This window comes from Pholcus phalangioides, unplaced genomic scaffold, assembly GCF_987345545.1.
Source record: "Pholcus phalangioides strain wild (caught in Gottingen) unplaced genomic scaffold, Ppha-v1.0 ptg000001l_1, whole genome shotgun sequence".
NCBI lineage: Eukaryota > Metazoa > Arthropoda > Arachnida > Araneae > Pholcidae > Pholcus > Pholcus phalangioides.
The window spans coordinates 24,714,420-24,858,598 of record NW_028301594.1 but is presented as its reverse complement, the minus strand read 5'-3'; positions in this window follow the sequence as shown (position 1 = coordinate 24,858,598).

Sequence of the window (144,179 nt, the reverse complement as noted above, 5' to 3'; positions counted from 1 at the left end):
GCCCTCTTCTACATTTTTTACGAGACTTTCTATTTAATTGTCCACATTGTATAGCGCAGTATCGCCAGCGAAGGATATCAATTTGCCATCTAGCTTCAATTTACAAAAATCATTGATGCAAATTAGAAACAATAATGGTCTTAACTAAAATTCATTTTATGACACATTTTTGACTCACGTAAAGTTTATGGTTTTTATTTTGAGTATTAAGGTCAAATGTTATTTTGAGTAACTTTATCGAATATAAGAAAAAAAAAGATTTAATTAATTATTTTAATTATTTTAGCAATGAAAATTTTTGTGGCGTTCTAAATTTACTTTTTTGCACCGCACTCAGCCATGGATAAGCATCAAATTACTTAAATTACATGCTTTTCTCCGTGAAACTTAATTTCATTGCTTTACGAGTGCTCCCGCAATAACTTTGAACATTCTGTGTGACCAGTGGTTCTTATTCCAGATCGACCATTTTGAAACCGGGATTTTAATTATAATCAACTTGTACTTTCGATACGGGTAAAGAGCTACAATAAATAAACATTGAACCATCGGATATTGTGGGAGAGAGAGCGTTGCACAAACAAGTTGTCATGAGATAGAGTCGAGAACCGATCCCTTCCTACTCAGAAACTCGGATATCTACGTCCTAGAGGATTTCAATTCTCACAACGTGTGGGATTAGAGATTAATTCACTATTATGAAAATAAACACATGATGTTGCAAGCGTTTCACGGCTTGTTTCTGTGTTCGTCGATAACAAAATGCAGTGAATGTAAACTAAATTGTGGATGTAGAAAGTATTTGAAGAGTAGCAATCTATAGTATACAGGGTGTCATGTAAGTGCTAATGCGGCCTTGCCTTTATCGCATCAACCGTCCGTTGTAGAGGTATAATTTTAATTTAAAAAATGCTCAAAGGGCGTTCAAAAATTACCCTGTACCAGTTTAGAGAGAGAAAATATAGTGTGTAACAAAATAAAAAATCAGAATTTTTACATTGTCCCCCCCCCCCCCCTACCGTCTTCCAATTAGAGAAACTTCATCAATTTCAGAAAAATCAGGTTTCTTTATTTTTTGAAGGATTTCCATCTCAAACTAAGGCTGGAAAGAAAAGTCGATTATTTTACTGGAGAGCACAATATTGTGATCAGAAGAATGATTTTTTTAATTATTTGGTCTTAAAAAAAATAGAAATTTACATTAAATTATTTAAATTTAATTTCTATATTTGCAAATTATATTTTCCTATTTTTAATTAAAATTCAATTTTTATATTTTAAAATTATGTTTTCCTACTCTAAATTAAAATTCAATTTTCATTTTGGAAATTTTTAATTTTTAAATTTTTTAGTTTTTTAGTTTTTAAAATTTTTATTTTTTGAAATTTTTAATTCATTACTTTTAATTAAAATTCAGTTTTTACGTTTGAAATTTTTTTTTATACTCTAATTAAATTTTAATTTTTAAATTTAAAAAATTCTATGTTTTTCTACTTTTATTATATATTTCTAACAATTTTTTACTTTTATTATATATTTCTAGCAATTTTTTACTTTTATAATTTATTTGTGTTATTTTTATACTTTTAAATGAAATTCAATTTTTAGGTTTGAAAAAAAATCTATTTCGATTAAAATTAAATTCCAACAAAAAAATTTAAATGAGAAAAAATCCATAATTTCGTTTTTTTCCCCTAAACTTGGATACTTTATTTCATGCTTGATTTCTAAAAAATCTATTATTTGGGCGGAGAAAAAAGCCGTTTATCTTTTGCTACCGTTCCACCTGGGTCAATTTGCTGACGTTAAGAGAGCCAGCTAATGCCTCCACAGTGCGTAAAATAAGGAGAGCGGGGTCGTGCTTCCAGTGGTGTAGATAGTAACATGCTTGCCCGATTTTCAAGAGGGCTGGGTCTTTGTTCGAGTCCCGCTGGAGACCAGATGACGTTGCTTTCCGAGTTCACTTCTGCATATCATTTACAAAATATGTGTTTCGTTCCCAACACAATAACTCATTTTTCAGGATTTTCTCACTATCCAATTCACCATTTTTATCAGAATTTTAAGCATCTAGTTATAAATGAGAAAATTTAACTTATAAAAAAATATATTAGGATACGGAAAAGAAAATTTACATATATCATACATCGAAAGTGAAATCGAAAGATAACTTCCAGCCGATGAATTCAGTAGATGACTACTCCCATGAAGAGCAGCAAATGAAAAACGGAAATACCCATTCCAGGCTGTACATACAGTATCACCTCATCATTTTCCCATCCACATTCTTGAGGATTCTATTTTACTAGGAATCGAACACGAGATTGATTTCGGTCGACAAGTTGAATAAACGATTTTTTCCCTTCTTTAAATTCGCGCGAATAAATAGCAGCGCTAGAGGTTATTACACTGCCGTGTACGTGTGAGACTTACTTTATAACCACAAGATTTATTTACTCAATAAACCGATGCCATTTTTTTTTGGCAACCACAGGGAAACCATTACTACTTTTGCCATCAGAAAAGCATCACGTGATATCAACTCTCCTGTCTCCTCTCGTGCCATGACGTATTGAAGCTAGAGTTTATTAATTCAGACTCACTTTTCTTTCTTTAGCTTCTTAGTCCTTTATAATATAGCCTTACGCGTGATACCGAATATTGCCTGGTCGAGTTGAGGGGATGGGTGCGGGGCTCCAACAAGTAATTTTTCTCTTGGCGTCAGCTGTGAGAGCGTTCCTTTTTCCGTCTTTTTTTCTAACCCACCTTGTATGGTATGTTGCCATTTCTCTTCTGACTCTACCAACTACATGTTCTTGCGGTTACCATAAAATATATAAAAAAACCCCCGAATGCACTTATCGAAAATATTCGGTTACAGGAGTAAGGTTTTTCGAGAAATCGGATATGTTGAGGTTATTGGAGCCACGGCTCAATATATCAGGTGAATTTGAGTTTTTTCCCCCCTACTCCAGTATCGGCAAAAAAAAAAAAAAGACCCAAAGCTATTGGCGAATGAAAAATTGTGGTAATAATGGATAATCTTGCAGTTACAGGTGAATATAAATCGAACTACTCTTGTTTATAGGGCGCTATTATTCAATTATCATCTGTAGGTTTCTGTAGAACGTATGTGAACACCGGAAAATGTTCCATAACCCCCCCCCCCCCACACACACACATTTTCAGAAAAGTACGTACGCCAACGGCAGACATTGCTATGAAATCAATACAGTATCCACGGCGAATAAGAATCACGTTTGGTTCAGCCATTTTGATTCTTATAACCAGCTAATTCTTACATCTGGAATTTTTTTATTGCTCCTGTATAATTATCACTGTCGCACGTGGGGGGGGGGCGGATCCAAGCCATGCGGTTATGATGTTTTTAAAAAAACTAAAAAAAAAAATTGTTTTTCTTGTTAATTTCTTTTATTTCAAAAAATTTCATATAAGTTTAAATATCCATAGTATATAATTTTTCATTCATACCATTGCCACTTATTCTCGACAAGAGAAAATATCTATCAAAAGTCGCCTGCGTTGAGAACTTTTGAAAAGATTCGATACATGCTTTTATATGTCATAGAATAAATTGCCCAAAAATATTTGTAGTTGCGCCTCCCCACTCGAGTTCGCCTAATACTACGTAAAAATGACATCCAGGGTTTCTCTCGATTGTTTTGCTGTTGGGAAAATCTTGTTCTTTCTTAAAACCATGATTTTCTGAATCATTTTTATTTTTCTGTACACTGCGAACATACTTGATGTCGTTCAATATATTTTCGTCAGTCTTTTAACTTCAGTGGTTAGGTTTTCATTAAGGGGTTGGTGCACGATCTTGACATTCCAAGCTTTCCCATGGGAAATATCTCCTTCCTTTAAGGAACATTTGAAATTTTTCTATTAACTTTATATAGGCACTCGATTTTTTTTTCTCAAATACTATAGATATTGCACAACTTAACACGAGCATTTAGGATTTTAATTGTTGGTTATTTTTTTCCTGAATTTCAACTTCAACAACATGAAAGTTTTTCAAAAATCCCCAAACAATTCATTCATATTTTGTGCCATATTTTTAAAAAAAATAACTTTAATAAAATAATCCTCGTGTTAACGCATGTAACACAATAGTATTGAGACACGCACAACATTTTGAGGCATTTGAATGAGCGGTGTTTGAAAAAATGTTCCTCATCTAACAAAAAACTTAGTTTTGAGAAAAGAGCGTTCAAGTGGAAAACATGAGCATACACAAGGTGGTAACTATCGACCGCCCAATAATTACACACGTGATTCCTTGTGAAAAAAATAATACAGAATCGTTTTTGGATCGGACGAATATTAAGTGAGCTATAAGCTTCTGAAATTTTGTAGTGTCCTTTATAGCGGCTACATAATTGAAAAGCAAAATTAATATTTTCTTATTGCCCCAAAAAATTTAATAAAATCATAAAAAAAATTTAATAAATATCGAAAAGTTCATCCTTTTAGCGGTTCATAGTGTAATTTAGGCAATGGTAAACGACAAAAATAACGTAATTGGAATGGAAAATTACTATCGCAATAGATAATGCAAAGAGTGATGTATATTTTATCGATGCATCTCCATTTTCCGAAATGATTACGAATATTATTCGTTATGGAAAAATAAAATATTTATCTTCATTTCACGGATTGCGCTAAACATTCCATCACAAGAAAAATGCATATTTTTGAAAATAGATGGAGATGTAGTCAAACATTAGCATTCTCCATTTTTTTTCTCTACACGAAAGGCACATTAATTTTCGGAATGGATTTCCCAAAGTTTTTGATTCATGGCACTCCAGAGTGATTTTGATAATAGCATATTTCTCTTTTAATGAAAAATTGTACTACTCGGCATCCTGAGAAATATCAAGTGCGATGAGAGTTAGAAAGAATAAGAAGAACGACAAAGATTCTAATAGAAGGAAAAAGGCTTCCCAATATCCTTTTTAATTGTACAGCCGTTTATTTAAATTGCTTCGCATTCCTTCGTGAAGATAAATCATTCCCGATATATAGAGTTGTTTTATTCAAGAATCGAGTCCAATATTTATATTCCTGTCTATTTTTGTTCTTGTTTATTCTTAAATTTTATTCAAAAAAAAAAAGAAAGAGAGAAAGAAAACCATGATCAAGAGCCCGTTATAAATTTTGAAACTCAAAGGAATGTATTCAATAGGTTTCAAAAACATTTCCGTGAATAAATCAGAATTAATCCAGTTTAAAATGTTTTGAAATGTTCCGAAAAGAAATTCCTTTAATTGCATATTTTTGTTGTTGTTGTTGTTATTCTGCCTTGGAATGCATGAGGTATTTGAAAAATTCAATATGAATATTTCTTAGATGGAAATTTTGTCGTTAATTCGATGAAACATTCATCCTTTTTTTCATTCATTTAATTTTTTTTTTATGGCGGGACGTTTTTCCGTTTGTAATGTAGGTACTTGATTTAATTCCTTAGAATTATATATTATTAGAATGTTACATTTTAGAATTCCTTACTTATGATGAATTAATACTTTTGGATGAATAATAAAACCTGATACATTTCAATAAATGGCTTTATCCGCAGTCGAACTCGCTTTGCAGGAGCGTACTCAGGATCGACCTCCGAAGTTTCATAAAAATTTATTTCCCTAGAAGTTTTTAGTTGACCCTTCAAAAAAGCATTTAAATTAACAGAAATTGGTTAATGTAGCATTTAAAGGTATTTTCTTTCGATATTTCAATTCTTCCGCCGAAATGTTAAATATTTTTTCCTAATTTTTCATTGGCTTGGAGGGGGGCACGGGCCCTCTGAGTACCCCCTTCTGCGTACGCCTCTGCTCGGCTGTAACGCAGAGTCGTAATTAGTGGTTGGGGATGATAGCAGAGGTGAATAACCTCCATTCCGGCCCGAATGCGGCCCGCCAATGGGCGCCAACCGAGCACAACTCAAGTCTGTCACCCTTTTTGGGGGATTCACTATCTAGTGAATTGTGCCGGAAGTGTAACTGTGTGCGTACCTAACAGTCTGAGTGCATATGAGTGTTGAGTTTGATTTTTCAGTGCTGCCATCTATATTTCAGAAGTGAAGTGAGTGATGTGTTATGATTGAATTACATTTGTTGTGTTTGTAGGTCTGTTGCTCTCTGTGGTGAGACTTTTTTAAAGGGGAGATCGGCTCGCGCGCATTCGCGCCTTGAAGGTTGGGAACCCCAGAAAACCAACTTCAGCCGACCACCACTGTGGCGACGGTCGGGTTCGAACCCGGGACCTCGCGACGCGAGTCCGTCGCTATGACCACTCGACCACCACAGTGGCAATGAATTTAAGCCATGGTGATGCGATCGGTGGTGTTGACTTATTGTCGTTTATCGGATGCGCTCCCCATTTTCGTCTGACATGCGGGGACGGCCAGGGTATTTCTCTTTACACAGACGAAATCCGTATCTCGGAATTGTTTACACTATCGCCTAACGCACTGTGCGGTACAAAGTTCAACACCAGGGTATTGTCGACAAAAAGCCCGATGAACAGTTGTTACGGACTCATGCTTCGCGAAGCTTAGAACACAAAATGATTTCTGTAGTACAGTCGCCATCTTGACTAACTCTGAAGTGGCGCGCAAAGGAAGAGCGTTAGCGCTACCTGTCGGCAACTGCGTGAAACTCGAGATTTCCCTCTTTCTACCTATTCATTATTCCATCAAAACGGATTAAAAGCTCACTAGTTATCATTTTTCTTTCAAATCGGATGATTCCTTTTGAAACACCCTATAACCCAAAGAATACCCCTGTCTTATTACAGATACACCATTCCAAAAGCACAATTTCAGGAATCAAGCTTTGCACAAGTCTCTAATCCAATAAATTTTACAGATTTGACCCCAACGTGACTTTTCCTGCCCCTCCTCTCAATATTGAAAGTTTCTCTTGGTGGGAAAAAATTGTTCATCAAATGAAGAGATCATTGCAAAGCTGTTCAATGACTTTTTTGAAGAGCTGAATAAAATGCAATTTTCTGACGGTATAAGGAAATTTGAACGTCATCGAAAAATGTGTGTGGAGCTTGAAGGAGATTATGTTAAAAATAAAATAAAATAAAATAAAATAAAATAAAATAAAATATTGTTTTGTGGGCTCACAAGCTTGCTTAGCCCCTAAATGTTTTGTAACTATGTTTAAAAATCTTAAATAAAGGAAATTTGAAAAAATTTGAAATAAAATAGAATTTTTCCATAAAAAAACAAAAAAAAACTGTGAACAGTACTTTTTACCTTATATACTTATGAAATTACGTATTGTAATTTATTTTCTTTAGGATCAGATCACCATTTATCGGAAAAATATGTTACTGATTTAGAAATTCAGTAAAGTTCGAAATTTAGGCTCCCCAATCCAAAAAGCAGCAAGTAGACAACGGCTAACGGTCGTTTTCGTTATTTACAACCAAGGCTGTGCAGTCGTTTTCCGGACACTGTTTTTTACTGTTTTTTTTATATACACTAGTCTCAAAGCTACACGTTAAAAAAAAATCGTTGAACAAGAAGAATAATAAAGGAAGAAAAGGAGAGATATCAGAGGATAAATGATATGTGTACGGTGCCAAGGTTCGGGAAGGGATCCCTTTCAAGGATTACCGCGATTCCGACTGTAACACATTGAAGATGATGATGAATGGATCCGGATAACTTTATCCCTTCACATCTGTTTTTTTCCCCTTTGTTTACTTCCTTCCTAGAATCTTTTCCCCTATTTTCGTGGAAATATTTCCAGTCTTCCGGGAACGAAAATTCAAATCACCTTACAAAAAGGTTCACTTCTCATCATTCACGATATTAGATCCACGAAATTCTAGTGACAAATTGGCGCATAAATATCTGGAGCATCTAGAGTCCTATATGTTGATAACTTTAAGAAAAAAATTCAACGATTCGAAAGAATTTTTTTCATGATATATAATTCAAAATATATTTAAAAAAATTATTTATTCTTATCTCAATATATAAAAACACTCAATTTTTTCATCTTTCATTATAATGCATTAGCTATCCAGAAAAGCATGGTGATATTCAAGTTTGATTAAGTAAGTTCTGGATGTACAGGGTGGGCAAAAGTTCAGGGCATATTTTAAAAATTAATAAAAAGCTTCGGTTTGTACTAAAATATTCACGATGGCCTAGAATTTTTTTTAAATTAAAAAAAAAAGTTAAAAATTTTTATTCACAGATTGCGCTGTATCGCAAAAAGAAAAAAAACCTGACACCTAAAAAACAAAACATTTTATTTCACATATCTCCATTAAAAACTTTCATAAAGTTTCTGATGAATAATTATAGCAACAAACACTGAATAGATGAACTTTGATATGCACACCCTGAGCATTCTCTATCGGTTAAGTTCAACTAGATCGGGCCGTCAACCATTTTCCAAGCCGTGCCGCAATGAAGGCTATTTTCGATGTGCGTGCCATTATATGAATTTTAACGCTCAAACCATACGTTCCGTTTTACGGAATACAAGTATTCTCTCCGTTCCTGCAAAATATTGTTCGGCTGTCCACTTATTTTCAAAAAAATTTTCGGCTTGTCGCTTTTGAGTTATTAATTTTTTTATTTTAATTTCAGAATCATAAATTTGATTATCTCAATCAATCCACATTGTGTATGTACGTTTTTCGGTTGAATTTCATCTTACCTACACCATGTTGAGCGTACACACCAGAATCTGAGATCTCTCGCGGTACTTGCCCTCCCCCCAATGAACTTTTTAAGAGGGCTATTCCCTCCCCACAAGAATTGTATATTATACCTTGTATAATAACTCTCTGTTGCATTGTATAATACACAATGCAACAGGGAGTGCATGTCCCGCATCTGGACGACTCTTAATATTGTACACAGCAACAATGCTCAAAGATGAAAACCGGATAGAAAAGCATTCAATATGAACTCATCACATAGTTATTATTTTAAGAGTGTCTACCATACTAAATATAGATTTGGCAACCTTATATATGACCATTATTCATAAGAAAAGAATTGTTTGAAAGTTGGGGGAGAATTTGTTCGATTGGAAAATGGAGTAGAGTTTGTTGAATTTTTAAAAAAAGCGTTCACTTGCCGTCTCTGATATCACGGCGTGCCACTTTTGGCACGCGTTCCGCGGGTCTCCCACCCCTGAACTAGATTGACGCGAGAGCCATTATATACGATGACGTGCTGCTCTCCAGCAATTCGAATAAGTTCCAACTTTTTATCTTTTCTTCTGTCGCCAGTACCAACAGCATCAGGATCAGGTTTTCAATTCCAGTCTCCACACTATCAGGTATCCAACACGATACTGACTCCAAGCGTGAAATCTTTTTTTTCCTCACGCCAATGGTATGTGACGTCTAATTCTCAGAAGAATCGCAATCTTTATTGATGTGCGTGGGGAGAGAGAGAGAGAGAAGCAAAAGAAAAAGTCTCGAGGATATATACACTCGCTAGACATTTGACGCTAGAGATCCACGGCATTCGCACCTACAGGGGGATAATGTTTTATTTTACTCTTTATTATTTCACACATATATATATATATATATATATACTTTTTTTCTCTATACACCTTATTCATTTATTATTATTTTTTTGACAGCTGTTGCCAAGAAGAAAAGGTTTCCCCCCATGATAACTTTCACCCAAAGCCATGCGTCAACAAACGTTATTTACCTCAAAGGAAAAAAAAAAGGCAGATAAAGTCAACGGGACACAAAATAAAAAAGCAATAGATAAAAACGATAAAAAAAATTATTTTTTTCTGTATAGATATATATAAAAAAAAAAAATTGGAAAAATACCCTCGAACTCCCAAACTGTCTCCTACCGTTTTGTCGAATCTTCGATAAAAATCGTTTTGTGTCCACGAAAGGCTGAATCTATCTATCTATCTCTCCCTCTATATATATATATACAGATGGTGGTGGGATGAAGTGAAACTCTTTGGCAGTGACAGCCCCTGGTGTGAAGATGAGGAACTGGTGAAAGGAGGATGCCACTGAAAAGAAAATGGCCTCAGAGATAAACCTCAGTTTTTCCTCTCTATATATATATACCAACTACTTTTTTTTGGCTTTATTTATTTATTTTCTTGAATCCTCTCCACGGGATGAGAATATTGAACCTCCCTTGGAAAACTTGCTACTTCTTCAGTTGTGAAGCAAAACTTCTCGGGGAAATAGAGTAAAATTTCTTCTTTGGACCGAAAATCCTGGATCAAAAATTTCAGTATAAGAGCTCGAGAATATATAATTTTATAGAATCTTTTCGTAAAATTTATAATATTGCATTGTAAGCATTTTTTTTTTATTTGTGAGGAAAATGTTTCATCTCCAGAATGTTTTCTACTTACCTGAAATCTGGAAACCCCGATTGGTGATACGGAGGTTCCAACGAGTAGCAATAACTTGTCAAGACCCCTCTCTATCATCGCTCTGCTAATTTTAACGAGCAGTAGTAAAAGAAATCACTGTGAAAATAATTAACTTTTCGTGTGAGTGATGAAAGATGTTTTTCACTTCGGGGAGGGGAGACTCTGGGAAAAAGAACAAACGACAAACAACAACTTACAACGGAATGAAAATGAGAAAATGTAAACACTGGAGGGTTTAGAAGACATTTTTTAGTTTAGTTCCACAGATGTTGAATAGATGGCGCAACGAGAGCCACATAAAATTGAGTCGGAAAAATTTGCATGAGTGGTGTATTATTAAATTAACCAAGTTAATTTTACTATTACGTTTGAAACATACTTGCATAAAGGCGAAGGGGATCACTACAGGAATACTATTTTCGAACTAAAAAAAATGCTTTATTTATATTACTAGTAATTAATGAATAATAATTTTTTCAGAGATTTCAGTTAGCATATTTTAAGGGATAACGCCGTAAAAATTGCGCTTCTACAAATAATTTTCCAAAGTGAACGGTGCAAATGGTAAATTTTAATATTAATGAGATTTTAAGGAGACGAGATATCTCGTAATTGCCGAAATAAATGTACAAAGCATCAATTTAGGAGAGATATCTTGTAAATGCCGCTGAGAAAGGTTGAAGTAAAAAAATGTAGATCAATCTTGGTTTTTTTTTTTTGCAAGTACGATTCACGCATTACATAAAAAACACCGAGAGAGGAACAAAAACATCAACTTAATGATGTTTTGTAACACTAAATTTACAAATAATGAAAAATTTAGAATGATAAAGAGCCACGAACATAACTCGAATATAACCTTCCTGCATTAAATTCTTAATTCAAAGCTCTTAAGTTCATAGTCCCATGCTAATAGCGCATTAAAATAATTATAAGCCACCCGAAAGAACTCTGCACACAATTCACAACGGAAAAGCAATCTTAATATATTTAGGCTTTTCATATATAAAAAAAAAACAGACTCTATTCTCGAAACGGTGACAAATAAAGACCAAAAATATTTGAAAAGAAATTGAAACATTTTTTTAAACTTGATTATTTGGTAAGTTGAGGCGACTTTAATTTTCCGGAAAATTTTTATTCAAAAAATAGGGAGGGTAAAGGGAGATTATTATGCTCATTAAACGAGAGTACGTATGTAGTAGAAATCTAAATTTGGCGTGGGATATGTGTGTACACGTATGTATTTCTCTGGAAATTTCCTTTGCCGGTAGTTTGAGCGAGTGTCCATTCTGTGGATGTGTTCTACTGTTATATAGATGTCAGGTCATATTTACGGTAGACTGAACTGCTGACGTAATGACGACATATTCCGGAGGAACCGAGCTAATGGCCGCTTCCTTCCTAACAGTTTTCTCTGCTTTACTTGTCCTTTTATGGACCTTTTCCTTTTTGCTGTCCACGGTTTACTTGCTGGATGTTCCGTTTTTTTCCCCCTAACCCTTAATGTGTTTCCTTCCTTCTTTTTATGTTCGTTTTCTACTTTTTGAACATAAACCGCCATTGTCTTAACTTAGACTTCACTTGTAACGATAGTTTTATTCGAGGAGGAGGAGTTTTTTTTTTATAATATATATACAAAAGATATTATAAACATAATATCTTTTGTAATGGGACCAAAAAGACAGTATTTGTGCCGAAATCCAGAATCGCTGTTCGATCCGATTTCGTTTTTGAAATCTCGGTCGAGTTTGAAATAATCCTTGATCTACTTCGATAGAAATATACGACCGTGGTATTAGTACAATTGGCTAGGGACTATCCGGCGTAATGTGACGGAAGGGCGGGCCGGATAACAGAAAAGCCGGATATGCCAGAGTTCTATAAATACAGTCCTCCCTACCCTTTTGGTTTAAAAATATATTTTTTATAAAAATATATTTTGTATAAAAATATATTTTTTATACCAAAACCCGCACTTACACACATTTTCTGATTGCGATGTACAGGTGAGTATCAGATAATTTTTTTTATGTACTTCTGAAGTGTTCTGTTTCAAAAATTTGCTACAGAAAAAGGAATTCCAAAAATAAAAAAAAAAATACTGCACACATTTCAAGATAAACTTTAAAATGTTTCACTTAATTGCAGGAAACACATGTATAAAATCCTATGTACTGCAGAGCAGTGTTTTTCAACGGATCCCCGTGGGGTAATTTTCATTTATTATAATTGCATGACACATTTAGTGTTGTGAAATTGTAATTTACTACTTTAATTTTTCATGATATGCAAATTATAAAAAACAAGATATTTTGGATTTTATTAGGAATCATCTTGGAAATTGATCTTCGCTATACGTAGTCTGTGGTGCCTCGACCACCACTGAAGGGGTTCCACTACATCAAAAAGGTTGGAAAAACACTGCTGTACAGTACAAACACATATGTATTATCACTTTTTATCACTTTCAAAAGGAACAAAACATAAACGTAAAACGTGGACGAGGTCCTTGAAAAAATTATTAAAACTTTTTTTATTGTTCATTGATAAATGATTACACAAATGTGAAAAAGTAATGCATTTCATTAATGTATTATTGTTTTTAAACTAGGCAGGATAGTCGCGAGCCGGATAGTCGAGAGTCTACTGTATTAGCTTCATTGGAAGCCGAAGTCCTTCTATTACATCAGAACAATAAAAATTACAAAAATAGGTTACAATATGCATAAAGAAGTGGAAAAACCAAAAAAAAAAAATAAAATAAATAGAATTTGTTGTGCAATAACATTTTAGGACTGGGTGCATAACCTCCGACCGGCGGTCCAAATGCGGCCTCCACCAAGAAGTTCCATCCGGCCCGCGAAAAGTGGCCCTGCCAAAAGTATCAACATACACAACACGGTAAAAGACTAGGCTAACCATATTTCATTCATAAAAGACGGGAAATCGGAATCCATACAAATGGAATTTCGTCAGTTATCGGAAAAAAAATGCAAAATACAAGTAACGTTGCCAATTACACCCAAAAATGATTGTCAAATGCAAGTAAATTCGCCAATTACAGCGAAACAAATTCTCCAAGCCTTTAATATATTAAATGCCACCTTATTTATTTTATAAGTTCTGAAAATGATTTTAGCCCTTGATTTCAAAAACTCGATTAAGCCTCGTGAAAAATAAGGGATAAAACGGGGTATTTTTTTGAAAAAGGACGAAAACTTGTGTGAAAAAAGGAAACACATTTACCGGATAATATGCCGAGGCGAACTCGGAATGGAAAGTCATCTGGTCTTCGCCAGGCCTCCAACCCAGGCCCTTGCAAACCATCAAGCATGCTACTATTTACACCACTGGGGGACACTGATTCCTTATTTCATGTACTGTGGCGCGAGGCATTAGAGTCCTTCCTAACTTTAGCAAATATCCCTCAGGTAAAACGGTAGAGAGACCTACGACTTTTTTTCACAGTCCACGATATCAAGGAAACAGTTTTCTGGATATGATGCCAAGGTGAACCAACACCCCCTATAGAAGAAGGTCTCCGCCCGAAGCTCGTGACAGCACTGAAAAGGCCATTTCACCTATAGCCATTGGGTATAGCAGGCCGACGCATGCGCTATATTTACCACTTTTTTTAGTGTATCCAATGGCTATAGGTGACATGGACTTCTTTAGTGACGTCACAAGCTTCGTGCGGAGGCCTTCTTCTATAGGTGGTGTTGGGTGAACTCGGAAAGAAAACCCATCTGGTCTTCCCTAGGACTAGAACCCACGCCTTGCGACACAGTAAGTGAAATAAAGAAGGCAGGGTCGTGTCCCTAGCGATGTAGATGGTAGCATGCTTGCTCGGTTTGCAAGAGGATCTAAGTTCGAATCCCGGTGGATACCAGATGACTTTTCTATACGAGTTCGTCTCGTATAATGTCCAGAAAATGTCGGTTTACTTGATATTATGGCCTGAAAAAAGAAAAAAAGCCGTCTATTTCTCTATACGCCGTTGTCTTAACTTTGACGTCACTTGTAACGATTGTTTTATTCGGAAAGGAGGATTTTTTATTTTTATTTTGCAACATATAAAATATCTTTTGTAATAGAGGACCAAAAAGACACAGCATTTTTGTGAAATCTATAATCACTTTCGGATCCGATTTTGTTTTTGGAATCTAGGTCGGGATCGAAATAATCCTCGAACGAGTCCGGTAGAAATATACGTAGTAAAGGTACATTAGTGTTATGCAAGGATGACGTCACTCTCCGCTACCATAAGAAGGTTTTTTAACAACTGGCTGTTGCGAAGATAAATTTTGGAAAGAGAGAAATAATTCAACTGCCCCTGCGGGGAACCGAACCCACGTACTTTCACTTTCCGGGTGAACGCCCTAGACCACTAGACACACTTCTCTCTTTCCGAAATATATCTTCGCAACAGCCAGTTGTTCCAAAACCTTCGTATGGTAGCGGAGAGTGACGTCATCCTTGCATAAGTCGCTATCTGGTGGCTTCTGTGGTCTAGTGGTCTAGGGCGTTCACCCGGAAAGTGAAAGGACGTGGGTTCGATTCCCCACAGGGGCAGTTGAATTTTCTTTCTTTCCAAAATATACCTTCGCAACACAGCCAGTTGTTAAAAAACCTTCATATTAATGTTAGCTTTATTAGAGGCTGAAGCCTTTCTATTACATGGGAACAAAAAAAAAAAAAACCTACTGAAATAGGTTAAATTATGCATAAATAAGTGAAAAACGAAAACAGAAAAAATAAATAAAAACAAATTAAAATTTTTTGTACAATAACATTTCGGGTCAAGGGAACTATCACAAAAAAAGTAAAAAAAATAAATAAAATTCACACATCAAGTTGCCAATTACATCCAAAAATGATTGTTAAAGGCTAGTAAATTCGCCAGTTACCGTAAAAAAATGTTAAAGGCAGGTAAATTTGTAAACTACAGCCAAAAGAAGTTAAAAGGCAAGAAAATTCTGTAATCACATCCGAAACAAATTACCAAAGTCAAGTAAATTTGCCGAATACAGACAAAAAATGTCAGATGCAAGGAAAGTTGAAAAAATTGCCAAAGCTATTTATTTATGTCATGAAAATAATCTCATTTCCTGATTTTAAGAACTCACGTATGTCTTCCCGAAAATAAGGGATAAAATGGGACATTTCATGAAACGTTAGGCCGAATAAAATTACGAGAATATCCCGTAAATTACGGGCCATATGGTCACCTTATAGGTATGGTATATGATCACACTTATAATATGTATACAAGTTTCTTACCCGAGAGCGGCAGAAATTCCGCATATCTGGCCTACGGACTGAAAAGTTTGCGCATGTACACCCATTCACCAAATAATTCTCGAAACCAAGGAGAATTCTGGCACTGCTATCGAAACAGAAATGAGTCAGAGATTGGAGAATAATTCGCGGTGATTGTTTCTAAATGAAATCAGAAAAATTACTTCCCCAGCCAATTTTAGAGTCGATAAAGAACCTAACACAAGTTGCTGTCTACGATTTACTTTGCTAGCTGTTCCCCCTTTTTTTTTTTTCTAACCCTTAATGTGTTTCCTGCTTTCTTTCTTATGTTCGTTTTCTACTTTTCGAACATAAACCGCCATTGTCTTAACTTAGACCTCACTTGTAACGATAGTTTTATTCGGAGAGGCGGAGTCTTTTCTTTTATTTCGGAACATAATATCTTTTTCCTAATGGGGGACCAAGAAGACACAGCATTTGTGCTGAAATCTAGAATCGCTTTTCGATTCGATTTCGTTTTTGGAATCTCGGTCGAGTTCGAAATAATCCCCGAACGACTTCGATAGAGATATACGGCCGCTGTAGTTGCATTCAGTTTTAAAGATAGACTTATTTCACTGTTGGAGGTTATCGAGGCTTCTCGGTTCTCTCTCTCTCTCTCTCGTCCTTATCTTATAGAGATATTTATTAACTCCCGTTATTGTATTTGAAGTTCCTGACTTGAGCGGATTGTGCCGAAGGATTAGCTGACTCTACAATTTTCTCACTTATCGGGACTTGGAATGTTGCTTGATCTTCAACACGCGCCGTTGATAAATCAGCCGGTATAAGGACACATCCAGTTAGTAGCATCAAAATTTAATACAGCAGGAGATCGGGAGAACTTAATAAGACCTAATAAGCTCTAATATAACAACTTTAGACGAAAATACGTAATTTCGAAATTAATAATATTATGGTATGTAATAAACATTGTCCGACATAGCTGAATCAAGTCATTTGGGGTATGGGGGAAAATATAATGATAAAAATATTTTTATTTTTTTTTATAAGTTTGACAAAAACATGAAAAATTAGTACAAAAAGACAAAAACAGTAACACAGAGTGTTTTATCCACCAAGGTATCAACACCAACACAGTGAAAAATCTTATGCAAGCACCAATAATAGAAAAATTTAGAAATGAGCTGTTAATCACACTTCCTGCATTTTTTGGGACTCTGATTTGCATATTTCTAGTGATTTGCTTCAAATAAACGGATTAACTTCTTATTTGGTCACCCTATCCTTAAAAACTCAATTAGAACGTTTTTGTCCTGACTCATCTGAGCTTTCCCCCCACCCCCGTTCGAAAAATCCATGTTTTTGTTGAAATGAAAAGCACTTTTTGTTCCATAAAAGTCGTTGGGAATAAGGGAAAGAAGTTACCTCAGTCTACTCTTCATATACTGAAGAGTAGACTGAGCTTGTCCGTTATGTTCCAGATTATGTTATGTTTGTATGGGGGGAAAAAAGTTTTCCGTTAGTTCATATGCTGTTCTTTCTAAACTCTTCTCCGATTTTGGAATTGCGATGTCTCAGCAAATATTGCACTTAGTGTTGAATATTTGTAATCTTAGGTGGCAACACTGAAATATTTTGTACGTCTATATATATACAGGGTATGTTGTAAGTGCTAGCACGGCCTTTATCTCATTAACCTTCCGTCGTAGAGGTATGATTTCAATTTAAAAAACGCTCACAGGCGTTCAAAAATTACCATGTTCTAGTTTTGAGAGAAAAAATACAGTGTGTCACAAAATAAAAAAATCTAAATTCTTATGGCAGTCTCCTTGTCCTACAAATTAGAAAGTTGTTGCCCCGTATCTCCTCAGGCCAACAGAAAAAAATTCATGTTTCTAAGCGCAATATTCACTAAGACATTTGAATTCGAAAAGCGGAGGAAATTCGGGGAAGATGAGAGTTAAATGTGGGGAAAACCGTTTAACCCGCATTTAACGCTGTTCTTTCCCGAATTTCCTCCGTTTTTCGGATTCGAGAGAAAAAAAATATCTCTTTGAATATTGCACTTAGAAATATGGATTTTTTTTTTGTTGACATCAGGAGATACAGGGAAACAACTTTCTAATTGGAAGTTAGAGCACAGAATGACAGTATAAAAATTTAGATATCTCATTTTGTAACACACTTTCAAAATTGGTACAGCGTAATTTTCGAATGCCTGTTGAAATTTTTTTCAAATTAAAATCATGGAATTCATCTCTACGATGGACGGTTGATGAGATAAAGGCCGTGCACTTACAGGGCACCCTATATATATACTCTTTGCACCTGTGATACGGGTCCTTTTTAGTGACGCTCATTGTGATATTTGTGTTGTCGTGTCAGTATGTTTTACTGTGCGGAGTTGTTTGTTATATAATATTTTAATTAATTTACGATTACACCGTATTGGATTAAATCTTTGTTAGAGTTCTGCATACGGTGGTATCGATTGCTTCTTCACGACCGTTTTACTACTCGGTAATTTGATTCACTGGCGACGAGGATAGGATATGATGTACCAAAATTATTCAAGTGAGAACGGAGCTTCGTTTTCCAGTCGCATGTGTCAAGAATTTTTGCATAAAAACTGTGATGTTCACCTTCGAAAAGCACCATATCGTCGCCAAAGCAACGGAATTGCAGAAAGGACCGTTAGAACAGTTGAGTCTGAACTGTGTAAATTCCTTAGATTTGGAACTGGGATATCTCAGAAAATATTTCAGTTATGAACATGGATTTTTTTTGTTGGTTTCAGGAAACACAAGGCAAGAACTTTTCAACTGAATTTTTTTGGACAAGGGGAATAAATAAAATGCATTTTTTTACATTAATAACTATACAACCCCTTGCAATATGAAAGACGCATATCTGAAGTCTACTCGTTATTTATACAACTTTTCCAATTCGAATCTCGAATTTGTTTATCTCTAGCATCAACGGTTCACCAGTAAGTAGCGAATGAATGAACGCCAGGGGCTCCGCCACTGGACTTATCCCGTTGCCGAGATTTCTTCCAGCCCAGCTTTCGTGGCAGAGTCGGGAACAAAGTGAGTGCACCTAACAGTCTGAGTGTGTAGCTAGTGTTGTATCTGATATTTCAGTGCTGCCATCTATACTTCAAATTGTGAGTGAGGGGTAATGATTGAATATTTGTAATGTTGTAGGCCTATTGCTCTATGTGGCGAGACTTTTTAACGGGGAGATCGGCTCGCATTCGTGCCTTGAAGTATCACCAGTAAGTAGCGGCAAGCGAGAGTTAGTTATGCACCCTGCATAGCGATGTAAAAACAATGAGTCGATAATTTCTTCATCAAAGCCCACAAACCCCTGAAATTTCCCCAAACACATCCTGGGGGGGGGGGGGGGTTCATGAACCCATGATTAAATACCCATGTTGTAGAGAGATTTATCGTTGTATCGAGTATTGTTGTCGTAGTAGGATTTCGCTGTAATTGTAGAATGGTGATCGAAGAAGTACGTAATAACAAGAATAATGACAATATACGCACATAATATCGTGAATGATGTTCATATAAACACACAATATCGAGGACAATGTTCACATAAACAAATAATACAGAGAATAATGTTCATATAAACAACATAATATCCAGAATAATGTTCACATAAACAACATAATATCCAGAATAATGTTCACATAAACAACATAATATCCAGAATAATGTTCACATAAACACATACTATCGGTAAAAACGTTCATATAAACACATAATATAGAGACTAATGAGACTTGCTAAAATTATTTATCAACGAGAATCATCAGTTTCAATTCAAATGCACACAGAGTTAATTCACATTATAATATAATCACGGAATAGATTCCCAAGTAGTGAAAAAATAAATAAATTACACCAAGAAGCTAACGAACCCTCCAAATTACTTTTCGCACCTCGAAGTGTTTTCGGACAGTATTTTATTAATGGAATGATCTCTTTGTACATTGCGGGAAAAAAAAAAACCGGAAAACAATCAACAAAAAAAAAAATAGCTGGAAAGATATTAGTAATCCTTTTCGAAACGGGAAAAGAAAACACAACAGAAAAAAAAAAAAAAAAACGCACTCACACACAATCACATATACCAAAGCGGAAGAGAACAACAGATAGAGCCAATGCTTTTATCTACATTGAATGGGAGGTAGAAAAACAGTAAAATGTCTTGTTTGAAACAAGTGATCCAAACTACATAGTTGTAGTAGTTTTTTCTTACTTCTTCCAACAAAAACAAGGGGAAAAAGAAAATAAAAGAATTACTCTATAAACAGAATACAGAAGAATGAAAAAAGCATCACAAAGAGAAGCCTTTTTTACCGAAATTTCTAACATTTATTCTTTATTTCCTATTGTTTTTGATATACGTACCTCTAGGGGGGAAAATTCGTGTCCATGAGAAATTATAATTTGATATAAGATTTCATTTAATTTAATGGTGTATATATATGTATATATATATATATATACAATAATTTAATAATTTCATTAATTTTTTTGTGAATCGAAGAACATGTGTGAAAGAAATTATTTCAAATATTTCAAAATCCAATTTCAATATATTTATATATGTTCTTGGTAATTGAATTTTTTTACCTGTTTGTCAAATCCCTAAAATTCAATTCCTTTTTTTTGTTTTGTTTTTACTTTCCCTCAAACAACACGAGATTTAAGGGGAAAAACTTTTCCTGGAGAACGGAAAACTTTTCAGTTTTATTTTTTCGTGTGTATGTGCTTATCGTTAATCTTCTCAGAAATAGCAAAACAAAATGCATTCTTTTAAGCAACGTCTTTGAAAATAAAAAGCGGGAAATTCTTAGACAGGAGAACCGGAAAAAAAAAATGATTTTTTTTTTCTTATAAATCTTTTGAAAAACAAGAAAATCGCGTCTATTTGGAAAAATCCTCCTTTCCAATAATCCTTTTAACATGGAAAGTTCCTCCGTTTACCGATGGAAATTGACAGATTATTCGTTCGTTGCGAGTAAAAATGTTTGGAAGTTGATGTCTTATAAAATAAATATTTATATTTGATAATAATAATTATGACTATTATTATTTGAATAACATAATTTATCTTATGCGTGGTGTTAATAGATATAAATATTTTAGATTGTTTGAAGCCTGTATTTTCCAGATTTTTCTAGTGTTTTCTTTATATAAGCGTGAAAAACCCATTATTTATACGTGATTATATTTACATAATTCATAATTATGGATAATTCAGAAAGATTTTTAATTAAATATAGATATTTAATTTATGATTGCCGTGTGCTCTTTCTTTCATGGCATCCTTTTTGTTTTGGTGCAGTAGTTTGGAATCTATGAGGTTCAGCACAAAGTACGCATAAATCAGTAAATAGTTTAAAAATACATTAAAATTGAAGGAATTGCTATATTTGAGTGGGGTTTGAGAAAAACATTATTCTGACGAAGATTGATTTTTTTTGGTATAGAAAAAGTTTGGTTTAAATTTTTATAGATAGATAACGCTGCATACACGCATAAAAGTAAATTAAAAGAAGTATACAAATCAGAGTCGTATAAAACCACTTCACCATTAGTGCTCTGTCCACCAAGGTCAACAACACAGTGAAAATCTTATGCAAGCACCAGTAACAGGAAGATTCGCAAATGAGGTGTTAATTGTACACCACGCATTTTATCGGACTCTGATTTGTAAATTTCCGATAATTCACTTTTATGCAGCGCTTTCTATCGACGTTCCATTCAATGGAATGGAATTCTAATTAAAGCTCCATTAAAATTCGCTCCATTCTAATTAAAATAAATAAATAATTCTTTTTATTTGATAAAAAACTCTCAAAATTTCCCACAAACGCTAAAAAAATTCCTCCATTTACCAATTTTAACCGATTTTTCCCACGAGCACGGACACCAATTCAGATGATTAATCTATTTACAGCCACACACCAGTGTCTTTGAAGGGATAGTATTTTCATGCTCCAAAAATTCAATTTCTTTGCTAATTGGTTGAAAAACCTGAACTTCAGGATTTTTTACCAATCAGCAACGACGTTCCATTTTTGGTGCATAAAAATCCTAGCCCTAGGAGCTCTCGTCAGAGGCAGGAACCGCAAAAACCACTCTGAAGTGGAATTGGAATATTGAGGGGAAAATTCACTTTTTATATCGAAAATTATGAAATATGCGAAATATGCATTAAAATTGTGAAAATATGTTCTATCACGCAAAAATAGCGAAATATGCGAAAAAATATAAAAAATATGCATACATAGAAATCAGAGCCCTACTTATTGAAATTTATATATTTTCCAACTGATATCAAACTGTCTGGAAGTTTTAGCTTCCATTTACTCCGTCCGAAATCTTCTCTAATAATTACAGTTATAAGGAATTAGATACGGCATTTTCCTTTCCATTATAGATGCCAAAGTTGAGCTTAAAAGGAAAAATGGGATACTGTAAAAACGCTAGGGTTGCTAGGTGGAGTTGTTTATTTTTGTGATTATTCTCCCCGAACTGCAGTAGTTTTTACGCGGAGGTTAACTCGGTTATATATGTGCATACATATATTTCCAGCTTCATATCATTTTGTTGCACTCGGCAAAGACCATTTTCTGGCAACGATCCAGGAAATAGTCCTAGATAAAAAAATATAAATACTTTTTTGTGAAAATTTCAGTGACTATGAAAGTTCGAATAGGTATATGAAAAAATATCTGGCCTGTATATAAAGTAAAGAACTTAATATCTTAAAAGTTTCAGCCTGAATTTTTTTTCAATTTGACTGAAAAATTTATTGGGAAATTAACAATATTTGAAAGTAAGGGAAAAAGAGTAGATTATAGATGGTTCATTGGAGTTTAAAATTACCGTTTCTCCTTATTTTAATAGCACGACGGATCATCGTCGCTTCTAATATTATTTATGACCAAAGACGTCACTCTACCTTGTTAATACGACAGATACAGGAAACTTCATCTCTGCCCTCACGGGAGCTCGAACCCCGGTCTCTCGTTTGCCGGACGAGTACTCTATCAACTAAGCTATGAAGACAGATAGAATTTCCTCTCCTTGGAGCGTGTATATGCTGAATGGCTCCCTACAATGGACGGTGGCAACATTCTACTAATAGCTCGCAAATGACATCAGGGCCATCAGATGGCGGTATATGACGAAAGACGACACTCTCCCTTGTTAATACGACAGATACAGGCAAACGAGAGACCGGAGTTCGAGTCCCCGTGAGGGCAGAGATAAATTTTCCTTTCCAGAAACATCGATATCTCCTCACTTAGCCAGTTTCCTGTATCTGTCGTAACGTTATTTATTGAAACCGTATTTTAAACGTATCTCAGGAGATTAAAACGGCCTAATATTCACGGCACGGTCTTTAACTTCCCCCACGTCCTTCACGGACAGACAGTACGTATATTTATTATACAGCGTAGTAAGGAAAGTCTTGGCGTACCGTTGATCCTGGAGAGACATACTTCCAATTAGAAGAAGTATCCAAATCACGTGCAGATCTGAGATACGTCATTCATACCGAAAGGGGTTGTTTCGTTATTAAATAAAATAGTTAACTTTTTATACGGACACCCTGTCCTCAAAAACCCAAATAGAAGGTTGTTGCTTTGTTTCTCTGAGAGACGAAAACAAGGAAAAAAAACCACTTTTTTTTTAAGTGCAATATTCGCAGAGATATTTGAATTCAAAAATCGAAAAAAACTCAAGGAGGAAAAAATAGCGTAAACTAACAGAAAACGCTTCTCTCCCTCATTTTTATGCCGTGTTTTCCTCAACTTTCTGCCATTTTTGAATTCGAATATCTTAGTAACTCTCGAAAAGTGACACCGACATGGAATCAAATCTTTGTAGATAAAAAAAAATTGTACTTATATAGCGGCATTTTTTGAAATAAAATGAAACTGAAACATGTTATTTCTAAAATACCAAATAAATTAAGAAAAGAAATCGGTATAATGGGATTTTGTTTTGACCATGTATTTGTCATATATATTAAAATATGCACGGGGCCATAGAGGGTAAATCGTTTCGGCCTGGATTTTTTAAAATTAAATAAAAAATTTATTGAGAAATTAACGATCTTTTAAAGAAGACTCAAAAGAATATATATGGGTTCATTGGAGTTTAACTGTCGTTTCCTAATTTTAAACCACGACCAATTATCGTCGCTTCTAACATTATTTATTCAAACCGTATTTTAAACGTATCTCAGAAGGAGATGACAACGGCCTAATACTTACGGCACGGCACGGATGGCCGAAAAGCCCTGTCTTTAACTTCCCCCACGCCCTTCACGGACAGACAGTACGTGTATTTATATATATATAGTACCTAAAACAGATGGCATTCGGATTAATGGGCAGTAAAGTAAGCAAGCATCTCTTGCACGAGCCTCCACTTTCGAGAACCCTTAATGGTCATTAGGTTGCGACTATTAATCAAACTCAGTGGCAGGAATTCGCCAGGCGTGCGCATTCCTCGGCGCAGGCAATAATTCTTCCTTTTAGGCGTCTCCACGACGGACATTTTGCACATCTTGTCTTTTAGTGCATGTCTCTTGTTTAATTTCTTTTGCTGATTTCTTTCGAGTTTCTTGCACTTGGGAATATTAAACATCATTAAGCGAGACGAAAACAACAACAAAAAACAACGTTTCGCAAAAATAATAATAATAATATAAAAATTTTCTTTGCTAATTTTTATGCGTTTAACTTGAAACGAGAGCTCACAAAAATTATAATAAAAAACAGGCGAGGGATTTTCAAAATTATGTTCTTTTATTTTCTTTACTTTGTGTCATCTTCCTGCAAACTTGTTTTGTTTTGAAATTATATTCTTAAGGAGCGCCATTTTTCTCAGAGAAATTCCATTTCAAAATTTCTATTCTGATCTAAATGAATTCGTTTGTTTTTTTAATTCTTTTATTTAAATTTATATTCGATGTAAATAGATTAATTTTAAGGAAACGCTCTATGGAAATCTACATGAATAAAATTGTCCTCTATTAAAATAAATTTCATTCTATTAAAATTAAATGAAAATCTACTATCATTAATCAATTTTCAAGAAATTCTGCATATATGATAAGTTAAATGTGATAAATACGTTGCTTATGCATCATCTTGCAGTTGTTATACATAATCAAAAACCATTTTGGTAAGTTTGATAAATTTTGTACACTCATTGCGAATTTATAACATTTACCAGTGTACCACATTTTCGTATAATCCTTAGGTCATATTGGTAACTATGGTAAATTGTCAACGGTATCACTCAATCACAAAAATTTATCTGAATTTGGCTTAAACCTCAGTCAAAGGTGATGAATTTAATTGGTGATATCGGTTTCGTTTGCACATGATGATAAATGTGCAAACGAAACAATATTTAAACAAAACAAAAAAAGTTATGTTTCTGTCTTCTTAACACTTATTTTAATTCAATTTGATTTTTATGGCATATACGTGTAGTGCACGCATTACGAATGGGCAAAATCGATAAGAGGTTGAATCAAAGTGACATGCATATTTCCGAAAAGCCTATTTATCAAACTAACCAGATTCATTTGAGAATCATGCGTAATCGCTGGTAAAAGTGCTAAATGTTGTGAAATTTATAAAGCTTACCGAGGCTGTTAGGGATTATGCATGCTAACAGGTGATTATGCATAATTCACTGATTTATCACATTTACTGTAACATATGTTACATACAAAAAAAGGCATAACTTGAACGATTAGCTATTTTAAAATCTAGTTTTGAGTTCAAAAATGTTAAAATTTATCAAAAAAAAAAAAAAAAAAAGAGAGGCAAACTATTTTGATGTCACCGTCAGCATTATTTTACTGAAGTTAACGGTTAGACCATAAAGACTTTGAGATACGCGAATGAACACTTTAAGTGATGTACAGGTATTTTGCATAGTAACAACTTTCTCAGAAAAAACGTTAGGTATTTTGTATTTTTGCTTGTTGTGTTTTTTATTTGTCCGTTAGGCTGGTATTACACTCTGAAAGTACGACAAAAGTTCTTTAATAAAAATGCAATCGGTAAGAAGCAATCCATTACAGTCGAGCGAATGTAACCAATAGGCTTATTGGTTGTTTTTTCCAAGTTTTGTACAAGATCTTTTATCAAACTTTATAGTGTAGTTTTGTAATCCCCCTTTTCGCAGCCTTGGTAACAGATAAGTTTTCCGCTGCCGTCATCAATTGTTGGCATAATTAGAAAATACCTAACTCGCATTACTGAAACAATACATCTGTCACATTGAACCGTTGATACAGGGCGGGCGACATTCGACATTTTAATGAGACCCACAGGCTACTATACTAAGCTCTACATGTTACTGGAGAGTTCGGCGCGCATGCGTTGAAGATTCCTGCAGTAAATTGATACAATAAATGCATCTTAGACACATCCTGATGGTGCCAACCGCACCGGATAAAAGTTGAAAGAGAACTAACGCTTTCCAAAAACTGACCCTTGTCTGAAAAAGCTCTTTCAATTGGATTTTGTTTCGTTATGGATATTAAGAGCCTGGACAAGTTTATAATGTGAGACAGAGAACTTACGAAATACTGTGTATGTAAAGCTGTTTGAATATGTTTTTATCGGAGTTTCCAAACTCTTTTGTTCCATCGCCCCCTTCTTCAGAAATTATTTTTTTCTCTCATCACCCTCCCCTTTCAAGCCAATCCATAGGATCCTGTTATACCCGTAGCTTCTATCAACCCCTCCCCCAGTCCATTCCATTGATCCCCAGGGGTGATATTGCCCTCTTTGGGAAACATTGTTTTAGACTTTGCCACTCAGTGACATGCCGTACTCTTTTATTCAACTCTATCAATAATTCTAGTCTACTGTTTTATTCTTCTGGAAGCTCAAATATTCAAAAAGTTGGTTATACTGTTAGAAGACTGTTATGAATATCTTGTTTAGGCGAATCCTTGTGGAAAACGTCAGATCCCTTTTCTCATCTATTCACATGATAAATCGAATAATGAAGCTGATTGATTAGCCTTCGGAGGATTTGCAGGGCTTACATGACTTTCCTGCAGCAAATAAGATTTTTTTTAACAAGTTTCTCCTTTAGTGTGGAAAGGGTTTTATAATGCTCTCCTTACACGAGAATACTAATGTTGCCTAAATATCAGCAGATCCGGCATATTGGCAACTCAGCAAATATATTTCTATGGTGCCATTCAGATGGGGATATTGGAATATTTATTGGTAACTATAAAACCTGCACTACCGATTGACTGGTGACTTGGCTTGCTAGTCTCCTCGCTACTCCGTCATCGCATGTGCGGTTCCGAGATGGCGCGCAGCCTCCCCCCCCCCCCTTCCCCGTCTTTATTATACACTAATTTATGGTTCAGATCAGGGCCACCCCTTAAAAGCTGCGGGGCTTCTTAGCTCCGATTTTTTTCTTCTGTTGGAAAGGGGGTATCAGAAATTCAAAAAGTGAAAATCATGGAAATTCAAGGGAAATGGAAGAAACACAGCCGATTCCTGTTTTAACGAATACCGTTGTAACGAAAAAATTTTTAATCCCTCAGATAACTTTATATAGGTTCAATGTAAGATTCTGGAATTCCTTTATAACGAAATGTCGTTATTACGAAGTATATGCTCCAGTCTCTTGGAGTTCGTTATAACGGGATTCAACTGTAGTTCCGGAATTGAGAAAAGTTCAATACATATGAAAGAAATAATTCCAGCGTCCATAAAATTGTAAGCCTGGGTGTCTCGCGGTTTCTCCAGTTCTCCAGTAATAGAAATAGTTCTAACCAAATTACTTAGCACTATTCCTCTGCTCTCTATCCTGTGAATATGCTCGTTAAAAATATCTGGTATTTTGATTGTTTCGGATACGGATGATTTGGTAAATCAAAGATTCAGATAAACGAGGTCTTAACGTAATATAAAAGCATTAATGTGTGTGTTGACATTTACATGAAAAATTCGTGTTAAAATAATCCTAATATATTTACGACTATATAATTCTTTCTACCCATTACCGTTGAATCTTGTAAGGCGATTAATCGGTTTGTTCAAGACATACGGACGTAGGAGATCTTTTCAGGTAACATTTTGGCTTGTATTTTATTCAAGAAATTATGTATGTGCTCCCTATATTTATGAGCTGCATTATATATCATATTTATAAATGTGCGAACATTTATTCGCGAGAAAATGCAGAGATTCACGCGGAATCGCGCTCCATGATTTATTTGTAAAGCATCTGTCTTTGCTCTTTCTTTACTTTTTACCCCCGTCTAATCTTTGGATGTGAGAATTCCAAACACGAGAGAGAAGTGATGTGTGTATATATATACACGGTACATGGTTACATGTTCCTGAGAGTCATTTAACGTGAGGCTGAATTTCACGGACGTCGGGAAGCAAGAAAGACGTCCCGGAATTTGGTACACTTGCAAAAGTCTCTTTGACTCGAGTATAACTTATTATTGGAAGACAGCGGAAAAGCTCGTCGACATTCTGAGAGAGATAAAAAGAATTGCTTTCGATTCTTATGTGCAAACGACAGCCACCGACACATGAATTGCTGAACTTATTTACACTCCTTTATAGAGAAGAGAGAGAGAGAGAGAGAGATGCTTCTTTTCTCTAGCCTTTTCTCTCAAAAGAGAGAAGCTGCGATCGCTGTCGTTGACAGCCAAGACGTATAATGAACCCTCTCTTCTCCTTTATCAGTAATTGCTTTTGGCTTTTGTTGTTTCGCATTTATTTCCAGCTAGCAGTTTCGTGATACAGTGATACCTCGAATAACGAACGATTCGACTTACGAATATTTCGGCTGACGAAGATTTTTTTTCCCCCCCTCGTGATTTTTCTGCCTCGGCTAAGGAGCGTTTTCATTGGTATGGATGCAGGTGCTAATATAAAACAGTACAATCGTGAACTAAATTTTAGCGGCAATCATTATCAGTAAGGGCTGGGATTATTATGACCTAAAAACCGACAGAATATGCTCCACCAAAAAAAACATTTATGCCCTAAAAAAACTAAAACATACGCAGCGAAAACAGAAAAATATGCCTTTATAAATAGACTGACCATATTTCCTCGTGAAAAATATTACGGAAAATCGCCAAATCATTGTCAAAAATTATGTTAAAGGTACACAAATAATATGTCGACCAATTGTCGCTAATATCGCCAGAATCACCATTCATTGCCGAAAACCGATTCAAATTTCAAGTAAAATTGCCTATCATTGCTAATAGCGCCGAAAAATCGAAAGGGAAAAGGAACAGCTTGGAGAAAAAAAAATCCCTTTCCTTGTACTGCTGAAATATGCAAGATAATGCTCTAAAATATGAAAGTGCTCCTTAAATTACTGAAAATCATGAAAAAAAAAACTATTGCGTAAAAATAGTGAAATATGAAAAATAAAAAAGTATGGAAAGTCGTATAAATCCAAGCCCTAATCATCAGAATTACTACTATAGTAGTACTTAACCGTACATGCACCTCGTACACATTCCTCTACAGAATTTTTAACGAATTGATAGATACCGGAATGTGTGTTCTGAATGCACGTGTAGCTCAACGTATTTACGTTCTCAGAATTGTGTTTGGTTCGTTTTCTTGCTGATGCTGCCATCTGATTTCAATACTTTGAATTAAAGACTGCAAATGCTTGAATTTTTATTTTATCTCAGTATCATGTTGTAGATATGCTTGCTCTCTGCGGAGAGGCTTTTTCAAATGAGTGGACCAGCTCACATTCACTCCTCGTATTTGGAAAACTCGCAGCAAACCAACTTCAGCCAACCGCCACTGTACATCAATGGGGTTCGAACCTGAATGTTCACGATGAAGTCCAGCACGATGCCCAAACGGCCGCACAGATGCCATCAGAATTACTGCGACTCGAGGCCGATTAACTCATTCCACCACTGAATCTTTTTCCCCATGTGTACTTTAACTTCTCTTTATGAAATTTTTGAACCGTTTCATGTAAAATGAAAGATTCAGCTAATGTAAAATGCATTGAAAATAAAAAGCCTATGTTTCCAGAACATGCGTCTTTCAGTGCAAGACTCTTAGCATCAAACTGAACAGTCTGTGCATTCTAGGAGCTTATCTTTTCCACCTGCATGCATTTTAGACACAGAAATGAGCTGACCCAATTACAAATGAATAGGAACACAACAAACTCGTCTGGGCTGTGTCAACACCAGGTTTAGTTCACTGAAGCTGGTTAAGGGGCCTTCTACATTTAACATGGTGAAAAACTTTCTTCTATAGAAATATTATTAAAAATATTATTTATCGGTTGATTTATTTCAAATTTTTATTTTACCATAAATATTCCATTGTTATCCTAAGCCAATATTTTTGACTTTTTACAGATTAAAAAAAATTAATTAAAAACAGCTTGCACGAATGATAAAATTGCATGAAAACAATATAACTGAACAAAAAATGATTCAAAATAAAGAAAACTGTTCAATGTGTTCATAAAATGAAAAAAAAGAATGAGATTTCATCGAATTAATCTTAATCAAAATTGAATTTTGAATTTCAAAAATTAAATCTTTTTTTTATAACTCAAGTATTATATTTTATCAAGTATATTATACTTTCAATAATTTTATCAACTGGACAGTTTCCTTTATTTTGAATCAGTTTTTAATCAATTTCATTCATGTCATCTTAGTTCTTTTTACCATGCCTTTACCTTTACCTTTACCATGCTCGCAAGCTGTTCCAATGCATTTTTAAGAAAATTTGTAAAAACGATTAAGTATTAAAGATATGCAAAATTTTGTACTAGTGTAAGATAGCTTATACAATTAAATTTATGCGGTAAAAAATTAAAATAAATCAACCCGTGAATAATGTTTTCAATAATATTTCTATAAGAAAGTTTTTTTACCATTTTAAAAGGTAGGAGACAGAGACTCCCTTCAGTACAGAGAGCAAAATAAAAATATCTTTAGTATCTGATCTTACTGTAAATCTTCATTTATCCAACTTTAAAGGTGTTTATCTCAGCCTTCGGTCGGTTTCTGTCCTTTTTTATTTATTAATAACTTATTTTAAATTTTTTGGCAGTACCTGCAACGAATTGAACTATTTTCCACAGAAACCTTTGGGAAATCACGTTTCGGCTAACGAACGCGAATCTGGAACGAATCATATTTGTTAGCCGAGGTAACACTGCGCTGGTGACAATAACGTGTGATTTTCTACTGGGAAATGGTTAATATCGCGATGGCTGCTCTCTATTTTCCCAATTACAATACCGTTGTTTTTTGTTTTTTTTAATCTTGTTTTCTCAGCTACATCTCACCTCTTATTTGACTAACACAACATGTTCAGTTTGCTTCCAAATATTACCTTAAGGTATTTATATACAGAAAAAAAGGTTGCAGAAGTGTTCACTGAATAAATAAATTTCATTATGATCTAGTATCATCCCGAACGAAGTTTGTGTTTTTCGTATTGATCGAGTATACATAATGATGAGTATTGTATTAGCTGATATGGAATTTTTCATGTTCCATTGTTCTGTATTAATTGGATTTTCTCCTTGTTTTATTCCCTTGACGATTTCTATACCTGAGTACAAGCCGAGACGATTTCCCCCGTACTGTTTATTAAACGATGCTCTGTTTTACGAATCACTGAGTTATATTTTTATTTATCGATGACAGTTAATTCCCGCAATGGAAAATAATTAACGGGATCTGGGAAGATTTTGTAGGGAAAAAAAAAGACGAAAAATGTTATTTATTATTATAATGTTATTGAAGGCAAATATAGATTTTGTCATTTTAATTTATATTTATAAATTAAAGCTCTAAAGGCATATTTAGTTATTCTCAAATTTATGACGTTAGGCCAATGTTTTCAATCGTTTTTGGTAATTGGAATAATATGTGGCGTTAACTTGAGAAATAGAAATCTTTTATTAAACCACGAAGATATCACTAGAAGGGGTCGGCACAAAATAAACACTGTAATATTCAATGAGAGAAAAACATTGCTGATATATGAGAATTACTTATACGGGATGTTTCCTTGGAGTGGCGACAAACTCAAAGGGTTGATATCAGGTATCAAGAAGGAACAAAAATTGCTGTAGGATATGGTATCGCAAACCACGTTTAGTCGATGCAAATGGCAAAAGTAGATGTCGAGGGTAAGAGGCCGGCGGTTGATCGCTGATTTCCCGACAATCGTTACTCCGTCGCTGTCGGATATGCAATAACCCTCGTGTGTGGCCGCAACTTCGAACAACTCCTTTAATCATTTCCCTTCGTCTACTTCAGGCATCTTCAATCCGTTGCTCGCGAACACCATGGTGCTTCCCTGAAGCACACAGACTGCTTGATGCTCGTGTCCGATTTCATGCTCGCGAGCACTTGATCGCCGTTTCAATTAAACCCACCTTGCACAAATTGCATACAGGGATTGAAATCATCCTGATTTCACGCATTCGCCTGTCATACTTTCTGTGAGGGTGCTCTTCTTTTGATAATGGGTACAGACAGTGATTGCAGCTAGAAAAAGGTTGAAGACTTCTGATCTACTTTATGTTGAACTGTGTCTGCACAGGTTGTATTGAAATAATGCTGTCAAGTAAATGGTTTTTGTACTTGTTTATTTAAATTTTTTGCACTTATTATTGTACTTTATTTTGTACACCGCAGGCTGTGTTGTAATCTTGCTGCCAATTAAATGTTTTTTCTACTTATTATTGACCTTTTTGTCTCACTCGACCTAACACCCTTCACAAGTATGTTTGCGATTTTCACCGACTAAACGTGGTTTGCGATTTTCACCGACTAAACGGGGTTTGCGATACCATGTTCTATGGCAAGTTTTGTTCCTCTTGATGCCTAATATTACCGCTCTGAGATTGTCACTACTTTAAGGCAACACCCTGTATGTACAGTTGAATTTGTTTAATTCGAAGTCCAAAATCACTGGAATAAAGTTCGAATCATTAAAAATTTGAATTACCCGATTATTTATCTATCCTTGATCTGTAAAGTGACTACAATTTGCAACTTAATAATCAACATTCACGTAGGATAATAATTCTCAATTATTAAAATTTTATCATCAGTTACGAAACAGTTTACCAAATTTTAATAAATTATACTTGTAATAATTGATCTTAGAGCTGTTACATTACTTCACTCTTTTAGAATCAGCATAACTGCAGCATTTCTCGACCATATTCAAATCCTTATTTGCGGAAATAGTTCCAGTTCATGATCATCCGTTACGAAACTGTTTTCCCACATTTTGCTTATCATTCTTATACTTTATGAAGGAAATATTCTTTCATTAACGTATTGCAATTCGTACTTTCTGATATTTTTCATACTCTTAATGGCGACGAAAAGATTCAGATTTTGAATGGTGCACTTTGATCCGTAGGTTGAACAATATAATCGGTATCAAGGTATCGTATCGGTAACTCGAAGGAAAATCGGACAATCAGGAGTTCATAAAAGTTCGAATCATCCAAAATTAGAATTAATCAAGCCAAGCCAAGCAGTATTTATTACGCGTTTTAAAAAATTGCTTTCAATTTACTTGTATATACTTGCTGTTTAATCCGTATACTCCATGGATGTTGGATTATATATCACTGCGTCATATCTGCTGAATCTTTTTCTTAGAGGTTGGAATAAAAATATTTTAAAAATTAATATGCAAAAATATAATTTTCTAAAGATTTTTAGATGGTATATGGACATGTACTGTAAAGAGCAATCAAAATTTTTCATGCAAAAACGTAACAAATAACCCCTTTTATTAAAATTTCGTTGTTGATGAGGTTAATTTTTTTCACGCGGTCTATGCAATATTTTTCCTTCTATTAGTGAAATTCGCTTTTGCAGATTATAATAAAAATGATAAATACATATAAAGATATCAAATAATTCAAATTATTTATTAATTAAGAAATTAATAATTATTTAACAATTGCTAAAATCATTTTTTCCCATAAACTCAACGTATGACTGAAAATACAGTCGGCCCCGCTATGAATAACGGGTAAGCGAATACCCAGCTCAAATGGAGAGATTAAATCTTTCGGCATCAAAACTTCTCCCACAGACCATGTTAAAATTCTCTGTTTAATCGAATATTAGGCTTTACACGTCAACTATTAATACACATCAACTACTGTACACATAATAGTTTTTATTGAATAAAACATTTGGAATTGATGAAAAATCAGTTATTAAGTTAAAATTAAAAAAAAGAAAGCATTTGTGAGAGTAGGTGCTGACCTCCAAGTATTCAAGTTGTCTTTAATAAGTACGTAAATTTAATTATTTTATTATCACAAAAAATGAGAAATTTTGCCTGGTTTTAATTTATACAAAAATTGCCACGTTTTTAAGACAAATAAATTCAATTGGTCGACCATTCGACCAATTGAATTTATTTGTCTTAAAAACGTGGCAATTTTTGTATAAATTAATTATTTTAGTTCTGTGTCAATTTAATAGAGAGCGCTAACTTTCCTAATGGAAAGTAAAAATATTAGGTATTGTGATCATTGTATTTAAATATTATTTCATTCCATTTTTAATGTCTGAGGAGCTTTATTAATATTGTTCCTTCATTATTTTTCAACAAACTATACATACAAACTATACTAACGTTGTAAAATGGCAGTCGAATTGTTCCCCGCTTAATCGGATATTGTGTGCTAAGATCGTTGACGTTGATATCCGATAAAGTGGAGTCGACTGTATTTACAGTGAATGCGACTCAAATCCTCAGAAGTAAATAAGAGTTTGCTTATAAGAAATTTATAAGGAAATTACATCTCATAAAAAATGCATTTTTCCTGACACACATTCTTATAAAACCCATCTTTCGATAACATTTAACCCGTATGTTTTAAACTTAATTCAAAGTATAAAGAAGAGAGATACACACGAAGCGTGTATAAATAAATTCGGATTGGATACGCAGAAGTAATTCGCGCTCTATACGCTCTTACGTATAGACACACACACACAAAATTTTATTCCAGTATGAAGGGTTTCTCAGAATTCAATTAATATCCACCCCCCCCCCCACACACACACACACACGGATATCCAGTCATATGCGACATGTCGCATTCGTTACGCTCCGATTGGTGTTTCACTCGAACATGACATCGTAAGCGAGATTTGCATGAGAATAGCGTACGAATCAATTGCTCGGTAACGAAGCTGATCCCTTGCCACAACAGACAGCAGAGTGCCGTCGAGAAACCAACCAACACGGAATCTTATCGATACTATTCTCGCACACATATACTATTCTGATCTCGAATTTCTGCTCTCTGCGTGGATTCTCATCTTTCTCGATCCAACTATGCATATTTTTATGCCTTTCTCTCTACACAGTTTTTTTTTTTATTTACGTATTCCGCTCTCTTATTCTCTCATATCCGATAGACAAGTGAAATTTATACAAGGATACACGCAAAAGCAGTAGCAGCAGCAGCAACAACAGCCGGCTTTATTTGTCTAAGAGAGAAGCGGAGCGTAAACTTTCTCTCTCTAATGGTAATCCCCCAGGAATTGGGTAGAAGAATTCACAGGAAAATGAATCCGGTGATTCCTCGTATTTCTAGGGGAAGTGGAAAAAATCCTAGCGAATGCACGTAAACAAACAGTAACAGCAGCAGCAGCAGCTGGGATTCGTCCTCACCATGTTTGCGAATGTAATTTTGACATTTCGACATCATTTTTATCCCCCCCCCCCCTTGCACTAAGACCGAATACGTATGAAACGAATGAAACTAGAGCTTCGCGAATATGTGATTCATTCGGCTCGGTGAGTGATCCTTCGAAGATATGTTTGATTGTTTTCATATACTCCAAAGATTACTCACTTATTTATTCAATTAAATATGCTTCCGTTGGTTATGCTGATGTTAATAAGTACTAATCTGCCGTTCGTATGGTGTACATGCAAATATACTAACGTTGAGTAATCGATATCGAGTCGGAGAGGAATTAGATTTATTCTCTAGTAAAAAAAGGGTGGTGTTCATTAGTTTATTCATACATATTTAATGTATATTAATTATCGAGAAGAGTATTGGAATTGGTTAGTTGGAAGTGATCGGTTCTTTGTGGTACTGATGCTTAAAACATGGGATCATGCTTAAGATACTGATTGCTTAAACATACTGACTTCTCTTACCTACGTGTAAGAGGAATCATAATGTGTGAGTGAAACGTATCACACAAGAAGTATACATTGAAAATTTGAGATTACTGATGGGGTTTGTGAAATGCTGACTGGCTGTTTTACCATAATTGACCAAAAGAAATATAAATTCTATGGTTCATTTTAAAATTCAACAAAAATATGAAAAATTATCAGCAAAGAGATCGTAATTTATATGCGATAGTTGAACCTCTAAAAATCTTTAATGAAAGAAATACAAAAATTAAGATTCGTATACGCCTACCCCCTTACAATTTGAAAAAATGTTAAATAGTTAATTTTGCGCGTTTTTCTATGAAACTCAAAGAAATTTACTCCATAAAATTTCGATCAAAATTCACCGGGATATTACAGTTTTTCTCATTTAACGGTATTTGGGGGGGGGGGGGGAGGCAACCAACCAGTATATGGAAAAGGGAGAAAAAATAATAAATTAAAACATTACTGAAGAATGAAAAATAATTTTTGTGAATGTACGGGATAAATTATGAATAATTAGTTTAATGATTATTTATTTACTGTCGATAATTATAAGATATACATTTTACAAGGGACATACATTCATGTCCCTTGAGGTCAATAGTGTGTGTATTATATGTTTGTTCATGTATATATAATATGTTTATATATTGTGTGTAGATGTTTGTTATATGTACATATATTTGTATTTAAAATATAAAAAAAAGATATTTACAAAAAGAAGGATTTTCCGCATACTGAAAAGAAACGCACACATTTCTCATAAATTACTCTAAATTAACTGCCGGAAAATTCGAATGAAAAAGTAAAACTATTCTCATTTAAGATATTCAACGATTTATATAAATTTTCAATGCACCCCCAAGGCATGTTACTCCCCCCCCCCCCTCAAGGATCTAAACCTATACGTACAGCTTCTACTTCCCGCTGGACCATTTTATCCACCTTTTGGAAACATTAGTTTGAAGCAGTACCTATCTTGCTGCTATTCCTATATTAATGCAGAGCCCCCTTATTGCTATTCCTATATTAATGCAGAGCCCCCTTATTGCTATTCCTATGGTAATGCAGAGCCCCCTTGTTGCTATTCCTATGGTAATGCAGAGCCCCCCTTGTTGCTATTCCTATGGTAATGCAGAGCCCCCCTTGTTGCTATTCCTATGGTAATGCAGAGCCCCCTTGTTGCTATTCCTATGGTAATGCAGAGCCCCTTGTTAACGCTATAGTTCTGCACAAAATTTTATTCACTTGCGCTGCTTCTGTACTACGTTAGACCCACTTTCTCACAGTGGTCTTTGTTTTTGTCATCAATACGCATGTGTATGTAGTTCGAAAGGGGGGGGGGACCAAACTTTGAGAGGTGATAGTACACAACAATAGAAACAATTGTAATCAAAGAATGCATGGTCTAACATGAAACGCAAACGCGTTTCGAAACGGCCACTCCGCAACGTTAAAACAGCGTTCCTGTTGAAATTTATCGGGAGGAAAAGAACACCATGGATGCAAATGTAATCTGGGGAAATCTCGTCTTCCACATCTGCTGTTCTGGCAGTCCTTGTACGACCTGCATCAGACTGGGAAGCAAGAAAGGATGCCGTTTCACACAGCTGCCGATGTTTGTGATCACGCGTGCAAATGTTTTCCGATTGGGCAACTGCCTCTGTCGAAAACGCTCACCGTACATTTGTGCTGCCTCTGTAATGAAATGCGTGTCTGGACTAACTTCACAGGGCTGTCGTCCGCGCCTTTTATTAACTGTGACGGAAATTTGCATACGGTTTTCCCTTATTCCCCAGATTGCATTTGCATGCATGGTGTTCCTTTTCTCCCGATAAATTTCGACTCATTTCCAGAAAGTTGAAGTTCCGAACGCTCTAGCACGTTTGCGTTTCATGGTAGACCATGCATTCTTTGATGACAATTGTTTTTATTGGTGTGCACTATCACGTCTTAAAGTTTTTCCCATATTTCTGAATCACCCTGTATAGATTTTGTGTGGCCAATAAATTTTAAAGTGTTTTTGAAATGTTTGTTTTTTGACTTTTCCGTAAGTTGTGTACAAGGATGTTTGGTCAAAATAATAGAGATAATACCTAACATGCTACTTGGATGCAAAATTGTTAGGTGACTTGATAAAAACACAATCGTTCATTGGAAATGAGTATCAACGGTTCCAGCACACAATATCTCATCTGATGAAGGATCAGTATTAGCCACTTCACGTACATGCTTTAGGCAACAAATTTAGATTACATCTTTTTGACGAATCGGTGATAAATCTGGTAACCCTGTGCTTTCCTAACCGCAATTTAGAAAAATTGAGGAGAAAATGAATTAATAAATAGAAGAAAAGGAAGAAAAAATGTGAAAAGAAAAACAGTATATAGATAAGTAGATAAGAGAGTATTTCATGAAGAGTCTTCTCACCCATAAACCACGCGTTCTCTTTCACTCATGTATATAATAGAAAGATACATTATATATACATGAGTTACATAGAGGAGTGTAAAAAAAAAAAAAACCAGGAGGGAAAAACAATTTTGGCTCATAGGGTTAAAATAAAGCTTCGCGATGATGAGGAGAGTGGAAAGAAAACTGGATTGAATTTATTTTCATTTGGTCGAAATGTTTCTTCGTGATCGTAAAGGGGTTAATAAAGCTTCTGGAATGAATCAGACGTGAGAATGAAATTAGAAGTATGTAAAATTACTACGATCGTGCAATACCTAAAATTTTTACTTTTCGTAACAGAAGTTTGCGCCCTCTATGGGCTTAAGATAAAACAAAAATCAACTAATTAAATGTGCGTACTGAAGACAACTTACATACTTTGAGGCCAGTACTTAGTTTCAAGTCTAAGTTTTTTTTGTATTAATTTTAAATATTGTCGAATATAAATATTATACATATAGTGGTTGATGTGTATTTACAGGTATCGATAAATTCAATGTTTTAAATAACAATGAAAATTAGCGTCCCAAAAAAAAAGCTATTGTAAATAATGGGTTAAGCTTTATTCAAATAGACTGAAAAGGAAGAAAAAATATGAATGGAAACAATTTAACAATCATTCGCAATCATAGCAATCGTTTTAGTTTTTTTTCATGGAATACTGAAAGTCAAAAAGTTTAATTATCATTAAGAAAAACTGGCGTTTACAGCGCCTCTGCCGTTAATGCTTCTCTGTCAGCAAATGCGAACAAAAAAAAGCATGAACACTGCGCATGCGCGTTCGAAAAAGATCCGATCGCGAATCAATCCTAAAGACTTGGGGAAAGCTATTGGGCGACAAAAGTGTTGTAATGGCCAGATATTCTAAATGTGCGGCAGGGTAGGCAAGTAGCTAACCTATTCGATACCGGTATTGCCTAGCTCCAAATTTTATGATATTTTTACAGTAGTGTTGTGACTTAAAAAGTATTTCTTTGATTGTGTTGAAACGAAAAACAGTCTTAAAAAGATATATTATATAGTACAAATGAGTTTGATATGCGACTTTGAACCAGCTAGTTGGAAAGAATGTCACGAGCTTTTCGTAAAAGCAGACGTTTTTCTGGTTTTTCTCCCCGAATATACGTAACGTAAACGCGATACATGATTTAACCACCGTATAAGTCTGTTACGTTATAGATAAAGCAACGAGTATTTCACATTTTTCTGAGTGAAAATTTCAAACGCCGCTATCCATCACATACAAAAATCCCACGGAGGAAGGTCCTGCTCTGAGCTGATAAGAGATTTTCCACACCAACTTCGCCTAAGAAAGTTTGCCCTTCCTTAAAAATATTCAAAAATAATGGTCGCAATTTTATTCCTTTTACTTCATAACTGTACGAGTGTCATGTTTCCTAAAGTGTCGAGCTACATAAGTTTGCACGATTGCAGGATAAAATGCCATAAACATATCATACGGAAAGGGTCTCTTGAGTCTAATTTGAATTGAGCAAATGGCAAATGCCGTTTGCTATTCAACCAAAAAAATTTCATCACAGAAAATTTACACACACACGCGCACTCACGCACGCTTACAAAACGATCTTAAAATACCATTTATTTTTCATATACAGTGCACGACGCTCTATGTGATCATATCGCGGTTTTTGATAACAATAACCAGCTATCTAAATTCTGTATATGAAAAAAATCCCGGTTCATATGACCCGTTTCGTCGAACGGGACGTATGGAAACGTATGTATTACCTACAACAGGTTTCAAAATGTTAAATCGTACAGTGATACCTCGGTTTTCGTCGATAATCCATTCGAAAATAATCGGCAAAATATGAAACTGAGAAAAATCGAATTGATTTTTACACATGTAAAAAAAAAGTTAATCAATGTTATATTAAAGCTTTTTTTTTTAAGTTAAGTTAAGCAAATCCAATTAATTCGTTCCAGAAACTCCAAAATGATACCAAAAACACAACTTATAGAGAATGAATATAGTGTTTAATACTAAAAACAATAAAAAATTAATATAAAATGAATATAAAAGACGAATGTAAAGAATAAATAATAATAATGAATAAATACTTTTTTTTTAAATATGGCATTTACATTTTTACACCTTTCTGAAGGCTCTTCTTGGCGTATGGAGGACAGCCGGGGGGAAGAGATGCAGAGAGTAATGTTTGTAAGGGGAATTCCCCCTCCCCTAAGGACCTTAGGTATCAAGTCACTATCTGGGGTCTTCTTGGTCTTTTGGCACTAGGACCGCTTCAGAGTCAGTGGTCCCCTCTCGCACAAGACAGCTGTCCGAACGAGCCTGTTTCTGCCACCTCTTTAAGATTTGCCTAAAATGAGGCAAGACATTATCATTAAACCAGTTGCAGCCCTCTTCTTCAGGGGTTGCTGGCTCTGGTAACTTTCTTTAGTCCCATGTAATTTGGCTAGATGCGCGGGGTGATGCTCAGACAACGAGAAACAACGCCACACTGAAAAGGGGAACAGAAATTAGCAACGAGGTCACGTGATCACGCCGACGAAATCCGAGGCAACCGACGATAATCGAAGTCGACGAAAACCGAGGTATTACTGCATTTTTTTCAATTGTTAATTTTGAAACCAGATTTTCCTTAATTTAAGATAAAATATACATTTTTTTAAGTTACTTTTTATAATGTACGGCATATTTTATAGATTCCCTTGTGAAAGTCTTCGCCCGAGGAACTGTGAATGTGGTTAGTTGAAAGAAATTTACCATGAAGTGGAGAAAAAGGGACACTTTCTTATCTTACAAATGCCTTCCCTATAGGAAAAAAATTGCAAAAGCAGCGTACATTCATAACAAAGCGGCATTTACGGCCCGATTTGGATGTTGTAAACTGAATACGAAAGTCTTTGTATAGAAGGAAACCTTTGACCTTTTATATTGTATTACAGATTGGTACCGGTAACTTATAGAGGAAAAAAATGAGTTTAGTTCAACCTTATAACTTAAAAATATGCAAAACGAAAAAAAAAAAAAACTTTCGAAAAAAAAAAAAATTGATAACATAAACCGAAGTCCTGATGACAAAAAAAACGACGTTATGTTATTGGTCCGTTCCATACTTAGCTTAAGTGCTACATTATCAAGATAATATTATCCATGATTCTGATAAGAGACGTTGATCGTAATAATAATCACTGCATATTATTTCCTGATTTTTCGAGAGAATCGTATTTAGAAAACTGCCATAACATATCCCGTACTTCTTATTAATTACACGAAAATTTTAATTACAACAGAAACCAATCAGGAATTTGCTGTTCTTTCATGTTTTCCCGTCTTTTTTTTTCTGCTATCCCCTCCACAAATATTTATCAACATTAATGACATGTTTTACATTAGGTTTTAGATCCACTACGAAAAATCAAACTTGTTTCCAATCGTTTTCTTTATACGACATTGTGCACAAACAAAACAAAAAAAATGTGTACATAAACTAATAACAAATTGAACCACGCTTAAAGCTACTATTTACCAAGTCAGAAATAAAACTCGAGACCATTACTAATGTTAGTAAGTATTTATCTTGGGAAAAAATAAGAAGACAAAAAATGGCCATCATTTATCGGCAATTTAACGCTTATAAATCATTTACTGAGTAAAGAGGAAAAATTTTCTCGTTTTCTTTTGGAGTCTTGTTTGTTTTAGATGTTTTATTTTTCCAAAAAAGACTGACAAAAAAGCACAATTAATTTTGGATCACCGCTTTTTGCTCGTTTATGTCTCGACTTTTCTTTCCCATTAATATTTTGACCTTATAATTTGTCTGCTCTTTTCAACTTGAGTTCGGAAATTTATGAGTTTTGATTTCCTAAATATTTTCTACTTGGTAATGGTTTTCTCACTAAAAAAGCCGATTCTAAACGGACTAACAATTTTTATTCCTAATTGAAATTCGATTGATTAATCTATATCTACATGTATCGCTGTATCTTAAATTTAGTCGATTTTATTTGTTATCGAAGTATATTTTAATCCTCAGATAAAGAAACTATTAATTAATTACAATTAAGCATACCTTAGTAACCTTTGAGATTTTTTTAGATTTTTGATATGCTTTATAAATGTGAACTTTAGTTTGGTTGCAAATTCGTAAATTTTGTTCTCGAGTAATAGATAAATTGATAATTAATATTTAATTTTTACCATTTACCATTTAAAGTTGTTCGCACATCCTTCCGACTAAGACCGCGGTTATTATTTTTGAGTGACAGTGATGAAATTGCATTCCATTCTAATTCTGACGAGATCTGTACACTTTGTAATTCTGGACTCAATTGTAAATATTGTAGACATCCTATTTAAGAGATTGTTTAAATATTTTCCGAGTTTACAGTAACAAAATATATTTTACCACACTGTGAATTTATTAATTTAACCGCATATTTTTAATGTGGACATATTTTAAATTTCCAGTGAAAAAGAAAATGTTTCGTATTTGTATTTTTTTTGGTAAAGATAATAAGTTTGATTATAATTACGGCTTTTCAGTAAAGTTATGATGGGATGGATCTTGTAAGAAAAATCAGAATAATTTTGACAGAATAAATTAGATTAATCGGGGAAAGGTTTTTGATGAAGGTAAACAATGAATACAGTAAAATATTAATTTCAAATTAAACTGTGAATGTAACTTTTATAATTTAAAACAAAAAAAAAAAATTATCGATGGGATTTTAAAACCAGATTTTTTTTCGATGAGTTAAGAAGCAAGAACTGTTAAAAATATTATTCCTACTGTGACACGAATGGAAAAGCCGAAATAATTGCAAATCAGTCAAATAACATTTTGTATAAAAAAAAAACTGTTGATATTCAAGCAAGTGTTGTAAATACAGGTTAGCATAAATGAATGACACAATTGACTGTAAAACTGCAAAATGTGTGAAATGAACTTTATTACAGATTAGATATTTGTCTTGTAACAGAAGATTCACACATCGAACACTTACAACCGAAAAAAAATTGAAATGTTTTTTTTTATTTTTATGTATTACAGATTACATTATATGTCATAATTTTTGAAATGTGAATTTTTTTAAAGTCTCGTCATTCATTTAAACTAACCCTGTATAAGAAACAACAACATACAATGCCCATGGAACCAACCTATGAAAATCATCAATCTAATTCGAACAAACCTATAATATCGACTTTTATATCCAGATTAACAAAATCTAGTATGTTCGAAAAAGCAAAACTGCACATTAGTGATGTAAGGATTAAAATCAAATAATAATAAATTTGAAAAAAAAACGAAAACATAAAATAAAACACCTAGTTTTATAAATACAATTTGATACAAACTATCTGTGATTCATATGATTCATATTCCCCTCTCCAATGAATAAATAATTCCCTACGTCCGAGCATAAAGCCACACGAAATATGAGCACCATACATTGGATTCAGATAAAATGAGGAAAAACATCGAAAATGTGCAAAACATTTACCAACTGTTAATTTCAAGTTTACAATAATTTGATTTTCTATATTTTGCGCGACAAAACAGAAATAGGTGTATAATTACTTTTTTTGAATTTATCGAAAATGATATTATTGATCTCGAATTCTCTCTAAATAATTTTCTTTGATCTCTGGAATCATTAATCGATTTATTCAAGTTAAATATGCTTATTTTCTCTAAATTTCGTATCTTGTTAATGTTAAACCGTTCACGGGATAGCTAATTATTTTTGTTTGTCTAATTAAGTTAAATTATTTAGTTTGAGTTCGCTTGCAGACGAAGTTTCATAATAAAGGTATATCGAGAAGTAGGATTTATAACCATCAAAGCAGAAACAATCTAATGCGTCTGAACCAATCCCGAAACGAGACGTATTCAACTATTATTTAATCGATGTAATAGTTATACTCCTTATGATGCATTTTGAAACCCTATGAATATAGCAGTCAAATTGAGTATCACAGGTACTTGATAAAACCTTTCCCTTTCCAAACGATGCACGTTATGCAAATAATATAAGCTAACAGTGGTAAAAATATCTTTATGAAAATTTGAATATTGAGAAATTGACCGTTGAAGTGTAATTCGATTCATTCAGTATAATAACTATTATAACAGGGATAAACTTTTTTGTAGATTAAGTTATTTTGATATGTTTATTTTATTGCTTGTGGTTCCATAACTCCCCATGCAGAACGTCCTCATTGGCTTTTCGAAATTATAATCACGAAGAATATAAACCAGATCCAGTTCGATTCCGGTTTATACCTTTTCTGATTACAATTACAAAAAGTCCTGCGCATTATACTGATGTTAATTTACCACATACAAACAGCAACTGTTAGAATTTTGAACTTAACTTATCTATTCAACCGAGCCTAAAAATCTTTTTTAACAAATTTGCTCAAAAAAAAAAAAAAAAATTATGTCAATAGCATACTGTATTGACTTTACATGAGGCGCATTAATGAAAAACTGGTTATCAATTTCAATTGAAGAGTTTCAACAGTTTTATTTTTTATCTAATTGGTGACAGCAGTAATCTAGTTCGGTAATGTTTCTTATATATAATATATACACAAGATGATTACCTAATTTTCCCTTGCTGCATTTTACTGGCGAACCATTTATTGACACGTCGTCGTTCATGTTGCAAAGGGTTGAAAAGTTATTAACAAACACTCTCCTCAAAAACTCAATTCGAAAGTTATTGCCCTGTTTATCTTGAGCCAATACAATAATTACACGTCTATAACTGTAATATTCACTGAGATATTTGAGTTCAATAATCGGAGAAAACTGGGAAAGAACAGCATTAACGAGGGAAAGAAAATTTTTTTGCAACTTTATGCTGTTATTTCCCATCTTCAGAATTTAGAATTTTGTATGTATTTCCGATTGATATTCAGAATTCTACAGCTTTTCTTCTGAAGTTTTCATAAAGACACGAAGAACGCTGCTTGCCAACTGAATATCGACAGCTTTCATTAAAATAGTTATCAGCCTATCATATCAGGCTCTTCAAGAAAGAAAACATTCTCACTCATCTGACTCAATCAGAAGTTGGTATTACAGAAGTAAAAAGTATTAATTAAATTTATTCGTAAGCCTAAATTCACGAATTTGGGCTTAGTTTATAAGTTTGAATAATTAATTCATTGAAAAAATTTCATTTTGCTGCTGGAAGTTGGGATAACTTTTCCTTATCCTTCAGAAGAAAAACCTCTATCCCTATCTTATTTATACTAAATCTAACTCACTTTACGTGATTTCGTCTCACGCGATAATTTTGTGGAACCAGTTAATCGCGTAAACCGAAAGAAGGCCTTCATTTTAATAACTATACAACCCGTTGCAACATGAATGACGTATCTAAGTTCTACATCTTGTTTAGGTATTTTTTTCTAATTGTAAGAATGCCTCTAGAATCAACGGTTTGCCAGCAAAATGCAGCTAAAACAATTATGGGATCACTTGTATTTCTCGAAATAAAATTCTGCAGAATTTATTACGCAATGAGTAGATCTCGATTTATCAAAAGAGTTTCAGAAATATTTCAGTGGATAGACTTAATTTATTGTTTGAGAACGAACGTCATTTCATTTCTCTCTCTCTCTCTTCCACGATATTTCATATATTCTTAATATTTTTATTTATTTTTAGACTTGAAACCGATGCTGATGTTGTTATCAAAGAATTTATCAAATACTACGAGTTCTTCTCAATACATCAAGTTCCCAGAAGAAAATGACAAATACGCATTATGAACTATCGTACAACAAATAGACTTTAACGTTATAGACATGTGAGAGCAGTCTTTCTTTCATACCATACAAAAATACCGTATTCTTCAAAGATTTTTTAGAGCTTTTTTTAACTTATCTCTGAATATGCTTTAGATACTTTTTCTTTATTAATTATCCATGAACTCGAAATATTAACACAAAGGCTTCGTTATTGCGTGAAAGAATGTGATAGATTTTTGAAGACATCGTTAGATCCATTTATTGTGGTTTGATAAGTTTTTACCCTGTTATTTTTTTAGGAAAGTTTCTTGTCTAATAGAACCAAATTCTTTCTTTTCTTTTCCAGACTTCTGAAGATGCTTTTCGCTAATGAAGTAGATGTTCTAGTTAATTGAAGTGATCTAGTTAAGGAAATTTCTCTGGTGGCACTTATCAGCGTAACCTAAAGAATTTCGTGATTGAGTCGTGAATGTTATAGGTTATAGCAGGGATTCTTTATCTTTTTTCAGCCGTGACCCAGTCAACAACAAGATAAGCTTCGCGATCCACGAGTTTGCTTGTTTTTTTGAAATTAATGAAACCAGTGACGCAATAAGTACATTTGTAAGTTGATTTGTACGACTCATTCGTACCTGCGAATCAAGTTTGGGTCGTGACCTATAATTCAAGAATCCCCGGCCGTAAGTGGATTTGTAACACTCATCTCGGAACTCATAGATTAAGAATTCCTTAGTTTTTTTTTTCTATTTCGCTAATTATACATCTCTTTTACAATTTTTAAAATGTAGCATTGATATTATGATTTTTCTGGGGGGGGGGGGGAACTAATTGTACGGTAAAGGTGTTCCAGAACTGGAGCTGTTAAAAAATATAGTCGGAAGAATATTCTTTTCTTTTGTCAGTCGTCATTATAGGAACCTTCTCTGGCCATGCACGTTTTGGAGTGTTCATAGAATTTGTTCAATGCTCTAGCGAATTCATTTTCTGGAACGATGCAAAAGAGTTAGACTGTATGTCCAGAACAGAACCCAGTCTCGATACTTTAATAAAACACAGCTCACTTGATAATTCTTGTCGCACTAGGCCATTTTCCTTCTTCTCGTTTTTGGCGTACCGAGTAAGATGCCATTAAAAATATTTCATATTTTCATAAAGGGTGGTTGATGACGTAAGCATTATCCAACCCTGCCCCCCTTGCCATCAAAAGTCAGCAAATCGGAAACCCCCTCCCCCATCGATGCTGACGTAATACTTGAATGACCCCTTATATAGAATACTCAGTTTTGGGATAAGTAACTAACATTTTGAAGTGTTGTTAATCATCACGTTATAAAAACCATCCTTTATAATTATAAATATAATTATAAAGAATTACAGATTATTTTTAAAGGAATAAATGTATATATATAATTTAAATCATCCAAATATAATTGGTGTCACCCCATAAGTACGCGCCGACAAGAAACAGTCTGGATGAATATTATTATATTTTGTGTGAGCATGCCAAAGCCCAAAGTGTGGCAAATTTGCGAATTGGCCGATATTTTTGCCCTAAGTCCGATTTTCAGAACAGATTTGAGATTTGGCTGGCTAATTCACGAAGTGACCGGAGATTTCTGGCCAAAGTTCGATGTGGTGAAGTAAGACGGTTCGGTAGGCACCAAATCCATTTTTTTTTATAGTCAATGGCTGTATATAGCAGCCGTATTGGATGTCTTCATGTGATGAGAGAAAACAAAAGAGAAATTTGAGGGAAAAAAAAACTACACAGAAATCATTATAATATAAGCATATAGTTTTTACTGTCAAATTAAAAACAAAAAAAAAGATTACCTTGTCGGGACTGCGATACGATGGGTTGCCATAGCTAACGTGGTCATAGTTATCTCGAAAAAAATGCTATAACGCCGAATCATGTCTTTTGTTATCGGACTTTGGCCAGGAATCCCCGGCCATTTCACGAACTGGCTGACCAAAGCCCGAAATTCGGACATTGGCCAAATCAATTTACAACGAAACTGGCCAATTGCGGGCTTTGGCGGTAACATATATTCGGTATAATTGGAAGTCATTGAAGTGAATGCAAGACGTTGAATACAAAAATTCCTGTTACAAAATCAATTGGAACAGATTCAAGAATGTATGAGTAAAATACAAAATAGAAGCAATTCCAATCGAAATGTTGAAAGAAGAAAACGTATCCATCAAATGGAATAATTTTTCATTGAAAAGATTCATATTTCATGCAAAGTAATTCAGCGTCAAATTTTTTGTTATCAAGTACGCTGATACTAAAAATTTGCCAAAATAAGATAAACGCACTAGTTTTTGTGCTTAAACATATTTTTGGTATTTTTCTTATCTAAAAAAAAAGGAGGAATGCGACATTTATCTTATGCGTTATTCAAATTTCTTTTTTTCAGTTCTTATCGATTCCGTACAGCAGACATTGACGTCACAAATGAGCTTCTTTAAAGAGAAAACTGAGACACCGATTATCGAATAGAATTGAGTCAGAATCTCGTTAGGATCTTTTACAGTCGCTAATTAACTATTCAAAACTGTAAATAATGTTGATGGTCGTCTCACTGCGAGATGCTTCATGATTCTTTGAAGACCTCAAGCTCATCAATGGGAATATGAGAATTGAAAATGCATTCTCACATGGGAAAATACAGGGTGTTCTATACATTCATAGTTTGAAAATTCATAGAAATTGAGATTTGTATATTTGAATGCGGTTTGCGAAAATGTCATTATCACGAAGTGGGATTTCTTTTTTGGAACTGAAAGAAAATTAGTTCAGAATTTGTGGACGGAGGGAGCTGAATGAGATGAAGATCAAGACGGGAGTGATTAAACCTGAACCCTTTTTTCTATCTCTTATGTGTCCGAAACGTTCATGAAGCTCCAGCCGGAGATTCGCGGCTGAGGTAAAACAACTTCTCCAATAGTACTTTGTCCATTCAATATCGACACCCCAATGAAAACCTGATGTAATCGCCACACCACAACAAGAAAACTCAGAAATGAGCTGTTTGTTAATCATATATCCAGCATTCTATAGGACTCTGATCTACATATTTCCAATGTTTTTTGTTGTGCAGCGCCATCTATCGACATAAAAGAACGTTTTTTTCTACAAAAGAACATTTTCCTAGGATAACTTTTTCGAAAACTGCATTCAACAAAACCAATTCCTTCGATTTTTAAGAATTCTTGAACTATTTTCCAATTTATGGGACACACCCAATGTATTAAAACTAAAGAAAATTGTTGGGGAAGTAATTAGAGAAATAATATACTTATTATTTTTATTATATTATATTGAGTTTAATATTATTTCTCTGTCTCTAATTCCTCTTTGGCCGGGATTACAATATAAAAGTTTGATAAAATACCTTTTACAAAACTTGAAAAAACAACCAATAAGAGCATCGTTTACATTCACTCCAATGTAACCGATGCACTTATTGGCTGCATTTTTCAAGTTTTATAAAATAACTGTTGCCTAAAACTTCTATAGTGTAATGCCGGCCTTGCACACACAGAAAAATTGTTTCGTGAATTCTAGAATGAATTCTTTCATTACATGTATTCACTTGTTATGAGTCTCTCATATATGTGTATAAGGAAACAGGGTTATTACTACTAAAATTATGTTTCCAGAAAAATGATCAGCTAAACAAATCAAGCTTCTATTCTACTTTACAGCTTCTACCATTGGTGGTCTATTTGTTTTCTTTGGCTATTTTTTGTTCATGGCTTCAACCTTTAGGCCGAACTGAATCCTTTAAGCCGTTTTCCGATTCGTCATCGCCGTAAGACGAAGGAATGCCCTCAACAGATAACAGTGCAGAATAATGGCAGACCGCTCAGCCGACCCGACATTGACGTATCATTCAGTGCTAAATGGCGGATTATCTTCATTTATCTCTGTTTGTTCCATCCTGTGAGATAAAGGAAATAAATAAATATATATATCACAATAAATGTATTTTTGTTATCTCTGTTATGGGTTATATCCCTAGTTTAGAAGTGTGGCGTCGGGGAAAGAAAAATGTGGGAAAATAATTAACTGCCAAAGATATCTCTCCGAATATTACACTAAGAAACGTGAAATGTTTTTGTTGGCATCAGGAGAGACAGGGCAAGAACTTTCCGATTAAGTTTTTGGACACAAGGTGCCCTTATAAAAAGTTATTTTTTTTATTTAAATAACTATACATCCCCTTGCAACATGAATGACGTATCTGAAATTCCTGCCCTTGCACACTTATGCAAGAATGACTTTAATATATCTGTCACCGTTTCTTTGCTATCCATTTTGAAAACTGTCAATCGATTGCTGGACACTTTGGTATTTACCTTGAGTCTTCCACGAGGTGGCTTTTCATGAGCAACTTCCTCCGCTAGGAATCCCCCACTATACATCCCCACCTCAATTTTAAAATGTCCGTAGGTACAACTGTCGTAAGGTACAACGGTCTCCGCTACAGTTTTACAGTTTGTATTGTTGCAGTTATAAACGTTCAGTTTTTTTAATCACATTCTATACTTAATATAGGTGATGATGTATACGGGGGCTGTATGTTACGTTGAAATGACTAGTAAAAGCGACGCAAATGGCAACTATCACCACTAACACAGTCGTTATCGACCAAAATTAATGCGAACCGCAGCCACCAATAAATATTCGGCGCACGATAATCGCACGATTGTCGCAATCGTTCTTCGTGACAAATTATTGAAAGTGGGGAACGGGTGGTTCGCAAAGAGGAAAACGTTATAATAAATTTTCGAATGATTTTATCTGCGGCCGAACTATCGGAATGCAATAAATTAAAAGCATTCCCACATTTACGGACGCCAACGGGTTTATAGAAATATAATCGATGACCGCGTGACCCCCCCCACGATATTGATTCAAAAAGCATCTGTACTCGCTCACTCGTTCGAGTACAAATGGCATTTCATTATAACGAGGTTGGATGCGTGGATCGATGTTAAACCGTTTTTAGGACGCGAAGGAATATCGTATTGATAGGTGCACACGGGAAATTTATGCCACCGAGAGTTTAATCGTCGGCAGACACATTATAGGAATTCTCTCACATTTTAGATACGATGGTTATCCGTCACATGCACACATACCCGCGGTACGCCTTGCCAAATGCGATTAGAAAATAAATATCCTTTTAAAGCTCTCATTTCTTGCGTAAAAAAACAAATAATTTTGCAAAAGTCTAGAGATAAAAAGTGGATTTTATTTTTGTCATCCGAGTTAATGGTATAAATATTTGTTAATCTTATAAAACAGGAAACTCTCTACAGATTTTAGGGCAGTAGTTCTTAAACTTTTAGGCAACAAATACCGTGTTGGAACTGCGTAGAAAGTGTGCTTACTTCTTGGATTTCGTAAGAACTTCACGCAGCTTACTCTTAGGTACGCATAGGAGGCAGTGCACTCTAGAAATGCATATAAATATTGCGCAGGCCTTCTGCAAAAATGTGCAGAAAGCTTGTGTACGCTGCAGAAACGTTTTGAAGATAGCGCACTTCAGAAATGCGTGAAAAAGCTTGCTTGCTCCTGAAGTACTTAGGAAAAACTTGCCTTCTTCATTGTAAAATATGTAGCTGTAAGTGATATTTGTACTTTTTTCTTTTCTTTACTCGATGTTTTCGCCTACCCCTGAGTAGCCCGTCCCATACGCCTACGACAGTTTAGGAACATTAGTAGATGACTAAACAGTAGTTTATTAGTTGATCTAATGACAGTCAAGTACTTTGGGTATAACACAGAAATTGTGATATAAGGTTTATAATAATCCTTAATATATGAATTATAATAATCCAGTCATAATGACTTGCTAATTTAACGACAGGACATTGTTTTTCACCATGATTCATAATCGCACGTCATGGGTATCTTAAGTGAATTAATTCAAGTGTCATTAGCGTATCAGAAATTATTAATGCTAATTAATATTAGGGAAATATTCCCCAGAGTCATGCTAATTTTTTAGGGCAATAATTTTCAAAACGTGCTTCGCGTCGAGGTGAAGATCACATGAGCCTATCTAATAGCTTAGAAAGAACCAGAGTTCAGCTGATTTGTACAATTATAATTTTCCTGAGGGCGTCGCAGGTATATAAACACCAGACTTGAAATGATAGGAATGTTAAACGTTTGCGAAACACTACTTCAGAGGGTGAAGGAGAAAAAGCCAGAGTTAACTACTGTGTGGTTAGACGACACCATCTGACACATCGTTCTATAAAATCATGTCATCTCACTGGCGGTCTTATGCCATAAGCCAGCTTTGAAATTTAAACTCTCTCAACAAAATTCGCATTTCCAAAGATAGTTTCTGTTTCTCGCTTTTAAATTTATCATGAAGTATCTTTACACTATTTTAAATCACAGTATCACGTAATTTAATCGATGATAGATGTTGCGATTAAGTCTGTAATTATTATGGCCTAGAGCAGTGTTTCTAAACCACTGGTTCGCTGCCCGGTACCAGGACATGAGTGATTCACCGTTTTATTTTTCCTACTTATTTCCTATTTGTCGAGTGTATGACCAGGCAGGGCCACAACTAGATACTTTGTCAGTTGGGGCATGCACTCATTTTGGCTCCCTGTGCAATGTAAAAGTACCAGTTAAAGCGATCTTTCTCAACCTTTTTCAACCCATGGCTTCGCTTGAATTGTATTTTCTATTCTACTCGTGGCTCTCTTGTTTTAACCAGGGCTCCCTAACCTTATTCAGGAGAGACCCATTCTACTTATCGAATTGAATTTAATAAAAACTACATTTATAATGAAAGAAAACGTTTATAGGTAAGATCGATCTTTGGCACCATGAGCCAGGCATGGATCCAGAGGGTAGGTCATTATCCCTCTGAAAAGCCGAATAATATGGTAAAAATACGTTTTTCTTAAAATACGGGACGATCCAACTAACCTACACAACAAATCTAACCTTCTGACACAGTATCTTTGGTCAACATCTACTCTGGAGTAAGTAAACTTAGTAAGCTTTCTTCTTGTGGGGGTTTTATGCAGGGTCGTCTCAACATCGTGGTTGCCCGGGAAAATTGATGTCCTGGGAGTCCCCATACTTGACTGGAAGTAACAGCTTACATTTGAAAATTATTGTACCGGATCTCATCGTGTGGGCCCCCCCCCCCATGGATATAAGGCCCTGTGTGTCATACCTATGTAGTTTAAGATGGCCTTGGTTCTATGGACAGCTCTGCTGGATTCTGAAAGTAGTCACATATTTTCCCCCACCACATTTCACTTAGTCCCTCAATTCTTCGCAGCACATGGTATAGAACTTGCATGTACGTGCTATTGGGAGAACTTTGAAATCTGTAAACTTTTTCGTATTGAATGATTTTGATCCGTAAGAATGTTGCATGCAATAGGATTTCTTAAGTTTTGTTTCGCGTTGGGAATGTTGGAGAACTCATGACGTACTTCATGATTCTGGTCAATCAATCTTCAGCATTCTGGGGGGGGGGGGGTTCGATCATTCAGTCATTGCAGAAAAAGGTATGTAGCTTATTGATGCTATCAATAAAGTCAGTGTGCTAAAAGCGGGGGTGGGCCAATTTGCTACCAAAGAATTTGGGGGGAAAAAAATAGGGCAGAAAGCGGACTTATTGCCTATAGGAAAATTTTGATGTCCAGATTTTTTTACAGAAACATCTCAAATTGAAGCGAAATTAACACTGAGTAGATCAGATCTCCACTCCAAATATCACCAATAACATCTGTTGATGTTGAGAGAAGTTTATCTTGTCTTTTTTCAGAAATTTTTGATTAAATCTAATGTTGAGAATGAATGTGATTTTCCGTAGATAGCATGAGAATGTTTTTCTTTGATCTCCAGCTAATATAATGACTGGTTCAGGTTCTGAAGAAATCTGTTTAGATATTTTAATAACATTTTTGGGGAATTTTTCTTTTAGATTTTAAGGCATTTATTTTTTTTGGTCATTTTCCAGGATTTCAAGTCAACAACACCCAGGCCTTGTCCATCAAACTTCTTATACGTAACACTATTTAGAACTGAGAATAGAACGGTGTTAGTTAATGATATCTCAGCCGATCCGACTGCGAGGGTATATCTCTGACGATACCCTGGTTCCTTTACGCACCAGAAATTTTCCACTTGGAAATTCCGGCATATCCTGTTGAAAGATACGGCAGCACACTGAAATTGACATCGTCAAGAGAAATCGAGGAATACAGGGGGGGGGGGGGAAGGTGTCTTTAAGATATATTGATCGGAATAGAGAGAAATATGAGCAAACAGTAATTACTCGGAATTCGCTGCTCATTGTCTAGAGAATTCGACTTGCCACCGGCGAATCTAGTTAGAAACACTGTACGTCATTCCACGCTGCCGTTACTACTGCTAACTATCATTGCATACAATAGCGCTTTGCTATGCACACACACACAAATACGCATCTCTCTCTCTCTCGCTCTTTCTATACATGCATGTATTCAGTATCGAATCTTATTAACTTTCAGCTGCGAGTGTTCGGAATCATTAGTTATCGGAGACGTCGGAGTTGTTATTAACGTTGTATGTTCAGAGAAAGAAAGAAACGTTTGTCTCTTGATTCCATCGCCAAAAAATACGACAAATTCGATTACAGTGAGAACTGTAGATAATATTCTAACGCAGAAATTAACCAATGGCAAATGTTACGGTAAATGTGATAAATAATAATAATAATGCATAATCATCAAGGATTTTGGTAAATTGGATTAATTTCCCCAAATTTATCACTTCTACTGACGATTATGCATAGTACCAAAGTGTCGTTGATAAATTTAATTAATTTCCCTAAATTAATTACTTTCAGCCGTGATTATGCGTGGTACCCAAGCGCGTCGTTGGTAAATTTAACAAGTGCTAAAAAATCAGTTTTTTATAGGTGACTATGCATAATACCCAAGCGTCGCATCGTTGGTAAACATGATAAATCGTATTATATGATACTATATATGATAATTCATACATGTATTGTATCATTATATCGGCGCCACGGTCGCAAAAATTTGTTATCATTGTATCGGGGGGGGGGGGGTTCCAACTATATTCATCACACATACTAGACTCAATTGGAATATTTTTCTTATTTACAAATTCCTCAATTACACTAAGGTGTTATGCATAAATCACAGATAAAGGCGATAAATTCCAAGTATTTATCAAAATTTTCAATGACGCTCGGGCTTTACGCATAATCTCCAGTAAACGTGGCAATCTCTTTAGTGTTTATCAAATTTACGATGCTTGGGTGTTATGTATATTAGCCGGTGATAAATTTATTGAACTGCCCAAAACGATTGGCACATGTACATAATAACCGGTTGTTACGCATAATATACATAATATTTTTCTTTCTTTCAAACCGAGCACAACTCAGGTCTATCACCATCTATGGGCGATTTACTACCTAATGTGTTGCGCCTGAAGTGTAAACGTATGTGTACCTAACAGTCTGAGTGCGTATGTTGTGTTGTGTTTGATTTTTCAGTGCTGCCACCTATATTTCAGAAGCGAAGTGAGTGATGTGTTATGATTGAATTGCATTTGTGCTGTTTGTAGGTCTGTTGTTCTCTGTTGCGAGCACTGAATTGAAACTGATATTTACGGAATTGATTCTAGCCTTATCCCTTTCTATTTTCCTTCATGATTTGGATGTTGATCTTAAATAGTTAGTTGAAGGCGATGAAACAAATGAAGAACTAGACGAACGAAACACAGAGCAGTAATAAAAATGCTAATATATTTAGTAGAAATTTATCAGTTCTTTGATTTTAAACGTGAGTAAAGATCCAAATTCTAGAGGAAAAATGAGCTCTTCATTGTTCTCAAGTCAGAATTCTTGGTGAAACTTAACGGCGGAGATTTTCACTTCATTAGTCTCTATAATGAGATGGATAAGCTCGCAAATCAATTGTATTTAATTATTCAAATTCGAAGAATTAGAATAATTGGATACAATTGACTCGCATACGGCTGCACAATCACATCTTGACAGTGAAACAAGGACAGAACGTGATGACGATTAATGCGTTTTGCGAATGAACCCCAGCCCTCACATTTACATGAAAGAGAACAATCCAGTCACAGAACTGATTCAAGTTTCTAATTTACCTCTACTGAAGATTTTTCGTATTTTATTGTCTCTCTCTAAAACCATTCAGTGAGTTAAAATATTTAGATAAAAGCAAACTGGTACTAATAGTTTCCGTATTGAAGAAATTATTAGTCGTATCTTCTAAAATACTATGTTAATACAAATGATTTGAAGCATATTTGTACTCGAACGAATTCCTCTCGATGATAGTAATTGAAAAATTCTCTTACTCCAGGGTCTACAAACTTTTATACATTGCAGGTCACTTTCTCCAAGATCCACAAGTAATCCACGGGGGAAGACCCAGCTCTAACGAATAATTCTGTTGAATTACAACTGGAATAAAATGTACGAAAACAGTAATAAATATTAATAATTTATTTTTAAACCAAATTACAAAATTAGTTAAGCAATAGCTGAAGTTAACTATTGACTAAAAGTTTTGACTTATAAACACGTATCACTCACATTTTATGACGCACACTTCTACGTACGTTGTATGCCTCTGCGACATGACTCAATCCTTCCTTAAGAAAAGTTATAATACTGTACGCGTAACTGATAGCATTTGTGGGTGAGTACTTGGAAAAATCCTTAATCAAAACAATGTCATAAGAATGCTGTCAAAAAAAGAATTAATGTAAATTTAGGCTCAAAATTATTTACGAAAATAATATTAAAAATCAGCATTTCCCAATTTATTCTCCATGGAGATGGGTTAGGTAAGTGATGGGCAAACTACGGCCCAAGGGGCAGATTAGGCCCACTTAGAGGTTCTATTGCCAGCCGCCGCAGATTTTAAAACACTAATACGTAGTAGGCGGTAGTATATTTTGAGTCCTAATAGAGATTTGTAATAAATTATATTGACCCACCAATTTTTTTTTCTTTTTTGCCTATAACTGATCTAAACAGTCAAAAGACAGACTTGAAAATTTAATTCAAACTTATGAAAATTATTCAATTGCATTCGACTAATATTAATGATATTCACACTATTACTATTTTACCGCTCGCCAACTACAGTGATATCATCATACAGAAATTTACTACTGTTCGAATGGAGTCGGAAATGTAGGCGCGCCATCTATCGGGGGTCGCATTAGGCTCAGTAAGGAAATAACTTGTTACCTATGATCTTTCCCAAGATCTGACGGCAACCTTCGTGGTGCAAGACGAGCATCTTCCCACTGCGTCAATCGGGAGAATGATATTTACACAATCGGTTCATAAAAGTTCAGAAACATTGCCATAAATAGTGGTGAAACAGATTTCCTCCAAAAGAATCTCCCTCATAGTCTGTAGAGCACAATAAAGACGATCCCCCATCTACGCAACCTTTGCGATTTTAGAGTTAAGTTGAAACCATAAAGTTGAAAGAATTTGAAAATAGACAATAATATAGTATAAAGTCCTGTAAATAAATTTCTGTTATAGAATCCAAGAACAAAGATGGATAACAAGTAATCTTGCAGTACTGCCAACAATTCGATCGAAAAAGGTGAATGGTATTTCGAACACTACACATATATAATTGACGCTCGCTATAACGACCCAACGTTGTAGTGACCATTCGGTTACAACGATCGGCAGGAAAAGACCCAAATCTTTTCACATAACGACTGTGCTACATCATTTCTTCCCGATATAACGACCTCCAAATATAATGTCCGTTTTCCCTGGAACGATGGGGGGCTTCGTTATAACGAGCGTCGACTGCATTTACGTATGAAAAAGAAATGCTTTCGCTCGTGTGTGTAATTATACGCGTCTATTCAGAATTAAGAGAGCGTCAATTAAAAGATCTGTATGTAATTCTTTTTGAAGTGAAAGCAAAAAAAAAAAATACCCAATTTTTTACACATTAGGTTCTTTGCTCTTTCATCCATTTCAGAGTTTTAATTTCTTTTCTTTCTCGCCATTACTACATCATTTTTTTCCCTTGGCAGATTCTTTCACTACTTACAAATGATAAATTACACTTTTCACTAGTGGGTATTCAAACAATACTTAAAGCTATATCCATTACTTTCTTTTTACTGTCTCCGTATCCTCTTTTTTTTCCCGCTCATTTGAGCCTTTATATATATATATATATATTTTTTGCGCACATAAAAAATTGTGTGAGTTTGTGAAAAAAGCGAAAGTATAACTAAACATCGAAAGGAAGGAGAAAGAAAAGGATAATATAAAAGAAAGTTATAGGGAAAAAACTAAGTATTAGAGGATTAGAACGAAATAAAGACATTTTTCCTATTAATTGAGCAAACACAAGAGTCCCGCGATAAATAATGTTGACTAAAGAAAAAGACGGGCGAGGAAAATATAAAATTAAACTCGTATCGATTATATGAGTTGAAACAACGTTTCTTTTGAGATTATATTGGAAACATTTTATTTTTTATATAGAAATAGAAGAAATGCCATTATTTTAAAAAATAAATCATCTATACCCAGATACTATAATGTATCCTTCAGAAATATTTTTCGATAAAAGTGCAAAAATAAATATTTGAGAGATACATTATATGTTATCAAAAAATGTACTGAAATGAAAATATTAAAAAAAATAACTTGAATTAATTTTTGAAAATTGTATCAGTGATAAGTTAATGTGATAAATCGGTTATTATGTATAATCACCGATTGTCTCGGTAAGTTTGATAAATTTATCACTTTTACCGGTGATTGAGTTATAGTTAAGGTTGTTAAGTGAGAATTCTCCTTAATATCAATCGTAAAATTTGTCAAGTAGGGTTCGTTATATCGAGGTTTGATTGTAGGATTCGTCAAATAGGAGTTAATTATATCAGGGTCTGACTGTAGAATCAAATAGGAATTTACTATATTGAGGTTACTATACGCACAAAAACTTGTAAAATTCCGATAAATCGAAGAATTTGTGACATGACAGTTCGTTTTATCGGGGGAGGGGGGGGGGGTACTATTGTAAAATTTGTTGATTGAGAGACGATTATATATATATTGGGCTGCGATAGTAAAATTTGTTATATCAGGGTACGATGGTAAAATTTTTTAAATGACAATTTTTTATATCAGGGTACGGTCGTAAAATTTGTTGAATAGGAGTTCGTTATATCGAGCTCCGATTTCAGGATTCGCGAAATAGGAGTTAATTATAGGAGTTGTTTCAGGGGTGTTTGGAAAAGTTCGTTGAATCAGAGCTCACATTAAATCTGGTTCAGACTCTGCTCGCAAAGAACGGTCATCTGAATATTAAATCTTAGTATGGCAATGGGATCAATTTATAATATTTACCTATACGGAATGATGATTATGCATAATAACAGGCTAATGTGATGAATTTAGTATGATTTATCAAATTTACCAAACTGGTAGGCAATTATGCATACTAACTGGTTGTTATGCATAATAACCAGATTCATCCCATTTACCTCACGTAACAGTTATATCTGTCTCACAATTTCGAAAATATCAAAATTTATATCTAAGACATTATCATGTTTAATCACGAACATGATACACAATTATACTATCATTTAGAAAATATAGTATGTCATTTAATAAATATTTATTTTAATTATTCCTCTACGTGTGAAACAGCATTTGGAGCAAATTAGCAACGAATAACAGGCTATTAAATCATACAAAATTGCAATGAACTTTTATCAGTTGTATAATAATAATAAAATGACACTGAAATCAAGTAATAAATATGATGTAAATCGAATATAATTAATTGGGCATGAAAATGATCAATTATTACGAGAATGACTAATTATGACTAATATTATATTTATATATATATTTATATATACATAGAAACTGTCATAAAAATGGTTAATAACACGATGAAGAATAATCAATGATGAAAAAATGGTAATTAAAAAGGTTAAAATGGATAATGGTGATAAATAACGATAACTATTCATAAAACGTTCGAAGTATTGAAAAATTGAGTACTCGTATTGTCGCAAAGAGAATGTTTATTTTCAGTTACTCTTTTTTATTATCATCTATTGCAATTGTTTTCACATACAAAAATATACAGTTCCTTGTCTCTTTACTTTTGATAGAGATAAAAATTATCCCCTGACAAATGGGTTTTTTTTTAATCAAAATATAATGTAGGAGTTAAAAAAAATCGATTCACTACAATAATCTGAAATTTTCGAAAAACATTACTTTTTCAAGTCATGAAATCGGAACACTTACTGTTTTCTATTGAAAGAATTTTTTTTCCAATCAATTTAAAAAATTAAAATTACTAAGAAAAAAAGGGCTATTATTATTATTTTTTTCATTTTATACATGTTAAGAATAGTAGGTCAAATAAGATAGGTTTTTCTCTTTTATCTCTTGAAATATTGTAATTTTTCTGGAACTTCTTTTTCCTAAATTTTGCTGATTTCTGTTCTAGATATTTTGTTTAGAATGTTTTGGAAAGATGATGATTACTTGGAAGAAAATATTCTTTCAGAATTTTTTTTTCAAGACAAAAAGAGTTTTACTTTAAAATCATCTGAGGTTTCAACGGAAACTATTTTTTATTTACGTGATAAAAATTACGAATTTTTCTTTTCCTGAAATAGAGTGTCTTGTAACACATTACTACATGGAAAAAGAATATCTTTCTTCAAAAAGACTTTCAAGTAAGAAATATTGCTTTTATATTCGAAAATAATAATCGGAAAAGAAAACGCTCAAGTCTAAATCTGATAGAAAAATTCCAGTTTTACTTCCAACATTGAAATTTATTTCATTTATACACATACATACCGTGTATTCCATTTTTATTTTCCATTTTTTTGGCAAAATATCATCTACAAATAAATAAATACATTTATCTTCATTTGTATTACTGGTGAAATTTTTATTGGAAGTCATGAAGAATAATATTTGTCTTTTAAGAAGTTTTTATTTTAATTACTCAAGAGTAAACTGTTATGATTTGTGCTCATCAAATAATGGAAAAAAAAGCTATATTTCAGTAGAATTCTGTTTGCCTGATTCGTATTAGTTGGAAGAATTCCATATTTCATATAGATTTTTTACAGCAATTTCATAAGAATCTAAAATTACATGGGGGAAGTATTTTTTTTTTTCATGTTTCGGAAAAGAATAGAAAAATGTTACTTTTCCGTGTTGAATTACCAAACGATGTAATAAGGAAATAAATTAAGAAAACGAAGTAGGAAAATATTTGTAGTCTTCAGAATATTTAATTAAGAAAACGATTAAATCTGATGAAATTTCATCGTGTGTGTGTGTGCTAGTATTTGTTTGCATTGAAATTTATTATATTTAGTGTTAATTTTCCTGCATTTTTAAAAGAATTCCGGTGAAATGGTTGCTGTATATATTAGAATATAAGAATTAGATATTCTTATTTCCACAAATTTCTAGTCTAAAAACTCCAGTAGGGAAAATGAATTTACAAATTTACAAAAAGAGTATGTAGGGTATATTGTCTTTCGAACAGAAATTTTCATTTCAAACATAATGAAGTAAATAATTATAACTTGTGTAAAAAATTGACTGAATTTTATCATATTTTCATATAATTTCATTTGAATCATTTGTATTAGTTTAAAAGATTTGGAAATTTTTTCACAGACTTTGCAACTAACGGTTTATTTGTGTATAAAATGTTTAAAAAAATCTCTTTAGAGTACGAAATATTTCCTTTTTATTCAAAATAATGTTTTAAAAAATACAATCTCAGAAAATTCTAGCTTCACTTCCAGCATCGAAATTTCTTTCCTTATATCCTAATCTTATTTCTGTTTCTGATACTTTTACAAAAATAATTCAGAGAAATAAGCCTGTAAACAAATATGTTTGTCTTTATCAACTTTTATTTCAAACTTTTTTTTTGAGGAATTTGTTTTTATCATCGATGAAGTTTTATATAAATTTATAAAAACAAAATTCGTAATTGTTGAGTAAGTATATATATTTTGACGATTAACCGTCACCGTCTGGATCAGGGCTGTGCGGATAATCGAATAGCCGTATAACAGAAATCTTTTAATTTAGTACAGTGACGTGATTTCAGTGCGGGCTTGGGACGAAAATGAAATCCTTTAAAAGGGAATAATACATACATATTTTGTATTTAGTTTTACAGAACGATCAATGTAAACTTCAATGTAAGAGTAGTAACGTACAGAAATGTATTGTAATACTATAAACCTACGTTAGAACGTATTTTAAAAGAATCTGTCACCTCCAGGTGTCTTTAAGGCTCGGCGATGTTAAGTATCGTATTCAAAAGGATCTGAGTTGCATTTGTCTCCTGTTGCATTTCAGACCAGTCGATGCACTTTGATAACATTAATTAACAACTCTGTCACGACTGAGACCAGTTTGTAACATAAGGGCGATGGGTTAGTGGAGGTCTTGTGGCGAGACATATCAAGCTCAACTCCTCCGCCAACGACGATTAGTCACTTCCGGCACCGTACAGTTGGACTACAGCAGCACTACACGTAACAAGCATTACGCAGAAGCAAACTTCACGCCAGGTTTCACTACACGTACACGCACATTCCAACATGTACCAATTCGTTAGAGGTTCCCCAGAGGAATATGGACGAGGTGCATGTCTGGTTTAGTAGTAGTAGTTGGCCTACAGTCACTTCCAGCTCTATACAGTAGGATGTAAAAGTAATCCGTGGACAATTTTAAAGATGTCTGTTTGTTGATGCTCACGCATTTCTTTAGAGGATGACGGATAACAGAAACTGACGATTAAACGAGCGACGGTTAATCGAAGTTTTACTGTATATGAATAATTAATCTCGGAATCCCCATAGCTGACAAAAAATTCGAAATTGAGTTAATACTGATTTCTCGTAGTTGATTGATTGACGCTTTGTTTGGTGCGAAATCCCAATCTGAAAAAACATTTTGTATGTATAACCCCATTTTTAGTCCCCGAAATATTCGTTTAGTGCAGAAATCCCCCAAGAGTGACATTATTTAGGCAATTTCTACGCCAAAAACTTTTAACAGAGTTGGCAGTACTGCAATCATTGGCGGGCTTTATGAGATCTACAAGGGCTATATAAAACAGGTCATTTCTAATTATTCTGCGTTTTGAAAGTTTGTTTTGAGGGTTCTAGTGACTATTTCACGTTCTCTATTTTCTAAGTTTGAAAAAAGTGTCTAGTGTATCGTCGCAATCAGCCGAGGAAACTCTGAAGAAAAGAAGTCGTTAATCCAAGCACGTAAAAGCGTAATATAATGTACAAATCACGAGTTTAGGGCGAATAATATGCAACTTGCAAAGGTAAGGCAATCACTCAGAAAACTCTTCCTGACAAAATCAATTGCAAATGTTCCGCCAAGTGTTTTAAACTTGGTTGAAAACTGATTGAGAACTGACTTAAACTTGTTAAAACCGGTAAAAATTTGGAATAATTTCTACTCAATGTGTGGAAAGCAAAAAAATACAAGATAAGTATCTTTGAAAAGCGGAGGCCATAATCATACAAGAAAACCGTCAACTCTGACGAAACGTTACGAAGGAGCATTCGAAAGGAGAAAAGAATCCCATTTATAAAATATTTACGTACGAACACTTTGTTTTCAGCCACGGTTTACCTGGAAAAGTGGAATCCAAGACGGACGTTCATTAACTAATGACTTGAGTACGTAACATTTTCTTTGAGAAATAATAATTACCCTCCCGAACCGCCAGCTATGCAAGCCTACCCAATCAACAAGAACAAAAGCTTGCTGATTGTACCACAGACTATACTGAATTCTATGACATGTTTTGGAGTTGGCCGACATCTGAAGTGTAAATACGAAAAGATTCTGACTATACAGAATAGTGAATGATGTTACATATGATTATTTTATTTCTACAAAAAATCTACAAGTTTAATTGATCAAAATAAAATCAAATTCAAAAAAGTCAGCTTTGTTGACTTTTAGTCCTAACTGAACTTATTAATATCACACATAAATTGTGAAACAGTGTTGCAAATTTATTTTATTGCAGAAATCTCATAACTTCAGAGGTTGGAAATTTTTTCAACCCCCCCCCCCGAACCTTAAGGAATCTATCAAGTTTCCATTTTATGTACAGAACCGTCGTTCGCATTCACGAATTTTTTCGTAAAAAAATATCTGCTTTTAGTTAGGTTAGAACATTTTTCTTGAGTATCTCAAATTTCAAATTATGCATGCCTTTATGCGGTTTCTGAAATAAGCGCTTCATATATATGTTTATAGATTTTCGCTTCCATTTTCTGCATTAGTTTAAAATAGAAAATTGAATGCATCTTTAAAGCATTTTACAGGCATTGCGATTAACAAATTTATTTATGAATATGAAATGTTCGAAGAAAAGTCTCCTGTTGTTTTAAAGCAGTCTAAAATTACACGAAGATTGTTTTTTAATCTTGAAAAATCGAAGAATTCCATATTTGTTTTTAGAATTTCTAGAAAAATAACGATACTATAAGGAAAAAAAAATAGGTACTACATTATGCAACTGTAGTTAAAGTAGTACTGCATCCTTGAGAAAAATATTTTGCTTGAAGATGAACAAAGAAGAAGGAATATTCTGTTTTGTTCCAGTAAGCACCATTCCTCATTTTCTCAAAGGAGTTGTAGCCACAGTAACGTCTGAAATGCCATTTTTTTTTGTATATATGTGTTCATTCTCAAGTACGCGTCTGTGTGTATTTCTAAGAAAGAAACAGAGAATATTAGAATTTTAAATTTCCGTTTCCTGACGCGATTTACTTCGCTCTGCCTGTATTCATTTGAATAAAACTGAAAGGAAATTTTTCCGAAGGCGTAGAAGGAAATTTCGGATGTTCCATCTCGTGGACGAAAAAGAATACTTCAGAATATATGCATCCGTTTTTCTTTATTCTGTATTCGAAAGCGATGTATATACTGTATCTATATATATCCCTTGTGTGCTTATAAGATGACACTTATACAATGCCATTTGCATATGAAGTATTATTCGTTATAATAAATATACGTGTTACGCTAAACTTGTGAAAATATTATAACGCATTCATGGGGTGAAATGGTAGCAATAAAATCTGTTATTAGATCGTGATGATGTGTAATTTTTGCTTGCATATTTTACAAGTTGAATTTGCTCGAAATTATTATCATGAAAAGAATTTACATTAACAAATATATCACAAGGGACATTTTAACATGCTATAGCTTAAAAATTATATACACGTGTGTTTAAAAAAATTGGGACGTCTTAGAAATTTACGAGCGCAATTCATGAAATGGGCGTTAGAAAGAAGAGCTTGAGATGACCATCGATAGATGGCACCTTCAATTCCAATCCAACTTGTTAACGGCAGTAAATTTCATACAGCAATATGGCCGGAGTTGATGTGTGGTGAAATAGCAATAAAAATAATAGTTAACAAAATCAAAATTTACAATATGACTAACATGCATTTTCATCTTCTATGTGAGGTTGTTCTTGAATATATCGGTGGCAAAAAAATTGCATAAAGTGGATTGAATGCGTCCTGAAATATCAAATTACTTTTTCCTATTTGCTTGAAAATATTAAAACTATTGATTTAAAACAGATTATTATATGAATATTTTTATGCAAATTTACAGGAACATGATGAATACGTGTTATACGTCTTTCCTGGTTTGCGTATATAACCTAGAACAGAGTTAAATCTTCGCATTATGGGCAGAAAAACAGGACATTTGTAAAAACGAAAAATTACTTGTGTATTTGCTGGGCAATATGAGAAAACGCGTGTTATCGTATGCGATATCGTATGAATAGATTGTACTGTGTTGGTCTTGACCATATATTTTGTGCGCCAAGAAATTGAATATATATAATAATAATTACAATTATATAGTTAGCAAGCCTGATCTGTGTCATGGCACAAATCTGAATTGGGTCTCAACTTATGAATCCCATCGTTTCTATTTTAAATTAGCTTTTTATTTTATTAATACAACTCCCCAATCTCTCTTGATAGGATAGACAGTGTAAGATAACTCAGCCCCTGAAGAATATTTGAAGACGGAAAACGCATATTGGATCAAGAATTCCAAAATGTTCCATCAAACATCAGTACTTCGTTGGTTTCGTGAGATCTGATGTTTTTATCTGATGCTAATCCTGTCAAAGGATAGATTGTAGTGTTGTACTAATATAAAAAAAAAAGCTGATGAATTGCAAAGCAGCTGCTATCGGCTCTGCAATAGCGTCGATGGGATTCATGGTTGAGGTCTGATCCAGATATGTGCTGGAGACTCATAACTTCAATGTCTCAATGCATAAAATCCATGGTCAAGGCCAAATAAGGCTATAATATAAGATAGGCTTATTTGTACGATTATATCAGCGAGCTTTTTTTCATACTATCCAAGCAAATGTACGTGTAATTTAGCGTTTACAGAAATGTCTCCTTTCTACCCGTAGTCCGAAGATTGAACGATTACAGGTTTAGATACATAATCAAGAAAGACATCCAACACGTATATAATATAATAGCTGAACTCAAAAATGCTTGCTTTATAACTAGAATTTAAATCTATGTATCACAAAATCACTTATTTGTAATCACTTATAATTAATTTAAAAACTATATAAGCGCTTTAATTTAGAACCTTAATTCGTAAATTCGTACCCTGATAACAAGTTTCATTTGAGTGAAATGTATATCATAATTTTTCCCATATTTTAATGCTCATGAAGTTAATTAATTACAAGTAATTCACTTGATTTTATTTGAAGAATTACAAACAATTAAATTTCTCCATATGAGATGCAAATTCATGGTGACTAGACGTTCCGGCGGATGTTTGGGTTGGGTTTTCTTGGGAAATATAATTTTGTTAGTACCTACTATTTGTCGTAAAGTTTCTCAAGTCTTCCACCAAAATAGTTGTGTTTACAGAATCTCGTTAATGAATAAAGAAAATTCGCCATGCAGAACATTTGTTTTTCGTTTATGAGTTTTTATTTAATATTAATGTTGAGTAGAAAATGCTCAAATTGGGATTATTACGAATTTGATGAATGGATTTTGAATTATTATCGAATTATCGCCACCTCTGTTAAGTGAGTTGAATGTACTTTTACCGTTATATTCACGATTTGATTTTGATGATTCTCGTTTTAATTTCGAATATTCGAGGGAAATAAATTTAACATACACGAGTATGAATAACTTTTCATTAACACAAATGCCTCTACCACAACTATATTATATTGACATTTGTATTTTTTAATACATTAAAACAAATCATTACTCCCTAAAAAAGAAGAATTTCAAAAAATAATTTATTTTGAACATTTAAAAATTTCGAAAAATAATTTTGATGATGAAAGTACAAAAAATTTCAGGTTGAATATCTCAACTAGAGAATATTCGATTAATTCACTTCTAAAGAAACGTAGTTTATATTGCAGTTGATATAAAATATAAACGAAAGAAATTACTTTAGTATTTTACTTAAACTAGTAATTCCGGTTTTAAAACAAAGTTATTGAAAAACATATCAAGGGGATAGTTCATTTTTTTTAAATATTTTTTCATTCGATTTTTCTTCTTACACGTGACTCATAACTAGACAGTTCGTAGAGGAAACAGAGGATTTATATTAATGACTTGCGGAAAATTTCATTTCATCAGGAGTCCTTGAATAAGGATCTTGTGCGTTTCGGAAAAGATTCGATTTATTTTTTTATCTAGAACACGATGCTATATCAACGACAGATCAAAATTCGATACTTTCCGTCCAAGATGCATTCAGTAAAGCATCAGAAAAATATGATTGACAGTCACATGGGAATAGAAATCTATTCAATAAATTCTAATGCGACATTTATATATTATTCGAATCCCTTTTCTTCCTCAATACCAAGAGAAAATATACCATATCATATAGTTATACAAATGTAAGAGCATACGTGAAACTTGTTTCCCAAATTATGAACTGTTCTTTATGCAAAATCAATGGAGCTTGCAGTAAAACACGCCATTGATTTTGTTCGGTCACGAGTAAAACGATAACATCATCATCATTTGAATCCTTTTCATTTAAACGTGAACACAACGCGCTCATCTATCATTTCTCTTGTTGGTTTTTTAGAATTTTATCCATTTTCTGAGACGTGGAGAAGAGTATGGTTGGAATCTTCTGTGATGAATCGCGTTTCCATCCGCTGACGTCATTCTGATGGATGGAATAACCGAGCTCGAGACCTTTCTTTTTTGGGGAAAGAAAAGATTTCTTCTCAGTGTTTATCTTTTTCAAGAGCGTAGTAACCATTTTAACAGACAAACAACAAATAAAACACGCACCGTACAAAAAAAAAATATATATGTATACATGTTTTTTTACTTTTAGACGATTCACTGCTTATATGAAAATGGTTTCACGAATCATATAAGAATGATGAATGGAAACTCTCAACTACACAAAACATCAAAACGGAAAACTTCCAGCGAATACAGCATGTCGTCTGACAAATTTTTGTAAATTTGCTCAAATCATATCGGAATGTTTGTTCACGTCTATTACACTGTTCAACAAATTTTCATGAAGTCTTTATCCATTAAAATGAGTATATTTATATTTCTATGACCATAAGGGGAACAGAATATGACCATATCACTAAATTATTAGCTCTAGTATATCAAATAAATGCCCGAGTAGTACACTGGTAAGATACTCGTCTTCCCCAGTGGTTATTTTTGTTTATTATTCATTGATTTCGAAACTACTTCCGATTATACTGTTGCTTATTTTCCTATAAATTCCTCTCGAATGGTACTTGTGAGGAGGTTTAGCTGACGCTTCCAAGAATACGAAAAATGTGACGATGTGTTCATATTGGGGGGGGGGGGGGACAATAAATTTTGGTTTTGTCTTCTAAATTTCCCATCAAACTCAATTTGAAACTTAAATCATCAGTTTCCGTTGAATCTAATTTGATCAAAATATTGATTCAAATATTTTTAAATGTGATCACTTAACCAAAATATTGTATACAGAACATGGTATAGGACGTTTAATCGGTTTTTTTCAAAAAAATCAAGTTATTTCACAAAATTTTAATAAAACTTTTAATCGAATTGATCGAGTCAATTAACTCAACTAAATTTTTTAACTGCGATTAACAATTGATCAATTAACCGACTCGAGTAATCGATTAATCGGACTAGCCCTAATTAAAATTTCTAACTGGTTAATCAAAAATTGATTATTAATTAATCGACTCATATGTTTTACGTAACTATAAAATATCAAACTGATGCTATAAAAATATATTTTATTCATTTTATTCAACTTAATCAGTTTCGTCAAACAAATCAAGTTTAATGACAAACTTATTCTGGAAACTTTAATCGAATTCAAATCGGATCGATCGAATCGATTAACTCAACTAAAACTTCTGTGATCAACAATCGAACGACTATCGACCAGATTAACTGATTAATCGGATCATCGGATCAGGCATAGTTATAAGCGAGATTTTAACTATTATTTGATACTATCATTATAAACGTTACTTCGTAATATTCGATTTCGCGGTGAGTGGGCTGTAATATATTCAGAACCACCCTTTTAGGGGTGTGCGACAGGTGTGATCGCACTGGGCTTTGCACTCACGGTATATAATAATAATTTCTTTCATTAGTTCTGAATCTCTTCATAAAATCAGGAATTATTATTTTTTCACAAATTCTGTGAATTTTCATCCATTCTGGATGTCAAAAATTTTGAATTTTGATTTTCATCTTTTTGAAATTAATAAAACAAAACAATGAATTCGCCGCTGTGGTGGTCGAGTGGTTATAGTGACGGACTCGCGATGCGAGGATCCGGGTTCAAACCCCACAGTGGTGGTCGGCTGAAGTTGGTTTTCTGTGGTTCCCAACTTCAAGGCGCAAATGCGAGCCGATCTCCCCGTTAAAAAGTCTCGCCACAGAGAGCAACAGTCCTACAAAGATAAATCATTCAATCATAACACTTCACTCATAGTTAGGAAAACTGGTGGCAGATGGCAGCACTACACATAACAAGCATTACAGAGAAACAAAAAACTTCACGTCAGGTTTCACTACACGCACATTCCCGCATGTACCGATTTGTTGGGGGTTCCGCTGGGGGGGGGGGTGTGCATGTGTGGTGTAGCAGTAGTAGGTAAGGCTCGGGGATCCATGATGTTCTTAAGTCAGCCATCTCGTTGGGCAATCTGCCTGTTGTGGCGTTGTATTTATATGTATATAATGAAATTTAAATCAAGAATCGAAAAAAAACACCTGCAATCACGTGAGAAAATAAAACAATAGGGGGAAAAATACCACTTAAACTTCGCCAAATGGAAATTTCACCACGCATTCCACTATGAGTGACTTACTGGTTCATCATTCATTATGACCAGTCACGGTGAGCCAAATCCCTTATAATGTATCTAGGAATGTAAGGTTTGTGTATACGCCACCGGGCCAATGGTAAAGACGCCCTTGACTGTATTAACTGACGAGCAAAATTTAGAAAACGAATCTCACATAAGAAAAGTTTTCTTCCTTTAAGAAAAAGAGGGAGGAAAAAAGAAAGACATTTTTCTATTCGAAACCAGAGCAAAGACTATTTTTCACATCCGCAAGACGAATGAATGAAAGGACGATTTCGAAAATTGAAACTTCGTATTTTTTGGGAGTTTTCTGTACGAGTGGCGCGCTCAAATATGAGATATATGTATTCAGTCGGGAAACTTCAATTTCTATTTTCGTTTTATTTTATCAAAGAACTCCCATGCTTTTTTTTTTCTTTTCGTTATTGTACAACTCTTTTTCTCTCCATCTTCGTTATTCTTGAGCAGTGTGTTCGCCGGTACATGCTGTTGATGGTATCATCTTGATCTGCTATTCCGCGCCGAAGGAAGGATCCAAAGACCCCCCAGTGCCGACGTATCTAAGATACTCAAATCCGAACGTGAGCGGAAAGCTCAAGATTATAGAAGGAAATAAAAAGCTAATAAAACTTCTCAATAGGACAGCAATGGAATTGGAATTGAGACGGGAGAAAGAGAAAATGTGAAGAGAACTTTGTGTGTGGCACGTATTTTCTCATTATATGAAATCATGCTTCTTTTTTTTCTTTGAAATTGTTCACCATGATTCAAACCATTTTCAAGTGTATTGTTGTCAACTCATTCTTCGCTTTCCTAAATTAAGAATTGGTTTGTTGATGCCTCTTCCGACGCCATTGTCGGTTTCTTGTGGCCCGAATATAGAGAGGGCTTCGAAAACTTTCTTACTTACTTACCGAAACGGCGACCCAGTTCATATTCCGAAGAATTTCTAACCGATAGATCACCGCCGGGGTAAAAAAAGTATATGATAGGGGCAGGAAGAGTCAAGAAGGTGTGAAAAATCAAAGCACACATATGCTTGTCCGTTGCATTCCGAGTATCATGCAATACACAATTTTTACATGAAAACAGATGGGAAAAAAAATCCAGTTACAAACTATATGTGAAATGCAAACGGCTAGGGGAAGAGTTACGCACTTCCTAGTCCATGAGTAACTATATAGGAAAAAAGAGTGACTATTGCGGTCGCAAGATGCATAGATACATAGTTACAAGGGAGTATACAAAGAGCTTATACGTAAAGTTTCAAAACTACACAAAGTAAGAAAAGTGAGGAACATGTTTCAGTTTAACAATGTGAATACATCGGGAATATTCTGAAGGAGTTTTGGAGAAAAATAAAACATATCTTTGAATGTGATAGGACCAAAGTATCGAAAAAGAAATCTACATCGAGAAAAGAACATATCTGCGGAAGGGATACAAACTGAGTGACTAGGAGATGTGAGTACATATGCCAGTCTGTTGTTTTCCAAATATCATAGAATACACAATTGGCTTCGAAAGCTGAATTATTCTTTACCCGGGGAGCACTCAATCTCCCGTTGAGGTATACATGCTTAACCCATGGCTCGTGGGCCAAATGCCACCATAGAAGCCGTCTCGTGTGCCCCACGACCTAAAACATAATTCTGTAAAAACCCTAATAGCATATAAACAGATCTCTAAGTGACCCACATATCACTTGAGTATCATGCGGCGTACTTCCAGAGCATTTAAGCAGCCCGCGGCGTATTTAAAAATCATTTGTGACCTACTACATGTTTACAGATAACTCAAGCGACACGGGGCACATTTCCATATTATTCAAACGGCCTGCGACACATTTCCGGATCATTTGAGTGTCTCGTGGCTCATTCCTAGATGACTTAAGTGACGCGCGCATATTTACGGACGGGATTGTGGCGCATTCTTAGATCACTTAAATGGTTCGCGGCACTGTTCTAGATCACTCAAGCTGCGCGTATTAAATTTACAATTACATCACTTTTCTGTTTTTCGAATTCGAATATCTCTGTAAATATTGCACTTAGAAACATGGAATTCTTTGGTTGGCATCAGGAGAGACAGGGCAACGACTTTCTAATTAGAAGTTGGAGCACAGAAGGACAGTATAAAAATTTCGATTTCTTTACTTTATCACACACTATATCTTCACTCTCAAAACTGGTACAGCGTAATGTTTCCAACGACTGTTGAGCATTTTTCAAATTGGAATCATACCTCAACGACGGATGGTTGATGAGACAACTAGCACTTGCAGAACACCCTGTACAAACCTGCACAAATTGACTTATAGAAATGAATGATTTGAAGCTAGTTTCTCGCTTCCGATTTGAGGAATAGCACTTAACTGACACTCTACTCGCATACGGGCACTGCTGCGTTACAGAAAAACAATTCCGGCACAGCCGAGATGAAAAATTATTAAAATCTATTGGTATTAAAACGACTTCATTTGAAGGGCTTATGGTAGGGGTTCGTAACCTTTTTTGTGTTCATTGAACCCATAAAGCCAAAGACTCCCTTTGCTAGTAGAACGAAGGCTACATACCCCTTTACAAAATAATATTCAGCACATAATAATGTAGAAACAAAAAGTGAACTGTGTGTGTTAATTGTTATATCATCCAATCTCAATTAAGTGCCATTGGCTTATGGAATTTTATAATCTTGGGCTTGCGGTGGTTAATCTTTGCCAAATGAATAGCACTGTAATCAGATTACATGTCACATCGCTATTATAATCCGTCCGCATCAACCATAAACAGATAAAACCACCACCGAATACAAAAATTAAGAGTCATGAAACGAATTAAAACTGCAACGTTAAGGAAATACAATAAGTCTTAATTACAGTTTAAAAATGAATTCCTATTACGTATTTTATTTATGAACACATAAATTGGTAATTATTAAACATGCAGAGATAAAAACCCCAGTTTTACTGAAATAGAAACAAAATGAAAAAACCCGATTCGCAAATTCCGTCTTTGAATCTATCACAAGTTTGTTGAAATAAAGTATAATGAGTTGCTCGTGAAGAACGAAAGCAAAAAATTTATGCATGAAACTAAAAGAGAAAATAATTCAGAATTTTCAATTTTTTTTTTTCACCTTACATTTCCATTTCTTATTCTTTTCCTGTTTCCAAATAATTCGTTGCAGCAAAAAAATTATCTTTTTCTTTTCGTGTCATTATTCGTAATGATTTTTTTTCCGCTATGAAAATAATTCTTTTTTTTTTCTTGTTTGCAACCATTTTAAAATTTAAAAAGAAAAATTATATCGTCTTTTTTTGTATGTAAAAACATTTTCAGTTTTAGGTTAGAAGGGAAAAAACATAATTTCGTGGTGTTTTTTTCATTCATTTGTGCTTAAGAATCTCTGCTTGTTGCTTTGAAATGAATGCGTTTTGTTTTTAGTAAACGAAAAAAATTAACGAAACATTTCAAATATTTTGAGGAAAAAAATGGATTCCAATTCGAGAAAAAAAAAATTCACTTTTCAGGCATTTCTTTAAAGTGTAAAAAAAAGAAAAATTAAAAACCCAAGGGAAGGCATTTGACAAACAACTAGAATATGTATTCATAATAAGTATCTGCATACTATGAAATTTTAAAATGAAACACTTTGTGAATCTGGTTATATAACGATGTACATGCTAATTTTTAATTAAAGAAATTAATTTCAACTATGAATAGATACTAAAAATTCAATTGCATTCAATTAAATGAAAATTCATGTTATAAAAAATAAATTCATATATATGAGCACAAATGTACTCTTGATACAAATTCAACTTTCGCGACGTAGATCATCTCTTCTTTTATGAATTAGTTATTCAACTATCACTAATTGAGAAAATTATGGTATTGATATTCAGTAGAGTTAAAAAGAAACAAAGAATTAATCCCCCTGGAATTTATTTTTTAATTTCTGAGTATTGTTTCTAACCCCACCGTTGCCACAGTGGTGATCGGCTGAAGTTGGTTTTCTGTGGTTCATATGTTCGAGCCGATCCTTCAGTGGAAAACGCTCTCCGCAGAGAGCAACAGGCAAACTACAACGACACAATTATTGAATCATCACGCTTCATTCATAGTTAGAAAAATTGACAGGAGATGGCAGCAGTACACGCGCAACTAGGATTACACAGAAACAGACCAGCACGGCCCAGGTCTTCTTCGACCATTTGCTAGAATCTCTTAATTGAGACAGAGCAACGAGACATGATATGGTTAAGAGGAGGGTATTGTTTCTGATAATATATTCCGTAATATATTTCATTCGATCCTAATTATTAATAACTCATTGTAAACCTTAATACGTAAACTTTTCATACCTAAAAGTGAATTTCTTTATTTTATGTTAAAAAAACGGATGAAAATACTAGTGGTAAAAATAACTAAAACAAAAGTCATGTAAATTAAACATTTTATATGAAATAATTGTTCTTTTTTTCCCCTTAAAATATTATAAGCCTCAACAATAGACATTCGATTAAAAATTTAAATTATTTTTATTATTATACGATGAGTATCAAAACTGATTGTACACATGAAAAAAATCAATAATACAGGGTGATTATATATACTAAACTGACATCAGTCAGACGTATGTGGCGCCCATTCTAATGAGGGAATTTTGATGAAACATGGTACATAGACCATAGGGAAAAGAAAGATTTGACAAAAAAAATTTCAACTTTTGACCACTAGGTGAAAAATGGCGCTTTTATATCGCAGTTATCTTTTCCCCCATGGTCCAAATAGCGTAATACCAAGTTTCGATGAAATACGTCCACCACAACGGGCGGTACATACGTCGGAGCAGTGCCAGTGTAATTAAACTGAGAGAGTATCACTATAATTAAACTTAGTAGAGTCAGTTAAGAGTTGGTATTCAATTGGTAATTCAAGATGGTAATTCAATTTCTCACTATTCAGCTTAATTGTTCTGCTGACTACTCCGACATATGTAGAGCCTGTTGTGGTGGACGTATTTCATTGAAACTTGGTATATACGTTATTTGGACCATGGGAAAATATAACTGCGATAAAAAGCACTACTTTTTCAACTGGTGGTCAAAAATTAACTATTTTTTATTGAATCTTTCTTTGCCTCAGGGTCCTTATATCCAATTCACCAAGTTTCACCAAAATACCTCCATCAGAATGGGCGCTACATATGTATGTCTGAGTGGTGTCAGTTTATTTATAACCACCTTCTATCTGTAAATAATACACATCTATAAACTGTATGTGTATAGCTTAGGTTTAAGCCTTTAAAAAAATATTTCAAAGGTTTTAAAATCGTTATATGTTAGTCCTCTTTCAGTTCCCAAAACATATGTTCGAAATAGTGAAATTTTTTGAGAGCCTTAGAAAAGATTAGAAATCAAAATTTCATTTTTATCGTTTCGAGTTCAATGCATCCGATAGGAAAAAAAACAATGTGTATGTAATATACGAAAATACTGTGGAAAATAAAAAGTAAAAATGCCAACCAAACAGAGAAAATATATTCGCAATCTTTTACGAGACACATCGAAGAAGAATGATTCCATTGAAATGGGATATTGTTTCCAAGCCATAAACTCTTCTAAGAACATCTTGAGAGCGAAATACGGAAAACAGTCTGTGTTTCGATTTCCCAATCCTTTTTTTTTTTTTTTTTGCCATTTTCTATCTTCAGTGCGTACTTGAAGATAAAGGGTGAGTTTCACCATCTAGAAAATAGTACGTTCCGTCGGATTTGTTTTTATCATTTTTTTTGCAAGAAAACATCATGATGCTGATTGGTAAAGAAGAAATAGAGTAATAGATCGTACTATAAACTATTTTCTTTAATGTTAGTAAATCTTTTATAATACGGTATAAAGGGTGCATAGGTAACAGGGCGTATAACATTTTACTAGTGAACCGTTGATTCTGGATTCTTAAGAAAAAATATCCAAATAACGTGTAGTGCTCAGATATGCCATTCATGTTGTAAGGGGTTGTATAGTTATTGAAACAAGAAAATTAACTTTTTATACAGTCTTTGTGTGGCCAAGAACCCAATCAGAAAGTTACTGCCCTAACTCTATCATTGCCAACAACAACAACAAAAAGAAATTGAATTTTTTTTAAAGTTCTAAGCGCATTTCATTATTCAGTGAGATATTCGAATTCGAAAAACGGGAGACATTTGGGGAAAAAGGCCATCATTAAATGCTGGTAATACGGGTTTTCCGCATTTACAGCTGTTTTTTCCCCAACTTCCTTCCGTTTTTCGAATTCGAATACCACTGCATACTGCACTTAGAAATGTCGATTTTGCCATCACGAGACACACGACAACAACTTTCTAATTGGGTTTTGGGGCATAAGGTGACTGAAAAAAAAGTAAATTTTTTAAATTTTAATACTATACAACCCCTTGAAACATCCGTGACATATCTGAGGGCTACACGTTATTTAACAAAATTTTCTAACTGAAAGTATGCATCTAGGGTCAACAGTTCTACAGTTAAATGCCATACGTACTGTTTGCTATGCACCCTGTATGTACTTTATCGGTAAATGAGATAAATCGGTCATTATATTAGGACTAAGATTTTTATGTTTTTGCATAGTTTTTTGCATATTTCGTTATTTTTACGTGGCATAGCATATTTTCAAAATTTTAAGACACATTTTGCATATTTGATAATTTTTGATAGAAAGTAAATTTTTCTCCGCTATTCCAGCTCGGCTTCAGATTAGTTTTTTCAGTTCCCACCTCTGATAAGAGCTCTTTCTGCTTCTTCTTCCCCGTTCATCACAAAAACGTAACGTTCCCCCCCCCCCCACCAAACTGGAAGACATTTACGACCATTCAATAAAGAATCAAACTCCCGCCGACGAGCCCTGCAACGACATTGCATTTTTATAGCGTAAAAATCCTTGCCCTTCTTGGACATTGTAAAACCAGACATGATCCAGGCTCTGTCCCATAGAGTACGACTGTCATCACATTCAGTCCCTTCCGTTCCTTAGAACTGTGAAACTGTCATACTGTTCTGTGGAATCATATATATATATATATTCGCTTTATCCTTCACTAAGACTGTTTATAATATCGCAGATTTTTGTATGTATGAATGAATGCTTTTTGTGCTCTCGTTTCAGCTATCGGACTTCCAGCCAGAAGAGACAACAGTGGAGTGGCGTGGATGCCCGGTGGGGGTGAATCCCGTGGCATGAGTCGGGGATACCCGCTGAGCCCGGATACTCGAAGAGTTTTTCCAGCATGGCCCAGCCGCTAGGTAAACTGCTTATATCCCGCAAGGGACAGAGCAGGGGCCATGTTTGGTGTTGGTGTCCCATTGAGTGTTATAAGCATTGTACTCCGAGTTGTTGAGCCAAGCTGAAGAGTTTTGAACTAAAGCTCAATCTATTAGCGGGCGCCAGAGGCTCGGTAAGTACAGAACATGTTTACGATGTTCTCTCAGATTTTTTCGAACCCATGGCGGAAGAAGCGCATCTTACTACCGCACCACTCGGGCGCAATTTTCTTGGACACTGGTGCGTGACTCTAAATATGTAGATTAGTCATCACTGAATATGTGAAGGTGACTCGTGAGAAAATTTTAAATATTTGTGGGGGAAAATTAGCTAAAATTTGTCCATGTGGGAAATTTCTTAACGTTTGTGAGAAATTTTGAGGGGTTTGTCGAACAAAAGAATTATGTATTTAAAATTTTTTTCTTCTTTTCCTTAACTCGTGCAATGCTTTTCTAAAGCTAAATACGGTCGACGCTCGATTTTACAAACCCGTACGGACGTGAAAAATGGTTCGTAAGTGGGAAAGGCGTTTGAAGGAATAGTATATTGCTTAGGACAGAAAAATTAGTTCGTAAAAACGTGCAGTGCGTAAATTGGAGTTTCCCAAAATCGAGCGTCGACTATACTACTTCGATGGATATTTTTTACCGATAGATGACAAAACGTTGATTCTGAACGTCAATTTAACGTTAAACTTAACTGTAAAAAAATAAATAATTAAATAAAAGTTATGTTATTGAATCTAAGATACTCATAGTGGTTAGGAAAAGGAATTTTTTATTCATACAATAAGTAATGGTTTAAAATAGTCTAGACTCCATCGATACTTCTTACAATACAGGGCGATTCAGAAAAACTGGAAGAAAACTTTAAGAGGTGATACCACACACCAATACAAACACTTGTCATCAAAGAATGCATGGTCTGCCATGAAACGCAAACGCACTTGCGTGTTTCGAAACGGCCGCTCAGCAAGCGTTAAAACGACATTCCTGTGAAATTCATCGGGAGAAAAAGAGCACCATGCCAGTGTAACCTAGAGATAAAAAAGAAACCGTATGAAACCGTATCAAAGAATGCATTGTCTAACATGAAACGCAAACGCATTTCGAAACGGCCGCTACGCAAACGATAAAACGGCATAACTGTTGAAATTTATGGGGGGAGGGGGAAAAACATCATGCACGCAAATGTGACCTGGGAAAGAAGAAACCGTATGAAAATCTGCGTCACAGTGAATAGAAGGCGTGGAATCAGTATTACTAAAGTGAACCAATATATTCCGTATGTTACAACTGTTAGAACAGTTGCACCCTGGAATAACTACAGAAAACTGGCGTCCGCGCCGTTTATTCTCTGAACGAAGATTCGCATACGGTTTCTTTTTCTTCTATAGGTTACATTGGCATGGTGCTCTATTTCTTCCGATGAATTTCAACAGGAATGCCGTTTTAACGATTGCTGAGCGGCCGTTTCGAAACACGCAAGTGCGTTTGCGTTTCACGGCAGACCATGCATTCTTTGATGACAATTGTTTCTATTGGCGTTTACTATCACCTCACCTCATAAAGTTTTTCCCATCTTTTCTGAATCACCCTGTATTTTGAAAAAACTAGTTATCTGAGATAGGAATGAAAATTTTTTTTGGACATATTTTTCACTTTATAGGACAGTTTTTTAAGAGCATAAATTCATTTTTTTTATAGAGAATTTTCGGAAGTATTTAGGGCTTTTCGGAAGTATTAAGTTATTGTACATGCATATACATATATTATTATACATACTTAACAACCGTCTCAGTAAGAACGATAAATTCAACACTTACCTGAGATTATGCATAATAATGAAGTGTCGTTTGTAATTATAATTCGATAAATATGAAAAAAAAAATCCAAATGAGTCTCATCCAGAGCTATTTCAAAATTTGCGCTCATCATAGTAATACAATTTTTTTTTTTGTAAATCAACATGAACTATTAAACATATAACTTATGCGTGTGTTTAATAGTTCTTATGTTTATTAACTAATGAAATGAAAGAATTACCTTTCATTAAAAATAAAAACAACATCGAATTTACGATAAATGTTGAAATTATTTTTTCCCGAACACATAGGTGCATTTGTTTTACCAGATTGCTCGAGATTTCACAAAGTCGGCGGGAATTTATGTCTAAATTATATATTTCTTCCAAATATTATAAATGCTCTTTTCAATGCCTATTATAGGCATCTTCAGCGATTGTTTTGCCTGCCGATTTCCACTGATCTATGTGCCTAAACTTCCAAGTGGTACTGATGACACATTCAATAAGGGGGAGGTACTGATACCTGCATTTCCCTGCTTATATAATATTTATATATTTCCGTAATTAATTTTCAGATATTAATCATAATGTCAGTTGGAAAAAGTTGTGACAAATATGCGTGTATAATATTTCTAAAAGGCATCTTTCTGTTTAAAATACATACGCCGACACCTTGTGTAACGAAGACTTTTTCCTCTCCCAACATTTGCTACCTCAGCTAATGAATACGGATTCGGCCAATTCTCGACGCATTCGAATTAACTCCCCTAACATAATACAGCAGCTTTGCGAGGATAATTTCCCCCCGATCATTATCAGAATTCCACTTTTACTCTAGACCGATTAAGTAGTGTCTGAATCAGAATTCGCAAATTACATCTAATTCCGTTTCACAAAGATTTTGAGCTCTTTCACGTGAAATTAAAGATTGAGGTAAGAGAATGCTTTTAAAAAAGCGGATCGGTTTCTCATCGCAGCCTTCGATTAGTGCCGCTGTGGTGGTCGAGTGGTCATGGTGACGGACTCTCATAATGGTTGGCTGAAGTTGGTTTTCTGTGGTTCCCAACTTCAAGGCGCGAATGCGAGCCGATCTTCCCATTAAAACGTCTCGCCGACGAGAGCAACTGGCTTACAACGTTACAAATATTCACAATCATTACACTTCACTCACAAGTTGAAGTATAGATTGCAGCACTGAAATATAAGACACGAAACTAGCTGGACACTCAGACTGTTCCAGGCTCTGCCAAGAATCTGGGCTGGAAGAGGTCTCGGTAACGGGATAAGTCCGGTGGCAGAGCCCCTGGCGGTCATTCATTAATGCCTTCGACTAGTTTTTATATTTTTCAAAATGACGCTTAGTGATTTATAAAAGTTATCTTTAATTTTTGGGTAATTTAAAAAAAACAAATTAAACACATTTTCATATAAACCTATGGGAAATCGCGTTTCCTCTAACGAATGTTATTCTGGAGGAAATTATCTTCATTAGCCGAGTTATCGCTGTATCCAATTTACTAAATTAATATTCACAAAATTTATACACTGATATTACTTGCAAACCATCAGAATCACATTGATTTCATAAAATCAATGAAAATAATCACAGGTATCTGACATGATTTCATGAAAAAAAGGAAAGTAGTCTTTTCAGGTAATGGTAAAACTTATTGATAAATGTCTCTCTGCATAAGAAAATAAATTTACATCGAAATCCAATCTTTTCTTTCATCACAACAGTATACTGTTGCAAGAATACTAACGTTGTTGTTCCGGTTCGTTAGGCTTATTGTTAACTATATTGTCGTTTTATACTAAATTTCATTGTTGAAATCTCAACAATCGCAGTGATAACAAACAAAATGATTATAAAAAGGGGATGATATTCAAATTAGTTGCCGCCACAGGACGCACTTGTAAAGTTGCTCCTGGGCACTCACGTGAGCAAGCCTAGAATTTTAAATCTCTGCCACCAAACGATGGGCCTAGGAAACCCAACGTTTGCGAATGTGGATTATGCAATCTCTCTTCAAGAATTCTGTGTCGTCTTGGGGCAATCTCTTTCTGCCCTGATGACTTGTGAGGAATGGCATACTAGAATTTGTCGCCAACGTGTGGACAAGGTGGTGGTAATCCTATCCCTGCTGCAGGTGGGATGGGACCCACCGTTAACGGAAAGTTTTGAGTTGAGCTTAACTACGATTATGGGGTAATTCCGAGAGAGAGAGATTGGGCCGAGAGTTGATACGATAGGCTTGCGAGAATAGTTTCAGTGAAAAATTAATTTTTTCGGCGGACAATTCATTATACTGCAAATACATGCATCATCATCACATTTATTTCACATGCTAATTGCGACTGTGGATGCTACCCTATCATTGGAGCGAAAGTCAAATTTTCAATATCCCTATACAAATATATATATGTCACGTTATTACAGTTGAAATGAGGTGCGCTCTCATTTCATGAAAGAGAGCATTTCAGCAATAATTAAGCTAATGAGCTGCCTTGCAAAAGTGTAAAATAGGTAAAATGGCCCAAACGATTGCTTACGCGGGAGTGGTATAAGAATATTTAAATATTATGTTTCATGTGCATGGTTGAAGCAAATCTCGCCGAATTATGTTTACTTGTAGGTGTATGGAAGCCTGCATAAGCATAGGTAATTTGGTTTCTCTCTTACTATTGTCTTAATACTTGATACTAAGGGCCATAAATACCCCTTTTTTGCCTTTTCCAAACTTATTTTGTAAAAATGCCTTTTTAAATTTTTCCTGTCATAAATGCCTTTTTCTTCATTGTTTTAACTTTATGGGTAAATTTCAGGGCCATATTTTGTACAACGTAATCATTTTGAGCATTGAGAACAACAGAATTGTTATTAAAATTGCACAACTTTTAGTTGCAGGGCCGACGAGCCCTGCAACGACATTGCATTTTTATAGCGTAAAAATCCTTGCCCTTCTTGGACATTGTAAAACCGGACATGATCCAGGCTCTGCCCCATTGGATGTTATAAGCATTGTACTCCGAGTTGTTGGGCCAAGTTGAAGAGTTTTGAACTAAAGCTCCCTCTATTAGCGGGTGCCAGAGGCTCGGTAAGTACAGAACCTGTTTACGATGTTCTCTCAGATTCAAACCCATGGTGGAAGACTCACATCTTACCACTGCACCACTCCGGCGCGATCTTGGACACTGGTGCGTGACTGTAAATAGGGGAAACATCACTGAAGAAGTGATGTTGACTCGTGAGAAATTTTCAATAATTGTTGGGAAAAATTAGCTTAAAAATTGGTCCATTGTGCGAAATTTCGTAAAGTTTGCGAGACATTTTGAGAGTTTTATCAAACAAAAGAATTATTAATTTTTTATTAAATTTGTGCAATGCTTTTCTAAAGCTAAATACGGTCGAAGCTCGATTTTGCAAACCCGTACGGACGTGAAAAATGGTTCGTAAGTGGGAAAGGCGTTTGAAAGAATAGTATATTGCTTAGGACAGAAAAATTCAGTTCGTAAAAACGTGCAGTGCGTAAATTGGAGTTTCGTAAAATCGAGCGTCGACTATACTACTTCGATGGATATTTTTTACCGATAGATGACAAAACGTTGATTCTGAACGTCAATATAACGTTAAACTTAACTGTAAAAAAATAAACAATTAAATAAAAGTTATGTTATTGAATCTAAGATACTCATAGTGGTTAGGAAAAGGAATTTTTTATTCATACAATAAGTAATGGTTTAAAATAGTCTAGACTCCCTCGATACTTCTTAAAATACAGGGCGATTCAGAAAAACTGGAAGAAAACTTTTAAGAGGTGATAGCACACACCAATACAAACAATTGTCATCAAAGAATGCATGGTCTAACATGAAACGCAAACGCATTTCGAAACGGCCGCTAAGCAAACATTAAAACGGCATTCCTGTTGAAATTTATGGGGGGAGGGGGAAAAACATCATGCACGCAAATGTGACCTGGGAAAGAAGAAACCGTATGAAAATCTGCGTCACAGTGAATAGAAGGCGTGGAATCAGTATTACTAAAGTGTACCAATATATTCCGTATGTTACAACTGTTAGAACAGTTGCACTCTGGAATAACTACAGAAAACTGGCGTCCGCGCCGTTTATTCTCTGAACGAAGATTCGCATACGGTTTCTTTTTCTTCTATAGGTTACATTGGCATGGTGCTCTATTTCTTCCGATGAATTTCAACAGGAATGCCGTTTTAACGCTAGCGGAGCGGTCGTTTCAAAATGCGTTTGCGTTTCATGGCAGACCATGCATTCTTTGATGACAATTGTTTGTATTGGTGTGTGCTATCACCTCTTAAAGTTTTCTTCCAGTTTTTCTGAATCGCCCTGTATTTTAAGAAGTATCGATGGAGTCTAGACTATTTTAAACCATTACTTATTGTATGAATAAAAAATTCCTTTTCCTAACCACTATGAGTATCTTAGATTCAATAACATAACTTTTATTTAATTGTTTATTTTTTTACAGTTAAGTTTAACGTTATATTGACGTTCAGAATCAACGTTTTGTCATCCATCGGTAAAAATATCCATCGAAGTATAGTCGAAGCTCGATTTTACGAAACTCAAATTTACGCACTGCACGTTTTTACGAACTAATTTTTCTGTCCTAAACAACATACTATTCCTTGATGAATCAACATGAACTATTAAACATAAAATAGCAGACCAACTTATGAAATTAAAAAATTACCTTTCATAAAAAATTAAAACTACGATAATTACGAATTTACGATAAATGTTGCAAATTTTAGTGTTTTTCCCGAACACATAGGTGCATGTGTTTTACCAGATTGCTCGAGACTTCACAAAGTCTGCGAGAATTTTTGTCTGATATATAAATTTCTTCCATTAATTATAAATGCTTTTTTCAAGTGCCTATTATAGGTATCTTCAGCGCTTGTTTTGCCTGCCGATTTCGACCGTTCTTACGCTATAAAAATGCAATGTCGTTGCAGGGCTCGTCGGCCCTGCCACTAAAAGTTGTGGAATTTTAATTACAATTCTGTTGTTCTCAGTGCTCAAAATGATTACGTTGTACAAAATATGGCCCTGAAATTTACCCATAAAGTTAAAACAATGAAGAAAAAGGCATTTATGACAGGAAAAATTTAAAAAGGCATTTTTACAAAATAAGTTTGGAAAAGGCAAAAAAGGGGTATTTATGGCCCTTAGTATCAAGTATTAAGACAATAGTAAGAGAGAAACCAAATTACCTATGCTTATGCAGGCTTCCATACACCTACAAGTAAACATAATTCGGCGAGATTTGCTTCAACCATGCACATGAAACATAATATTTAAATATTCTTATACCACTCCCGCGTAAGCAATCGTTTGGGCCATTTTACCTATTTTACACTTTTGCAAGGCAGCTCATTAGCTTAATTATTGCTGAAATGCTCTCTTTCATGAAATGAGAGCGCACCTCATTTCAACTGTAATAACGTGACATATATATATTTGTATAGGGATATTGAAAATTTGACTTTCGCTCCAATGATAGGGTAGCATCCACAGTCGCAATTAGCATGTGAAATAAATGTGATGATGATGCATGTATTTGCAGTATAATGAATTGTCCGCCGAAAAAATTAATTTTTCACTGAAACTATTCTCGCAAGCCTATCGTATCAACTCTCGGCCCAATCTCTCTCTCTCGGAATTACCCCATAATCGTAGTTAAGCTCAACTCAAAACTTTCCGTTAACGGTGGGTCCCATCCCACCTGCAGCAGGGATAGGATTACCACCACCTTGTCCACACGTTGGCGACAAATTCTAGTATGCCATTCCTCACAAGTCATCAGGGCAGAAAGAGATTGCCCCAAGACGACACAGAATTCTTGAAGAGAGATTGCATAATCCACATTCGCAAACGTTGGGTTTCCTAGGCCCATCGTTTGGTGGCAGAGATTTAAAATTCTAGGCTTGCTCACGTGAGTGCCCAGGAGCAACTTTACAAGTGCGTCCTGTGGCGGCAACTAATTTGAATATCATCCCCTTTTTATAATCATTTTGTTTGTTATCACTGCGATTGTTGAGATTTCAACAATGAAATTTAGTATAAAACGACAATATAGTTAACAATAAGCCTAACGAACCGGAACAACAACGTTAGTATTCTTGCAACAGTATACTGTTGTGATGAAAGAAAAGATTGGATTTCGATGTAAATTTATTTTCTTATGCAGAGAGACATTTATCAATAAGTTTTACCATTACCTGAAAAGACTACTTTCCTTTTTTTCATGAAATCATGTCAGATACCTGTGATTATTTTCATTGATTTTATGAAATCAATGTGATTCTGATGGTTTGCAAGTAATATCAGTGTATAAATTTTGTGAATATTAATTTAGTAAATTGGATACAGCGATAACTCGGCTAATGAAGATAATTTCCTCCAGAATAACATTCGTTAGAGGAAACGCGATTTCCCATAGGTTTATATGAAAATGTGTTTAATTTGTTTTTTTTAAATTACCCAAAAATTAAAGATAACTTTTATAAATCACTAAGCGTCATTTTGAAAAATATAAAAACTAGTCGAAGGCATTAATGAATGACCGCCAGGGGCTCTGCCACCGGACTTATCCCGTTACCGAGACCTCTTCCAGCCCAGATTCTTGGCAGAGCCTGGAACAGTCTGAGTGTCCAGCTAGTTTCGTGTCTTATATTTCAGTGCTGCAATCTATACTTCAACTTGTGAGTGAAGTGTAATGATTGTGAATATTTGTAACGTTGTAAGCCAGTTGCTCTCGTCGGCGAGACGTTTTAATGGGAAGATCGGCTCGCATTCGCGCCTTGAAGTTGGGAACCACAGAAAACCAACTTCAGCCAACCATTATGAGAGTCCGTCACCATGACCACTCGACCACCACAGCGGCACTAATCGAAGGCTGCGATGAGAAACCGATCCGCTTTTTTAAAAGCATTCTCTTACCTCAATCTTTAATTTCACGTGAAAGAGCTCAAAATCTTTGTGAAACGGAATTAGATGTAATTTGCGAATTCTGATTCAGACACTACTTAATCGGTCTAGAGTAAAAGTGGAATTCTGATAATGATCGGGGGGAAATTATCCTCGCAAAGCTGCTGTATTATGTTAGGGGAGTTAATTCGAATGCGTCGAGAATTGGCCGAATCCGTATTCATTAGCTGAGGTAGCAAATGTTGGGAGAGGAAAAAGTCTTCGTTACACAAGGTGTCGGCGTATGTATTTTAAACAGAAAGATGCCTTTTAGAAATATTATACACGCATATTTGTCACAACTTTTTCCAACTGACATTATGATTAATATCTGAAAATTAATTACGGAAATATATAAATATTATATAAGCAGGGAAATGCAGGTATCAGTACCTCCCCCTTATTGAATGTGTCATCAGTACCACTTGGAAGTTTAGGCACAAAGAACGGTGGAAATCGGCAGGCAAATCAAGCGCTGAAGATGCCTATAATAGGCACTTGAAAAGAGCATTTATAATTAATGGAAGAAATATATAATTTAGACATAAATTCCCGCAGTCTTTGTGAAATCTCGAGCAATCTGGTAAAACAAATGCACCTATGTGTTCGGGAAAAAATAATTTCAACATTTATCGTAAATTCGATGTTGTTTTTATTTTTAATGAAAGGTAATTCTTTCATTTCATTAGTTAATAAACATAAGAACTATTAAACACACGCATAAGTTATATGTTTAATAGTTCATGTTGATTTACAAAAAAAAAAAATTGTATTACTATGATGAGCGCAAATTTTGAAATAGCTCTGGATGAGACTCATTTGGATTTTTTTTTTCATATTTATCGAATTATAATTACAAACGACACTTCATTATTATGCATAATCTCAGGTAAGTGTTGAATTTATCGTTCTTACTGAGACGGTTGTTAAGTATGTATAATAATATATGTATATGCATGTACAATAACTTAATACTTCCGAAAAGCCCTAAATACTTCCGAAAATTCTCTATAAAAAAAATGAATTTTTGTTCTTTTTTAAGAGCATAAATTCATTTTTTTCACTGTCCTATAAAGCGAAAAATATGTCCAAAAAAAATTTTCATTCCTATCTCAGATAACTAGTTTTTTCAAAATACAGGGTGATTCAGAAAAGATGGGAAAAACTTTATGAGGTGAGGTGATAGTAAACTCCAATAGAAACAATTGTCATCAAAGAATGCATGGTCTGCCGTGAAACGCAAACGCACTTGCGTGTTTCGAAACGGCCGCTCAGCAATCGTTAAAACGGCATTCCTGTTGAAATTCATCGGAAGAAATAGAGAACTAATACTGGTTCCACACCTTTTATTCACTGTGACGCAGATTTTCATACGGTTCTTTCTTTCCCAGGTCACATTTGCGTGCATGATGTTTTTCCCCCTCCCCCCCATAAATTTCAACAGGAATGCCGTTTTAATGTTTGCGTAGCGGCCGTTTCGAAATGCGTTTGCGTTTCATGTTAGACCATGCATTCTTTGATGACAATTGTTTGTATTGGTGTGTGCTATCACCTCTTAAAAGTTTTCTTCCAGTTTTTCTGAATCGCCCTGTATTTTAAGAAGTATCGAGGGAGTCTAGACTATTTTAAACCATTACTTATTGTATGAATAAAAAATTCCTTTTCCTAACCACTATGAGTATCTTAGATTCAATGACATAACTTTTATTTAATTATTTATTTTTTTACAGTTAAGTTTAACGTTAAATTGACGTGCAGAATCAACGTTTTGTCATCTATCGGTAAAAATATCCAGCGAAATAGTATAGTCGACGCTCGATTTTACGAAACTCCAATTTACGCACTGCACGTTTTTACGAACTAATTTTTCTGTCCTAAACAACATACTATTCCTTGATGAATCAACATGGACTATTAAACATAAAATAGCAGACCAACTTATGAAATTACAAAAATACCTTTCATAAAAAATTAAAATAACGAATTTACGATAAATGTTGTAAATTTTGGCGTTTTTCCCGAACATATAGGTGCATGTGTTTTACCAGATTGCTCGAGACTTCACAAAGTCAGCGAGAATTTTTGTCTGAAATATAAATTTCTTCCATTAATTATAAATGCCTTTTTCAAGTGCATATTATAGGCATCTTCAGCGCTTGTTTTGCCTGCCGATTTCGACCGTTCTATGTGCCTAAACTTCCAAGCGGTACTGATGACACATTCAATAAGGGGGAGGTACTGATACCTGCATTTCCCTGCTTATATAATATTTATATATTTCCGTAATTAATTTTCAGATATTGATAATAATGCCAGTTGGAAAAAATTGTGATAAATATGCGTATAATATGGAAAAGGCATCTTTCTGTTTAAAATACGATGGTACCTTGGCTAACAAAGACCTTTTCTTTCCCAACATTGCTACCTCAGCTAATGAATACGGATTCGGAGAATTTGCAAATTACATCTAACTCTCTTTCAGAAAGATTTCGAGCTCTTTCACGTGAAAATAAAAATTAAGATAAGAAAAAGTGCATTTATTAAAAAAACAGTGGATCGCTTTCTCATCTAATGCTTCAATTAGTTTTAATCTTCTTCAAAATGCCTCTTAGTGTTTATTTTTGGGTAGTACCAAAAACAAATTTACGTATAAACTTATGAGAAATCGTGTTTCGGCTAACGAATGACATTCTGGATGGAATTATCTTCATTAGCCAAGGTATCAGTATATCCAGTTTACTAAATTAATATTCACAAGATTTATACAGTGATATTTATCTGATATTACCTGAAACCCATCAGAATCACATTGATTTCATAAAATCAATGAAAATAATCACAGGTATCTGACATGATTTCATGGAAAAAAAGGAAAGTAGTCTTTTCAGGTAATGGTAAAACTTATTGATAAATGTCTCTCTGCATAAGCAAATAGATTTACATCGAAATCCAATCTTTTCTTCCATCACAACAGTATACTGTTGTAAGAATATTAACGTTGTTGTTCCGGTTCGTTAGGCTCATTGTTAACTATATTGTCGTTTTTATACTAAATTTCATTGTTGAAATCTCAACAATCGCAGTGATAACAAACAAAATGATTATAAAAAGGGGATGATATTCAAATTAGTTGCCGCCACAGGACGCACTTGTAAAGTTGCTCCTGGGCACTCACGTGAGCAAGCCTAGAATTTCAAATCTCTGCCACCAAACGATGGGCCTAGGAAACCCAACGTTTGCGAATGTGGATTATGCAATCTCTCTTCAAGAATTCTGTGTCGTCTTGGGGCAATCTCTTTCTGCCCTGATGACTTGTGAGGAATGGCATACTAGAATTTGTCGCCAACGTGTGGACAAGGTGGTGGTAATCCTATCCCTGCTGCAGGTGGGATGGGACCCACCGTTAACGGAAAGTTTCGAGTTGAGCTTAACTACGATTATGGGGTAATTCCGAGAGAGAGAGATTGGGCCGAGAGTTGATACGATAGGCTTGCGAGAATAGTTTCAGTGAAAAATTAATTTTTTCGGCGGACAATTCATTATACTGCAAATACATGCATCATCATCACATTTATTTCACATGCTAATTGCGACTGTGGATGCTACCCTATCATTGGAGCGAAAGTCAAATTTTCAATATCCCTATACAAATATATATATGTCATGTGATTACAGTTGAAATGAGGTGCGCTCTCATTTCATGAAAGAGAGCATTTCAGCAATAATTAAGCTAATGAGCTGCCTTGCAAAAGCATCAAAAGCGTATGGAAGCCTGCATAAGCACGCTCTTTAATTTTGTCTCTCTTACTAATGTCTTAATACCTGATACCAAGGGTCATAAATACCGCTTTTTGCCGTTTCCAAACTTATTTTTTAAAAATGCCTTTTTAAATTTTTCCTGCCATAAATGCCTTTTTCTTCATTGTTTTAACTTCATGGGCAAACTGCAGGGCCATGTTCTGTACGACTTAGTCATTTTGAGCATTGAGAACAACAGAATTGTTATTAAAATTGCACAACTCTTAGTATTGATTATCTTCAGAAAGGATCCTGAAAGATAGGAAACTTGTGGTTGCCTTGAAGTAACTTTGCTTCGACCGGATGGTGTTAGCCATGAATGTTTTCGTTTTAGCCGAACTCAGTCCGTGAAATCAATAGGTTATCTGAACATTATGCCGAAGTTAACTTTTAAAAAAAAGTGCCGTTATTTTCACCGGGAATCGAACCCAGGGCGTACCGGGAAAGACAATTATACCAAACCATTGTTTTGTTCCCTAAAACAAGCGCAGTAACGTGATTGCCTCTCTATCGTATAAAGGTCAGCGCGCTTGTGCGATATGCAAAAGGTCCTGATCTAAAGATACGCCCGGGCTCATCAAGCGATAATGCTGACGTCACTGTACTCGCTGATGGTGCAGTTGTTATACATGAGCTATTTTGAAAAAAACTATTATTTCTTAAAAAGTTTTCGATATATTATTTTCTGTTTTTAAACGGGAAATTTTGATGAATATTAATGAAAGTTGGAACAACGAAAAAAAGTCATACTAAGCGGGGAAACGTACAGTGGGAACGTCATAAGCGGGATCCACTTTAAACAAATGAGGCCAACAGAAAAGCGTGGGACATCTTTGTGGAAAATCATCCAAGTAGGAATTGAATGTCTCTTGTGGGTGTGTTTGTGACATTCCGAAAACATCAGCGTTAAAGTTTTGGGAACATGTAGTGTTTTTTTGGAAAAATTATGTATGGATCAAAGCGAATATATAGGCATATAAAAAAATGTATGACCGGTCGAAATGTTTACTTGCCCTGGGAATATAGGGCCTGGAAAGGGAGCGCAAAAGTGAATGTAAACTGTGACCAGCACTACTATACTAACCGATATTGGACTGCATCAAATTTCCTATTTATTGTTACAAATAGAATAAATTTTATATAAAAACAACTTAAACAAACAAAAAATAAATTTTTCAAAAAAAGAAGAGATGACCATATTCTTATAATATTGACTAATTCAAAAATCAATGTTTCAAGTGAACAGTCAGCAGACGACGAGAGTAAAAACCTTTTATTTTGGCAGCCGAAGCAACACATTTTCGTGGAAACTCTTTCAATTTCTCAACCAAAAACTCAATACATTTGACCTGCGATTACTAGTTACTTAAAACTGACATGTTTGAGAAGTTTAAAAATTCCTCCTTCATCCCATCACCTGCAATTAAGAAAATTAGATTTTTGGCAATCGGGTTGTTGTGGGAACACATTTAAAATTCATACACTTCCATCTAGAGAGAAATCGACCGAGTATTGATACCATAGACATAAGATCAATTACATCTATGCTTATACAGTATATAATACTAAGGGTCAGTGCCGTAACTAGCCATTTCTGTACCCTGTGCGTGAATTTGCATGTAGGCAAATTCTGCCCCCCCCCCCACCAAATGGGCCCTGTGTTGGTGCACCTATTGCACCTGCCTAGTTACGGCACTACTAAGGGTTGAGAATTGAAAAAAAAATTCTTTGAAGCTCCCAATGCTGAAAACATTCAAGTTCTGCAAAATATGGCTTCTAAAAAAAATTCACGGGATTAAAACTATAATAATACCGAAATTGGAATTCACGGCATGAAAAATTCAAAAATGGAATTTTTACAATATAAACGTTTGAAAATAGGCAAAAAAAGAAATCGCATATATGGCATTTTGCCTGAACACTTCCGGGCTCTACTAATCGCGCGCATTCTGTTTTCAATTTTTAAGAAATATGCAATTTTGAAATCGGGTGATATTATCTGAGTCACCCTGTAAAAGCACCAACTTGATATATACAGAGTTGGTATGTGTATTGATTATTCTCCAATTAGAATTTGATCAAATTACATTGCGTGACATGTGGTAATTAGCTCAGCTGAGTAAAAGCATCTTTTAGTTTTGACATATTTTTAAAATGAAAATGAATATCTTATTTCGACATTTTTATTTTTGAGAAACTCTCGCGATTCCCTAATTCATTGATGCTGCCCCCAATTTTATTTATCACTTTTTCCCGGTGATTATGAATAATACCCAAGCGTCGTTGATAATCATGATAAATCGTGCTAAATTAATCGCGTTTGCCGGTTATTATGCATAATCACATTTCCGTATTGGTAAATATGATAAATTAGAGCAAAAGCATAGTCTGAGAAGTGAATCTAATTTTAAAATTCGTTTTTATTTCATTCTAAAATATGTAAAATAATGTTGATGATAATAAATATGCAAAATAAATAGTTTAAAAATTTATAAAAGTTGAAAGAATATTGGTATATTTCGGAATGCGATATCCGAAAAAATTATTCTCACGAAGATTGATTTTTGGTACAGGAAAAAAATTTAGTGTGGTGTTAGCTTTGGTAGGTAAAGTACTATTGGTGAAACTGTTTTACCTCAGTTGCGATTTGCTAGCTGATGCCTTACGAACGTTTCGGGCACAGAAGTGATTGAAGAAAGGTTCGAGTCCTCCTTTTCTGTGATTTGCTATCATGCAGCGTTTTATTTATGTATGAAAAAAAATATTTTTGAGCGAAGAACATTTTCTTGCAAAATCCACATTAAAATATACCGATTCCTTCAATTTTCACGAATTTGTAAACTATTTACGAATTTATTGGACACCATGTATGATAAAGAGTATATTATTAGAAATAAAATTCAAAACTATACGATCGCTATAAATTGCTGATTTCTCTTTCGAAAACTTATTATTGTTCATCAGGATCAAAGTCTAATAATGAATGAATTGAAAAATCACAATGAAAATATTAATGATCAACGAATAAAAGTATTTTTATAAGTTGTAAAACAAAGATTCCTAGATTTCAATTGGAATTTATTTCTCAAATTCATTAACAAATGAAATAGGATCTTGGTATCAACGATTTGGGAAATAAATACCTGGCAATTTTAGGAAAAAAACTATCATTTATCGCGTAATATTTTCATGATATTTTCTTACACTTCACATAGTCCTGCTTTTCAAGTATTTGACTCTCGAGATAACAAAACAAATCGCTCTCTTGACCATAAAAGCAAAGTTTAGAGCATGAAGTTGCTGTATTCAGTCTCCTTCAGTCGTAAATGATTGGGAAATATGGCCAGCTAACTAATGACAAAAATGGTGTTATATAGTATAATTCAGGCTGTAGACAGCTCAGAACAGAGGAATTTTGATTGTATATACCCTGTGTATACATATTGATTTTAGTACATTGATGACTATGCAGAAAGCTACGAATTGAAAGGGAGCTTATTTTCGAAAGGAAACTTTTCCACTTTTTCCCGAAATGTACTTGTTGACGGTTTCTGAATCTTTAGGATGAGCTATGTCGGATTATGCGCAGAACTCATTCGAACGGAAATATTTTTGGTAAAAATTACAGTGTAAAGTTGTTCGTTTCCACCAAAGTAGGAACATATCCAACTTGTTCATTCACTTCGGTATTTTTCATTCAAAAAGGAATTTTAACAAAGCGGTTGCCCTACTGGTGTTAAGGGGCTTTTTTTCCCCTTTCAAAACGGCATATTTTTCATAAGTGCTTTCAAAGTCGCATTCAACACTAGAACCTTCCGATAACGAACACCCATGGAACCGAAAATTTTGTCCGGTAACGAGGAGTGTCCATTAATGGGTAGTAAACTAAATTGAGTCCCATGAATGTGATTCAAAAAAGCTTCCGTTAGTGGAGATGTTCGCTAATGGGAATGTTCGTTATTGGAGGTTTCGCTGTAGAAAAATCGTGTTTCTTACATTACTCACGAGAGAGTAGTGAGGGTGCCTTCCTTGGTTACGTGAAACTTTCTGGAACCAACAGAGTCGTAGAAATTTCCAATTTTCCAGACTTAACCAGCCACCCAATTGCAATCGAAAGGTAACATTTTCATTAATTTTCTTACAAAACGGAACATTTACAAAATTTAAATATGTATAACTCACTTTAACGTTGATGAAGAAACATAATATTAAATATACTTATACCACTGTATGCTATCCTGTATGCTATCTGTTGGCCTATTTTCCACTTTTGTGAGACAAGCTCATTCCGGAGAGAAAAACGTTTTTTACATATTTCTGCTGTAAATTTAGTAATTTCGGAAATGCTCCCTTCTGCGAATATAAAAGTTCCTCAATTAAACATTAAAATTAATTTTATTAGTATTTTTCATTATTATTTAATTCGTGAAGAAATAATTCCGTCTCATACAGATTATTCTGAGCACCCTAATTCTGCACGAATCATGGACCACTAGATGAAAAGTTTGTGAATCCATATGATTGTAAAAACACATTAGTCTAAGGCAGAAAAAAATCTTACAACGGTTTTTTTTTTACCTAAACGAATGTTTTTTTTTTCCTTCAAGACAAACAAAAAATAGTTCAGATTTTCGAATATGTCAATATCAGATCCGTGTTCTTGGTATCTGAACGGAAATCTAGGTGAGTGTTTGAAAAGAAGGGATATGAGGTAGAAGAAAAACACCGAAAATAGCTGACAAATGGGAATCGATAGTTACAGGAGAATTTTCCTGACAATACACAAACAGGCAATTTATCACCTCTGTCTCCTGCTGTTATCAAAATGCCATTTTGTACCTTTTCCTTTTTCTTTTTATTCGCAACATTTGAAGTTCCCACGTGTACGAGATTTATGGTACTTCATATATGGGCAACCATAAGGTGTTTGTGGGAAATTTAGCGGTTAATACTGCATATATTCGCGAGGGGGTTTCTCGCTCAGGCGATAAAAATTTTTGAAGGTTTCAGACAATGAAACCTGCAAGAAGGAAGAGCTTTGATCTTAAGAGGAACGTCGTAAGAGAGTTTTAACAATACGTAGAGGAAATTTTCGCTATAGCTCTCACGAAAAATAGTGGCAAGCTTGTTTATACTCTCTGTACTACTCCCCATCAATTTTAACACACTTATGAAAAGTAAATTTCTTGAGAAAAAACCGTTGAATTTCTTGTTTTGTAGTCTGGAATCCTATTTTGTTTAAGAGAATATTTTTTTTTCTTCTCAGGAATAAGTTAATATCAGCTTCATAAAGGTGTGTGTTTCTATAAGCATGACTGTATTCATGCTATATGCAGCATGTACAGCTGCGTTGGGAAACAAGTTTTCAGTACAAAAAAATGTTTGCATAATTATTTTGCAAGGTGTCGCAAAAATTCGCAAGTAGTTTGAAAATTAATAAAAATCAAAGGAATTGGTATATTGGAACGCGGTTTGCGAAAAGATACCCTCACGAAGCGAGATTTGTTTTGGTAATGAAAAAAAACCTCAAGTTTTTGTTGATAGAGGGTGGCGGTAAACCAGACTGGCAGGACTGGACCCGAACCTTTCTTCAATTTCTTCTGTGCCCGAAACGCTTGCAAAGCTTTAGCAGGTGATTCGTGGCTGAGGTAAAACAACTTTACTAATAGTTCTTTTTCCCCAACCAATGTCAACATCACAATGAAGTCCTTATCCCGCAACAGAAAAATTCCGAATGAGGTGTTAATGGTACATCTATAGGACAGTTTATTATCTCTTCGTTGAGAGACAGAGCAGCAGGTCATGTTCTGGTTAGGAGGAGGGCAATTTATAAAGCCGAAAATTCCAAAAAGGACACGGCTATACGCGTTTCTCGGAAATATATTTCAATTGTATTATCAAACTCAAAAGGTAATTCATTTCTATTATAAAGCCAGGTTTTCCTAGTAGTAAAATTTCGGCGCTAAGTGCAGCGTGAAAACGCTGATTGGTTATAAATTTGAAATTCAGGTTTTTTCGACCAATTAGAGTTTTCACGCTGCATGCGCTGTAGAAAACTGCTTCCAAGAAAACGTGGCTTAAGACTCTGATTTGCATATTTACAGTGGTTTGATTTTTGCAGCGCCCTCTATTGACCAAAAAAGTTTGACCTATTGTTTTCATGTAAAAAAAAGTAACAATTCCCTCCGTGATAATAACTTTTTCGCAAACCGCATTCCGAATCAATTCCTCTGATATTTTTATGAATTTTTAAACTATTTTCGAACTAATGGGACAACCTGAATATGCTCCAATATCCCCAAGTTTGGGTGTGTGTAATTAAATAATTTGAATACACAAGGGCATATAAGAGAAAGGATTTCGAATTAAAACTTATAAAGCATTTAAAATCAACTTTTTTCATGAAGTTTGACTGTACATCTGCACGAAGCTTAAAGCGATGCACCTGCGAAATGACATTATAAGAAGTTCGACAGCGTAAAAAAATGAATTTTTATAAGATCTGGCTGCATACTCCTTTCGAATTCATTCAATAATTCCAACGTATTTTGGCCACAAATTTTTAATCAACATTACAATCTTAAAAGAAAATTATTTAGTTAATAATAAGATTAAAAATAATAATAAATGCAGTTTCTGAGTATTAAACAATCAAACTTCTCAAACTCGAAACACTAACAATAATTAATGGTGAAGTTTAATCTACTTATATGTGTTAGTAGCTTTAAAAAAAATCTAATAATTGCATGATAAGTTAGAAGAAAAAAAAATTAAGAAAATAAAGCGATGAAATGTGTATTTTAAGCTCCTAATTTCATATTTTAATCAAAGCTAAATCAAAAGAATTTTTTTTTTATCTCTTTCGTTTTTTTCTCTCGTCTTTTATGAAACAATGTTTCATAATCATAATGAAATTTTTAGTAGGAGGAAAAAAAATATCCTGAAGATAATTCCACGAGGGACAAAGAATAAATAATTATTAAAAACTTTTCATGCATTGAAGAAACAAAAACTATTAAAAAAAAAAGTCATAATTTTTTTTTTCACATTGTAACAGGAGAAAGTAATATTCGCGATACGCCAACACGAGCTCGTTATAACGTAAAAAACAAAATAATAATAAATAAATACGATCATTGTTTTCTTTAGTGCTGAAAGGTGACACGAGAGAGATGTCTTTTTTTTCCCTTTTCTTTTTCTTTCTATCCCATTTATAACGTCTTTTCTCTGTTAAATAACCTTAAGTTAATTAATGCACGTTCCCCGCTGGGAAAAATGATATTCGTAGTCAAGATGTATATAATAAGGTGTTTCTAAATTACAATAAGAAACAAAAGATTTCGGAACAGAAAGAAAAGGGCTCAGATTATATTCATTTGCGACGGGAAAAGGATGTGTAAGCTTATATTTTGGACAGCGATGATTACTCTGAATTTATGCTTTTTTCAACGTATTTATTACGTATACAGTGGACCGCCCTTGAAACACTCCCCGGACACTGTCGAGAACTGCTGTTCTTCCAGCATGCTCACACCCCTTGGGGTAACCAGCTTATATCTCCCATGGACACAGAGCGGAGGAATGTTTGTTGATGGTGGGCACTGTCGATAGCGGACAGTAAAAAATTAGGCAAACTTTAATTTTTTTTTCCGAACTCTGTGAATTTTCGTTCATAAATCGAGAACTTAGCATATTCGACGGCGATTGTGTATAATCCCAAGCTCGTATTGGTAAATATGATAATGCGTCAATTAATTACTTGATGAACTGAACATGATTATGGTCCAGGATGCTGATTCCGAATGTTAGGTTTGTTTTGTTTGTGCACGTTTATACGTGTGACGAAAGCCAACATAACTGATAATGCTATTATGGACATATATAAATTTTTATTCAAAAATATTTGTAGTGCGAGTATCATGTACATGTACAAATAATTAATGGGTTTAATGATGAGGAGAAAGTTTTTAATCTTTTCTTTATTAATATCAGACTTTCAAACTTTATTAGAAAATTATACATAATCGCCAGTAAAATCATATAAATGTAGTAAAATGCAATCAAACTTTCTTTATCGAGACGATTGATGATTATGCATAACCATCGGAGTATCACTTTTACATACAGCAACATACAGGAACCGATAGCGACCGAAGCGAAACGCCGTATAAATGTATAAATATTAAAGTCGTATTAACGGGGCTCTACTGTATATAGTACCTCCCCGTTAGCGGACACAAGTTTTGATCCAATGGATGTCCGTTATCGAAAGGTCTTACGAATAATATACAGTTTTTCTGGAATAGAATCGCTCTGAAAATGAAATTTCTCTAAATTAAGAGAAACCGTAGAACATGGAGTCTTCAACACATTCCCGGCGGGCTAAATGTGTATCTCCGAGCTTTTTTAGCTGTTTCACACCAACCCAATTTTGAAATACGCTATTTTACATAGAAAATTATTAAATTTAAAAAAAAAATCGTCGAAGAGCTTTGGCCACTGCAATCTATAAATACTGCTGAATTTGAAACTGTGAAATACTTTCCAGATTGAATGGAAATGCTGTGCATTTGATGCATTGAAAGGGCTCGTTAACATTTTCCTGATGATGGTAAAGTTTTTTTTTTTGCATGAATTGCTCAGCTGTTCGGAAACGACTTTAAACGGTAAGTTCTGATCATATAAGCCCTGGCAATGACTGTGGTCACTATGTCACTGGGAGACACAAAATTCCAATAAAATAGTCACATATCCCGTGTCTATAGTGGGAGAAAGCCTCAGTGTACGATAGGGGGGAGGGGACTTTGCCGTTTCTATGACAATCTTTTTGTTAAAAGTACCCCAGAGTGATGTTTACGAGAAGCATGAACAATAATAAGTGTCATTCTTGGTTTGATTCACGATGAAACGTAAGAGAGTTTCCGATAATTCTTTTGACGTGATAACAAAAGCTTCCTAATTTTCAAATCGCTATAACCGAATATTTTGTATTTTTAACATTAGCTCTTCGGCAATCTCTTTCATATATATCATTCATAATAGCGAAATTCTCGTTATAAGCCGATCTCGCTATAACATACTTTTATTGTACTATGAGTATTAATGGAAATACACCCAGGATATTTACATACAGTTTATTACATTATTAACAGGTATGACTCAGTTAAAATACAGCCGTTTGAGTATAATTCAACATGCACTTGTGTTTTCCTTTCATAGCAGGAATAAAAGGAGAGGAAAAATGCGGTTTTCCTGGATAAGCTACGTACTATTTGATAAAGCATAAATAATTCCACGTATCTAACGAACAAAGCATCAGATTAACGTTAGCTCGACATGAATAATCTAATCGTAAACAAAGCTACGCTAAAGCGTCTGTCTCCGTTTGACAGAACAACCGTAACCGCACGCAATTTTCACTTTTTAGTGTCCTTCAGAATTTCGAAATTCCCACTTTTGTGAAGATGGTCGCTTCTCTCCGCCCCCCTCACTCCTGGATACAAAACGCTGGTAATTGTGTCCGGAGACCCGTGAACGAACGCATTCACGAAAGAGCTCGTAGAAATACCTAATAGTCGTGTTTCAACAACTCCATAATTCAGTATTGCATTTTGCATTTGCTACAGAGAGTCGCGTGATCACAAAAGCAAAGTTACAACAAAGCCTCCCGGAACATAATAGTTCGAGCCAGGACCACTAATTGCGGCCGCAACGTTTGGCTTTTACGATGGTTAAAGCAACCGTAACCGCGAGCTTTTCATACTAATCACTAAGTATAATACTAATATTCCATGGCCGCTAAGCAGATGGGTGAAAAGGAAAAGCCTCTCCTCTGCACACTCTCTCTCACGCATTTTAATGACACCGAAAACGGGTCGGGACATAACCAGTGTGCGTTGTTTACGAAGAATTAATGAGGCAACGTTAATGATTCCAGCGTTAACAACCATCAACCAGTCGCTTTTCTGCTGCTACAAAATAATAAACGCGCAACGTTGGCTGAATTTCGACGAGTCTTCTCTGAGCCTCGTAAAAGTGGATTCGTATTAGCTAATTCTCTCGGAAGATTTCACTTTAATATTTTGAGCACTCTCTCTGTCTCTGGAACACTCTCAGTAAATTTCAATGTTAGAAACAAATATTGTGAGAAAAAAAGACAATATTCTAAAAATTACGTATTAAGGCAGAATGCTCATTTTTATTTTTCTAGTAAACGCGAGTCATAATGTGAGACTCATTTTGTACAGCAGTGTTCTTCCATATTTTAGGAACTGCAGACGCGTAGAAGTAGTTGAACAATTTCGCGGACCAGTGGAAATGAGATAAATAATTAGCGGACCTGCAAAAAACAAACAGGGGAGAAAAATTAAATAGAAGAAATAATTTGGACTGCATGTAGAAATGTCCTCTCCACTTGTCAATACAAAACTATACTTGGACTGGTAGAAAAATAAGGAGACAAAGCACATAAAAGAACTGATCCTAAATTTTTTATACGGTCCTCCCGTCCTCTAACTACCAATTAGAAAGTTGTTGCCCTGTCTCTCTTGAGGCCAACAGAAAAAATCCCATGTTTCTAAGTGCAATATTCCTTAAGATATTTTTGAATTCAAAAATCGGAGAAAAGTTATGAAAGAACAGCAAATGCTAACGGACGACGCTCCTTTCTCCCCATTACGCCAAAATGCAAAGGATTGTATAGCCATTACAATAAAAATGTTAACTTTTTATACGGACACACTGTGATCAGGAATTCAGTTACATACAACGCAAAGATTTTGCGCTCGGTCTCCTGATGCCAACAAAAAATATTCCACGTTTTTAAGTGCAATATTCACTGAGATATTCGAATTTGAAAAACGGAAGAAGTTGGGGGAAAACAGCGTTACCTGCGGATAAAACAGTTTACCCGTAATTAACGCTATTTTTTCCCAACTTCCTTTAGTTTTTTCGAATTCAAATATTTCAGCAAATATTGCACTTAGCACTTGGCCTCAGAAGAGACAGGGCAACAACTTTGTAATTGGGTTCTTGAGCAAAGGGTGTCCGCAAAAATATCTGGATTTTTTTTATTTTGTTGCACACTATATTTTCACTTAGAAACTTGGATTTTTTTGTCCTCATGAGAGACATGGCAACAGCTTTCTATTTGAAAGTTAGAGGACGGGGGACCGTATAAAAATTTGGATTTTTTATTTTGTGACACACTGTATTCTCTCTCTCTCTCAAAACTGGTGCAGGGTAATTTTTGAACACACTTTAAGCATTTTTTTATATCGGAACTAAACCTCTACGACGGGCAGTTGATGAGACGAAGACCGCATTAGTCACTTACAGGACACCCTGTATAATAATTTAATGGTACAGAATGTACCACAAGAATATCTCTGGAAACATAATATACATCAATCCAAGTGGTAATCCAAAAATATGTCTTAATCTAATGTTGTAAAGCGATTTTTTTCCCCACGAAAAAGAAATTATTCCTCCTTTTCCTTTATTTTCAGAATTCAACGTGAAAATAAAAAGACACTCTGCACCGAGGAATAAAATCGGATATAAAAAAATATATATCTATGAGGAAGGAGGAAGGTGTGCTTCAAACACACACAGAGATTCCATTATGTTAATGCGTCAGCGTCGAAAGGGGGGGGGGGTGAAATGAGTCACGTGGGAAAACGCAAGAAAGAGCCCCCAAAAAAGATCATAAAAACGAGCTTTTGAAGAGCCAGGTTTCACTCTATTTTTTTAGGTGCACTTTCTTAAAACGTATTTTAAAGCTTTTAATCCAGTTTTTATCTTTTTCCCCCCATTTTTTTGTTTTCTTTCCTTGGCTTGTGAACCAAAAGAATCATGATGTTACAAAATAACTTCTCCAGAAAAAGCTTCATTTTTTCGATATAAAAAAAAAGAACTCGTGGAAAAATTCATTCAGTTTCGATCTTTACGTCTCTCATTAATTTTTTTTTCCTGTAAACTAGAAAAAGGAGAATTTATAATGCTCATTTGTTGCAATGTTGTTGTTGAATTGGCGTATATTACTGCGACTAGTACTACTTAACCGTGCATGTCCCTCGTACACATTGCTCTTCGGAATTTTTAACGAATCGGTACATGACGGAATGTGTGCGTGTGTACGTGTTGTGAGCCTGACGTGAAGTTTGTTTCTGCTTAATGATAGTTATGCGTAGTGCTTCCATCTGGCGTCAATTTTTCTAAGCATGAGTGATGTTTAATTATTGATTAAATTCACCTTTATCCCTACAGTGCATACTGCTGCCAATTGGCAACGCTTAAATATGTTTCTTTTCCCGTTGCCAATTGGCAACTTCGTGTTTGAAACATTCATTATTCCCCATTTTTATTTTATTTTCGAAAGCCATTCATAGGTGGCAGTAAAACTCCTCAATTAAAAAAAGAAATGTAAATCTTCTGTCACCTGTCAAAAAAGAAAATCATGCACTGTAGGGTCGAAATGAATTATTTGCATTTCTTTTTTCTTCTACGTTGCAGTTTGCAATCCAATTTTTTTTCTTTCTATAGCTTGAATCATAAAGAAGGCAGTTATATATTTGGAAAGTAATAATACTTCAATACATTAACTTTATATGTGATTTTACGTTCTCTGTACGTCCTCTTTAAGACCCTGTATAAGGAGTACAATTCGGAATAGATTTTTTTTAAATATTTTTCTCGGCTTTCTAAAGGCTTCAATAATTATGGAAAAGATATCAGCTCAAAATTAAAAAAATCATGCATTGTAGGGTTATAGACCTGTTCCTTTCTGTGGTGAGACTTTTTAACTGCTCACATTCGCGCCTCGAAATTGGGAACCACAGAAAATCAACTTCAGCCGACCACCCCGCTGTGGCGATGGTAGGGTGGGGGAATCGACGTATACTGCATACAATTTAGGTTAGGGTACCCAGAGGCGTGTAAAAAGCAAACGGAAAAATTTAATTTAAACCTCGAATGAAGATTAGAAGAATGGGGGTTTTTTGACACAAAATAATTAGTTCAACTTTTTTGTATATAGAGGGCGAAGAAAATAGGACGAAAATAAATCACCGAATTCTGAATCTGAGTCTTTCTTAAATCTCTTCTGTTTCCGAAACGTTCGTAAAGCTTCAGCTGGCGGTTTCGTGGCAAACCATTTCACCAATAGAGCTTCATTTACAATTGCCAATATGACAATAAAAACCTTATGTAACAGGAAAATTCAGAAACGAGCTGTTAATCGTTTACAATCCATTTTTCAGGACTCTGGTTCGCATATTTAAAATGATTTACTTTCGTGCAGCACCTTTTATCGACAAAAATTTTAATTTTTTTTTAATTTTTAATTTTTTTTTTCAATACTAGAAAACTCCAATTTTTACGAGAATAACTTTTCCGCTCACCACATTCCAATATACCGATTTCTTCAATTTTTATGAATTTTTAAACTATTCAGGAATTTATGGGACACACTGTATTTTATCAGTAATAAATCACCAACACTTCCTCTAGGAAAAAAATTACTAATTTTTTTTTAAATTGAAACTAAATTCCACTGCAACAAGAGTATTAACGCAAAACATTCTGACCCACTAATTCTTATTTCAGTCAGTTTCAAAACTTTCTTTTACAATCACTTTGCATATGTGTTACGGTAACTGTGATGGAATGGTTATTATATTCACAATAACTGGTCATTATGCATGCTTATCAATCGTCTTGGTAAGTTTGATAAATTTATCATTTTTATCGGCGAACATGCATAATTAATACGTCGTTGGTAAATTTGATGAATACTGAAAACATTGTCACTTTTACCGGCGATCATGCATAATAAACAAGTGTCGTTGGTAAATTTCATAAATACTTGAAATTTATTGCCTTTGCCTGTGACTATGCATGGTACTCAGTGTGATTGGTGCATTTGTTAAATATGAAAAAATTCCAAATGATTCTAGTATGAGTGATGTATATAGTCTGGCCCTAGATGTAATGATAACAAATATTACGATCGTACCCCGATATAATGATTCGTACATCTATGAATTATCATGTAGTATATCATATAGTACGATTTATCGCCGCTGTGGTGTCGAGTGGTCATAGTGACGGACTCGCGATGCGAGGATCCGGGTTCGAACCCCACAGTGGTGGTCGGCTGAATTTGGTTTTCTGTGTTTCCCAACTTCGAGGACCAAATGCGAGCCGATCTCCCCGTTAAAAAGTCTCGCCACAGAGAGCAACAGACCTACAAACAGTACAAATATTCAGTCACGACACATCACTCACTTCACTTCTGAGATATAGATGGCAGCACTGAAAAATCATACACAACACTAGATACGCACTCAGACTGTTTGGTACACACAATTACACTTCCGGCACAACTGACTAAGTAGAAAATTGCCTATGGCGATAGACCTGAGTTGTGCTCGGTTAAAAAAAAAAAAAAAAAAAAAAATGTTTACTAACGACGTGACGCTTGGGTATTATGCATAATAAATTGAGAATTTGTTTAGTACTAAATAAATTTATCAACGACGTTTGAGTACTACGTATGATCACCGGTAAAAGTGACAAATTTATCAGACCAAAATGCTCAGCAAGTATGCATAACAACCGGCTATTATACAAAATGATCGGATTTATCACATTTACTGTAATGTATATAACTGTCTTATCACTACTAAATTTTACTGTGGATTATGCATTAGGGAAAATGAATAAACACCGGAATTCCTTTATGTAGATTCTTTACTGCTGCTTTTTTTTCTCTGCGAGGATTCAAAACTAATTTATATGAAGTCATTTTTCTACTGAGAGACATATAGATGGCTTACATATACATGTCTCTCCGTAGGAAAATCGACATATTTTTTCCTACAAAATATGACAAACAACCTCCTCCGTTCCTTTATTACTTAAGTTTCCATTATTTATAAATGAAATTCTTATATATGCATTATACGCTATTGCAAATATAGTCAAGAAATTAAGGTTACCTAATACGATATGAAACTGGAAAAACAAATCTGAAGTGATCAGCAATTAAAATAATTTTAAACTCATGGGTCTACACTCTTAATCTTGATGATAACGGGCTGACTAAGAAATGCTTTATTGCCCTTAACAATCAGAAAAATAACAATAGTACTTTTAACTGAGTATCTCAAGTAAGACATTCTAACCGAATATTGCTACCCTTATGTATGATCCCTATCTGTTTCCGAAATTGAGCGCGCCATTCATTCTATTTTGAATCACATTTTAACGTGCAATTACCATAAAGATTATAAGTGTATAATGAATTCAACAAACTTTCCGCATAGTAAACAACTAATTTTCTCTTTCTTACGCGAGCCATACTTTAATTTTAATTTACCATTTAAATTTGCACGCACATTCCTCCGACTGAGATCTAGTTTATCATATTTGAGTGACAGTGGTGAATTAACATCCCCTTATAATTCTAACGAGATCTGTGCACTTTGTAATTGTGGACTCAATGGTGACATTGTACACATCCTATTTGATTGTTTCTTTTATTTTTAGTTTACCGTAAAACAAATATATTCTACCGCGCTATGAAAATATTAATTTTACCACGAATGGATTGATACAATTACTAAATGGTAATTCCATCCAGTAGAAACTTTATATTAGATATACAAATTTTTGTTTAATTTTGTTCGAAAAAAATGATGTTAAATTTTTCTTTAAAATTCATTTTTAAGGGAGTTGGTCGTTGCTGCACGATCTTGGCTTCCCATGCTTTCCCATGGGTTAAAATCTCCTTCCTTTAAGGAACATTTAAAATTTATCTATTCATTTAAGGCACTCAATTTTTATTTCTTGAATACTATGAATTTACATTTATGCAGTATATTATTGTACAATTTAACACGAGCATTGAGAATTTCAATTATTTGTTATTTTTTCTCAAATTTCAACATCAACAACATGCAACTTTTACAAAAGTCACCAAACTTCACCTATATTTTGTGGCATAAAATTTTTTAAAATAATTTAAATACAAAATCCTCATGTCAAAGTATGCAACACTGTAATGTTGAGACACAAGAAAAGTTTCAATACATTTGAATGAGTGGTATTCGAAACAAATTTCCTGATCTACCAGAAAAAAACTTATTTGACAAACGAACATTTTAGAGGAAAACAGTAGCATATATATTGCCAGCCAGCAGTTAATATTAAGATATTCTGAAAATATTTCAAGTACAGGTTGAGAACAAAATCTTTAACGCAGTTAGGCGCAGAAAATTTAATAGTATTTGAAACTTGAAGAATTCAAAAAGCCCTTTTTTTGGAAAATTTACGTGCACCAACCAACAAACATTTATGATGAATGAGAGGTATTGTCAGTCTTTGTAACGGGCCAATGGCCTATATGTAAATAAAATGTTATGTTACTCAGAAAATTACGGTACTTGTATTTATATAAAAAATATATCCACGTTTAATAAGAAACAAAGTATTTAAATGTTTATATATAACCAAAAAATAAAATCTCCTTCAAACGCATATATACAAATGTTTATTCGATTCCTATTCAAACAGAAAAAAAATGTACCGAATCCATCACAAAAAAAATAGAAAGAAATATTTAAAAAATTGAAATATTCCTGGACGAACGCAATTTTATTTTTTTTTTAAACTTGAATATTTTATAAAAGACGAATATTTCATTTCTGAATCGGTCCGAATTCCGTATTTCAAACTTGAAAGGCATAAATTCCGTAGAAAAAAGAAGAAGAGGCCAAACTCGTGCCAGTTTATAGAAAAGATAAAAATAAAATGAAAAAGATTCTCTGACACTTCACACTGAAGACTGTGCTAAAATGTTTCTTTATTTTCGGAAGATATACTATTCCATTATATGTATATTTCATGAGCAGCATATATTATCTCATGTTTTTTCTTACCTTAGATACATGGTATGTGTATGTGTTATCTCTTTGCATCATGTCTCCCCTCTTGAAACGCCGTTACTTTATCTTGTTTTAAAGTTGTTTCGGAATTTTATTATGTCCACATTTTTTCCCCCACTGTGTCGACCCTTATGGAGATTTTGTTGTTTTTTGATTTTTTTATATAATAATTTAATTTAACAGCCGTAACACATCATCAAGTTTCATGACTCAATTTTAGGAATTTTTAAATTTTGTTGGATGATTTCAAGAGATGTTTTTGGATATTTTTTTTTAGGGATTTAATTTTAGAATAGAAAAATGTTTGAGATACCTTCATTGCAACTGATATTACCAAAAATTTTGTTATTACAAAGCCCGGACGGGGACGGCCAGCCGATTCTCGTCAAGTATCACTAACTCTCACCAAATATCTGTGGTGTTTGGTCAGAACATGATATCTCCAAAAAAAAGTTTTTTTTGATCTAAAAGTAAGTGTTGCTAATTTTAACTAATTAGAAGTAAGGTAAATGCACAAATACGTGCGTACGGCTAAATAATATGTTGATGTATGGTAGTATTTGCATTTGTATTTGTGTATATGCTTTATTTTTTATTTTTAAATGGCAATAAAAATGCTTATATCTCAAAAATGTGATTTTGGAGAGTTGCCATGTTCTGACCAAACAACACAGATATATTCATCAAATATATACAGGGTGATTCAGAAAAGACGGGAAAAACTTTAAGAGGTGATAGTACACACCAATACAAACAATTATCATCAAAGAATGCATGGCCTAACATGAAACGCAAACGCATTTCGAAACGGCCGCTCCGCAAACGTTAAAATGGCATTCCTGTTGGTATTTATCGGGGGAAAAACAACACCGTGCTTGCAAATGTAACCTGGGGAAGAAAAAGAAACTGTATGAAAATTTACGTCACAATGAATAAAAGTCACGGACGACAGCCTTGTGATTTTATTCCAGAGTGCAACCGCGCGCGCGCGTTCTGGCAGTTGTAGCGTACGAGATAATGGCGCGAGTCCACGCCTTTTTTTGACTGTGACGCAGATTTGCATACGGTTTCTTCTCCTTCCTCTCCATGTTACATTTGCATGCATGGTGTTCCTTTTCTCCCGACAACTTTCAACAGGAATGCCGTTTTAACATTTGCGGAGCGGCCGTTTCAGCTCAGACCAGTGTTTCTCAATCGCCGGGCCCTGATATTATTCATACCGGGCCGCGAGTGATTAGCCGTTTAATTTTTTCCTCATTAATTGTTCGTTGGACGTGTGTTTGACCGGACCTTCGACTCACAAAAATTAATAAACCGGGCCGCAGGCTTGAAAAGGGTGAGAACCATGCATTCTTTGATGACAATTGTTTGTATTGGTGAGTATTATCACCTCTTCAAGTTTTTCCCATCTTTTCGGAATGACCTTGTATATATATAGTGTAATATATATATGAGTAATTTATGTAAATACATTTATTCACTGAATTGATTACTGTAAAGTATTGAAAGACACACGTATAATTACAAAATGGGATTCAGCGGCAAACATAAAAATATATTAATCGGTATTTTGGCGCATGATTATTACTCCAGTACGCATAAAGGAAAAAAATATATATAATAATAATAAAAAATCATCTATGGTATCACAAATTATTTTGTCCGTTTTTATGCTGCATTCCCCGGTTTGAAATCAACTACTAACTTCACTAGAAAAATTATACCAGATAGTTGAGTTCTTATATACAGTCGAATCCCGTTTTAACGAATACCATAATAGCGAAAATCTCGTTTTAGCGAACACTTTTCTAATCCCTAAGATAAGCTTACATAAGCACAATGCAAATACCTGGAATTCCTTTACAACCAAATTTCGCTACAACGAAATGATTTCTCCGGTCTCCTGGAGTTCATTGTAACGGGATTCGACTGTAATAGGTGGTATCAGAATTCCCATAATTTTGTGATGTAATAATAACACCGATATTTTGGTGTAAAGGGAAAAGAGAAAAAATATTTTCCACAATTTTTGAATCAATCGTAGAATTTTTATCATTGCCGGAATTTTTAAATACTGTGTAATAGGGTCATATAACTGATATTTTTTTTCAAAAGAAAAATAATAACTAAAAGTTTTCTCCCTTCTCTACCATGAGTAGCCTATAATCATAGCACACCATTTCTCTGGAAGTGAGGTTTTTCCGTTTTCCAGAACAGCCCAGTTGTAGTATATGAGAGCCTATGACCGTATGACCGCACCGTGTAAATATTAAAACCGTGAATATATAAAAATATGTTGATTATATATTTGCATCATGGCTGTCAAAGAAAGAATTTCTGTGGAATTTCGTGCATGCATGTAGGAATACATATCATCATAAATGAAAAAATTAAAAAAAAAATTAATTTACTGCTTTGTGTATGTGGAAGAAAAAAAAGTACTCCGGTTTAAGTTTTTACATGTCCCGGGCATGTCGGCCAAAATATTTATCGATCCTGGTCCAGCCTATTTTTTCTATTAAGTAGGCACTGTGCGCATGCACCGGTGGGTGTGACCTCATATTATTATCCAAGGATCATTCACCACTTGATTACTTACGTTGGGACAGGTTTTAGAGCACTTGACGATTTAAAACTTGGTTAACTACTCAATCACTAAATTCTTTTAATGGGCATTTTATAAAAATGCTGGATCATAAATTTTAATCTCATAAAAAAGAAATAAAATAAAACATGTCTTTTTCGGGTACCGGTGGAACAAAACAATCCGTTCGTAAAATAGGGGTGACCGTCAGAACGTGGGTCCTTATTGAAACTGTTTAAAATAATAATAATAATTATCAATGGGCCGTAAAAGACGGGCGACCAAATCGACCGACTGAATTTGATGAATTTTTTTCTGAGCAGCAAAATCTCTGTGTACGCGGAAGAATTCTCAATAGCATTCGCCAATACTCAATTTTGTTGAAGAGTGAAAATACATCTTGAAACTTTACGTTCTTTTTCAATAGAGTTATTGCTCTTTTTTCATTAAAAAAATACCCCTCTTTTTACGAAATTGCTCCTTAAAACTTCACCAATTTACATCGAAGAATCATAACACTTGTGTTTTGTATTTGACAGATGACAAGAAGTTTCAGTTTAATGATGTTTCTCAATATAATGCATACTGTACTGAACAGTTATTTTCAAAGAGGCGTATTTTTTAGCTGATAAAATTTTATTTTTACCCATTCGTTGGTTATAGACAAAAGTAACCAAGAAAGGCACCATTTTTTTCATAGTGTTAATTTCACTCCTCTCCAAAGTTGCAAGTGGCAACTTTTTTTTTTTTCGTAAAAAGAGGGAGTATATTTTTAATGAAAAACAGAGAAATTACTCTATTGAAAAAAAACCACCTAAAGTATCAAGATGTATTTTCACTCTTCAATTAAATTTGGAGGAGTAATATTGAATTTTGATTCCTGAATCACGCATTTAGGACCCTAGTGCAAAAGGACCCGGGTTCGATACCCATAGAGGCAAGTAACTTTTCTTGCTGGAGAAGTCCAATTTTTAAATAATTACAGTATTATGTTTTTGCAGTTATTTTGCTTTTTATGTTTTTGTTAATTATGCTGTAGTCAAGATTTGTTCGATTTCAAAAATGAAACTCTCCTGAAATATTTGGACTTATTTTCAAATTATCGCTCATAGCATTGTTCTTATATTGATGTAATGCTGTATCTGATATAGCGTCTTTTTCAACCACAGAAAATGATCGCTACCGCAGGCAGTCTTACACTGAGGGGTTAACGCACCGAACTCTCGGTGAGTATAAAAAAAGGCAAAATGTTGAACGCTCGGAATCGGCAATAAATTGTAGGTTTCGGTCTAATTGACCCTCGTGTGCAGAAACTGAACGTGGTGTGACAAAAATGACCAAATGATAAAAAAAAATGATCCGGAATAAATTTTATTCGAACTCCCAACAGTCTCTTGACTTTTCCTCGTGCTCCGCAACCACCGCCATCAACGATAAGAGAATAACAATCTCGATAATTACATCTTTTCTCCTCCAGATAGGATTGTTTTGATAACCCTGAGCGCACTCGATGGGATACCGCCAAAGTGCATTTCCCAAACCCTTAGGATTAATGTATCGAAGGGAATAGCCCACAGCTACTTCAGCAATCCGGCTGGCAGTTGGGCATTAATTCTCGGGCTTGAGGCGAGCGTGTTTTTGTCATATTTCGGTTGTTACGACAAATGGTTCCTTCCAACAGATGAGGTCTCCGGAATCTGTGTTTGACTTGGCCAAGTGGTACTTAAATAATGACCCCGTCGTTCGAGGGATCAAGATTCCCCGCGATTCTCACATACCCATTTACGTAATCCGCTTAATATCCATAACGGCATCAAAGCAAGCGCCGGTTACCATCGGAATCTGCCATTTTGGCGTTTAGAAAAATGCTAAGGAATCAATGCTTTTTGTACCATACGCGTTATTGTACCATACCCATTATTTAATTAATTTTACATGCAAAAAAAGAAAAGTAAAACGACATAATATTACTTATATGATAAATCGGTCTCATTGCTGTGATGAGATTTATATTATTTAGATGTAGAAAAGAAGACCGAACCCTGGCACATTATTTTTCTAATCGTTTTTTTCTCAGTCAATTTTTACCGTAAAATTTCCCTAAATACATTTTTAGTAACTGTATATTGCATGAAATATTACATAAATTTCAAATTACTTTTTCTTTCTTACTGAAATCGTGTGTGAAATACGGATTTTTGAAAAGGCAGAAATGTTCCAAGGTACAAAAAGTGGTCTTGTACCTTTAAGCCTGCACTGTTGTACCTTGAAATAAGATAAAATTACAAAGATGAAAAAAATACAAACGTTGGATAAAAAATTATAATATAAAATAATAATTTTTTTTTAACATAAATCATATGTTGAAATATAAAATATCAAAATCATGGCACAAATAATATTAATATAAATACAGTACACAAATGATGATGATGATACCCAAAAGTAACAGTAATGGAGGTAGGAAGGTATTTATATAGATGCATAATTATTGTATTGTACTTCTAGAAAGGAAAATTGTGTTAACTAAGTGTCTAAGTCTTTAGTTCTGCCAGTTCCTTTGATGCTAGGTAATTACATTAGAGGTAAAATATCCGTGAGATGTCAACATTTGCTGTATAAACTAAGCATTATTTTCTTACCTCTCCTCCTAAAGAAATTCACTTGGTAAAAGTTTTTGTTGGACGCATGTTTTTCAACAAATTTGACTATGGAATAAACGAAGTTGGAATTAAAGAGAAGAAATGGATATAGCTGAAGATTTTACAGGAAGAAAAGTATAGAACTATATAAAATGTAAAATACAGTCGATTATTTAACGAACTCCAAGAGACGGGAGAAATTACTTCGTTATAAGGAAATTTCGTTATAAAGGAATTCCAGGTCTCTGCATTTTTCCTATGTAAACTTATTTGGAGTATTAGAAAAGTGTTCGTTGAAACGAGAATTTCGCTGTAACGTAATCGTTAAAACGGGATTCGACTGTATAAATTGTATTTAAAAGCAAAAATAAGAAGTATTAAAAGTTAATGTAAGTAAGGTAAACTATTTCAAGGTAAACTAGGGAAATTTTATACTGTTCCGTGGTACACTGACTTTTTGTTTGCGACATATCAGGAGAATGCTTGGATTATAATTACATAGTAAATATACCAATATATAAACAATATACCATATATATTAGTAAATATGATCACCAAACTTCAAACGTTGAGAAGAACCAACCACAGCAAAAACAAGAACACAAATTTTTTTTTTACTTTACGCGCCTACTTTCAAAATCTTTGCTAATGAGAAGAGAAACCATAGACAAAGAACTGAAACTACGTTCAGTTGTAAGGTTATCTTATATATAAATGTGAAAGTATGTATGTATGTATGTATGTATGTATGTATGTATGTATGTATGTATGCTCTTTATACAAATCTACAGTTTTAGGCCGATCGTCGCCAGATTTTGCATATATGCCAAACAGGACCGGGATTGAACCGTAGGCTACTTTAAAAGTTCGTCAGAGCTGGGCAAATGCCCGAAATGGGCAAAAAACTGTCGGGCAACAATGGTTTTGGGGCCTCAACAATTACTTTCGGAACGTTTACTTTGGTTACCGTGGTTTCCAACAATGCGTTTCAGACATGAATATATGCCTTTACAATGGTTTGTCACATCTTTAACGCTGCCATCATTACAGTTTATTCCTTTATAATGGTTTGGCTCTTTTCCAATACTCCCAGTAATTAAAAAAAACCCGGGAAGCGCCAGATATTTTTGCTTGCGTGAATACAAACTCAATGCTTGCCTCAAATCATCAGCACTCTACTTCACCAAACACCAACTCTGGCCATATCGCTACATTGCAATTTACTGGCATTAGTGAGATGGGTTGGAAGTGAAGGTTCTGTCTATCGGTGGTCGCCTCGAGTTTGTTAGGACATCAACACTCTGGCACGAAGCTAAATAATTATCATTATCCACCAACATGCGAGTTCAACTGCAAAATGACTCAGCACTACTATCATTTTCACATCAGTTGATCAAACTTGGCAATGGAAGAATTCCCGTAGACCCAAGCACTGGACTGATAACGTTCCCAAATGGATTTTGCCAGTTATTATATATATAAACTCAGTTCAAGAACTTGCAGACAAAGTCTTCCCAAACATTCAACAAAATCACCGAAACCATGAGTGGCTTTGTGAGAGTGCGATTCTGGCACCGAAAAATGAGTGTGAACAACATCAACGGAAAAATCCTAAAAATTATTCCGGGAGACTCCACATCTTAAAAATCGGTTGACACTGTCACAGACACAGCGCAGACAGTTCTGTATCCTGCAGAATTTCTGAACTCTTTGGATATTCCGGGTGTGCCACCACACAATTTGACCCTCAAAGTCGGAGCACCTGTAATGCTTTTAAGAAATTTGGAGACACCGAGACTCTGCAATGGCACCAGACTCTGCGTGAAGAAATTGCACTATTACATCATTGAAGCAACGATTCTAACTGGATGTGACAAAGAAAAAGACGTCTTCATTCCACGTACCCCAATTATCACTGAAGAAATGCCATTCACTTTCAAGCGATTACAGTTCCCGATTCGTTTAGCTTTTGCCATGACAATCAACAAAGCGCAAGGCCAGTCGTTAGCAATGGCAGGTATCAACTTACTTGAGTCCTGTTTTTCACACGGACACCTTTTCGTCACCTGTTCGCGTGTTGGTAATAGCAAAAATTTGTACATCTACACACCAGATGGAAAAAGAAAAAATATTGTGTATCCACAAGCGATTGCCTGAAGATTTTAATTAAAATATTTAAATATAAAAGTAATTTTCTCTTACTTGATGCAGAAATTTTTTTGATTAAGAAGTAATTAATAAGCTATACATATATACATTTTTTACGGGGCGGGCAACGTCGCCGGGTATCAGCTAGTCTTATATATAAATGTGAAAGTATGTATGTATGTATGTATGTATGTATGTATGCTCTTTATACAAATCTACAGTTTTAGACCGATCGTCGCCAGATTTTGCATATATACCAAACAGGACCGGGATTGAACCGTAGGCTACTTTAAAAGTTCGTCAGAGCTGGGCAAATGCCCGAAATGGACAAAAAACTGCCGGGCAACAATGGTTTTGGGGTCTCAACAATTACTTTCGGAACGTTTACTTTGGTTACCGTGGTTCCCAACAATGCGTTTCAGACGTGTATATGTCTTTACAATGGTTTGTCAAATCTTTAACGCTGCCATCATAACAGTTTATTCCTTTATAATGGTTTGTCACTTTTCCAATCCTCCCAGTAATTAAAAAAACCCCGGGAAGCGCCAGATATTTTTGCTTGCATGTATACAGGGTGTCCTGTAAGTGCTAATGTGGCCTTTATCTCATCAACCACCCATCGTTGAGGTATGGTTTCAATTTAAAAAGTGCTTAAAAGGAGTTTGAATAATATTCGCTGCAGAAGCTGGACATAATGACGTCACTAATAACAGTGAACAACAAATACGACGATAAAACAGGCAATAAAAATGTTCAACGCCAGCTGATGAACTCAATGCTTGCCTCAAATCATCAGCACTCTACTTCACCAAACACCAACTCTGGCCATATCGCTACATTGCAATTTACTGCCATTAGTGAGATGGGTTTGAAGTGAAGGTGCTGTCTATCGGTGGTCGCCTCGAGTTCGTTAGGACATCAACACTCTGGCACGAAGCTAAAAAATTATCATTGTCCACCAACATGCGAGTTCAACTGCAAAATGACTCAGCACTGCTATCATTTTCACATCAGTTGATCAAACTTGGCAATGGAAGAATTCCCGTAGACCCAAGAAGGACTGATTACGTTCCCAAATGGATTTTACCAGTTTTTAAACTCAGTTCAAGAACTTGGAGACAAAGTCTTCCCAAACATTCAACAAAATCACCAAAACTATGAGTGACTGTGAGAGAGTAATTCTGGCACCGGAAAATGACAGTGTGAACAAGATCAACGAAAAAATTCTAAAAATTATTCCAGGAGACTCCACATCTTACAAATCGGTTGACACTGTCACAGACTCAGCGCAGACAGTTCTATATCTTGCAGAATTTCTGAACTCTTTGGATATTCCGGGTGTGCCACCTCACAACTTGACCCTCAAAGTCGGAGTACCTGTAATGCTTTTAAGAAATTTGGAGACACCGAGACTCTGCAATGGCACCAGAGTCTGCGTGAAAAAATTGCACAATTACATCCTTGAAGCAACGATTCTAACTGGATGTGCCAAAGGAGAGAAGACGTCTTCATTCCACGTATCCCAATCATCACCGAAGAAATGCCATTCACTTTCAAGCGATTACAGTTCCCGATTAGTTTAGCTTTTGCTATGGCAATCAACAAAGCGCGAGGCCAGTCGTTAGCAATGGCAGGTATCAACCTATTTGAGCCCTGTATTTCACACCTTTTCGTCACCTGTTCGCGTGTTGGTAATCCCAAAAATTTGTACGTCTACACACCAGATGGAAAAACCAAAGATATTTTGTATCCACAAGCGAATTGCCTGAAGTTTTTAATTATAATATTTGAAAATAAAAGTAATTTTTTCTTACTTGATGCAGAATTTCTTTTGATTAAGAAATAATTAATAAGCTATACATATATAAATTTTTTACGGGGCGGGCAACGTCGCCGGGTATCAGCTAGTGTATATCTAATCTCTTGCACTCCAAAAATATCAACTAGAAAGTAATACTGTTGAAACTATGTCAAGTGTTTCAAGATTTACTAGGGTCAAGGAATAAAAGGTTCCCTCTACTTGTGAGCTAGAATATGAACCGGATATAATGAACTCTGATTTAGCTGATTTTTCCGAACATCCCTGAAATAACTCCTACACTTTATTCCCATTTGACAATTCTCAAAACAGATCTCAATACAACGAACTCGTATTTACTGAATTCTTTGATTTAACGAATTTTTACAAGTTTTTGTGCGTGAAAAACCAGACCCCAAGATAACAAACTCCTATTCACCGAATTCGACAATTGGACTCCCGATATAACGAACCCATATTTGGTGAATTCTACAATCGGACCTTCATATAATGAACATTTATTTTACAAATTTTGATATTGCACCCAGGTACAATGAACTCTCATTTAAAAAATTTCACGATCGTACCCCGATGTTACGTAAAGTTTTATGAAATTTTCATTACGCATAATTTTTTTAGCATTTATCAAACTCACTGATGGCACTTGAATATTATGCATAATCACCGGTAAAAGTAATATATTTTTTTAGTATTTACCAAATTCACCAATGACGCTTGGATATTATGAAACATATAGTCTGTTTATGCTTATATAATATATTTACGTCACTGAAAAATTTTGAAATCCTATGTAGCCATGTAATTATGAAGATATTTATGTATCCTGCGATTGGGTGTATAGGCTGAGATCTTTGGTGGGACTTCAGGCCAGGATTTTTCACATACTTTTTTCCGTGGTGAACACATAAGTAAAAAGTAATAGCGGAATTTATTTCGGGGTACCGACTGAAGCCCTGTCAGTTCCACTCTTATATGAAAGTTATAAGTGTGGCTGCCTAATTCGCACTTGCCCAAGGACAGTCCTGTATCATAAATCGGTTATTATTAAAAGAATGAGGTGAATACAGTGTGACGTATTAAAGGGACAACCCGGGTAAAACCCTGGGGGCCTCACAATAATTTGATACAGTTGCAACTGCCTAGTGACAGTTGTATGGCGGCTTCTAGCTAAAAGTTGGGGTCAGAAAAATAACTTTGCCAGGGACCCTGTGTGAACAGGAACTTGACAACTTTTTTCCGGCGCCAACGTAGCAGAAAATTGTGACTAGCGGTTTGACTGTGATTTTAGATTTTTTATTGGTTAAAAATGAAGTAAGTATACATCCAGTAATTATATTTAATAATATTTTTGTAATAAATAAAAATACTAATTGGGGCACCTATTATTTTGCGTTATATGCCCAAATGGGCAAGTGAACTTTTTTTAGATTTCTTCAGCTCTGGCTAACACACAGACGGGACAAGCACTTTTCTGTACTTCTAGTGAACACATAGGAGATGGCAGCTTTTAAGTAATGCCCAGAGCTGCCCTTAGGGGTGTGCGAAAGTTGCGGTCACACAGGGCCTTGTGGGATGAGGAGTTTCCTCATTTACGGGAAAAGAAGTGGAAAATATGCAAAATATCAAATAATTTTTTTTGTTGCAATAAACAAGGTGTCTGAGGTTCAACTGATTTCATTGTAAAATTTCATCAATTCTGAAAAATTATTATCTCCCATTAGTTTTGCACTTTCTTCAATTCTAGAATTTTTCTCTCATTAATTTTGAATCTTCTTCAAATATGGGATTTTTTTCTCATCGATTAATTCTGAATTTTCATCTCTATAATTCTGAGTTTTTTAACTTCATCAATTCTACAATGATTTCTCTCATTAATTGTGAATTTACATCAATTCTGGTTTTATTTCTCTCATTAATTGTGAATTTACATCAATTCTGGTTTTATTTCTCTCATTAATCGTGAATTTCCATCAATTCTGGTTTTATTTCTCTCATTAATCGTGAATTTCCATCAATTCTGGGATTTTGATTACCTAATTCTGAATTTTCATTGGTGCTGGAATTACATCTTTTAATTAGGGGTCATTCAACGCCGCTGTGGTGGTCGAGTGGGCCGCTGTGGTGGTCGAGTGGTTATAGTGACGGACTCGCGATGCGAGGATCCGTGTTCGAACCCCACAGTGGTGGTCGGCTGAAGTTGGTTTTCTGTGGTTCCCAACTTCAAGGCGTAAATGCGAGCCGATCTCCCCGTTAAAAAGTCTCGCCACAGAGAGCAACAGTCCTACAACGATAAATCATTCTATCATAACACTTCACTCATAGTTAGAAAAACTGGTGGCAGATGGCAGCACTACACATAACAAGCATTACAGGGAAACAAAAAAAACTTCACGTCAGGTTTCACTACACGTACACGCATATTCCTGCATGTACCGATTCGTTGGGGGGTTCCACGGGGGGGGGGGGGTGGGGTGTGGGCGGGGTGCATGTGTGGTGTAGCAGTAGTAGGTAGGGCCTCAAAAAAATGGCTCGGGGATCCATGATGTTCTTAAGTCAGCCACCTCGTTGGGCAATTTGCCTGTTGTGGCGTTGTATTTGTATTTGTATTTGTAAGTATTACGTCAGCATCCAGGGGAGAAGATGGGGTTTCGGATTTGCTGACTTTTGATGACAAGGAGGGAGGGGGGATTTGAAGGTTGCTTACGGCATCAACCACCCCTATTAGAAGATATGAAATATTCTAAGCTGCTGACAGGGTGGGGGGAGGGGGGTCAGTGTTTTGCTGACTTTTGCTGAAAAAGGGAGGGGGTCAAAAATTTCTGAAAATCTGCTTACGTAATACTTGAATGGCCCCTTATTTTTTATTAATAATTCCTTCATTAACTCTAAATTTTCATTCGTTTTCAGATCATTGGGTCCTGATTTTCATTATTTTTGAAATCACACATTTCGTTCATCAATTTGAATTTTTTTTCAGTTCTGAATTTTCAAAGATTCAAAATTTTCATTGATTTTTGTGTTAATTTACATTTAATTTACATATATCGCGAGTGGATATTTTTTAGAATTCCTGTAGACTATGTGATATTGCATGAACATTTGAATGCCCGATTCTCTTCTTCCCACAAAATATATAAATTCGGGGCAAAGGAGCCCCGAAATCATTTTCGCACCGGATCCCACGTCTGACAAGGGTATCTCTCGTGTTGCCAATAAAGCTTGGAGAGTTTACCTTTAATATCATGTTGATATGTGCGCAATAATTTAACTACTGCAGTCACAGGAAGGTTTTATTTTTTGATACCATTCATTTTGAATTACCCTGTGTATTAAATATTTGTTGTACCACTTGTGAATACTTATTCCTTTTTTTTTCCCATCGCGATGAAACACCGAATACCGTATCATGTAAGAGGTAAGAGATTTCTACGCGTTTGATTGAGCGGAAGCCTTGGAGATCACTCGGCAACGGATGCACTAAAGAATGTTGATTGCACTCGTGCCGATCGTAATTGCCCAATAGATGTAATGCGGAATGGAAGCGTGTTTCTAATGGCGTAGATATTATATATAGTAAGAGGAAAATATGCCGAAACGGAAAAAAAAAAATCTATATGTATAAAACTGAATATGAAAATACGCACTATTGATTACTGAACATAACTGTAAGATCGGTTGGAGAAGTGGCTTTTAACCGTTCGTTTTTTTAGAGATTTCTTGAGAAATTTTTCGACAAAGAAGCAATAGATGTCTAACTGCTGAAAGATTATAATTCGTTGAACGAAAAAACAACGTAAAATTCTGCGGCAAACATAAAATTATAATAACAGATATTATACTGCATACAATTTACACCGGTGTTCATCATGAAAATGGACAATATATATGACATCCAGCGTTATCCAAAAACATGTTTTTGGGGAGTAATTTCACACCTCTTCAAAATTTTAAGGGTATTTTCCCAACAGTGAGAAATAACTCTATTAAAAAAACAACCTAAAATTTAAAAAAGTATTTCACTCCTCAACTCTTTCGAAATTTGGAGTTGTAAAATTGAATTTTGATGCGATAATAATCTGTCGGTGGAACACAGATTTGGTATCATACCACATATTTTCCATTGTGATGCTGCCCGACGATTATACAGAAATAACAATTGTATTCCAAGAATCATTACAGATAGTTTCGTTTTGATTTTATAGGTAACAGGAAGGGTCCCAGTGCAATTATTGAGCATTCGTAAATATTTAAGTCTTTCCATAATTCCAAACAATTATCGTAATTATATTTTGAAAAACAAAACTTATCCGAATTCTTCACATTCCTGAAAAAAAAAACATGAAAAAATATGAAATTTCAATTAATGCCTGTATAGGTAGTTACTGCATGTGTATAACTATGCACTGATCTGAGTCATATACAATCTTTGAGTCTCTCTTTCCACCAAAAACTAGGAAAATATGAAAAATTATAAATACCTACATATCTGCATCTATTATACATCTTATTTTCTTCAATGTCTCTCCAATACGGAAACTTGAAAATTCTTGGGAATAATGATTGGAATTTCAAATTTTATATTTCCGAGAATCTTATATATATATATATACACTTTTTTTCCAATGTCCTCCGTATTTTGAAAAAATAGACGAAACAAAAAAAGGAAATAATATGACTTTTTTTTCAAATCCCAGGAAGATGAGATACCGAGAATATGAGATGGGTATATTGGTTTTTCTCTGCAGAAAATATTTTACAAAAAAAAAAAAAAGAAATGAAAATATACAGAAGAATCCTGTTCACGTCAATCTGTAAGCCAAAGAAAGAAAATAATCTACAAAGAAACAAAAAGATACAGTTGCGTAACACGCTTTCTGTACTCTGCGTCGCGTGATAAAATACCGAATTCCAATACAAGTACAGAATCCCAAGACCGACTCTATTTCAAAACCGCACAGCAGGGATGTGATATGAAAACACTAGGGATTTCCCAAGTGACGTTCATGGACTGTAATTTATTCCACCTACAACTAGAGGAAATGCGTCCTACAGGGGATTTGAAATTCAAATTCGGAGCTTAACTTGATCGGCCAGTTGTTGTTGTCGTTGTTAAGACGAAGAGGCTGCATTCTCTGTGAATACGATCCGGATTCAATATAACGCCACTGAAAAATATCTCGCTCGCTGCTCTTTTGGTCTGTCTTCAAAGAATGAACTCGAAACACACACACACACTGTACTCAATTAGTCGAACGCTGGTGATGTTTTCGAAAGAGAACAAGTGAAAGAGAGAGAGAGCGAATTTTATACCAAGCACACTCGATGATGTATCCGTACAGTAATTAAACATTCTGTATTCTAGAACTTGTCAATTGCGAATAATCGTGACTGCAAAAAAAGATTCACTAAATATGACACAGCTTAAAAATCGGAGATAGTTCTCATTTCTTTCTATTTACATATGTATTGGTATCACTTTATGTGTACGGATACGTTTTTGATGGAAAAGGTTTGAAATGCGAGACCCGAGACTTTATGGAAAGATTTGCTTCTTGTTATTTGATTCCATTCTTGGTTTCTTTATTGTTTCGAATTGAATATAATGAATAACAGCAGAGTTTGTTGCCGTGTTCATATGTAAGGTTTCTCCGAGGTAAGAGAGTGTGTCGAAACCTACTGTAGTTGCTTCAATACTGTATCCAGATCATTATGGGAATTCAGAGATTATATAAGAGTTAACAAACGTTTGTCCTCAAAAGTGAATGTTATTGATGCATTTCATTTTTCAGTGTTATATAGTTGAGGAGCTTATTTTAAAAATGAATCATTTCTACTTTTACAATAGTTTCTAAATTTACAGTAGAAGTAAAAAACGTATTCCTCCTGAATTTACTGCTTTATTTTCACAGAGAATATTGCAGTATTCGCGGTCCTGTACGAAGTGGATTTAATATAATTTTACTAGAAAATATATCGCTGCTCCTTCGGTCTGTCTTTAAAGAATGAACTTTAAACTGTACTCAATAAGTCCAACGTTACTTATGTTTTCGAATCAGAACAAGTGCAAGAGAAAGGAAGAGCGTGAATTTTATATCCAGCACAGGCGAGGATGTATATGTACAGTAATTAAACATTCTGTATTCTAGAAATTGTCAATTGTGAACATTCGTGATTGCATACAGATTGGTAAAATATCATACAGCTTAAAACTCTGAGATAATTCATTTATTTTTATTTGCATACTTTTCGAGATCATTTTATGTGTACGACTACGCTTTTGATGGAGAGAATTGAAATATGAAACCTCAGACCTTATGGGGAGATCTGTTTCTTCCTCGTCATTTGAATCTATTTCTTCTTTTTTGTTTTGAATGGAAGCGTAAATTATTGCCGAGGCAGAACATGTTGCCGTGTATGTGCATATTTATGGTTTCTCCGAGGTAAAAGAGAGTGCCGAAACCGACTGTAGTTGATTGGATACTCTATCCAGACCATTATGGTGATGAGATTATCTAAGAGATAACAAACGACTGTCTTCAAAAGTGAACGTTACTGATGCATTATGAGTTTTCAGTCTTATATGGTTGAGGAGCTTATTTTCGAAAGGGAACATTTCCACTTTCGGAGTAGTTTCCGAATTTACAGTAGAGATAAAAAAAGTTTTCCTCCGGAACGGACTGTTTTCAGCACAGGAAAATAGCCCACAGCAGGTAGCATATGTGAGTGGTATAAGAGAGAGAGAGAGAGAGAGAGAGCGAGAGAAAATTTTCATTATATAAATGTATAAGGATTTTATTATATAATATTATGTATCACAATTATTTAAGCGAAAATTATTTTCAATAGCTACATTATTGATTTTTTTTTTGCTTCTAAACCAGCTCAATTCTACATGGAAGAAATTTCACAGTAATGCGAAAGATGACGGAAATTGGTCGGAAAAAATTAAAAAGTGAGGTCTAAAATTTGTCTTTGCTCAATTTAACTTAAAAAATCGAAAAACAACTTTGCATAAAACCTACTGCACATATGTGTTAGAATGTAATATATGTCAATAAATTATTAGGAAGTAAAATTTTCATGAATATATATTATTGAATATATTATCATGAATTATAATATTATTTGCAATGATTATATAAGATTGGAATTCTCGTCAAGATGTTCAAAATATTTTTTATGCGTGGCTATTAAAACTTTTTTATTACCATGTTGAGAAATTTGTATGTGCATTGAAAATTTGTAAACTGATTTATTAATATATAGTGTGTCCCATATCAATCTTTCTTCAATCTCTTTTGTGTCCGGAACATTCTTAAATCTTCAGCTGGTGATTCGGGCTGAGGAAAAACTTCACCAATATATCCACCAATGGTCAACATCACAATGAAAATCTTAAGTGAGTGCCAGTAACAAGAAAATTCAGAAATGAGCTTTTATTATGCACCCTGTCTTTTATAGGAATCAGATTTGCATATTTCTAGTGATTACTTTTCGTTCAGTGCCGTCTATGGACAAAAATGTGAACTAATTTTTTTAATACAACCGAATATAATATATTTAGAGTAAAAAAAAGACTTTTATTTCACAACTTGAACAATATAGAAAAGTCGAGAAAATGTGAAAACGCGTCCAAATATTAACGTAAATTCATATTTCCGCTTTTATTAACACATTTTGTCACATATGACATATTTTGTCTCCAAAAGCGCACAGACAAAAATTATTTACGACCAAATCTTTTCCTTTGCTCGTAATTACTGTCGAAATAAATCAGAACGAATGGAGAAATTCCATCAAAATTTCTCCTATTTCATAGTTATTTAAAAATATATATTAATAATAAATTTTGGCACTCAATTATTAACACAAAAGAATGTGTTTTTTTTTCCTTCACGATTTCATTTCCAAGCGTCAAATAATTTTCATCCGAAAATAAAAAATAATATTTAAAAAAAAGGAAATTTAATCTACCCGAAAATTGTGAACAAGAAATGAAAAAAGAAAAATCCATTCACTCAAAACATTTATGTGATTTTTGAAGAAATATTGGTCACCGAAATAAAAATGGCGGTAGTAGGCAATAATAATAATAATTTCCGAAAAGTAATAGAAAAATTTTCCCGAAAAAATGTCTTTCAAGATGATTACAACAAGGACGAGGAAATTTTCAAATCACCATTTCATTGAGGAAAGTGAAAAAAAGGAAAAACAAAATGTGGTTTCATATAACAACTAACTCAAGTCTTCACTCAATCGGTGGAAGAAAAAGTTGATTTTCGTCTCATTTAATACGCTTTTTAAGGTTAGCGAATTTATTTTGGAAAGGGAAAAAATTTGAATGTGAAATTAGATGCCGAGCCAGTTGCCAATTTTTCGAATTCAAATTTTTATTATGGAGTAAAATCTTCTCAGGAATATATTTGCTATGATTAATATTGGAGTTTTCTCGATGTTCAAAATACTTTTCATTTATTTTTTAATTACTAAAACTTTTTTATAACCATCTTGGGGAAATTCGTATGTGCATTGAAAATTTATTAACTCATTTGTTAATATACAGAGTGTCTTATACATGTCGTAAATACAGTAGTTTGGGAATTAATAACAATTGAAGGAATTGGTACATTTGAATACGGTTTGCAAAAAAGTTATTCTCTTGAACAGGAATTTTTTTGTACAGAAGAAAAAGTAGCTTAAGTTTTTGCCGATAAAGGCAAGACAGTGTTTATGTGGATCACGGGAAAATTAGAAATATCCCCAGATGCCGGAATAGTGGTTGAGGGGAAATCCATTGAGCGGGGTGCATGTGTGGTGTAGCAGTAGTAGGTAGGGCCTCCAAAAAATGGCTCGGGGATCCATGATGTTCTTAAGTCAGCCATCTCGTTGGGCAATTTGCCTGTTGTGGCGTTGTATTTGTATTTGTATTGTATTATTACATAATTTATACATTGCACAAATACAAAGACCACTTCACACAAAATGCCCAACGAGGTGGCTGAAAAAAGATGCCCGTAAAAAATATGGATGTTGAATACATATCTGAACTACATCAGAAATATAGCTACCAAACAAGAGCAATAAAAACCAATAATTATGATAAAATATCAATATACTGCCCATAAAAATTATGGTTGTCTCATCTAAGTATGGGCAGCTTCTCGATTTATCCCAATATGTTTATCGTATTTCTTTTTAAACGCGTCAATTGTGTTAGAATTACAACCCCGGAAGTATTATGTATTGTATTGTGTATTGCATTGTATTGTGTATTGCATGGTATTGTGCAGTGTATTGTATTGTTTTTAAATATCGTATATTTCATTTTATATTTTTTAACATAAAAAACTACATTTACCTTGAAAAAAAAGTTATGGGTGCTGTGAGTCGCACTCAAAATGCAATTCATCGAAAAAAAATATACGTTTGACAAATACTCAAGATAGATATATTTGTTTGACTATAATTACGATAGTCATGACTTTCGTAATATAATAACTTTCATAACATAATTTATAAGTCATGAAAATAACCTGAATTCCTGATTTCAAAAAAGTCAGCTAAGCCCGTAGAAAATAGGGGAGAAAAACGTGCCATTTTTTTTACGAAGTAGTTGGAACACCAAAACGAAATTATCTCGTAAAACACAGGTTATATGGTCACTCTTTATAATACAAGTTTCTGGCCCATGAGCGATAAAAACATCGCATATCTGGCCCGTTGACTGAAAAGATTGCGCATTAGTATTCAATTCAAACTATTGAAAATTACTAATTTTTTTTTTCAATACGTTATTTTCTAGACATTAAATTCTTTAAAAAAATAATATTTTTCCCTTTCAATTGCTTGAAATATTTTCTAAAAATCTTTTACGCTCAAAAAATTTAAAAAACAAAATCAATATAAGTATTGCTCTGCATTGTATGCTCAGATAACCATACTTATAAAGCTCTATATTTAATTATTTTATATCATAGTTTTCATGGATGATAAGACTTTATTGAATACAAATTTTTTAGTCGGTGTTATTTTATGACTTAGAGCTGAATAAGAAAAATATGCTCTTTTACTCCATGTGTTATTCAAACATACGGTTCGAAAGTTTAAAAAAAAAATTCCATCAATAGTGAAATTCAAATGAAAATAAAAAGAATCTTAGAAACAGATGATAATCTCGATAATCTTCAATTAATTAGAAAGTGGTTTTTTTTTTCTGTGGTTCTCCTCGAACGAGAATTTTTGTTGCATTGTCCACCAAAAAATGATAATTAATTGTCTTTTTTTCTCTCGTTCTCTCTTCCCTTTATGTGTCTTTTCCTTCAAGATCCTAATTAACTTGTAAATTATATACTATTATTATTATTTTTTTCCTGTTTTGAGGTGAAAAAATTTCTATGCATCAATTAAATGTAAATCGCTTTGTTTCTCAATTTTCACGTAACAGATTCGTGGAGAATGTATTTACCAATGATTTCTAGTTTTCTTCTGTTTTATTAATTTTTGTTTCAAGATTCCACGTGGAGTTTATGTTTCTTGCATGTAACCAACTAATTAAACGGATAAGTGAAAAAAAAAGATATTTAAGCGTGTTCTTTTATTTATTAGTTTAAAAATATATACTTCTGAGAATCGTTTAATGATATGGAAAAATCATTGCGTTTTTTTACACAATTTTTCTTCTTTTCTTGATAAATTGTATCATTCTATGGATAATATATTTCCAGATTCTCCAGTTGTATTGAACTGTTACTGCTTGATCACGATTTATGGCAATTGATTGACTGAATTAATACCTTAGAGTTCATGCGTTGAGAATGGCAATCACTTTTGAGTTCAAAGAAAACCTTTTTTACGGATACATTTTTTAGTGTAATGAAACCTCTTATAACGTACACGGATAGCTGATACCTCTTGTTAGATGGTCACTTTTTGAATTACGTCAAAGGACTACAATGTATTTTACTACCCATTAACGGACACTATCTGCTAATGGACGAAATTTTTGGTCCCAAGTGTGTCCGTTATCGAGAGGTTCCACTGCAGTAATTACAGATATGATATGGGTTTAAAAAAATTGATGTTATATTCTCTCTTCGTTGTATTTATTTAAGGACTTGAGAAATTAGAGTATTTCCGAAATTTCTCTCATTTCGTTCACAATAACAAGTTAAAATTTCGTTTATTTCTTAGATAATATGTTTTATTGATGCTTTAAATGCAAATACAAAGGTCACAACAGGCAAATTGCCAACGAGATTTTGGGTGATAAAAGATGCCCATAAAAAACATGGATGTCAAATACAACTAAAATACAGCAACCCAATATAAACGCATATATTTCGAAAATAATTAACAACATACAGGGTGCATAGGTAACAAGGCATATGACATTTTAGTGGCGAACCATTGATCCTCGAGAGGCATACTTACAGCATTAAATGGGGGATAAAAACGGTTTAAAGCTCTCTTTTCCCAACTCTCTTCCGTTTTTCGAATTCGATTATCTCAGTGAATAATGCCCTTAGAAGCGTGAAACTTTTCAGTTGGGATGAAGAGAAACAGGGAAACAACTGTCTCTAACGAGGTTTTGGGCACAAGGGGAAGGTATAAAAAGTTGTTTTTATTTTAAAAACTGTACAACCCCTTGCATTTTGAATGACATATCTGAGTACTACACGTTGTTTAGATATTTTTCTGACTGGAGTGTATGCATCTGGGATCAATGGTTTGCCCTAGTAAAATGTCATACTCCCTGTTTGCCATGCACCCTACATTAAACACTGCCCATAAGAAAAAGACTATAGTTGTTTTATCTAATTATGGATAGCTTCGCGATTTATCCTAAAATAAACATTAAATAATTATATTGTAAACTAACAATTCAGAGCCTGTATCATTTTCTAATGTAGATAGTAAGATCTTTCATCCATTTCATCGTTTACCTATTTACACACTTGTAGAAAACATGTTTGTTATAAAAATTTACATGTAAAAGCAACGCTTGCTTAGCTAATTTTAACATAATGATGACGAAATTTTGAAAACAGGTTTAATGGTTTAGTTTCGAATTTGTCCTCTGAATTGCAGTATTTTAACCAATTTCTGTTAATTTAAATGCGTTTTGAAAGGTGGTAACTCCAAATTTCTCGAGAAGAAAATTTTTGTGCCCCCCCCCCCATCCAGAAATGAAAGATCGATCCCGTTCACGCCCCTGATTAAAGTATACACATATAACACATAGTACATACACACAGCCGCCTCGCGACATGTGGCCAGTCATGGCCGAGATACAGATATGACGTCTCTCCCGAGCAGTTGCCGGATTGTTGCGATTTGCAGGTAGCTACCTCGCGATAGTTGCCTGTACAGAGTGGCTCTCGCCCTCCCACTAGTAAGGTTCTTCAAGGTATCAAAACTAGAGTGATGTCAATGAATTTGTTTCAGAAATGCCTATCAAACATCATTGGATTCTACTGTATTTGCGGTACGTACCTCCCGAGATATAGCGGTAAACAATTTTGCTATGGAAGTGAGTCACGAGCCTGGTGTACAGACAGGAAGAAATGTCGAAACCATAGTGATATCATTGGATTTGTCTCAAAAATGCCAGACGAAACCAAAGGTTTTTATTTAGGGTGCGAACCTCTCAAGATATAGCGTAAAACAATTTAAACACGAAAACTGGCCGCTAGCCTTGTGCACAGACCGGAAGAAGTACCAAAATTAGAGTGGTATCATTTGATTTCGGTAAATGAGACCTACCCGCAGACATCAAAAACACCGACATGTCCTGAACACTTCCTGAGATATGAGCGTTTAAATTATTTTATTACTCATTTTTTTTTCTCCGCGAAAATGCACCCAGTATCTTCAGATAATTTAAAAGCCGTACTCACGTCAATCAAAAAGAAAAAAAAAATCTTCCCACACAAAATTTGAAAACAGCTAAATTCCAAAAAGCCTCAAAAAATAAATTTCCACTGGTGCCAATCAGAAACAAGTTTGCGTTATTCACACACGAAAAAGACGGAAAAAATACTACATACATCTCTATGGAAAATTCATGCTCGAGTACAGAGTCACCCATATGTACCATAAAATCAGATGAGATCCCCGGGAAAAGAAACTCATTTTTTGTTTTTCTTAAAAAAAAGAAGAAAAAAAAAGTGTGGGAGAAGTCAAACTCTTACAAGAAGTTTATTTCCAGAGTTTATAAAATTCTTTGAGAAAACGTTGTTTCACCTGACATAACATGAAATGGTTAACAGAAAAGAAGAGAAAGAAAAAAGATCTTGTACAAGCTTTGGTTAGAAACACTGACGGCGGGGATTGAAAGTATTGGATTTTTTCGCTTTTCTTGTCCGAGTTTTCAAAAGATGACGGCGACGCCTTTACTTTACGTTTTTATTTTTTCGGTTCTTGTTTGTCGATCTTATATATTTATTTTTATGCCTTTTTTTTTTATTATTTTTCCTACGAAATTCCATCGAACGTGACTTTTATAAAATAGCATTTGGTTTCCGGTTTAAAATATCTGGATTTGGAATTTTTTGAATTATTTCACTTATAAAAAAAATGAAAAAGAACTTGTCGGTTTGGAGACTAAAACCCAAATAGAGATTTATGCTGTACGTTTTTTTCCTCCGTGAATAGATGGTATTTGTTTAAACAATATATGAAACACGGATAAATATTGTAATATTTATAGTATTTTGACGATGTATAAATTCTTTTTATTGAAGTCTTATTCATCGGGAGAAATATTTTCTACAGTTATCACGATGTTATCTAAGTACATGCATACATTTATTTGTTATTTTATAATTTCATCAAATTACCATATAAAATATGTGCATAATGTCGGAATTATACTATAAAAGTTTGTAAAAGTGCTTGTATAAAACTTGAAAAATACATCGAATAAGCTGATCAGTTGCATTCGAGCAAATGCAACCGATCAGTTTATTGGTTGTATTTTTCGAGTTTTATAAAAGTACTTTTACAAAACCTTTATAGTGTAATTCCGGCCTAAGAAATAAAAATGTTTAACATCTCAGTTTTTAATTTATTTGAATAAAGTTATTCCCCGAGATATCAAATAATTCCACTCCTTTTTTTATATAGGTAGAACTAAGTATCTTTGAAATCCAAGTCTGACTTAGGTCGGGATTACACTATAAAAGTTTTGCAAAAGCTCTTTGATAAAACTCGAAAAATTCAACCAATAAAATCACCGGTTGCATTTTCTTGAATGTAACCGATGCGCTTATTGGTTGAATTTTCCAAGTTTTGTAAAAGATCTTTTGTCAAAATTTTATACTGTAATCCCGGCCTTATTCACTATCTTTGAGAGAATTATGACGTCAGTATTATCACTACAACCAAATCGCTGTTCGATCTTGCTTTTATTTTTAACGATTTGACGTCACTCAGAAAAAAAATGGTATTGCCGCTCCAAGATGGAGGACGATAAGTCCTCCAGTCTCTCTAAGCACCTTAGGTGAAACGATCTTATGAACGAGTTTAGCAACTTTTGCGTCGAATATTTCTCATTTGGCATGATCAATACCATTTTGGCATATTCTGAAATTCACTTTCAGTGCCAATGAGAAACGAAATTAAATACATGGTGGAAATGGATTTGTGTCAAGGCAATATCCTAATATTCGGTATATGTGGACAATGCGTATATATTCCACATTCTTTCACTTAATCTCTTTCTAAACTACTAATATGATACTGAGATTCAAATCAAAATAATTTATTTCATAGAAAAATAAATTCTAATTAATAACAAATAAATTTATTCAGACCTCGGAAAAATACATTTCAAGATGAATTTACTTCATTTCTTCCGAAACAACAAAACAGACTTATTTTCAAGCAGAGCATCTATACATGACACGATAAATGTCTAGGCTGACCATATTTGGTTCATAAAAATACATGAAATCCGGTTACATACTAGGAATCACCAGTTATCAAAAAACTGCGTGAAAGGCGACTAAAGTTGCACATTATATCAGAAAAATTGTCAAGCGCAAGTAAAGTTGCCAATAATTAGAGGCAAAATTTTTTGAATTGCTAGTAGAAGTACCAAATACAGAAAAAAAGAACCCTGTCAGATGCAAGTAAAATTGCCGATTTTTGCCAAAAACATCGTCAAAAGCGAGTAAAATGGCTAATTATATCCAAAAAAATTACCAGATGTGACATGAACATTCGCGTACGCAAGGAGGGGGGGGGGTGTTAGAGAAAGATACCCCCCCCCCCCACACGATCCAAGATTGTAGTGTTATTTTGCAGAACAAAATGTAACCTCCCCAGAAGGAAAAAATCTGAAACCCCCTCAAGAAAATTCTGCGTACGCCTATGTTATGGACATGAATATATATTCATATAATAATTAGTCATAATTATCATCTCGGTCTTAATGTATTTATGTTGTCAGAATTGGGCTTGTTTTGTGTTCTTGCTGGTGCTGCCATCTAGCTTCCAATAGTTTCAATAGTTTAAATTGAATTTAATACTCTGTACCAGGGGTGCATAACCTTTTCGGTTCACGGGTCAGATGTGCAGTATTTCTACCGCTAGCAGACGAAATACTTGTATATGCATAAAGATTGCCCAAATGGCTCAATTTTTACGGGACATTTCTTTAATTCTGGCCGTCCAACCTTTTTTTCTTATAAAATTTCCGGTTTTTCCTCTATTTTCAAAAAGGATTAGTTAAGTTTTGGAAATTAGTTTATAAGATTATTTCCATGACTTGAAAATTATATTATGTAAGTTATCACTCTTATCATAATTAATTAATTACAGTTGAATAAATATATCCATCTTGCGTATTTGTCAAACATGCGTTTTTTGGTGAATTACATCTCCACCTACAGTACCCATCATTTTTCCTGCGGTTTTCTAATTTGAAGGCACGAATGAGCCATCTCCCATTTGAAAACGTCTCTTTGCAGACAGCAGGCAGATCTAGAACACGATACTTTCAGAACATGAAAATCCAAGCATTTACTATTCACTTCAAAACATGGAAGACAGGAGGCAGCAAGAGCACGAAACAATCACAATTCAAGTTCGACCCGCACATACATTCAGAACGCACATTCCGGCATGTACCGAACAGTTAGAAATGCTGTAGAGGAATGTGTACGAGGTGCACACACGGTTGAGTAGTAGTAGTAATAGTATAGAGATTGTCGATAGTATATTGGTTTGGCAAAAGAGTGTTGAAAATATCAAATTGCACAGCGGCGTAAGAGATCCCAAATATGCGCATGCCGATATTCTTTAGATAAGAAATGTATATCAAAAATAGAGAGAGAGAGTTTTATGTTATTCATATTTTTTTCAACGAAAAACACTTTCAATCGTTGCAAAAAAAGATTATGTAATGTGTATATGTAAAAGATTAAGTTATGTGTTGAGTATTTATTTATGGTTATGCAGATGAATGAGATTAAGAAGGGGGAAAAAACACAAAATAGTTGCATAAAAACGCAGAATAAACTGAATCAGGAAAAGTAACTTTTCATTCTTATTTCTTATACATATTACGAATAAAATATCCACCATCACGATGTTGAAGCGATAAGATATATTTTCCAATACAAATCTACTTATGAAAGTCAATTTCTATACATAAAAAAAAGATAGAAAAAGCCTATTTTTATCATAATAAGTTGGGAGGAAAAATAACTTATATATAACTGGGATATATTATAATATAGAAGTAGAAATTTTTCTAGAAACGAGAACCTCTGCTTTATCATGCAATAAAAAAAAGTGTTTTTTAGATACGTGTATACTGTATATTTTTTTAATTCGAAGACGAGACATGGCGTGTAAACGACGTCGCGCCAACAGAATTTATATGGTCTGACGCTTCTATTCATTGGAAATTCAGTGAAAATATTAACGACATCCTAAAACTAACGCTTAATTTACTTCAAACATTCGTTTTACGATATCAAAAACTCTACGACGGGCGAATATCGGCCAAAAATGGAAGAGAAATTTCAAACGAAAAGGAAAAAAAAAAATCAATGTTTCTAATCTTTTAAATTTATTCAGGTTATACGTGTTTTCACTTTTGAGAAGTTAGAACTTAAATAACTAATGCTTTTCATGATCGAATATTCATATTTAATATATGTGTCTGTCAGAATTTTCACTAAAATCATTTTAATTTACATATCTATTTGACTAATCATGATGAATTACACAAGTACGAATGTAATCATAAGTTTTGAAAGGTTATACATAAATTATGCGTTTTGTTAAAATTTCAAAGTATGTTTTTCGATCTAGAAAGTGAAAAACAAATCGTTATTTTTAACGATGAATAATCAATTTTTATTAAGCAACTTAAATGATAACTAATTAATTTTTAAACTAAATGCAGGTAAAACTTAATATAAAGTAAGTGAGGGTAATATGGTCATGCTAACATTCAGTGACTGTTGTTGAGCGATGTATAGTAAACGCTAAAAAGCACATAGTTAAAAAAAATTATTTGAAGTGTTTTTGAAGGAAAAAAATTGTTATTCATGGTATAAATAACATTGGAAAATTTGGGGAAAAAATTATTTTTCAACGTGTCTACCTCTTGGCAATATTTCCAACAGGTGAAGATAAAAAGCCTCAAAAAATTAACATGCATTTTCACGAGAATTTTTTTCATTGATTTAAAAAAAAAAATCTATTCAACTAAGCAAATATTTTATTGTAAATTGAATACCAAAAGAAATATACTTTGTCCAGAAAATAAATTTTCTAAATGATAATAATGAATCAAAAATTAAAATTGTTGACGGAATTAAGAGAGAAACTTTGGACAGACAAGTCCTTTTTTCTTCATTCTGAATGAATAGAAAGTCTGAAGGGAAGGAAGGGGAGCCTGGACACCTGCTTATATGAAATTTCTAACAATAAAATTCGATATTTGCACATGCGCAGTTAATGTAGCAGCATACCGGGTCATAAAACCAACCGGTAAAATATTCAGAAAAGACCTACATGTGACACACAGAATTTTATACAGATTGAAATTAAAATCAATGCAGTTGAAAATGCATTAGAAACTGCACAAGTTCGTAAAAACAAATTCTTTAAACGAATCATTAGCATATTTTCTTTTTTCATTTTTTGTTTAGTTGATTGATGTTCCAGTTATCAACAAGTATGTTTATATTGTTTAAAAAATGAATTTAACATAGGAATGAAAATTGTTTTTGATTAATATAAAATAAATTTAATTAAATTCATTAATTTCAGTTTTTCAACTCAGTTTTTATGCTTTGTTAATTAATGTTACTATTTTTACTATTCTACTATTCTAACAGGTTTATCTACACATATTACACTAAAATTAATTCATTGTATTGTTCTATGTCTGGAAATAAAAAAAATAAAAAATTCCAATGTGTATTTAAATGTAAATTACTTGCTTTCTACCCTAAAATTTTAGATGACCATTAGTGTTTGTGTTATTACAATACGGATGTGTTGCGAATTGTAATTTCTACTTTAAATTCGGCAAAACTATGCAATTCTAGAAATAATTTATCGTCAGGAATTTGTCTGAAAACACTAACTAGGAGAATAAATAATAGAAAAACACATGGTAATAACGTAGTAAATGAAATATGAAGTCTGGAGAATCTAATGATGTATTGAATATTACTTTGAAAGCATTTTCCGGAAAGAAGCATATTTTACAGAATTTCAGTCCTATGAATATGATGTAGATGAGAAAATAATTACAAAATACATCATCTTCGAATGAGCATGTAATTTTTTATTACTGTATATTTTCATGCCATTCATTTAAAAAATGAAGTTCCTGATACGCCACTCAAGTTTCAGGAATGAGTCTCTCTGTTCGATTGTATTTTACTGGTTTTCATCCTGGGTGTAATTAGACGATCTGAATATACTTTCTGTATAGACGTAATATGAATGAACTGGATTTCTACAGAATCTATAACTGCAGTAGGTTTTACCGTATAGAAGTGATTGAAAAACCTTTGTTTTCCATTTTTACGGTGGTACATTATCAACATTGTACAAAATTGCCGTTTCCTAAAGGAAACATTTCGTTGCTGAAGTTCACGAACAGAATATTCAGAACAAAACAATCTTTGAATGAAAGATTAAAGTATACGAACTAAATATTAATATTCCTTGAATGAAAGAAAATATTTTTGGCAGAACATACCGTACTTAGACTCTTAGGTTTTCCAATTTTGTTTGCACGAGCATTATTTGTTCACAATGAATAAAATAAGATACTGTATTAATGATTCGTAAATTGTACGTTAAAACCATCGAAGTATGTTTTATTATACACATCTCTACGGTTTACATACAGGGTGATTTGATATTACCTTTAGCGCATATTACTGTCGTACCGTTGATCCTAGAGGCATACTTCTAATCAGAAAAAGTTTCTAAATCACGTGTAGAACTCAAATATTTCATTCATGTTGTAAAGGGTTTTACAAGTATCTAAATATAAAAACTAACTTTTTATACGTACACGTTGTTCTCAAAAACCCTATTAGAAAGTTGTTGCCTTGTCTCAAAAAGGTTAAAAAAAACAATCCACGTTTTTAAGAGCAATATTTTGCCCCCACAATGTTATTGAGGAGGAGGACTATAGCTTATGAACTCCCTTCTATCCATATCCCTACTCAAGAAAAGATCAACTTTGTCGACCCCGAAGGTCCCCAACAACCGCTCAAAGAGCTCAATTTTAAATTTCTAACTTTTACAATATACAAGCTACATAGTCAAGTCACCCTCACCGCAAATTACTAGGGAACCGTTGACCCTATAGGCATAATTTCAATTAGAAAAAGTATTCAACAAATTATCGTTTTATACGGGCAAACTGTCCCAAAAAACACAATTATAAAGTTGTTTCCCTGTCTTTCCTTAGCCAAACAAAAAGAAATTCCATGCTACTTTAGTGTTCCAAGTGCAACGATCGCTGAGATATTTGAATTCAAAATTCGGAGAAAAGTTGAAAAAGAACAACATAAACTAACAAACAACGCCTCTTTCCCTCATTTATGCCGTTCTTTCCAAACTTTTCTCCGTTTTTCGAATTCGAGTATCTCATCAAATATATCGCACTTAAGAGACTTGTCACTTTTTTGGCCCACGTTGACACAGGCAACAACTTTCTAATTGGGTTTTTGAGGACTGGATGCAATTATAGAACAGAAAAGGAGTCTGGTTCAACCTTAACTTAAAAATATGCAAAAAGAGAAAAAAATTTCGACGGAATAAAAAAAAGTGATAACGTAAACAAAAGTGCTGATAACAATAAATGATTTTTCCCATGTTATGATATTGGTACGTTACGTACTCAGCAAAATACTCGAATGTTAACATTATCCGTGATTTTGATAAGTGGCGTTGACTGTATTTTTTATATAGCCGCCTCGGGCATGTTGTAGAAAAAAATACATGCCCGGGTATGTCGGGCAAAAGATTTTTCCGGCCCTGGGGCAAAGGAATGCAAATTTTACTGTTGCTTGGATGCTTGGACACTATATATATCTAAAAATCGCAAAGTTTCGTCCCAGCAACTATTCAAACGCATTCACTTTTGGAGTCACACAATACAAATCAAATTTATTCATTTCCAACACACAGAAATTTAGATTAGTTTAAAAAAACATATTTATCATCCAGAGGCCGTGATGCCTGTACGGATGATTGAAAATTTGCATGATAATTAATGAATAAAATATATAAAGCATACGACATGAACAGAAACATAAAAAAGACACATATACAATATAAAAGACACAAAATTAGTCACGAAAGAACGAAAAAACATACACAACACAAAAAAGACAAAGTCCTTAATGCATGGCGAGAAATGTAAAATAAAACAAAACATTAGATAAAAAATACATGAAAAGAAATGAAACTTGTACATACATAGACAAACACAAACAATTTTTTTTTAATTGAAAAAATGCACATAATTAAGGTGGCAAAGCTAAATTGAATAAATTTTATTGCTCCTCCTAATGGTCAAAATAAGAGTCTACATCGTCTATTGAAATTAATAATTTGAATATATACATAGATAGATACTTTTATTTCTCTTTCTTATATCACTTTACAATTTTCTGTTAAAGTGTTTCTATCATTAAAAATATACTTGAAACATATCGAACCGAAAGAATTCTGTTTAGGAAACTAATATTTCATGATATCAAGAAATGTTTTCGCGCCTGATAAAACATGCCGTTCGATGGGAGGTCAAACATTCCCCCTCCCTTCAATATAGAAAAGTTTGTGATTCAAATTCTAGCTTAGCAGTTGCAAACTACGACTACGCCTCTTCCAGTGAAGATATTCTATATTTGTTTGGGAATAGGCAAATACTATCTTCGTCAGTTTGATAAATATTTCTCGAAGCTGTCTTTTATGATCTATCTACCATCTACAAAACGACAGGGAAAACATTCTTTAGAAAAGATTTCAGTGTATGGACATTGACATTTTGGAAGTTGAAATATTGAAACATCAAGTTTACGCCATAGTGTATACACACACTCTCACAAAGAAGTGAATCATCAGAATGGCTGTTCATGTATGAAAATGTTGGTGCAATGCATACGGACTCACACACACACAATAGATCAAGTTGCACAAACTTTTCAGTCTGCGGGCCAGAAACTTGTGTGTGTAGAGTGGCCATGTGACTTATTTAAATAAAATGTCGCATTGGGATAAATTAGGAGATATTTCTGTAATTTAGGCCGTACCAACTTTCTTTTTTTGAAGAATGTCCCGTTTTTTCTTATTATTATCATCAGGGCATAGTTTAAATTAAGAATTAAGATTATTTTCACGACATGAATTATATCATGATAATTATGGCTCTAAAAAAATATCGTAATTAACATTATGTAGTGTCATATGAATATATAAATTACACACACACACACCTCTGTCTCATATAATTTTTCAGCACATTTAGCTGTAATTGCGAATTTTACTAACCTTTGACAATTTTTGACTGTAATTGGTAACTTCACTTGCCTTCTACAACGATTTTCCCGCTGTAAATTGAAATTTTACTTACCTTCGGCAATTTTTTCGTCTGTAAATTTCAACTTGCGTCTGACAAATAAATTTTTTGGTTATAAATTTCAACTTTACTTTCCTCTGACAAATTTTTCGGTTACATATGGCAACTTGGCTTTAGCAATTTTTTCGGCTGTGAATGTGAACTTTAGTCTTTTTGCCTTTGACAACTTTTTCGGCAACAAATGGCAACTTTACTAGCCTGCGAATGTTTTTTTTGATTGTAACTGGTCTCCCTACTTTCGTTTTACAATGTTTTCAGCTGTGAATGGCAGCTTTATTTGCCTTTGACAAATTTTTCGTGTATACAAATTTCCAACTGTTCATGCAATGCATAGTAACTCTGTGGATATGCATATTACTTTTGTTGTGATACATTTCGACCATTTCGAGAGGATACGAAAGGATCATCCTAGTATATTATACGTAGATTTAATTCCCGCGAATCTTAAAATGCGCGTAAACGCGCTGCATAAAGAGAGATAAGGGAGAGATGGACGGAAAATTCCAAATTCATGGTCATAGTTGTAGGTCCATGCGTGCGGAAAACAATTTTCTAAAAGTTTATATCGTTTTGCCCGCGTCGTTTAGAATAATGGGCTCCGGTCCAATAAAGTGGTCGCGGAGAAATTTCCCTGGCGACATACATAAAATACACACACACACATACACGGAGAGCGAGAATTTGTGTGTCCATGTCCAGAGTATGTTCCAGTAATGTCTGCCAGCGAGATGATTTAATTCGAGCGGTAAAACTGTCGTTTGAAATGTATTAAATGGAGTAAAAGGTGGACACACTGGAACTGCTCTGGAGCGACAGAAGGTTTCCCAAAATCGGTCTAGCCCCACATACATACATTGGAATTTCACTGATCTCGGCTGTTCCCAGCATTAGTTCGGAGGTTCAATTCAGGAAGCGAATATTGAACATTAGACAGACAAGGGAAAGTGGAATAATAACGGTAATGGCGATGGGTAGGAAACGTATAAGGTATACATCTTTCGTTCAACTCGACATTGGTTGAATAAAAGGAACGATTGAAATAGCAAGATAAAGAAGATGAACCGGGAAATTTTATATACGTAGGAAAGTCATTACGTAAGTCACGAAAGGTAATTAAAAAATAACTCACAGTGATATAATCACTTCAAAACTATTTTTAATTCTTAACACATAATCTCCACCAATATTTATGCACTGATACCAGCTGCATAAAATTTTTTGGGTTGCTGTCTCAGCCACACATTAGGACTTTATCTTGAACCTCTTCATCAGCTGCGAAGTGTTTGCCTCCAAGATGGTTTTTTAGTGGACTAAACAGATGAATATCGCTTGGGGATAAGTCGGGGCTGTGAGGTGGATTGTGAAGAAGTTTCCAACCAAATTTCTGAATTGTCTCCTGCGTTAGTCGAGCTGTATATGTCGATCAGTCCGAATCAATTCCTCCACCTTCTGCGCTGTTGGGTCTGTCTCAATCAAAATGGGACGCCCGCTTCTATTATTGCCACGAATTTTTGAGAGGTCGTGAGAAAATTTCTCGAGCCAATTGTACACAGCTTCAAGTGATAGACACTTCTATCTATAAACAGGTAGCATTTATTTGTGAATATTTTCTGCATCAAATCCTTTTGCCCGTAAAAATCGTACAACAGCACGCTGCTCCCCCTATCGAACAATCATCGAGCACCACTGCCATTTTGAAACTGAATTACGCATGCGTGCAGATGCTACGAGTTCATATGCAATAAATATCAAAGCTGGATAATGCTGCTATCTATTAACATTCTTTGAAAGCGTTTTTGTATTCTAAGACATATCATATCAATTTGTAACTTAATATGTGATATTCATTAGTTCCTGTGGAAGTGGCTGTTAATTACCGGGGTAAAGATGTACTTCCAGCCACATTTCCAAATTGTGAGATGACTCTTAAATTGGCATCCTCCCTAAGTCTATTATACCAATCCTAGCTTCAATGCGCTACTGAATTTAATTGGCAGAGCGATGATGAAGCGAGTATGCGCTGTTAAAGTCTAATCTGCGGCATACCAATATACCAGTGAAGGTTCAAGATTTATTTGTGACTTCCTTAATGACTCATCCTCATAGGATGTCCACAACTTCGTAAATAATTTAAAAATTCAGAAAAATTTGAAAAAATTGGCATATTTGAATGCGGTTTTTGTGAAAAAATTATTCTCACGAAGAGGGATTTTTTTTTTCGGACAGAAAAGAAAGTTCATATTTTCGTTGGTAGAGGGTGCTGTACGGAAGCAAATCAATGGCAATATGAGACACCAGAGTATTATAAAATGAAGGGTGTACGATCAACACCTATTTCCGAATTTTCCGGTTGTGGTGCTTACGTACGGTTTTCGTTGTGATGTGGATAAATTGGTGGATAAAGCACTGTTGGTGAAATTGTTCCACCTCAGCCACGAATTACCGGTTGGAGCTTTACGAACGTTTCACACACAGAAGAGATTGAAAAAAGGTTCAGAATTCTCCTTCCGTGACTTGTTTTCTTGCAGTATCCTCTATCGACAAAAATTTAAACAAAGTTTTTTTTCCTGTACCAGAAAAAATCTCCCTTTCATGAGAGTGACTATTCCGTAAACCGTATTCACAAATATGCTAATTAAATAAATTTTTATGAATTCTTAATCTATTTATGAATACAGGGGGCACCCTTTTAATACAGGATATCATTAAATGACTGAAGCCGTTTCAATATTATAGTGTAGGCTTATATTGGCTCAACTATCGTGCGACCTTAAAATTTAACTATCTATGATTCACCCCCATTAAAAAAGTATTAAAACAATTTCTTTTGCAAAAGATGGATGCAAATTGGCGCTGTTAGCATACTTCTAATTGAATCATTGCATCAACACAGCAATTTTATTTATTCGGGGGATTTTTAATTAACTAAAATGGTTAATTAAAGATAAAATATACAAGTTGGGCTAATTTGACATATAAGAAGACAAAATCTTGCATAGTCAAGTTGAATGGTTTTTACCTCGAATTTTATTTCCGATTACCCCCAATTGGGTGCATTTTTATAAATCTCTGGAAACGTAACATATCTAAAAAGTTCTGAAAAAATGATGCCGACAAGGAATCAACTCTTTCTAGATGAAAAATAAGTCTTGTCGCATATGTCGTATATAGTCGCATTTCGGATTGAAATGACGCTGAAAGATGTATAATTTCTAAAATACTAAAATAATTGAAATAAGAGGAATGATGCTGAGTTTTGTACCATACATTTATTATGTATATCCAAATATATACTAAACCGTAGAGGATTCACAACAACATACAACGGTTTTTTTTACGCATTGCACGTGCTCGATATGTGTGCACGCACGCACACGTTCTTATCAATTTTATTTATTTTTAATTTTTTTGCAAAACGTGGGAGGGGGGAGGGAAGAAATCACGTACTGTTCCCGTGTGCAAATAAAAGCAATTGTATCGCTCGTAGTAGATTCCAGTTCATATGAAAAAGTCTTCCCGCGGAGAGTACCCAGACCTTCAAAATTATATTTACATCACATGAAAATTCAAGCATTTACAACATTTTTACTTCCATATAGGGAAGACAGGGGGAAGCACCAGCCAAACACGAAACAAGCACAACTCGGACAACATAAATATGCTAGTACCATGCGCATACACACCACGCTCCTGCATGTACAAATTTGTTGGAAATTCCGCAGAGGAATGCGTGCGAGCTGCATGTATGCATGTACGGTTAAGGGATGCCACGACCCGTGAAGTCGAATTTCCAAAAAAAAAAAAAGACTTCAAAAAATATTTAATTCAATTGCAAATAAAATACTAAAAATTTCGTGTCAATCGGTTAATTAGGTTTTTCATAATAAAAGAAAGAAATAATGAATTATAGTGTAAACGTATACAAGAAAAAACACTTTGAACGCCAATCCATAAGATTAAAAAAACCTAATGTCCCAAAAATCCTGAAATTTTCGACAAGTGTTTATTAGATATGTGTTAGTAAAATGGACCTCGAACTTGGATATCTGACCATTCGTTAGAATTTTATAATTTTTTAAAGTTTGAAAAAATATATAAATTTCAAAAAAATCTAAATTAACATTTGAAAAAAATACTTCCCATTAGTCAATTGCTAAATCGCAGGTTCATTTTACTAACACATGTAGAATAGACATTTCTGCAAAATTTCAGAGCATTTTGGGCATTGGTTTGTTTTTTACTTTTACGGATGTGTACTCAAAAACTGCAATTTGAGAAAATCGCATTCAAAGCGTTTTTTCTTGTATACGTTTACACTATAATTCCTTATTTTATTATGATAAAAAAACTAATTCACGAAACACGAAACACTCGATGACACGAAATTTTTTGCATTTTATTTGCAATTGAATGAAATATTTTTTTTTAGTCATTTTTGAAAATTCGATTTCAGGGCTCGTGGCACCCCTTAAGTATCTTCCGTGGACGATTTGTCTAAGATCGAGAAAGTAAATTGTAGATTAACTTCAGATCATTAACGTCCCGCAATTAAAAGATGCAAACGAGAAATTTATAAAAAACTAGTATCAAATATTCAACGATGTGCGCCTTTTTATATAGCTTCAATGGTCGCTTCTGAAGTAGTATATTTCATCTCAATCATATGAAGAAATTTTCACTTATTAGGAAAATTGCGACTTATCATTCCCCATTGATAAGTCGCATAAACTTTTGGAAGGGACCCTCATAGTCTGTATGAATTGTATTCCAATATTCTAGTCTGGTTTTGGAAAAACCTCGGGTCATCTCTTTTCGATTACCTTTCTTACGTTGGCATAATTGGCATTGGTTTGCCGTTAGTGTGCAGATAGTGAGAGTTTGCTATTCGAAAGCGATATCTCATCCAAAGAAATATTCGCCGAACCAGAAACATCAACGTACTAATGCATCTTTTCAGACTACGACAATGGAAGAAACTGCGAATGCTGGTGTGGATTGTACAGATAACAAGTTGCTCATTTCACAAATCTTAAATAACCTTGGTCAAGTCAAAGACGTCTCGCCTTTCTTAATTGTATTTACTTCCCCCGGCCACGATGTGTTGTTGTCTGTCGCTCTTCATTTAAAATATTTTTCTTCTTTTTTTACAGTAGAATCTCGACTGTCCGGCCTAGTCCATCGGAGCTATGACGTCACCAAATCATAGGCGCTTCCGCTAAACTTCGCCAAATTC